The sequence below is a fragment of the Canis lupus genome, chromosome 20, assembly GCF_011100685.1.
Source record: "Canis lupus familiaris isolate Mischka breed German Shepherd chromosome 20, alternate assembly UU_Cfam_GSD_1.0, whole genome shotgun sequence".
Taxonomy (NCBI): Eukaryota; Metazoa; Chordata; class Mammalia; order Carnivora; family Canidae; genus Canis; species Canis lupus.
In genome coordinates this window covers 52,602,281-52,739,811 of record NC_049241.1, presented here as the reverse complement: position 1 = coordinate 52,739,811, position 137,531 = coordinate 52,602,281, and the positions used below count along the sequence as shown (strand labels likewise).

Sequence of the window (137,531 nt, the reverse complement as noted above, 5' to 3'; positions counted from 1 at the left end):
TTCTACTCCCTGAGCATGCCACCAGCTCTCAACCTCACCAACCAGTGATCACTGACACCTTGATCCCGAAACCACCAAATCTTTGACCAGCATCCATTTTCTGGCCATCACTAACCATACCTGCCGACTGTGTAGACCAACCCGACACCCCTGGGCATTCGTTTCCAACTCTTGCCTGCACGTCTCAAAAAAATCCACAAACCCTGCTGACCAACAGCAATGCCTATCCCGATAGCCACTGCCCATCCCCACTGCCCATCTCCCTGTGGCGGCCCGTGGTTGGTCCACTCACAGGCCCTGGCAGACAGAGCTCCAGCAGCCCATCCTGCACCACATAGATACTGGCATCTGGCTGGCCTGGCCGGAAGACATAGTCACCCTGGCTGAGCCGCTGGAAAACCATGTGTCGGCAGAGCTCCAAGAAGAGTGGTTTCTCGAAGTGGCCCAGCACCCTGTTGGATGGGAGAAAGATGAGGAGAATGCAGGAGGTCAGGTGAGCCCCCAGCTCTGCAGTCCTCCTCCCCGCCTGCACCCCAACACTGACCGGACATTCTTGAGCATGTAGAGCACCTCGGAGGGCAGGTGGGAGTTAGCCAGGTCACCCTCCGTCAGGTCAGCCTCCAGCACCGCAGGTGGGGGCTCCTTCCGCTGCAGCGTTGGTGCCTCCTTCTGGATACGCAGGATCCTGGTGGGAAGAGAGGGGTGCAGGGGGCAGGTAGGGAGAGGGCTCAGGCAGACGTGAGGCTCCCACATAACCTTTCCTCAAAATCACAAAAAATGGGGGTCGGCAGACTCTGGCCCACTAACTAAACCAGACATACTACCTTCTTCCTTAAAAAAGCACATAGCCACGGTCGTTTGTTTACGTGCTACCCGTGGCTGCTCTCACTCAAGCACAAAGCTGAATGATAATAACACAGCTGTAATAACTGCAAAACCTAAGACGTTTACCGATCTCTTACAACAAAATTTGCTTTGATGTAGCCTCTAAGACCCCGAAATCGCTCCTTTGCTAACCATAACTTCCTGAGACACACCCTGTAGTGAAGCGGACCTTTGACATAAAACATGGGCGGACCCCAGAAATAGCTTCTCCATTCATCGTGGGACCCCTGACACCTTCCTTCCTAACACAGACCAGACCAGGAGACAGTCTCCCTACTGCAAGCAGAGCTCTGGGGTAGCTTCCGTCATATGAGGAGACCCCATCAGCTCCTCTGATCTTTGTAAAGCTCCCTGAGCTAGCCTTTACTTCTAGATCTCAGAGAACCCTGAGATGACCCCTTCAAGGATCACAGAGATTCCTGAAATAGCTCTCTCTCTGTATGTGGAGAGTACAGATCCAGCTCTTCTAATAATCACAGACCCGAAAAAGCTCTCCCCTGCAGGTCACAGGTATTTACTGAGAGAGCCCACCCCCTGGTCACAAGCCCCCTGAGACAGACTCTCTGGTATGAACAGACCCCTGAATTAAACTCCATGATGTAACGAAATCCAGACGTAGCTCCCCTTCTCATCAGAAAGACCTTGGGCTAACCCTTGCCCAGATCACAGAAAGCTGAGCTAGCCCCCCGAAAGTCAGGACAACATCAGTGTAGCGTAAACACATGCTGCGATAACCCCCATGACATACAGATGTGAGGGGCAGACCAGACCCTCAACTGATCACGGAGAGCCTAGAGCCAGCCCTTCTACTGAAGTCATAAAAAGCCACGCTAATGACACATCTGCTGATCGTGGATAGCCCTGGGATGACACCTTAGTGGAACAACCCTTGGTGTGAAGACACCCTTGAGACAGACCTTCAGGTATATTCCATGATGTCAGGAGACCGACCTCACAGCCCGCTTCCAACTTAGAAAGATCCCTGGGAGAGCCTTTCTCAGAGGCTCTGAGATGGCCCTTTGCTGATGGCATGGAGCCCTGAGGAGTCCTTCCTATGCTTCTTAGAGCAGGAAGATTCTTGAAATAACTCCTGGGGAACAGAAACGCCTAAGATAGCCTCCTTAGTGTAGGAAGAACTCCAGGGTGGGTGACCTAGAGAGACGCTTTCTGATGTAGAGAGATGGCTGACATGACCCCTAGAAGACAAAAGCTAGAGACAGCCCCTCCGGTACATCATGGAAACACCTGAGTTAACCCCAGTGGATCACCACCTGTGTCAGGAGACCCTCGAACCAGCCTACGGGGAGAACCCAGACGCAGACCCCTAAACGAAGTATCTGAGGACCGACTGGAGAGAGCTGACTCACAGACACGCCTGTGCTAGGGGAACATCCCCGAGATGCATCAACTCGGGGCACAGAGAGGCCAGAGCCAGCCTGTCCGGTGTGGGAGAGCTCTGAGATAGCCCCTCTGATGTGGGAAGACTCCCAAACACAGTCCGAGCGGTTCAAAGAACCCTTAGATACACCCTTTGGTGGGGGCTGATTACTCAAATGGTCCCTGAGATAGCCCCCAGTGCCAGGTACACCCAGTACAGCCTTACTTCTTGGCAATGTTGAGCATCTTAAGTTTCTTCTTCATGCGGGGCCGGGAAGTGGTGGAGACAGACGCGTCCACCAGGGAGGAAGTGGACTGTGATACCTAGGAGGATTGAGGATGGGGGGTGGGTGAACTGCCAGTTCAGACCGAGGGGAGAAGGGGCCAGAACCAGAGGCCCCCTCGTCAAGGAGGGGGGGCTTGCTGAGATGCGGAGAAAGGAAAGGCCAGACCTCTGTGCTCGGCGGGGACCCCGGGGTCCACACTCACCTTCCGCATAATCTTCCGACCGTAGAAGAGCACTTTGTCCCTCTTCCGGAATCGGTAGCGGGGCCCCTCCGGGGCTGGCGTTTCTGGGGGTAAGCGGAGAGAGAGGCACTCAGCTGTGCGCGGACTCCACGCGGCCAGAGAGGACACGGCGTGCAGGCTCCCGCAAGTCCCATCTCCGCTGCCCACGCCGCAGCCTCCCCGAGGGGCCCTCCGGGTCCTCACTCGGCACTCGCAGCCTCCGCACCAGCAGGAGGATGAGCACGGCCGTGACCAGCACCGCGACTCCGGCCCCAATCATCACGCCCAGCACCTGCGGGACGAAGGGCACTGGCTGCGCATCGCATACCCGGCCTGCCGAGCCCTCCCCGGAGGCCGGAGCGCCCCCGTCCCCATCCCATTCGGTCCAGTCCTCCGCCCCCGAGGAGGTCACGGCCGGCCCGAGCCTCGACGTCTCCATCTGCAGAATGGGCCGCCGCAGCTCCCTCCCCGGGGGCGCGACTCCTCCCGGCGGCTCCGCGGCCCGCGGTGCACGCCGGGAAACGTAGTTCCGTCTATACAGCTCTCGCGGGACCGCAATGATGAGCGCTAAGCATTTCGGGAATTGTAGTCCCCGCAGCGCTACACATCCCAAACTTTACCATTCCCGTTTGCAGTGGAGCCTCCATCAGTTGCTTCCGACTGGGCGGTAGGTCCGGTGCAGCCCGGAGTCCTGGGGAATAAGCAGCAGGAGGAACCGGTGCACGTCGTCGCTCTGGGCCCGTCTCTCCCCTGCCCCGAGTCCGAGTCCTGCCCCTTACCACGAGCCTTGCCAGACCCTTCGTACTCGCCGCGGGGATGGCTTCTCTGGCCGGGGACGGCTGGTGGGGCGCTGCGGAGCAGAGGGGGTGGTGCAGGTTGACCTCGAGTCCCTTGGCTCCCGGCCTGACTCCCTTCACCCACACGCCGGGCCGACCAGACGCCCCACGGATACAGCCCCACCCTGGGGCCAAAGGGCAGCCGTCCGGACGCCCACAGTCAGCCAGTCAGCACCTTCTCACCGGTCCCCGATGCGCCCGGCTTCCTCCCGCAAGGGGCCCCCTCCTAGCCTCAGCCCTGCAGGATTGTTCAATCCTAACCCAGCAGACCCTAGGACCCCACCCTAGGGAAACTGGGGCCTTCAAGCCATGGAGGTCGCCTGGCTTCTGACCCAAACCTGCCTTTGGGGAGACCCACGGGCCGAGGCGCTCGGGAGTGCTGCTGGAAGCTCCCACACAGGGGGTCCTGGGGCGTGGCAGAGGTCTCGGAAGAATCCCGGGACGCTAGGAGTGGGGCGGCCTCGCAAGGTGTTACTGGCTGACGCTCGACTTACCCTCACGCATGAGTAAAGTTATGGGGTCTCTGACAGTATGGAGCATCACTGGGACTCTGGGAACGAACGATGCTGGCGCCATTACTGGGGACGTAACTAGGGACGCTGGAATTACTGGGGTCTCTGTAAAGTTACTGGGAGACCTCAGGAATACAGGACTATTATTGGGAAAACTAGGAGCTGGGTGGGCACGCCCCTGGGGTCGTTTGAGCTACAGAACCGGCCTAGGGATGAATGCTGGAATATTACCGGGACTTCTTGGAAGACTGAGGATGTTTCTGGCACCGCTAGTGTGCTAACGGAAATTCGGGGGAGTCCCTAAGTCCTGGAGATATTACCTGGAAAACTCACGGAAGACTAGACCCCGTCCACCCTAGCGCGCACCTGGCTACCGGCGCGGAAACACCTGCCGGGAACTGGGGGGATGGGAGCATCAGAGTCGGGGGCTACCGGCCATCGGAGGAGGATACATCTTGGGAAAGCCGAGGACTCGCTAACGACCCCCCGAAGGGACACCTCCGTGAGGGAGACGAAAACCCGGACTCACCCAGGGGCCAGCAACCAGGGTCCGCTCCGCGCCAACACCGGTAGCTTTCCGCCCAGCGCCCCAGGCGCGGCCCCTTTAAATTATTCCCCGCAGGGCGCGCCGCAGCCCCGCCCCCCATGTGTGAGGTCTCGCGCAGCCCGCCACGCTGTTTCGCGACGCCTTAAAGGGGCCGAAACCCGTGGGGCAAGGAACGCCCCTCCCTCTAGAAATGAGAACAAGTTTATTTCCCCGTTTATTTGACGCCCACCCCACCCACGTCCCACCCACGTCCCACCCGCGTCCCGCCCGCGTCCGACCCGACGGGCCCAGGTCCTCAGGGCGCGGCGGGGAACCGGTCCTTAAAAGCAAACCCTAAAAATAAATAAGCGTGAGTCTCGGCAGTCGTAGGGCTAATGTCCAGCAGCAGTGGCGGGGCCGACTCAATTCACCAGCAGCGAATGCTCCTCCGAGGCGTCCCTGCAGGAGACGCGGTGTCAGCCGGCCAGGCGGGCGAGGGCAGCAGTCCCCTGGGGCGCGCGCCCTGCCCCCTGCCCCCTGCCCCCAGCCCCCGGCCCGCCCCGCCGTCCCCAGCTCGAACCTGCCGCAGCAGCAGAGGAGGCTGCAGGCCGAGCCGCTCCCGCGGCGGAACTTGCCGGAGGTGGGGCTGTCCTGGCACTGCGCGATGTAGGCCTGGAGCTCGCTCTCCTCTGCGCCAGCGCCGCCGGGGTGCTGGGGAGAAACGCAGGCTGGCCCCTTTGAGGCCGGCCCTCCCCACTGCCTCCTCTTCCTCGTCTGCCAGCCCTGGAGATCTCCTCCCTGTGAGGGGGCCACAACCAAACTCCCCACCCCACCGAGCCTTTACAGTCGAGGTCTCCTCCACCTGTCATTCCTCAGAGTTGGCTTCACCTGGAGACATCCCCTGGCCCCTGAATATGTGCACAACCCGTATCTCCGTCAGCTGGTGCCCTCTGTTGCTGCTCCAGCACCCAGAACCATACCTGACACACGCTGGGTGCCTGGATGGACACATCTACCGAGTGGTGGCACACAGTGGGAGCATGTCTGGGCTTGAATCTCCAAGGCTGATACACCATGTGTGTCGTTTGGGTGCTAGAGCAAGACCCAGGCAGGCTCCTTGGGCCCGAGTGACAGGAATATCTGTGGGACGACTATATCCACACTTGGGGGGGAGGGGCACCCATCTGCATCCCCAGCCACAGCTCCGGCTTTCAGCAGAGCCTTCACCCTCCTCCCAACCTGGTAGAGAAGCCATCATCTTGTCCCCTAGTCCTTTCAGGCTACTGGGCCTTTGTTTTGGCTGTTCCTTCACCCTGGTGCTCTCTCATCTTGTTGATCCAGAAGTTTCTGAGATGATAGAAAGGTCCGCTATCTGTGCTGTCCAATCTGGTAGTCACTAGCCATTAAGCTTTTGGGCACTTGATGGGTGAATGGTGTGAGTGAGGAACTGAATATGGAATTGTATTTCACTTCAATTAAGGTCAAAATTGAAATAATTATGTGGCTAGGACTACTATTAGCACATCGTAGAAACTTTCCTGGACTTACCCCCAATACCAGTCTAAAAAGCAGGGGATCCCTCTGTAACCTTCATCCCTCTCACCAGCTGGTCGTCACACTTCTCTTCCTGTATCACCCACTTTGCCTAGTGGTCTGGGGATAGTCTGTATACACCACCTTTCCTAGATACCCAGCGCAGGGCTTGAGGGTAGGCCCTCAGATACATCTGCTAAAAGAACTGTATCTACTTGCCATCCTCACATTCTACTCCAACCCCTCTCCCTCCAACCCATGCAGCCTGCAGGACCCACCACCATTTCCCAGACCCCAAGAGCTCCCACCCAGGCACCCTCCAGGACAGAAGGGTTAGGAGCAGGGCTTCTGGAATCACACAGTCCTAGGTTGAGCCTGGCTCCACCACTTAGTAGCAGACCTCAGGCAAGTCACTAAAACTCTACAGCCTGGTTTCCCCGTTGGTCAAAGCAGACATAGGAACCTTACCTGGCCAGAGCCCTCACCTTGATAAAACTGAAAATGTGGCAGCTGTGATCGGCACCTCCAACCCCACCCCTCTTCTGGCTTCTCAGTCTCCTACCTTTTCTCCCCGAGGCCTTCCCTCTTCACCCTGCCTCACGCCCCCTGAGACCCTGCTGGGGCCAACTCCAAGGGACCTGCAGCCCCAGATTCAAGGCCATTATGTGCGTGCTGGCCCCTCATGGAGACAGGCTGGGGGAGGGCAGGCGGGCTGGTGCTGACCTTGATGGTGTCATAGGCTCCAGTGATGAGCGCAATGAAGAGGCTCAGCACCATGTAGATGAAGAGGCTGATGAAGGAGTAGAGGTAGAGCTGAGAGAAGAGCCAGACGAGGCTGCTACGGCCCTGCTGTGCCTGCATTGCGGCGAACGTCACGAACATGTCGTCCCCGTTGATGAGTGAGAACAGGCATTCCGACACCATGGACAGCGAGCGAAACTGCCAGCAGGGCAGTGGGATGGTGGGGTCAGAAGGAGCCATGGGCATAACTGGGGGCTGGGGACAGGGTGGGGTCACTGGGGGTCAGAGGGAACAATGGGCAGAACTTCTGCAGACCTCCTGGTAAGGCACCAGAGGTCAAGGTGGGTCATTCAGTGTCCCCAGATCAGCAATCGACAGACCAAGGGTCAGAGTGTTTAGAAGTGGGCTTCAAGAGGGGAGACAGGAACCCCTCGACTGAGTCATAAGCACCATGCCCCGGACAGCCCCTACCTTCACATGGTATGGCCCCAATACGATCCAGCCACAGAAGCAATAGCCCAAGTAGATGACAGCCACACAGCAGCAGAAACGCATGACGCTGGGCAGTGCCACCCGCAGTGTGGCAATGAGGATCTGTGGCAGGTAGATGGGGCAGGGGGCCACAATGAGGGTGTGGCCACAACCTAGGTCAGCCTTGCAATGGGGAGACGACAGGGGGTGAAGCAGGCAAGGCCTGGCTGTAGTTACACCAGAGTAGCCACAAAAGCTGGAGATAGTTTAGAAGGGGCGGGGTGGGGCTGAGGGGGGCCTAAGGACATCCCATGGCTGGACTCAGCTGTGGGGATATGAAGGTGCAGGCTCCCGTGGCTCTGGGTGGGGTGCAGTGACAGGTATGTCTGGAGTGGGTGGGTATGGGGAAGAAGACGGGAATGGCCGTCTATGGAGGCTGGTGCTGCTGGAAGTATACGAATTTATCTGGGGGAAGGAAGTGAGAATTGGGGAGCATATGGCCACCACCCGGAAGGTCCAGCCTGCACATATGAAGCTTACATTGTACTTATGGAAGAAGGTCAGATAGCGGATGACGCCGACCCAGACGAGCAACGTGGAAGTGCCCAAGAGGATGCTGCAGACGTCATAGCTTGCCAGGTTCTAAGGGGGAAGCAGTGTCAACCCCATCTGGCCTGGCTCTTCCCAAAGGCATGTGGCCCCAGGCAGGCATGGGGTGGGGGTGGGGGGCAGGCAGTATAAGGGACCAGGGCCTGGAAGGACACATCAGGCCCGGGGCAGGCCCTACCTTGGCTTCGATACCAATCTTCATGATGGTGCCCGAGATGGTGAGCACATCGCTGGTGACCAGCAGGATGTACCAGCCGTTGACAAATTCCAGCCGCTCCCAGAGGCTGATGACCCGTCCCCGCTGCCGCCACATGAACCCAACGAACTCCTGCAGGAGGCAGGTGGGGTGAGGGCCTGCCCAGACAAGTGACCCTCTCTCCCTCAGCCCTTATGGCCCCAGAGCTGGGAGAGGCTGGCTTGCAGCTCTCACATTCTGCAGCAGAAAGCCACGGAGCAGCGAGCGGGCACACAGCAGGAAAGAGAAGGCACAGATGAGGATCACAACCACATCGAACAGGAGCCGGAAGCTGTTGTCTCCTGGGGGTGGAGAGGACCTGGGTAGGCCTGGGAGTGGCCTGGGGCCTGGGATGATGAGGGATGGGGCTGGGCCAGGCCGCGGGGGCCGCAGACCTGGTTGTGGCTACCCACCCAGTGGGCTTTAGGGGTTACCTGGGTGAGTCATGAACTGGGTCCATGCCAGTCTGGGGCTTGGGGGATCCCTGGGCAGGTCGGGGCCCCTGCTAGCACCGGTCTGGGGGGTGGGGGCTCACCGTGCCTGAAGACACTGGGGTGCTTACACTCCTGGATGTGAGCCTGGGTCTCCAGGCTGATGGGGACACGCCCGCTGTGCGCCTTATTGTCAAAAGTGATCTGCAGGGGTATGCAGGGCAGGAGGAGCCAGATTACTCTTGGCAGATTACACCCTGGCAGACCTAGGTTCCCAGACCCACATGATGGCTGGTCTGGCCCCATCTCCCTTTTTTTTTTTTTTTTTAAGATTTTATTTATTTATTCACGAGAGACAAAGAGAGAGGCAGAAACATAGGCAGAGATAGAAGCAGGCTCCATGCAGGGAGCCCAATGTGGGACTCGATCCCTGAACCCGGGATCACACCCTGAGCCAAAGGCAGATGCTCAACCACTGAGCCACCCAGGCATCACCCCCCCATCTCCCTTAATTAGCCCCAAGCTGCCCTAGGCCAAGTGTCCCCAACCCCCAGCCTCAGGAGCCCTGTGGGCAACTCCTATCACTGGCAGGCCTGCCACCCTTGTCCTGGACGCCGGGCTTACCAGGACACTGAAGGTGTAGCAGTCTGGAATTTCATTGTTGATCAGGCTCTGGAGATTGATGGTCTTCAGCTGGAAGTGGATGGTGACGTTGATCAACCTGGGAGGGAGGATTCAGTGAGGGAGAGGGACTCAGGTCCCTCCTGCCGCCCCACCACCACCAGCGCTCCTGCCCCATGCGGACTCTGCAGCTTGCTGAGGAAGTGCTCACACACAGGCATCAGCATAGCCTTCCTCTCCGCCTGTGGGGGGCGGCCAAGGATGCCTGGCATCCTGCCTCCCCCCCCACCCTTGGCCCAGCCCTGGAGGCCCCCTCCCTCAGGCAGTACTTGTGGAATTTGAGCGTGAGGTTCTTGTAACTGGCGCTGCCGTCCGAGAGGGAGAGATCATCACTGGGGGGCACAAGGGGTCTCTCAGGGGGGTCCACCCGGATGCAGTCTGAGGACAGGGAGTCAGGGAAGGGACACTGGGGGCGGGAGAGGCACAGGCAGGTCTCCCCAGAGGCCCCAACAGCCCCCTTCCCTCCTCCACTTCCCACTACAAACTGAACATTCGTCCTTCCCCACCATCACCCCTACACAGGGACCAGTTTGTCTTACTCCCTGCACAGGCCCTAGGGCCTGGCCCTCAGTAGCCCCTAAATATTTGGTGAACGATATTAAAACACAACTCTTGCATTTTTCTGCAAACCAAGCCTTCTACAGAGGACCCTGCAAGCATTAAATTATTAATGAGCAGGTCAACCCTATCTTCTAGATGAACGGGAAGCAGAACTGGGATTGTAACTCCAGCAGCCGGCGCTACCAACAGCTATACCCTGGCGCGCCTACTCACCAGTGACAACCATGGGATCAATGTCAAAGGTGTCGTTGGCTGGGTCCACGTGGCCTCGGTGGTAGTACTGCTGGCAGAGGGCCAGGGCTGAGCCATTAGCCCAGGGGCCACCCCCGCCCCGCACGTAGGCATAGCGGCCTAGCGACACATCTGGGAGCATCAGGTACTGTGGGCAGAGAGGAGGAGGTCTGTCAGCCCTGCCCACTCTCCCCCGCCTGCCTGCCTGCCCCCGCCTGCCCGCACCTGGTCCACAGCGTGGAAGATGGCCTGATAGAGCTGCTCCCGTGTGTAGGCCGCAAAGGTGTCATCCGCCCCATCAGAGTAGCCCAGCAGGAAGAGATGCCGGAAGGCAATGGTGTTCTCCTCCCGGAATGTCACTGCCAGCTGGTTGCTGAGCCCGAACAGGATGAGCTGGTGGGGGGAGTGGGGATTGACAATGATGGGATGGGGCTCCCCTCAGGGCACGAGGAATGCCCACCATAAATTCCCAGTGAGCAGCACACAGCAGGCGCTCGTGTATCTCATGGTGACAGAGACCAATGTTCGTTAGATGCTTACCAGGTGCCAGGTTCTGTGCTAAACCCAAGCCTACAGGGCAAGCAGCACTGTTGGGCCCTTTTACCAGGAGGAAATCAGAAGTGTGGTAACAGACCCTAAATCACAGCACCAGACTAGAAGCTCCTTAGGGCAGGGGTTGGGTCGGATTCATCTTGGGGTCCGCAAAGCCCACCACAGGGCAACTGTCAGCCACTGGGTCAGTTCTCTTTGAGAGTCAACATGGCATCAGCCTGTTGGAGTTGAAGTGCCAGCTCCCCATGCGTGGTTGCTGTGTGACTTTGGACAAGACCTTTAAGCTTTCTTGAGCCTCAGCTGCCTCATCTATAAAACAGCACCAATAGCAGTTGCCAGGATCTCAAAGGGCATCTGTGAGGTTACAAGGAGCTGTTCCCACACAGATCTTAGAGGGTTTCCTGATTGATTACAGCCACTGTCACTGTCCTGATGCTGCTGTGGGTTCAGGACTGAGTTCTGACTCCAGGACTTTCTCTTTCAGGAACAGAAGCGACCACAGATGGTGCTCTGCTGGGCCCCTGTGGGACTCACCTGCACCGTGACCACCAAGATCTTCACTACTTGCAGCATCAGCTTGAAGGGCTTGCGGCCTTTGGCCCGAAATTTGTCACAGGGACTCATGAAGAAGTATTTGAGCCGACGGCGGAGGTCTTCCTCTTCTGGGGGGGGCGGGGAAGCCCCAGCCCGGGTGCCATACCCAGGACTGGGGGTTAAGAGGCGCTCAGTCTCTGCGGGAATGGGAAAGAACGGTTGGGACCAGACCCAGGCAAGCCCACCTGCCCACAGGGTGAAAGAGTTCCCAAGCACCAGCCAAAGAAGAACTCTGAGAGATCTGAGAAAACCCAGAAAATCTGCAACACTGTACGTGTAAATGCAGCAGTACTGCTCAGAGATTACAAATTCAGATTTGGGGCTCCAAAGGGCCTGAGCTGATTCCTGACCCTGCTGCTCACTGGCTTGGCCAGGGCAGTCAGCCTCTGAGCCTCAGCCTTCTCATCTGCAGAATGGGGCAACAAAGCCTCTCACCCAGAGGCCGGGTATTTGATGCCTACAAGGCATTAATCGCAGGAGCTGGCTTGTAATAGGAATGTCAGGAACATCCCATCTTTGTTCCAGATGTGGATTTGTGGGAAGAGAATGAATTCCTTCCACTGGCTTCTCACAGGGCACTCAAGGCTCCAGGGCTCATCCCAACTCACTCCAGCCTCCAGACATGAGCATGGAGCTCAGCTACATTCCAGGTTTTTTCTGGTCAAACAGCCAAAGGACTTTTCCATTCCTCATGACCTGGCCCATCCAGTTGACGCTCACAAGCCACAGGCCCAAGGGAACGGAGATTGACAGGAACAGTAACAATGACAGAACACACTTGCTGAAGACTCACTGCATGCATGCCAATGGCTGTTATTACGGCACTGCCTGTATGTCAGTTCATAGCATCTTCATTAAAGGCATCAGCTTCTAGAACTCTCCCAGGGCTAGGACCGAATCCCAGACCTGCCACTTCCCAGTTGGGGGATCCTGGACATCCTTCAAAGCCTCCATCTTCTCTTTTGAAAAGTGGAAATAGGGGCACCTGGGTGGCTCATTCGGTGAAGCATCTGCCTTTGTCTCAGATCATGATCCCTGGGTCCCAGAATCAAGCCCCACATCCCGCTCTCTGCTCAGCGAGGAGTCTGCTTCTCCCTCTCCCTCTGCCTGCCACTCGCCCCGCTTGTGTACTCTCACTCACATAAACAAACAAATAAATAAAATCTTAGAGAAGTGGAAACTTAAAAAGTCTACACTGAAGGGAGCAACTGGCTGGCTCAGTGGGAAGAGCATGCATCTCTCAGCCTCAAGCCCTATGTTGGGTGTAGAGATTACTTAAAAATAAAAAACAAAAATAAATAAGTAAATAAAAGGTCTACCCGGAAATCGATCGAAACTCTGAAAAGTGTTCTCTGGATGAAGTGAGACAAAACAGATAAAAGCCTCAGCTCAGCCCACAAGTCTCAGTGATTCTTCAGCAAACAGGGGCTATTCTGAGCACTGCTGTTTCTCTGCACTCCTGATCAACCTAAGAGAAAGGTCCAAGGTTTCAAACTGCTGGGGTCACAGCCGGTCACAGCAGCCCAGGACCATCCCTGACACACCCCCACCACCCCCACGGGGAGAACCTTGCTTCTTTCCAGGGCTTGGCTGGCCGCCTGCCTGACACAGCCGCCGGGGTGAATGGGGAGCACCGTCAGAACCTGTCCTGCAGGGTGGCCAGTTCCTGGCGGGTCCCTGTGGAGCTTGGATGCTGCTGTGGTTGTTTACAAGATAGTTGGATGCGAAGCCAGAGGGCGGGCCCGCCTCCCTAGCTGGGGTCAGAGTTATCCTACCAGCAGGGACAGCTTTCAGGGATCTCGAGCTAGCTCAAGAAGGGAAGACCAACACAAAAGAGCCTTCCTCCAGGCTCCCCCCTGAGAAGCAGAGAGCGGAGGCTGGGCATTCACCGCCTGAGTTCAAGCAAGCTGAGCTTCCACGGCTTTGGACTTAGGAGATCGAGTCAGGCGCCCGGTTCAGGCAGGGTCCCCCCCACCCCGCCCCCGTCTGAGTTTAGAGGAGCAGAGCATTGCCTCGAGAATTGGGGAAGGGAATCCTGGGAGTTTCACGTGAGGGCTGGAGACGCTGGTGCCCGTTCTGGGTTCTGGCAAAGCTGAGCAATCGGAACTACGCTCCGGACGGACGCAGACCCCGGGCACCGCCGCGGGCCCCCCCCGCTGCCTGAGCCTCGGAACTCCGAGCAGAGCCTGGGTCCGGGGAGAGCACAGCAGCCCCGCACTCCAGGGCCGGAGGAGCTGGCGCCGCCCCCGCCGCGCAGGTTCCAGGAGCCACCTGTCCCGATCGCCACCACCGCGGAGCTGAGAGGCCGGCACCGGAGGGGAGGCACGGGAGCCCGGGAGCCCCGCCGCCCGCGCTCGGGGTCCCGCGGGGCCGCGCGCGCGCCCTCACCTGAGCCGCGCCGGCCCACGGGGGCCGCCATGCCGCGGCGGGGAGCGCCGGACGCCGGCGGGCGCGGCGGGGCAGCCAGGGTCCGAGCGCCCGCCGCTGCCGCTGCTGCGGCCTCGCTCCCTCGCGGTGCCGCTTCAAACCCCGTCGCGTCAGCTGACTCGCGCCGCGGTCACGTGGCCGGAGCGGGCGCCCCCACCCCCTGGAAGCACGTGACCGGATCCCGTCCCACCCCCTGCGCCACGGCAGGCCCCGCGGCCGCAGCACGCATGCGTGCCTCAGCTGGCTCCTGGCGGGCGGCGGGCGGCGGGCGGCGGGCGGCGGGCGGCCTTGAGGTCCTAACGCCGACGGCCGCGGTGTGCTGGGGGATGGGCTGGCTGTGAGAGGGCCACCGTGGGTCCGGCTCGGCCTGGCTCCCTGTCATGCCCGCGTCCCGTGCCGAGTTCCTGAGCTCCACGTTCCGTGCTTGACCCCTTTCCCTCCGCAGAGTCCGGCGATGACCGTGCGTCCCGTCTCATGGCTGCCTCCCCATCCTCCCAGAAACCCCGCGGTTACTCTCAGCTCTTTGCGCTTCTGCTCCTCTCATCTGAACTGCCAGCGAATCCCACTTCCTTTCCTAAGTATGTCCCAAATAGGATCACTTATCCGCACTCGTATGGCCCTCAGCCCAGAGTCCCCCCAGATTCCTGGCCTGCACCGCTGCAGCAACCTCCTCCCTGGCCTGAGGCTCCCACTCCTGACCCCCTCCCGTTACACCCTCCAGGCAGCAGCCAGAAGCATTTTCCAAGAGTAATTCGTATCAGTCCTCTGCCCCAACCTGCCGATGTCTTCCCATTGCTCTGGGATGACAAAGTCCCACCTCAGCCTAGCAGGGCCCTTTGTTCTGGCCCCCATCTGGTCTAGCTTATAGCTCAACGGCCTCAGGGCCTTTGCACTCTTGCTTTGAAGCATGCTGGTTAAGAGCCCAGGCTCTAGTGGACGCCTGGGTGGCTTAGCAGTTCAGAGTCTGCCTTTGACTCAGGGCGTTATCCTGGAGTCCCAGGATCGAGTCTCGCATTGGGCTCTCTGCATGGCGCCTGCTTCTCCTCCCTCTTCCTATGTCTCTGCCTCTGTCACTCATGAATGAATAAATAAAATCTTAAAAAAAAAAAAAAAGAAAAAAGAAAAAAAGAACCCAGGCTCTGAGGTCCAGTTTGGACTAAATCCAGGCCCTGCCAACTGCCACTTCTACGTCTTCCAAAGAGTCCCTTAAACTCCATGTGCCTGTTTACTCATTTGCAAAATGGGGATACTTAGTCATAGTTACCTGCTTCATAGAGCTGTTGAATTAAATGAGAAAACACCAGAGCCTAAAATGCAAAAGCACTGCACGAGGCTGGCAAACAGTACTGACAATTAAAGTAGTGCTGTTGGGATTATGGAATCTTTTCTCAGGAAAGCGGTCCCCTCACGTAAATCAGAAGTCTTGATCTAAAATGCCTGGGTGGCTCAGCGGTTGTTTGCCTTTGGCTCAGGGCATGATTCTGGGGTCCTGGGATTGAGTCCTGCATCAGGCTCCCTCTGGGGGACCTGTGGGGAGCCTGCTTCTCCCTCTGCCTCTGTCTCTTATGAATAAATAAAATAAATAAAATCGTAAAAAGAAAAAAAAGTCTTGATCCTTTTGCGGATCATGAGCGTGATGAGTATTCATGCTGTTGTGTGAGATTCGTCTCTTCCAAACCTTGCTATGTCCTTTGCACATTACCTATCTGATGGGGGGGTTGGGGATACAAGTCTTGTTATGCTTCTCTTATATGAACTATACCTTGTAACTGCTTCTGAAACGTTCCTGAATTTGACATCTGTGACTTCTGTGAAGGCGATGCTTATCTTGCTCCCGGCTGGGACCCCAGCAATCAACAGATTTTTGTTGAACACATCAATGAGCAACTTCTTCTGTCCAGCACCGTGCCTATAACCTGGGCTGAGAGGAGCAAGGCTATGGGAGCAGATGGGGTAGGTCTGCCTGCAGGGTCCCCTATCAGCCTCCATTATCAGCCTACTAGACTGTCGACATGCCAGAAATTTCACCACTTGGAAAGCCAAAGGGAAGAGATCCTGCTCAGACCACCTGCAGGGAAAGACTGTCCTAGACTAGGCTGGCCAGGCCTGGGGGAGCAGAGGGGTGACTGCTGGGAGGGATCTGTGTGAGAGCTTGTGGGGGAACTAGGAAGCCTGGAGGATTGAGGGGGGAGCCAGGAGATCGGGGTTCCAGCTATGGCAGGCACAGGCCACACCCTCCCATCTCCTGAGGAAGGGGCCATGCATCAGGGGAAAAAGAGAAACAGGCAAACCACACGACACAGAGCCAGGAGGCAGTGGGAGGATTTTACTAAACTGCATGACACACAACTTCCCCAGGCCCCCGTGAGTGTCGGCGTCCACTTCAGCCATCCGGCCCCAGCAGTGCCCCTTGCTCCTGCACCCACTCGGGACTCTCGCCAGTAGGGAGCACTGGGCTGGCAGTGTCATGGGCGGGAGAGCAGGGCTCAGGGTGAGACTCGGGGTTGGGGTTGGGGCTGGGCACTGGATCCTGCTCAGGGCCGGCCACAAGGTCAGGATTGGCGCTGTGACCAGGCTTAGGGTCAGAAGACTTAACAGACTCAGGGGTGGGGGTGGATTCAGAGCCGGAGACAGCTCTGGGGCTGGGATTAGGGAGGGAGCCCAGCACCGAGCCAGGGTCAGAGCCAAGGCCAGAGCTGGGGCCAGGGCTGAGGCCCAGGCCAGAGCCGAGAACGGACACGGCCTCAGGACCCAGGAGGGAGACCTGCCCTGGCCTCAACATCGAGGCAGGGCTGAGGTCTAGGCCTGCGGCGGCAGCTGCAGCAGCGGCGGCGGCGGCGGCTGCCGCTGCGCCCTCGTGCACCCGCTTGTGCTTGGTGAGGCTGGAGGCTTGGCCAAAGGCCTTGCCGCAGAGCTGGCAGCGGTAGGGGCGCTCCCCGGAATGCACGTGCAGGTGCTGCAGCAGCGCCGAGCTCTGCCCAAAGGCCTTGGAGCAGTGGGGGCAGGCGTACGGCCGCTCGCCCGTGTGGATGCGCAGGTGGTGCTGCAAGTTGGAGCTCTGGCCGAAGGCCTTGCCGCAGTGGGGACAGCGGTACGGGCGCTCGGCCGTGTGCGTGCGCTGGTGCTGCAGCAGCGCCGAGCTCTGGCCGAAGGCCTTGCCGCACTGCGGGCACGGGTAGGGCCGCTCGCCCGTGTGCGTGCGCAGGTGCTTCAGCAGCGCGGAGCCCTGCCCGAAGCCCTTGGCGCACACGGGGCACTTGTGGGGCCGCGGGCCGCCGTGCGTGCGCAGGTGCTGCGCCAGCAGCGAGCCGTGACCGAAGGCCTTGCCGCACACCGGGCAGTGGTGCGGCTTCTCGCCGCTGTGGCTGCTGCGGTGCTTGAGCAGCGTGGAGCGCCAGCCGAACGCTTTGCCGCAGGCGGCGCACTGGTAGGGCCGCGCGCCCGTGTGGATGCCGCGGTGCTGGGCCAGCGTGGCGCCGTGGCTGAACGACTTGCCGCAGTCGGGGCAGCGGTAGGGCTTCTCGCCGCTGTGGGTGCGGCGGTGCTGGCTCAGCCCCGAGCTGCGGCGGAAGGCTCGCCCGCAGTCGGGGCAGGAGAAGGGCCGGGGAGGGCTGGCAGGGGCCGGGAGCACCGCGGGGCTGGGGGTCAGGACCTCGGGAGTGGCAGTGAGGCCGGACGAGAGGGGGTCCAGGTCTGGGGATTCGGTGGGGCTGAGGGGCTCGTTGTTAGGGTCAAGAACCAAGGGGACAGGGCCGATGACGTCTGGATCGAGGTCGAAACTTGAAGACATGGGGTCGAGATCTTGGGGATCCGAGTCTCGAGTGGCTGAGATGGAGCTCGGAGCTTCCGCATCGGGGTCAGCGTCAGGGTCCAGATCTTCAGAGACAGGCTCCAGATCTTCATAGCTGGGGTCCACGTCTTCAGAGACAGTGTTGAGGTCTTCTGGGTCAGGCTCTGGGTCTTCACAAACTGGGTCCAGCTCTTCAGGGTTGGGGTCCAGGTCCTCTGAGTCGGAGTCGAGCTCTTCATAAGTGGGCCTCGGGCCCTTGTGGCCTGGGTTCCTGACCAGGACCGAGCGCCGCATCCCTGGTGTGGAGGTGCTGGCTGCTTCTGGGGCAGGATCTGCAGGGTGAGGACAGAGGGTGGGTGGAGGCAGGTTCTGGAAGACAGGGGGCCTCTTTCAGAGTCTGGGCAGGGAAGTGAGAGGGGGCCGTGCCATGCCCCAGAACCCACTCCGGGATCCTTCTCTTGTCTCAGATTGCGGGGAGACTTGTGGTGCACTCCAGCCAGGACAGGGAGAAGAGGGACCCTGGTGGGACACGGAGCGGGGATGGGGGGAAGCTTCCCTTCTCAGCACACCTGGATGGAAGTCAGGGGACCCAGCACTAGAGGTCTCTAGTACCCAGCTCCAGGGCTCTGCCCCTCTCTCCATCTTGGGCTCCTCCTCCTCTGGTGCGAAGCTTGGGTCCTGTGGAGGAGACAGAGTCCAGGGTTCCTACCCCCTTGACTGGTGATCCCTCAGGGGGAAGAGGGTGAGTGCCTCGGTCCTAAGTACATGACCTAAATTCCATTCCCATAGTTGGGGGTGACATATCTGGGAGTTCCTAGTACCAAGGGCAACCTCTGGCTTATCTTGTGGAGAGGAAGCATCCTGAGCTCTGAAGTTGGTATCTGGGGGATGAGTGGGGGGCAAACAACACCTGGTAATTCCCTTGCATCACTGGGGGAGGGCAGGTGAACCTCTAGCCTGTTTGCTGGGGAAGAGGCCACGTAAATGCCAGACCTCACATTTCAGGGTTGGGAGTGACTGTCAAAACACTTGTGTATCCAAATGCCAGTTCCTAAAGCTAGAGGGATTGAGGGAATATGGTGGGACACATTGGGGTACAGGGAGGCCCATAGACCCCATAGCCAGGGGAGCAGGGACAGGTGTTATACCTGTTTGCCCACCTGCATAGCAGATCCTGAATTCTAACTCCTGGGGGAGGGAGAGGGCAAAATAATACTTGGGGCCCCTCTTAGGTTACTGGCGGGGCTCCTGGGTCATCTCCTAGGAAAGGGAGATTCCTGATCCCAAGGCTGAGGTATGGGGATGGGTGTCAGGATACTTTAGTTCCCTCCTAGAGAAAAGATCCAGAATTCCAGCCTCATGCCTGGATGTTGGAAGCCAGGTGGACAAACAATAGCTGGGAGCCCTTCTGGGGAGCAAAAGGAGCTCAGGATTACCTGATGGGGAGGTGATGCCTCGAGCTATCCACCCCAAGGCTGGGGGTGAGGAGCAGACAGATCTGTCCCAGGGGGGAGGGACATCTCCAACCACAACCCCACAGCTGGAAGTGGCTAAGCAAATGGAGAGGGTGGAGTTCTTAGATCACCTCCTGGACCCAGACACCACATTTGGAGGGTGAGGGGGAACAATGCCTGGGTCCCTTCCTGGGTTCCTGGGGGCCAGGGACGCCTTTAGATTGCCTTCTGAGAAGTGGCCTTGCAAATTCCCACCTCTTAGCTGAAGACGGGGGTAGGTGGATCCCTGGATCACCTCCTGGGAAAGGGCTTCCAGAACTCTGGGCCCCAAGACTGGAGAGTGAGGGGAACAATACCTGGGCTCCAGGGGGCCAGAGGGAACCCCTGGATCCCCCTCCTGAGGAAGGGCCTCCTGAACTCCCGACCTCAGGCTGGAGGGTGGGGACAACAATACTTCGGGGGTCTTCCAGGGTTCCTGGGATGGAGGGGGTCTGGATCGCCTCCAGGGGAGGGGGCGTCCTGAGCTCCCGCCCCCCCCCCAGCTGAGGGGTGCCCCCCACCCCCGCAACCCCTCCCGATTTCAGGCGCCCAGCTCGGGCTGGGCCCTCCCCCCGGGGACGCGGCGGCGGAAAGGGCGCGCTAGGCCCGCGGGCCGCGGGGGGCCCCCTCGCCCTCCCCTCCCGCCCGCGACCCCGCTCTCCGGGGCCGGGCGGGCGGCGCGCGGGCGGGGGGTGGCGTGGGGGGAGCGGCGGACAGAGGTCGCCCCGGGCCGCGCCCCGCGCCCGCCCCCGCCGCCGCCCGGCCCCGGCCCCCGCCCGCCCGGCCCGCTCGCGGGGACACTCACCCGGCGCCCCTCGCCCCTGCCCGGCCCGCCGCGCCCCCGGGGCCCGCAGGAAGCCCCCCGCCCGCCAGCCCCGCCGGCGGCCCCCTCGGCCCAGCGGCCCCGCCAGGCGCTCCCGGGGAGCGAGAGGGGCCGGCCGAGGGCCGCAGCGGGAGCTGCTGGGACTTGTAGTTCGCCCGCGCCCGCCGCGGCCGTCGCCATCGCTGCCCCCGCCCCCCGGGCCGGCCTTTGTCCCGGCCCGGCCGCCCCGCTCGCCGCCGCGCCTTTGTCTGCGCCCGGGCGCCCGGCCCGCCGCGCCTCGCCCTCCCTCTCGGGCCGCCTCCGCCCCTCCGCCCCTCCGGCCGCGTCCCGCTGTCTCTGCCGCCCTCCCCGCCTCGGCCTCTCGGCCTCAGTTGCTGTCACTTTTCCCGCCTCTGCCCCTGCGTCTCCGTCTCTGTCCCTGCCTCTGGCTCGAATCTTTGTTCGGAAAGACCAGACCTTCTGTGTCGCTGGCCGTGCACATCCGCAAAGCCACGGCTCCGAGAAGCCCTGCAGTTTGCAAAGTTGTTAATCTTTGCTCAGCCCGGCGGCTCCCTGTAAGACGCCCCAAGGAAAGGGTTGGGAGCCGCGTCCCTGAGTGTTCTCCTCCTCCTCCTCCTACCGGGCTGGTGGGTCACTCACTGCTGTCACTGGTGGACTGCCTGTGTCTGCTGCCCACCGGAGTGACGATCTCTGGAGAGGCCTAGGCCACACAGCTGGGCAGGACTCTGGGCAGACTTTACCTGGAGACCCAGATCCCCGCAAAGAGGGAGCGAACACCAGCCCCGGCAGCTGGCAGCTGGGCCCTGATGTTCTTCACTGAGCATAAACACTGGTCACAGAGTATAAACAATGATCACACAAGGCCGCTCTGTGACCACGTCTGAACCAAGCGAGAGACAAGGACACTCTGCAACCACAGAAACGAATACACGCCCTCGTCTCCCGGACTGACACAACTGCTACTGCTTCTTACCAATGACAGCTCCGCGTCCATCCTCCCACTTCTGAGATAAAAATCATCCAAATAGGGAGGCCTGGGTGGCTCAGCAGTTGAGCACCTGCCTTCGGCTCAGGTCGTGATCCTGAAGTCCCGGGATCAAGTCCCACATCAGGCGCCTTGCAGGGAGCCTGCTTCTCCCTCTGCCTATGTCTCTGCCTCCCTCTCTGTGTCTCTGATGAATAAATAAAAATATTTTTTAAAAAAATCATCCAAATACCCAGTCACCAGTCTGCTCCCTGCTTCCCAACAGCACCAACCTAGAATTGCTTCTTCTCTTTGCAATTCTCTTTAAAACTACCCAGCACATGCCTGAATCCTATGTGGTGCCCACCTGTCCTCCAACAGCCTCTTATGGAGGCACCCACGCTTCCTGGCCTATGATCTTCCCTGCTGGACCAAGCTAAAAAACTTTTTTTTTTTTTTTTTACTTACAGGTATATTTCTGATGGTCTTTGGTGAATTCTGACACCACCTACCCTTGAATACAGCCTCAAGCAAATTAGGCCTCCAGGTCTTTTCCCTTTTCTTTCCTGAACCTTCTAGATCTGTACCGAACTCGAGGTCTGAAACTGGCTTTCCACCTTTCTGTGGAAAAGCCCACGGCAGATCTGAGAGATCTGAAACTGAAATTGGATTATGTCACTGGTTCCTCATCTTACCACCTCCTGGAAGATTCCATAGTAAATAATACTTGTAATGACAGCTGTTTTTTTCTGTCTGCTATCTTTTTTTTTTTTTTAAGATTTATTTATTATTTTAGAGGGTGGGGAGGGCAGAGACAGAGAGACTCTCAAGCGGACTCCCCACTGAGCACAGAGCCCTACTCAGGGCTCAATGTGGGGTTCCATCTCATGACCCGGGCTGAAATAAAGGGTCAGATGCTTCATCGACTGAGCCACCCAGGCACCCCTGTCTGCTAAGTAGCTCTATCAGCACCTTGCTTTCCCTCTGTGGATTCTTCCCCACTACTCCAATCTAACACAGCCCCCCAGTATCACTCAATCACTAAATTGACCACTCAGAGAATCCCATCTCCTGGCCACAACCATTAGGTTGGAGGATATGACATTGGAGGGTCTCGTTCTTCCTCCGGGATTAGAAACTGTAGATAGGACCTCATCCTACCTGCAGTTCCCCCCACCCCAGATGTCAGGAAGAACAGTCTACAGATTGAAGCCAATCTATACCAGGATGTACGGGTGAGAGTTGAAGAGAAAGTTCTGTCTATATTGGCTGAGCTCCTGGATATAGCCATACCTGAAGCCAGAAGCCCTCATTCTTTCCAATACCATGAGCCAACAAATTTCCTGGGCATTGAGTTGGTTTTAGTGGGTATCTGTTCCTTGAATCCATGATAGTCTTGACTAATTTAGAATTAGTACCTGGAAAGGGAAGGATATTGAGGGAACTACCTAAAATGTGGAATTGGTGGAGCAAAGGTGAGGTAGAGGGACGGGGCCACCGCAGACAAGATATTCACTATAAACTGAATGGGACTCCCTAGATTTATTGCCGTGCATACAATCTGCCCTGAGAAGAGAAACAAGAAATTCCTGTTATGTGGAAGAAAAATAAGCTGATTGAAATCTTGCCTATTTGGGAGTGCCTGGGTGGCTCCGTTGGTTAAAGTTAAGCATCCACTCTTGGTTTCAGCTCAGGTCATGATCTCAGGGTCCTGAGATTGAACCCTACTTCAGGCTCCATGCTCAGCATGGAGTCTGCTTATCTCTCTCCCTCTGCTCCTCCCCTGCTTCCTCTCTCCTCTCTCCCTAGAATAAATAAAATCCTTAAAAAAAAATCTTGCTTATTTTATTTTGGGACTCTAGTCACATGTCTCTTGAGAAAACTATTTGAGAAAAATATCAGGGTGTTGAAATATGTGGGTGCCTTCACAAAGCCTCCAGCAGGGTCTCCTTAGACGCCGCCAGCTGCCTCTATACACTTCTTGCAGCAGAGACTAGCATCCCCTTGATTTTGTGAGACTGCCAGAGTTGAATTCTCGGCCCCAAGCTAGAGGAGGAAATTAGTAATAACGTGGAAGATAAGACTGGGATTATAGGAGAACCAGGGGCCACTCGATGCCTCAGGCTATTTTGCAACACTGAGCACTCCCGGTCTATAAACGTGCAATTACCCTCCTTTGGGAAGTGCCTATTAGATATCTTTCCACCCTCCGCGTTGTAACCTGGGGCAATATAGATGCTAAGGGGAGAGGCAGACGCTGGTCTGTTGCTAGGAGACAGGGTCCGGCGAGGTTGGGCTCCAGGCTCAAACGTCGTGGTAGGGCTTGGGGAACCAAGTCACCCAGGGGTGGGCCTGTGAGCTGGGCCATCCAATCATAGCATTCTATCCGCCTGGGCACAGTGATTGGCTCGGGGCTGGGCATGTGACTCAAATGTCCTTTAAATTCCAACAAGAGGGGATGCCTGGGTGGCTCAGTGGTTGACCCTCTGCCTTTGGCTCAGATCATGATCCCGGGGTCCTGAGATCAAGTCCCACACCGGGCTCCCCGCAGGGAGCCTCCTTCTCCCTCTGCCTCTCTCTGTGTCTCTCATGAATAAATAAAATATTTAACAAAAAAAATTCCAAAAGAGGAGTTGAGGGCAAGACCTCCCCTCTTTCTTTAAGGCTTTAATCTAGAGGTTGTTAGCATCCTCTTTTGCCACCATTTAGAGGGATAATAGGATTGCGAGGTGACGGGGAGCTTCTGGATTTTCTTATTTCTAAATTGTAAAAAACAAATTTATCCAAATAAATTTGAAGGTTTAATTGGCTTTATTAGATAATTCATGAGGGACGCTCGGGTGGTTCAGTTGGTTAAGCAGCTGCCTTCAGCTCAGGTCATGATCCCAGGGTCCTGGGATCAATCAAGTCCCACTTTCAGCTTCCTGCTCAGCAGGCAGCCTGCTTCTCCCCCTCTCTCTGCTCTCTCTCCACCACCACCCCTTGTTCTCTAATAAAATCTTTTTAAAAATTATTTATTTATTCATGTGAGACACAGAGAGAAGGGGGCAGAGACACAGGCAGAGGGAGAAGCAGGCTCCTTGCAGGGAGCCCGATGTGGGACTTGATCCCAGGACCCTGGGATCACGACCCAAGCCGAAGGCAGATGCTCAACTACTGAGCCACCAAGGCGTCCCTCTAATAAAATCTTAAAAAGATTCATGAATTGGGCAGCATCCCTTCTAACACATAGAGGGACACTCCAAGGAGTTGTACAATGTGGAAGGTTTTTATAGGAAGGGGGTTAGGGAAAGAAAGTTATAAGCCAAAGGATTGTTACAGTCACTTGCCCTTAGGGGAAGGCAGGGGGGATTTTATTAAATCGATTGCCTCACCTTTTGTCCCTGGTGAAGGTCCATGCTACAGATTACCTTTGTGCTTATCAAAAAATTCCCAATTGGTAATTAAGACTTAACATTTCTGGGGCAGCTCCAGTGGCCCAGCAGCTTAGTGTTGCCTTCAGCCTGGGGTGTGATCCTGGAGACCCGGGATCGAGTCCCACGTCGGGCTCTTGCATGGAGCCTGCTTCTCCTTCTGCCTGTGTCTCTGCCTCTCTCTTTCTGTCTCTCATGAATAAATAAAATCTTAAAAAAAAAAAAAAAAAAGACATTTCTGGGGGTGGTTGAAACTGCGATAAGGTTAGGTATTAACCCCTGGTTTGGTGACTTAGCCTGGCCCAGGTTACACCATTTTGGGCTTGTGGTTTCCTTTCCAACAAAGTCAATAAAATTCCTTTCTACTTGAGCTAGACCAAACTGGGTTTCTGTCACTTGCAACAAAAATGACTAAGATGTTAAAAAAATATATGGGTACTGCAGCCGTCTTCACGCTGCAGCCAAATGCTAGGCCCTGTTCTAAGAATGGTATGTGCATATTTTATTTAAATCTTGTACCCAGGATCCCTGGGTGGCGCAGCGGTTTGGCGCCTGCCTTTGGCCCGGGGCATGATCCTGGAGACCCGGGATCGAATCCCACGTCGGGCTCCCAGTGCATGGAGCCTGCTTCTCCCTCTGCCTGTGTCTCTGCCTCTCTCTCTCTCTCTGTGACTATCATAAATAAATAAAAAAAAAAAAGTTAAAAAAAAATTAAAAAAATAAAAAATAAAAATAAATCTTGTACCCATTTTATGAAGAACTATGGCCAACCCACTTGACACACGAGGAAAGTGAGGAGTACAACATGACATCATTGCTGAGGGATAGAAAGACAGCGAAGTGGCAGGTCTGAATTCTGCTGCTCCGTGATGCACTATTTTTCTTTTTTTTAATAATAATAAATTTATTTTTTATTGGTGTTCAATTTGCCAACATACAGAATAACACCCAGTGCTCATCCCGTCAAGTGCCCCCCTCAGTGCTGCACTATTTTTCTTTAAAAATTAATCCGTTCTCCCATGTTCAATCCTACCTACTTTATTTATCTTATTTTATAAACCTTTTGGGGTTTGTAGTTGATAAGAAATGCTTTTTTGGCATGGGGAAGGGTGAATGGAATATACAGAGGGAGAAACATAAATCCATAAAACATGTCCCAAATCATGATGAAGCATCTTTCTACACTGAAAATATTTCTAGTAAAGCTCCCGTTCTTTCCTGGCTACCCATCCCGGGGTTAGTCAGTTCCATTTTTAGAAAATGCTTCAATTTGTATGGAAATCTGCCTCCTTGTAACTCTTACCCATTATCTTTCATCTGGTGTCTGGGTTGCTTTAAACCATTCCAAGAACCACGCAGAAGCACAAACAATCGTGCAACCAGAGCTACATGGAAATGAACACCGATATAAGCTTTCTGAGCTTCCTGGCAGGCAAGGCATGAAGGAAAAACCCTTTTTTAAAAGAAGATTTTAGGGTAGGCCTGGTGGTGCAGCAGTTTAGCGCTGCCTGCAGCCCGGGGTGTGATCCTGGAGACCCGGGATCGAGTCCCACTTCGGGCTTCCTGCATGGAGCCTGCTTCTCCCTCTGCCTGTGTCTCTGCCTCTCTCTCGCTCTCTCTGAATGAATAAATAAATAAATCTTTAAAAAATAAAAAAAGATTTTGTTTATTCATGAGAGACACAGAGAGAGAGGCAGAGACACAGACAGAGGGAGAGGCAGGCTCCTTGTGGGGAGCCCAATGTAGGACTCGATCCTGGGTCCCCAGGATCACACCCTGGGCCAAAGGCGGCACTAAACCGCTGAGCCACTCCGGCTGCCCAGAAAAACCTTTTTGTTAGTAGTCATCTGGTCAACAGACCAGTTTCATCAGGAGAGCCTGATTTTGTCCTGGGGATAATTGCAGGATGGGTTTATTGCCGTAGTTCTCAACCAGGGCCACTGTTTTCTCTGCACCACCACCCCCATCACCCCTACCCAGGGGACATTTGGCAATGCCTGGAGATATTTTTGGTTGTCACCATTGGCTGGGCTAAAAGGAGAATGCTACTGGCCTGTGGTGGATAGAGGTCAGGGATGATGCTGAACATCCTACAACACACATAAGGGCCTCTGACAAGATTGATCCCATCGAAAATGTCAATAGTACGGGGTTGAGAAATCCTGGTTTATCATGAGGCAATTCAGAAGTGTGTCATGTACATCTTTAGCGGAAGCAAACACGAGGGGTCCTCTGCGGCTAGAAGATACTTACATAGATACTATGAGTGCACCCAAAGGGCCATCTTACTGTGGGACCCAAAGCTGGACTCCTGTTCTGTGGAGATGACAACCGGGCTCTACAGAATTGCTGCCCATGGGGAAAATACTCCTGGCCAGGCTTGAGCTTGGCTCTTAGTGGCTCATTGGATTGGAGGTCTTGGTCTTTGAAGGTCTGACTACAGGGTCAGGGAGCCATGTTCATTCCCCGAAACCAGATTCTCTACAGCCTACAGAAGCGGACCCTGGGCATGGCCACCAAGGCTCATTTTATCCTAGACAGACCCAATCTCACCACACCCCAGACCTTGGGGGGGGGGGGGGGGGAGCGCTGTCCAAGGTACCATGGTAGGATTGTCAAACCTTGTCCCTGATGGGCTTCAGGGCTCCACTCCCTCTTCCTCCTTTCCAACCTTTTCTTTTTTTTTGAAATAAATTTTTATTTATTTATGATAGTCACACACAGAGAGAGAGAGGCAGAGACACAGGCAGAGGGAGAAGCACGCTCCATGCACCGGGAGCCCGATGTGGGATTCGATCCTGGGTCTCCAGGATCGCGCCCTGGGCCAAAGGCAGGCGCCAAACCGCTGCGCCACCCAGGGATCCCCTTTTCTTTCTTTCTTTCTTTCTTTCTTTCTTTCTTTCTTTCTTTCTTTCTTTCTTTCTTTCTTTCTTTCTTTCTTTCTTTCTTCCCAGGGATCCCCTTTTCTTTCTTTCTTTCTTTCTTCCTTCCTTCCTTCCTTCCTTCCTTCCTTCCTTTCTTTCCTTTCTTTCCTTTCTTTCCTTTCTTTCCTTCCTTCCTTCCTTCCTTCCTTCCTTCCTTCCTTCCTTCCTTCCTTCCTTTCTTAAGATTTTTTTTATTTATTCATGAGAGAGAGGGGGTGGGTGGGTAGAGACAAGCAGAGGGGGAAGCAGGCCCCATGCAAGGAGCCCAAGGTGGGACTCGATCCCGGGACCTCAGGACCATGCCCTGGACCAAAGGTAGGTGCTAAACCGCTGAGCCACCCAGGGATTCCCCCCCTCTTTTTAAAGATTCTATTTACCACTCATGAAAGACAGAGAGAGAGAGAGAGGCAGAGACACAGGCAGAGAGAGAAGCAGGCTCCATGAAGGGAGCCCAATATGGGACCCGATCCCGGAACCCTGGGACCACGCCCTGGGTGGAAGGCAGACGCCCAACCGTTGAGCCACCCAGGCAGGCGTCCCTTTTCCAACCTTTTCATTTCATCCCTGGCTGGACATCTACTCCCTTGAACTTGATCATATCTGATGGCTTTTATTGATTCGTCCCTGGACCCAGCTCTGACCTGGAGACCGGTTACCCACGCAGCAAGTAAACTGCTGACCTTCCGATCTTCACCCATAATGGTGGAGAGATTTCTGGGTCACTCTCAGCTTCTCCACCCCTTCAGTCTCCCTCCTCTGAGCCCTCCCCCGACTCTCTCAACGATAGAAAGCTCCTTCCCATACCCTCGTCTTCCTCTTTCCTCCATACGTTCATGTTCAGAAGGGAAGTGCTCTTCCTCCTTGACCCCCAGCCACACACACCAGGTGTGTACATTTCTCATTTATAACATTCATTTCCACCTTACAGATGAGGCTCAGGGGGGTTAAGTGACTTGCCCGAGACTACTGTCCAGGACAGAGGAGTTAAGATTTGGACTCTGTCCATTCAGCCTGTGTTCTCAGCCCTTCACCACATTGCCCTGTTCAACATTCCACTCCCTCCACATCATTCGTATTTGTTGGTGCACCTGAACACCTCACATTGAGTCCAATCACCAGGCCTTTGCACAAGCTGGGATGGCCTCCTCGCCCAGAGTGGGGCGATCTTCTGGGTCCAAGGAGTGTCCGTTCAGGGTTGTTTGATGGAATCACTCTCTCCTGCACAGCTCCCATCCCACCAAGCATCCTCTTTCATGGCTGACTGATGGGGAGGGGTGGGAGGTTGTCAAAGCAGTGTTTATTGCTGACTAGGGCATGGGTAGGTAGGGGTCTGGGGGGCCCGAGGGTCTATGTTCCCAGCCCCACAGCCCCAGGGGTGAGGGGAGCCCAGAGGCACATGGCTGTCCTGAAGATTGACCAATCTCAACACTGCTGGGCCCTGGAACTTGGAGACAAACTCATCCTCGTATTGGGTTGAGAAGAAGCGCTGTCCACCCAGCGGGGGCTCAATGTGGCCATACTTGCACTGTGAAGTCAGGGCGGGCAGCCTGGCAAGACAGCTTGGAGCTTGGCTGGCCTACCTGGGCCCACCCCATATGACCCATACATCGTCCCCCCCATAGGATCCTGGGAGCACAAAGGCTGATGATTGGGTTCTGAGGATGTGGGCTGTTTGGAGCCTAGTTTGGGCTGACCCAGGAGCTGGATGAGAAGCTGGAGAGAAACCCGGGACACCCGGCAGGACCTCAGGACCGCGGTGACCCTAGGCAACGCGGAGCTAACCCTCAGCTGGGGGTATAATAACTGTGGCTGGTGATACGAAGAAGCTGACCCTGACCCTGACATTAAGATGACCCTGTGCCCGGGGTCACCCTCGAGAGACCCTGAGCGGACTTCACACTAATTCTGGGCCTGAGGAGATGGTATTATCATCCTGAGATAAAGCTGCACTGATGTGGGGGGTCACCGGGTCAGGGAGATACCCCTCCCCCGCCCTCACCCGCTGTAGCATGTCCTCAGTCACGGAGGCCGGAGCTGTTCTGTGAGGCTTCAGCATCTTCTGGTTCGTGGTTAAAAAATCTGTTTCTGGAGATTTGGGTGGGGGTAGTCGAGCTGAGGGGCTGAGGGAGGAGAGGCACGGCCCCTGGGCGGGAGCGCGCGAGATTAGGGATGGGGTAGGACTTGGCGAAGCCAGAGCCCGCGCTGAAGTTGGCGGGGAGGATGGAGGAGGAGGCGGGGAGGAGGGAGGGGCCGGGGGCGTGGCAAGCACCGGCTGGAGGGCGGGGCCGGGGCCGGGGGGCGGGGCCAGAGCCTGACGGAAAAGCGGGGCCTAGAGTCGGGACTGGGCCGGGGGTGATGCCTCGGTGGAGGTGGGGGGATAGGGGGGAGTCAAGTCCTCGAAGGGGCGGGTCGTCCGGGGGCAGAGTTGCGATCGCGGCCCACCGCGCGGGATCTCGCTCTTCAGGAGGCGGAGCCAGGGTCGGGCAGTGGGCGGGGCGAAGCCGGCCGGGGCGGGGCTAGAGCTGCGCCGGGAACCCCCCCCCCCGCCCCTCCCCTGCAACCCGCGCACTGTAGGTGCCCTGGGGCAGGCTGCTCTGCAGCAAGTGGAGACTGGGCGCCTTCTGCGACTTCTGTGCCTTCTCGGGGGGGCAATAGTCCGAGCCCATGGAGGTCTGGAGGAACTGCCCGAGCAGCGAGGAGTCCCCGAGGCACACGTGGCTCTTCAGTTTATCGTGAGGCACGTGGCGGCTGGGTGGCTTGGTCACCGGCAGCTGTAGGACCACGTGGCATGTGGGGAGCTCCCGGGGTCTCCCAAAACCCGGGGAGGGGGGAGAGAAGAGGCCAGCGCCCTGCGGCTTTGGATAGTTCACACCCTCTCTGGGGCCCACATGGCTGGCGCTGGGAGCAGGCTATGTATCTCATTTTGCAGACAGAGCCACTGAGGCTCCGAGTGGTTGAGTGCCTTAACCCTAGACCGGCAGATAGATCCGGGAGATCCCCCCCGCCCCCCCCCCCACACGTGTCAAGCTCAGTCTCACCTCAAGGCCTTTGCACTTGCTATTGGTACTGCCCGGGAAACCCTTTTACCTGGTGAGCCTAAGCCTGGGCCTGGGGGGTGGGGGGTGTCTCCCTCCCCCTTCCTGCTGACCTGGCCATGGAAGGAGTGCATGGAGGTGGTGAGGCTGCCCGGGCCAGGGCACCGGTTTCCTTCCAGGATGTGCGATGCTGGAGTCTGGTCATGGTGAAGAACAAAATGCTCTGCCAGGGGCAGAGCAGGTGCTGAGCAGACCTGGGAGGCCACTGTGGGGAAGGGGGCAGGGGGAGGGTGGTGGGACGGGCAGTAGGCTCACCTGGCTCTCGGGCATAGAAGTGTTCAGCCTTGGTGGTCCTGTCACGGAACAGGCCATCTCCAGGACAAATATTCACATGGTAGATGTGGGCTGTGGCCTGAGCCTTGTCATACCTGCAGATAAGAGGGGATGGGATTCATCTGATCTGGGCCCTTGCAACTCGGAGGAAATGGGAGAGGGGCAGACTTCCCAAAGGCCAAGCCGTGGGGTGCTAATGGTGGGTGACTTGACCCAGTAGAGAGCCTTGCTGGTAGGGGATGGAGGTCTCAGACGTAAAGTACTGGCCCTAGAGCCTTGGGCAGCACACTCCACATGTCACTGAGAGCCCTTTACCCTGTCCTGGTAAAAGGCCACCATCCCTTTTTACCTGTCTGGGGGCAGACCCTGAGGCCTGTAGGCTTGTTTCTGCTCTGAACACATGGGCCCATAGCCAATCTTGAAGTCTCCCAGTTCCACGCTGGAAGAGGCCTGGGGGTGGACAGAGGTGGAAAGGGCAACACCAGCCAGCCCCTCCTGCTGCCCTCCCCAGCAGCACCAGCCCCGCCTCGATTTACCCTCTTACACATCAAGGCAGGTGGGCTCGGCAGAGCCTGGAAGTGTCTCTGGTAGGAGGTCCCATTGTCCTGTCTCCTGTGGTCCCACCTGAGGGGGTTCAGGCCCCCTGAGGAGGAACAAGAGTGAGCAGAAAAGGACACTGAGCCCCTGCAGCCTCAGGCCCACTGGGATGCAACTCCCTGCCTGGAAAGGGGAGCTGGGCCGCCCTGACTAGCCTCGCCTGAGGGCTGTGTGGAAAACACCAAAAATAGGGGCTCCTGGGTGGCTCAATGGGTTAAGCATCTGCCTTTGGCTCGGATCATGATCCCAGGGATCTGGGATCAAGCCCCACATGAGGCTCCCTGCTCCTCGGGGAGTTGGCTTCTCCCTCTCCCTTGGCCCTCCACCCCACTCATGTGTATGCATCCTCTTTCAAATAAATAAAGAAAATCTTTAAAAAAATAAAAAAAAACACCAAAAATAATACAAAGGATGATACAAGAATAGCTACCAAGTATTGAACTAGGAATCTAGGGTAAGCGCTTCAAGCCTCATCTGCAGGGTTCATCTTATTCTCTCCACTTTACAGCCTCAGAGAAGCCAAATGACTTGCCAGAAGTCACGAAAATTCAAAACCAGAACCGAGTCAAACCCAGATCTGACAATCCCTGAGTCCAGCTTGGAGGGACTCTGAACTAGTGACGTCCACCAGCAGTCCCTTAGAGTCACAGAATTGGAAAATCCAACAAGTGGCAGCTACTCTTTTTTTTTTTTTGAGTGCTCACTCTATGCCAGGTGCATCATGCACTCTGGGCTCTTTTGGCTTCACCAGCTCCTATGAAGTGGGGTGCTATTGTTGCACCCATTTTGCAGATGAGGAAAATCCAGGCTTGGAGAGGTCGACTTGCTCAGAGTCACGTATCTACTAGGGTGGCAGGGCTGGGGTGGGGGTGACTTAGATTTGTCTGATTCCAAACCACCATTCATGGCTTCTGCCCATGGCACAGGCCCTTGAGAAAAATTCAGGAGCTTATGCCATTCCATGGATATAGAAACCGAGGCTCAGGGAGGTTCCAGGTTTTCTTGGGCTCGGTACTATTGACATTTGGGGCCGGATAATCCTGGACTAGGGGGAGCTGTCCTGTGCACGGTAGGACGTTTAGCAGCATCCTCGGCCTCCATTCACTCCCTGCTAGTGGCACCCCTTGACAACCAAAGCGATCTCCAGGGGCACCTGGGTGGCTCAGTGGTTGAGCATCTGCCTTTGACTCAGGCTGTGATTCCGGGGTCCCGGGTTAGTGTCCGGGCATACGGCTCCCCACAGGGAGCCCGCTTCTCCCTCTGCCTGTGTCTCTGCCTCTCTCATGAATAAATAAATAAAATCTTAAGAGAAAAACAAACAATCTCCAGATCTAGCCACGCGTCCCCTGGGGGAGGGCGCGGAGTCCCCCCCCCCCCAACCACTGGGCTGGCACGTCGCGCCGGCGCCCGGGGCGCGCTCACCGAGGTGGCAGCAGGGCGCGCGGGGCTGCGGGCACGGGGCGCGGAGCGCGTAGAAGTCCTGGTGGGTGGTGGGCGGGATGCGCAGCTTGGCCGGGTCGCCGGGCGCCACCGAGTCGCGGTCGAAGATGAGACGCGCGCCGTGGATCTGCTCGCGGGCGCGCGCCGGCGCCTCGGGCCACCCGAAGTCGGCGCGCATGGTGGAGGCGCCGGTGCGGACGCGCGCGGACTCGTGCACGCGCAGGCCGCTGCCCTGCAGGGCGGGGGTGCGCTCCCGCGTCTCGGGGCGCGTGCACGGCGGCGGGGGCGCGAACGCGCAGTGCGTCTCAGACCGGAGCTCGGCGCCCCGCGAGCGCGCGTCCCGGGGCAAGAGGGACCCTCGCGGCGGCTGCTGGCACCGCGGCGCGCCGGTGACGCCCGGGTGGGCCGGGAAGTCCCGATGCGACGTGGATTGCATGGCGCCCGCGTGCAGCCGCGGGTCGGGCCCCAGTGCAAAGTGCGAGGCCTTGAGGAAGGCCCGCCGGGACAGCGGGCAGGGCAGCGGGGCGACCGCGGCCATCGCGGGACAGGGCGCCACCTGCGAGGGGCGGAGATCCGGGAGTGAGCCAGGGCCCGGCCGCCCGAGGACAATGCTGCCTTTGACCCCTTGCAGTGTGCCAGGCGCGGGGCACTCGGCGGAGGGCCGGGGACGCCGTACAAAGCAGGCGCAGCCCCGGTGCCTGCCCCCCGCCCCGGGAAAAGCAGGCGTATCATCATTCATTTGACGCTTACTGTGTGCCCCCTGGGAGGGGGGACCGTCAGATAACGAAACGGACCGAGATCCGTGCCCTCGCGGGGTTCATAATGGGGCGTGGAGGTAACAGACAACACTGAATAAGTGCACACCCATAAATTGCAGAGTTAGGAGAAGGGGCTAAGTGCTGCGGGTAAAAGCATGACACAGGGTAGGAGGATGGGGGGTGAGGGTGGGAGGGGTGCCGGTTTAAATGGGATGGTGTCACTGAGATGAGGAGCAAAGAGCTGTGAAGGGGGGGAGAGGAGCTTCTGGGTGCCTGAGGGAACAACATTCCAGGCAGAAGGAACAGCAGGTGCAAAGGCCCCTCTCGAGGCCACTACAAAATGAGCATCAGGAAGGGCTGGGACATGGGACACCCGGGTGGCTCAGTGGTTGAGCATCTGCCTTTGGCTCAGGGCATGATCCCCAGGGTCCTGGGGTCGAGACCCCCACCGGGCTCCCTGCAGGGAGCCTGCTTCTCCCTCTGCCTGTGTCACTGCCTCTCTCTGTGTGTCTCTCATGAACAAATAAAATCTTAAAAAAAAAAAAGGGCCGAGAGAATTAACCATTGTTTTTTAGTTTGTCTGCTACGGGAGCCCCCTCTCCTCACCCTCACTTAGGGGTCAAGGCCATGGCTCTCCCCTCTATGTCTGCTCAGTCCTGGCCACTGTCCCATCTCTGCCACACACTTCCTCATGGGCCCTCCTGCCCTCTGCAGTTGTTCTCCTGGATCTCTTCCAGTCCTCAAACTGTCTGAGGCTGAGACACCTCTCGCTGCACTTCGCTCCAGCTCCCGGCTGCCAGCAGCCTGCTTAGCTGACTGGGCCTTTCTTGCCTTTGGTCAGAGCAGAGGAGTCTCTCCTCCCAGCGCCTCAGAGACCAGCCCCTAGGGTGCCACCAGCAACCCGGGAGCCGGCCCAGCCCTGCCCGGACCCCATCAGCTCACAACTAGCTCATGTTGACCTCTTTAGAAAACAGGCATCAAGCATTTTAACACCACCACAGTTTTTCAGCACCTGTGTTTGCTTTTTTGATCACTTTGGCACCTAAAATAGTTGAGCAGGGGCAGTCCAGGTGGCTCAGCGGTTTAGTGCCGCCTTCAGCCCAGGGCCTCACCCTGGAGACCCGGGATCAAGTCCCACATCAGGCTCACATCAGGCTCCCTGCATGGAGCCTGCTTCTCCCTCTGCCTGTGTCTCTGCCTCTCTCTCTCTCTCTGTGTGTCTCTCATAAATAAAATTAAAAAAAAATAGTTGAGCATTGAGAAGTCCTCAAATAGTTTATGGAGAATCTGACAACTGAAGTTACTAGCTAGGTCACCTTGGAATAAGTGATTGGGCTCCTGTGAACTTCAGCTTCCATAGCAGGGATGAGCACATGCTACTTACCTCAAGGGGTGGCATGGGGACTTATGAGTCCTAGAAAATGCGCTTGGCCTCTGGCCTGACCCTGAGACTCCTTCTGTCCCCAGTCTCCCAGAGGATGCTCACATGTTCCTTCCAAGGCTGTGTCCCGCTGTGGTCCAGAACTGCCCATTGTGACCAAAGAGCTGTCCTCAGATGGTGCTGTCACAATGGTCCCCAGCAATCCTGAGGGCGGCTGGGAGGAAGATCTGGAGGGAGGCCAGGGGATCCTGCCTCCTGAGAGCTCAGGAGAGCTTGGCAAGTGACTAGACTTCCCCGAGCCTCAGTTTTGTCATCTAGGAAATGGGGCTGAGAATGGCAACCACTTCAGAAAGCAGCATTGAGGGGAAGCCGGGTGGCTCAGGGGTTTAGCGTTGCCTTCAGTCCAGGGCCTGATCCTCGAGTCGTGGGATCAAGTGCTGGGATCAAGTCCCACATCGGGCTCCCCGCAGGGAGCCTGCTTCTCCCTCTGCCTGTGTCTCTGCCTCTCTGTGTCTCTCATGAATAAATAAATAAAATTAAAAAAAATAAAGCAGCAGTGAGGATTTGAGGCCATAGGCTGCTGGTGTTCATTATTATCATTTTCCAAAGTTTTCCTGCTTGTCTGCTCCCTCACATTTCCCCACACAGTACTAGCCAGTGTCTTTGGTCTTTGGGTCACTACAATGATTAATGTCATTCTAAGGCTCACAGATCTCCAAGGTACCTTTTTTTTTTTTTTTTTTTTTAGAGTTTATTTATTAATGAGAGACACAGAGAGAGACAGACATTGGCAGAGGGAGAAGCAGGCTCCCTGCAGGGGGCCTGATGTGGAACTCGATCCCAGGACCCCGGGATCACGACCTGAGCTGAAGGCAGTTGCTTAACCACTGAGCCACCCAGGTGCCACAAGGATCTTCATTTTTATCAGAAAGTCTCAGGAATGAAGTAAGAATAAAGCTGCCATTGGTAAAAAGAACAGCAGTCAGACTATCCAGGAAAACTGTATGTCCAGTTGCTGCTGTGGTTTGGACAGTGCTCATGTTTTGCCCGCATTCAGACGTGATTACGGGGGGAGCTTGTTTTGTCTTGTTCCACCACAGTCACGGAGCGGCCTTGACCACCGCTGGCATTCTGCAAAATTATTTATGTCCAGCAGGAGAACACCAGGGCTTAGCTGGGACTGCCAGGCCAGCTCCTAGCAACAACAGGGCCAGCTGGGAACGCCAGGCTAGCTCCTGTCTCTCTCTCAAAGGTCAAGTTCAACCCTAACCAGATGGCGGAGGACACTGTGAGGGCTGGGCAGGGCTTGCAAGACTCACTGCTGCGTGCTCGGTGCCTGGCACAGGACCTGGCCCTCAGTGGTCACGCAGAAAGGCGCTGTGCTGTTAACCAAGCTGTCAGGGGCAGCGTGGGCTCAAAAGAAGGGATCTAGCCACTCCTGCGGCAGCAGCAGGCTCTCCAGCCCAAGACCCCCCTTCCCTCTGCAGGCCTTGGGCTCGGCTTGGACTTTTTTCTGCTGCAGGAACAGTGTCCCTAGTTAGGGGGTGGGGGCACACAGACACCTGTGCCCAAGTCTTAAGCAAGGAGGGCTGTGGTCAGATGTGGGGGTTAAAGTCTCTCGAGATGTTGTCGGGAAGGCAGACCCGGGGGAGGCAGAGTTTGGGGTCCCGGACTTAGAGAGAGGAAGCGGGCTGCCTATGGAAGGGGCTGTGGGCCAGGAGGTAGTGGATAGATTCGACATTTTGGTGCATGGGGAGACAAAGAGGTGAGCACCATGCCCAGATCTGTGACTGGGTGGCTCAGTGACTGGCAGGGCTGCTCTGAGATGGGAACACGGGAGAAAAAGATGTTCGAGGATGATGCTTAAGTCCACTGGGACATGCTGAGGGTGGGGATGGGGTTGGTGGGATTTGCAGGGAAAGTGTCCAGGGGGCAGATAGGTTAGGAGTCAGGTCACTATTAAAGAGGCATGAGGGAGAGGCCAGTGGCGAGGGGCCCAGGGAAGTCGGAAAAGTGGATGGTTTCTCAGGATAGTGCGGATGGAGTGTGAGCACAGAGCTTTGGGTGAGGAGCTGAGCCCTGCCGGCTACGGCACTGATTGAGAACTTGAGAACTTGTCTTGTGCCAGGCTGTGGGAACATAGCTGTGACCAAGACATATCAAAGTCCTCACATTCTGATGAGAGACAACTAGGCAACTAGATAAAGAAGCAATATAGTTAATGTTAGATAATATTCCAAGCTAAGGAGAAAAATAAGGCAGCAGGAAATGTGGGAAGTGCCCAGGAGGGTGTGATGGGGCAGTCCCATGAGAAGATGATGTTCCAGTAAACAGGAGGAAGAGGTGAGGGAGGGAGCCATGTGGGAATCTGGAGGGAGAGATTCTTGGCAGAGGGCACAGCCAATGCAAAGGCCCTGGGGGCAGGAGTGTACTATAACTTTAAGGACCAGGAGGAAGGCAGTGTGGTTGGAAAGAAGGGAGTGAGACACTAAGAGTCATACAAGTTGAAATAAAGGGGAAATATTTTCCAAAAGGCAAGCAGTCAACATCATTAGTCATGAGGGAAATAAAAAGGCAATAGGAGATATCCACCTAGCAGGATGGCCATAGTAATAGTAACGAAGCAAAATAAAAGTGTTGGCAAGAGGGGCACCTGGGTGGCTCGGTCGGTTGAGCATCTGCCTTCAGTTCAGGTCATGATTCTGGGGTCCTGGGATCAAGCCCTGTGTCAGATTCTCTGCTCAGCAGGGGGAGCCTGCTGCTCCCTCTCCACCTGCTGCTCCCCCTTGCTCCCTCTCTCCTCTCAAATAAATAAATAAATGAAAAACTAAAAAACAAAGTGTCAAGAATGTGGAGAATGTTGTGCATTGCTGGTGGGAATGTAAAGTGGTGCAGCCAATGTGGAAAACAGTCTGGTGGTTCCTCAAAAAATCAAACACAGACCACTGTATGACTCAGTCATTCCACCCCTGGGTGTTTACCCAAAGGAACTGAAGTTGAAGGAAGATACACACAGACCCATGTTCATAGCTGCATCATTCAGTCTCCAAAATGTGGAAATGGCCCAAGGATCCATCAATGGCTGAATGGATAAACGAGATGCGGTAGGTCCATACAAGGGAATATTATGCAGCTGCAAAAAGAATGAAGTATTGATATAAAAAAAGCTGCAATGTGGATGAACGTCAGAAACATGAAGCTAGGGGCACCCAGGTGGCTCAGTGGTTGAGCATCTGCCTTTGACTCAGGTCGTGATCCTGGGGTCCTGGGATCAAGTCCTGCATCAGCCCCTCACAGGGAGCCTGCTTCTCCTTCTGCCTGGGTCTCTGCCAGTCTCTCTGTGTATCTCTCATGAATAAATAAATAAAATCTTAAAAAAAAAGAAAAAGAAAAAGAAACGATGCTAAGCCAGACACAAATGGTCACATATTGCAGTATCCCAGTTATATGAAATATCCAGAATAGGTAAACCCATAGAGACAAAGCAGATGGGGGTGGGGTAGGAAGGACTAGATTTACTGCTTGCCAGAGTTACAGGGTCTTCTCCGAGGATGATGAAATGTTTTGAAGCTAGCAAGGGGTGATGTTCTTACCTGCAGGTGTCCTAAATGTCATTGCACCATACATCTTAGAAAGGTGCCTCATATGTGAATTTTACGATTTGGAAGAAAAAAAAAAAAAAGGGAACGGGTCATGTTAACTTCTTGAAAAATCTCACTTGACTTTTTAAACATTTTATTTATTTATTTGACAGAGAGCGCACCACTCATGGATGGGCAGGGCAGACTTCCCGGTGAGCTGGGAGCAGGATGCCAGGCTCCATCCCAGGACCCCGGGATCATGACCTGAGCTGCAGGCAGGCGCTTAAAACCCACTGAGCCACCAGGCACCCCGCATCTGACTTTCGGATGAGATCATACATGCCTGTTGCACAAAGTTATACGAGATGCTGCTGGTTGTTAACTACACTTACTGTAATCGTTTCATGCTATCTGTGAGTCAGACTTTTGTGCTATGCACCTGAAATTCATACAGGACGTACACATCAATTATCTCGCAATAAATCGGGGTCGGGGGGAGCTACAAACTGGTACAAAGGGGCACCTGGGTGGCTCAGTGGTTGGGCGCCGGCAGGGTCCTGGGATCGAGTCCTGCTTCTCCCTCTGCCTCGGTGTCTCATGAATGCATGAAAAAACAAAAACAAAACCTGGTACAAAGGTGAACAACTTAATATCCCTCTTCCCAGCCGCGCAGTTAGCTACCCTCTCCGGCGCAGCCCCAGTTACCGGGCTCTCGCCTATTCTAGAACGAGTCTAGGAGTTGCCTTAACTTTCCAAAAAGGCCTTGTACATGCTCACTAGAGCCGAGCAGACAGGTTGGTTGGTGCTTCCGCCCGGCCATTACTTTTGTGGGTGGACGGTTAACGCTGAAAAGAGGACCGGTGGCGGGGCCGAGGGCCGTCCGGGTGTCCAGGCCCGGGGAGCGCACACGCGGCGGCCAGCCCGCTGCGAGCCGCCGCTGCGGGGACAAAGGGTCGAGACCGCGCCTGCGCACAGCTTTCCCGGGGGGGGGCGTGGCCTCGCCCCTCGCCCCGCCCCCCGGCGCTGCGCGCTGACGTCACGGCGGAGTTGCCATGGCGGCGCTGAGCGGCCTGGCGTCGGCGCTGGAGTCGTACAGGGGCCGGGACCGCCTGGTGAGGCTGGGGCGGAGCGCGGCCGGAGGTCCCCGCGCGGGGCCTGAGCTCGGAGACGGGACGCGGCGGCCAGAGAGGGCGGGGTCGCCCAGGATCACCCCGCGCAGAGGCGCGCCCCCGGCTGGGCTCCGACCCTGTCCCCGAGCGGTGGACATAGGCTGTTTCTGGTCACCCTCCGGGGCTGGGTGTTGTCGATACCAACCGGATCCGCACGTTTGGACATTCGGGATCTGACCAGCCCACCGAAGACGGGCACGGGGCTGTCCCAGTCAGTGTGGCAGGGCTCCCCCATGGCTGCACATTGAGGTGGCGACCGGATCCCCCGTGACTGGGCACTTAGGTTGTTACCGCGCTCCCTGGCTGGACATTTACAGGCCGCCCGGATCGTGTCTGAACATTTAGGATCTGACCAGGCCGCTGGAGTTGGTCCCCGGGTTGTCCCTAGCGATCTTATACGGGGATCTAGGATTTTGTAGGCCCTTCCCATTATGGCTGGAAGGCCCTTGAAGGCGGACTCTCAGCTTGTTCCTACATAAGCTGCTGTTTTCTTTTTTTTTTTAATTTTTATTTATTTATGATAGTCACAGAGAGAGAGGCAGAGACACAGGCAGAGGGAGAAGCAGGCTCCATGCACCGGGAGCCCGATGTGGGACTTGATCCCGGGACTCCAGGATCGCGCCCTGGGCCAAAGGCAGGCGCTAAACCGCTGAGCCACCCAGGGATTCCCTTTTTTAAGATTTTATTTATTTATTCATGAGAGACACACACAGAGAGAGGCAGAGTCACAGGCAGAGGGAGAAGCAGGCTTCCTGCAGGGAGCCCAATGCAGGACTCCATCCCAGGACCCCGAGATTGAGACCTAAGCCAAAGGCAGACGGTCAACCACTGAGCCACCGGGGCGTCCCTGGGCATTCAGGCTTTAATAAATTCCCAAGCTGTACATTTAAATTGCAGAGTTTCGCTATTACAGAGGGACCGAAAAGAAATTATAAGTGAAAATCATATGTAAAACAACAGGAAGAAGCGATTTCTGGAAAGCAGATGAACTAAGGATGTGAGGGCGGTGAAGGTGACCCAGTTCCCAATGCCCCAAATCACCCGCTGGGTGGGTTCCTTCTCACTGAAGTAATTCAAGCAGGTTACCTTTTTTGCCCACTGGGCTGAGGCCTCATCACTTCTCCATTCCCCAGCCCAGCTACAGGCTTTGGTCCAGCTGCGTAGGTGCAAATATACACGTCCACCTCGTCCTCCTGCCTGCTGGGAAAAGGAGGACCCAGGAGGTGGGACATGGTTTCATTTTCTTGCCTCCAGCACATCTGTCTCCAAAGGCTGTGCCCCTCAGGGACAAAGGCCAGCACTCCTTTGGAGTCCCCACAGGGACTTTTGCACAAAGAGGTCATGTTTCTCCATGTGTCCCACCTGCAAGTATCTCTTTAAACTTTCAGCTTTTGTTTTTTAAATTTATATATATTTTAAGATTTTATTTATTTATTCATGAGAGACATCCAGAGAGAGAGGCAGAGACACAGGCAGAGGGAGAAGCAGGCTCCCTGCAGGGAACCCGATGTGGGACTCGATCTCGAGACCCTGGGATCATGACCTGAGCCAAAGGCAGATGGTCAACTGCCGAGCCACCCAGGCGCCACTAAGCTTTCAGCGTTTATTGGAAGTTTGTTGATCTAGCCTGCACACCCCGTACCCCACTTGACCCCCAGCGGACCCACGGCCACGTGGGGGCCGACCCGGCTCAGCCCAGGAGCCCGGCCCTGCTGACTGCCTCTGGTCTCCCGCAGATCCGAACACTGGGCTACTGCTGCCAGCTGGTTGGCGGGGTCCTGGTGGAACAGTGTCCAGCCCGGTCAGAAGTGGGGACGCGCCTGCTCACACTGTCCTCCGAGCTCAGCCACTGCAGGACTGTCCTGCGACTCTTTGACGACGTGGCCATGTTTATCTACACGAAGCAGTATGGCCTGGGGCCAGAGGTAACGGGGTGCGGGGGGCCGTAGAGAGGGTGGCACAGGCTCGGGGCGACCAGCCTTTAATGGAGATGTCTAAAGGCAACTGTGTGGACAGATTTATTATTATTATTATTTTTTTTAAGATTATTTATTTATTTATTTATTTATGATAGAGAGAGAGGCAGAGACACAGGCAGGGGGAGAAGCAGGCTCCATGCAGGGAGCCCAATATGGGACTCGATCCAGGAACTCCAGGGTCGCACCCTGGGCCAAAGGCAGGCGCTGAACCGCTGAGCCACCCAGGGATCCCCCAGATTTATTATTTTTAAGAATTTTGCTTGCTTTTTGTGAGATGATCCGATGTGCTCCTTTGAATTTAAATGAACAATTAGCTGATGTGTTCACGCCTTCCAAGGGCTGTATAATTAAAAAGTCTCCCTCCTTTCTGATCCCCTCACCCCGTTGTCCTCTCCAGAGGCAGCTACTCTTGTCAGCTTTCTGGGATCCCTTCACACGCTCTACACGCACAGACAATCCCACGGTTCACATAAGTAGCTTTGTGCCACGGCCACTGTCCGGCCACTTGCTTTTTTCCTCCTAACCAAGCCCCGCTTGGAGGTCGCTCCATGTTAGTGCAAACCGAGCTCCTTCCTTCTTTGCGGCCACACGGTATAGATACTCTGCTCCATAGCTGGATGCTGCTTTATTTAGCTGATCCCCGCTGGCGGACGTGTAGATGCTGCTGTTCCGACAGCGCTACAGCATTCCACAGGAATGCCAGTGGGTCTAGGGCCATGCTCCTTTCCAGGGGCGGTCCTCCTCCCTGCCAGGGACATTTCCCCAGGGGCTGGGCTCACAAGCTGCCCTGGGCCAGCCTGGCCAAGTGATGCCCCTCCCTGGGCTGCCCTGCGTGTCTCCCCATCCCTTCTATGAGCCACTCAGGTTCAAATGCACCCACCTCTCTTCCACTCCGGAGCCCATGGCCCAGTCACCTCAATCTCAAGTGCTTTCTGGACCTTCCTCCTGTTTTTTTTTTTTTTTTTTTTTTTTGTGTGTGTGTGTGTGTGTGTGTGTTTAAGATTTTATTTATTCACGAGAGACACAGAAAGAGGCAGAGACACAGGCAGAGGGAGAAGCAGGCTTTTCTCAGGGAACCTGACTTGGGACTCGATCCCAGGACCCCGGGATCATGACCTGAGCCAAAGGCAGACAGACGCTCAACCAGTGAGCCAGCCAGGTGTCCCCTTCCTCCTGTTTTGACGCCCATCTCCTACCCTCTTTGTTTAGGGCACTCTTCCTGTGTGTCCCCCAGAGGACCCCTCCCTGAATCAACATCTCTGGGTCCCTAGACAAGAGGCGGGGATCCTCTGCACCTTGTCTATCCCTTGGCCAGAACAAGAACTCCTTTTGTTGGGTCCAGTGTTTATGAGTCTGTGAGCATCTCCTCCTCCCCAGTAGGGCCTCGGCCTTGCTGCTTGTCTGGAGACATGGGTGGAATGAGGAAATGTGGGGGTGGGGGGTGGTGCTGCTGTGGGGAGGGCCCTGTTTTCATGGACAATGAAATATGCCACCGCACCAGAAGGTCCCAGGCAGGATGGGGGAGCTGGCGTGGGGTTCAGAGCCCAGAGGGAGGCAGGATCACAGCTGACTCGTAGGAAGGGGCCTCAGGAAGGGGTTCCTGGGAAGATGAAGAGGAGAGGGAGGGGAATGGCAGGCAGTGAGGATGAGGAGGCTGAAGGCAGGGAAGTGAAGGATACATGCGGGACACCCCCAGCTTGGAGGCCTCGAGGGGGTGGGGTCCTGAGGGCAGGGCCCAGGAATGCAGCCTGGGCACCAGGCTCCTGTAGCCTCACCTGGCCCTGCCCCGCTGGATACAGGCGGTGGCTCAGAACTCAGGGGTGAGGGCTTGGCTTCTGCTATTTGCAGGCCTGAGGCCTGTCCCCGTAGGAGGGGGGCAGGTGGCAGGCTCCCCCAAACACCTCAGTGTGCCGGTTCGGGGGCCGGTGCCTGTGTGCGGAGACGGCGACCCCTCTCTGGTTTGGGAGGTGCCCACTTCCTGGGGGCCCTGCCCTGTGGGGTCAGGGTGCTCTGCACGAGTCCTGAGCCAGGGAGCCTGGCCTGGAGACCCGAGCGCAGGACACGGAAGGCCCTGATGCCGGGCCACCTGAGGGGTCCTACCTGGGAATTAGCTGAGGCCGGGGCGGACTCGGGACCTAGTGAGCCAGAGCCCCTTCGGGGGGCGGGGGGCCTGCCGGGCGGGACGTTGCCCCGTGATGGCCGTCTGGCTCGGTCTGGGTCCTGCAGGAGGAAGACAGCTTTGTCCGCTGCGTCTCCGTCCTGGGCAACGTGGCCGACCAGCTCTACTACCCCTGTGAGCACATTGCCTGGGCTGCTGATGCCAACATCCTCTGCGTGGACTCCGCCCGGTGGTGGACGCTGAGCACAGCCTTCTGGGGCCTGTCCCTGCTGCTGGGCATTGCCAGGTAAGTGGCCTGAACGCCCGCCAGCAGGCCCAGGGGTCACCAAGACCTGGGTGGAGGGGCCGACAGGCTGGAGGCAGGTGGGTCTTTGCTTCTTCCCTTAGCCTCCTCTTGGGCCCCCCCCTGCCCCACGCGGCTGCTGTGACAGGTTCCCACACCCCCGGTGGCTTTAAACAGCTCCCACTGACTGGCTCACAGTTCCAGGGGTTGAAGTCCAGTGTGGAGTCAAAATCCAGGGGAGGGCAGGGCTGTGCTGCTTTGGGAGCTCCAGGGTGGAACCTATTCCTGCCCTTTACTGCCTCTAGGCTTCTATTTTTTTTTTTTTTTAAGATTTTTATTTATTCATGAGACAGAGAGAGAGAGAGAGAGAGAGAGAGGGAGGCAGAGACACAGGCAGAGGGAGAAGCAGGCTCCATGCAGGGAGCTCAATGTGGGACTCAACCCTGGGTCTCCAGGATCACGCCCTGAGCCCAAGGCAGACGCTCAACTGCTGAGCCACCCAGGGGCCAGTTCCTAGAACTTTCAAATAATGGTTTCTTCCTGAACGTTTTCCTCTCTGTAAAATTTGCTGAGTGTGCTTGGAGTTCCCTGCCCAGAAAGCACAGGCCTCTCAGATCCCTGGAGGGAGGGAGCGGTGCCCAAGTCCACCGCCACTTGTCCCCAGGCCAGACACTGGTGTTTGGCCGTCCTGGTTTTCCCCAGCTACACTTGCCCTAATCACATTCTTATGGTTGATGGTCTGGGAGATGAACACACCCCAGAGTGGAAGATACAGACCACCTACAGTCCATCCCAGAGAACCCCTCTCCATACTCTGGTGATTGTTTCCAGCCTTCGAGGCTCCTTGGTCTACGCGCCCCTCCTGGCCTCAGCCTTCCCCATGAGCTCGGGGACACCGGGCTGGCTCACAGCCTCTCCTCAGAGGGCTGGGGACCTCTGGCCCCATGGCACTTCCCGTTCTGTTTTAGAGCAGCTTTGGTTTCATTTCTTTTTCTTTTTTCTTTTAAGATTTTATTTATTTATTCATGAGAGATGCACAGAGAGAGGCAGAGACACAGGAGGAGGGAGAAGCAGGCTCCATACAGGGAGCCCGACGCAGGACTCGATCCCGGGACTCCAGGATCACGCCCCGGGCTGAAGGCGGCGCCAAACCACTGAGCCACCAGGGCTGCCCTCATTTCTTTATCTAAAGATTTTTTATTTTTAAGTAATCTTTACACCCAATGTGAGGCTCAAACTCACAACCCCGAGATCGAGAGTTGCACACTCTACCGACTGAGCCGGCCAGGCGCCATGGTTCCATTAATTTTTTAAAATCAACTGTTTTTTAGAGTTTTCCGTTCACAGCACAACTGAACTGGAAGTAGAGTCTCTATAGCTTCCCACCCACCCCACGGCCCCTCCACTACCAGAATCCCCAGCAGTTGATGAACCTGCATCGATAAGTCAAGCACCCCAAGTCTGTGGATTGCTTTAGGATTCATCTCTGTGTTGCACATCTTGTGGGCTTGGACAGGTGTCAAATGAGACAGATCCTCTGTCATGGTCTCACGGGGTAGTGGCAGTGCCACCAAACCGTCTGTGCTCTGCCTTTTGCATCCATTTTTTAGAGCATGTGCTTTTCCCTCATTTCTCTTTTTGGTGTGAGCAAGTGGGGGTCCCGACCAGGTGTGTGTAAGACCCCAAGGTGCCTGAGAATCACCAGGGAGGTTGCCGAGATGAGATGCCCAGGAGCCTAGAGGTGTGGATCCTGCTAGTCTGGGGACCCGGGGCCCAGGAATTGGGGTTTTGCCCCTGCCTGCCAGGAGGCTCTGAAGCAGACCTGCTTACCTCACTGCAGGTGCTGACTTGTGGCCCAGACTCTGGGGACAGGTCACCTGGGCAGGTGCACATGCCTGGGTCCGATGTCAGGAGCACTGGATGCTTGGGGTACTGGGGGCTCAGTCGGTTAAGCATCTGCCTTCAGCTCAGGTCACGATCCCGGGGTCCTGGGATGGAGCCTGGCTCTTGTCTGGGCCCCTGATTGGCGGGGAGCCTGCTTCTCCCTCTCCTTCTGCCCCCCCCCCCCCCACCATGTGGACGTGCACGCCTGCGCAGGCTCTTTCAAATAAGTAAAATCTTAAAAAAAGCAGCACTGGATGCTTCCAGATATCGTGTGGACAGTCCAGGCAGGTCAGGGTGCAAAGTAGGAGTCCCCAGGAGCTTCTGAGGCACAGCCAGGGCTGGAGCTCTGAGAGGCGCGGGATGGTTGGAGCCACCCCGTGAGCTCAGCAAACTTTACAGGGAACCTGTGGCCCTGGTGGTGGGCGCCAGTGTCCCCTCAGGCTGGCCATGGGGCGCTCACCCCCACGCCCCCTCCCTGCTTTTCTTGCCTGTTGCAGGTCCCTGTGGCTGGTCCTGACGCTGAGACGGAGGCTGAGGAGCCCCGTGGTGGCCTTCACCAGGTAGGACCTCAGGGTAGCGCCCGGCAAAGGCTGGCTTCCTCGGACACGCTGGGGACCGTGTGGGTGTCCCTAGCTGGGGAGGGGCTTTGAGGTCTCACCAGTTACCAGCCTCGCCCCTGGGTGGGCCTGGGCGGGGGGGGGGCACCAATGCTAGGTCACAGGGCCTTACCACAGCTCCAGGGGCTGGCACAGATGGGGAAACCGAGGCCCTGTTAGCAGGAAGTGGCTGAGCCCACATGGCTGGGCCCCCAGCAAGGAGGATGATCAGGGTGGTTTCTTGAGGACTATGGACACTGTCACTGTTTCATCCTGGAAGGGGATGTGGGACAAAGCCGTGCCCACCGGCCAGCCACCCCCTCAGCTCCCTGCTTGTTTCCAGGGGCTGGGGTGTGGGTTCGAGACTTCCCATGCCAGTCTGCACCCTGCTCATGCCCTGGGTTCCCTCTGCGGGGTGTGACAGGGACTCCGTCCCCATGGCAGGGTCGGGGACGGCGGCCTCAGCCTCACCATTTCTCATTCACTGTGCTGTCGCCTCTTCCTGCCCGTTTGGGTGGCTGCCGTGTCCCCAGCTGTCTTCTCTTTGCTTCCACAGCCGGCTGCCCCGAAGCAAGCGGAAGGCCATGGAGGCCCAGGTCCGGTCAGAGGTGCTGGCTGTCCTGAGCAACCTGGCCGATCTGGCCAACGCCGTGCACTGGCTGCCTCGGGGCGTCCTGTGGGCCGGCCGCTTCCCCCCGTGGCTCGTGGGCCTCCTGGGCACCGTGTCCTCCCTCCTCAGCGTGTACCAGGCGGTCCAGGCCGGCGGCGGGGAGGCCGCCGCCACCCCCTGACGCGGCCCGGGCGGGGTGTGGGTGCGGCCGGAGCCCCGCCAGGGGGCCCCTTCCCACCAAGCAGCGGCCGCTCGAGTGGGGGACAGGGTCTGGAGCGGAGGGAAACCAGTGCCGGGTGTGGGGACGCGTAACCCAGAGAACGCTCGGGGCAGCCCTGGGCGCAGGCCCGGGGTGGGTGCCCTGGGTGCTGAGGGCCAGGCCTTCCCAACTCGGTTGGGGCTCGGAGGGGGGCTTCTCTCAGGGCCAGAGTAGGGGTCCCCAGGCCTCAGGTGCGGAGAAGGTGCTGCGGGCCTCAGCAGCACCCCGCCTGCCCGCGTCTGCCTCAGGCGAGCCCGAGCCAGGGCGGCGTGCGCCAAGCGGGCCTTAGGAAAGCTGGATTGGTGACCGATTAAACAGGGTGCTGGGGCCAGACCAGGCCTGAGAGCGCATTTCTAAACTCACCGACCCCCACCCCCTCTCCCCCTCGGCGGCGCCCCTGTGCCCTTTGACAGGGGTGCAGGTGGGGCCTGTGGATGCGCTGGGCTGCCTGGAGACCGCACCTCCCTAGCCCGCCTTCTGGAACGTGCTGGGCCCAGTGGGTCCTCGGAGTCCAAGCACAGCCCGCTGGCCCGGGCAGCCTTCGGCCCGTCCCTCTGGGGCACACGGGGCCACGGGTGTACCTCCCACCGGCTGCGCCTGTGCCTGGTCCTCCCGGGCGGCTGAAGCAGCTCCCGCTGGGCCACAGCGTGGAGCCAGGGCCGGCCTGAGGGTTCCAACGGTTCCAAGGTGGGGCCTGGCCACGAGGGCTCCCGGCTCCCACCCCACGGGGATCACGGCGGGAGGGGGTGGGTTGGTTTTCCAGGCTGACGTGTGTGGCCTCTGGTGGGTGTCTGCCGATGGTTGCCAGCCCACGCCTGCCCCTCTTGACGGGTCCTTGGACCCTCCACCTGAGTCCCAGCCAGAAAGCGGAGGGATCCCTTCCGTCCCGCGAGCACCAAGAGAGCCAACAAAAAAACGGCAGTTTGCAGCGCTCAAGGCTCAGCCCAAGGCTCACGCGACACCCACTAGGTCTTGTTTTACGAGGAAGGGATGCGGTGGGAAGAGCTGGGGTGGGGGGCCACTCAGGGTTAGCACGGGACGTGTTAGACCCCTCACTTGCCCTGGCTGGGTCAGTCTCCCCGCTGCCCTCTTAAAAGGGGGGGATGTGCTTGCCCTGGCCCTTCGCAGAGGCCCCCTTCCCAGCACTCGGGACACCGGGAGATCAGGATGGGGGTCGCAGCAGCACCTGCTTACCTGCTTGGAGACTCAGTGAGTTAATGCTTGTGAGGAGTGTGTTTGGGGGGGAAGCCACTCGAACACCTGCATAGGTAACAGGTCAGGTCACAGGCCCCCGTCCCTGTGGGCTTGGGCAGAGCCAGATGCCAGGGCTCAGCTTGTGTGGGGACACACGGCTGGGCGGTGGAGAAGCCCCAGCCACGGTGTGGCCACACCCCTGCCCTATGCCCTTCCCTGGGAGCTGGGCCTGAAAGGGCTCCCCCAGGCCCCAGGGAGCACAGGCTGCAGCATACTGGGCTCTTTGGGGAGCAGGGAGAGCCTCCAGGGTGGGGAGGACTTAGTAGCACGCCCACACCTCCGCCTCGTGTGGAGGGCTGCTGCTTCTGGGGTCCACGGCTACCCTGGCGTCACCACTGCCTCCGACTTCGAGTGTCTGCATGCAGTCACCGTCTGGAGCTTCCTGAGGGAACCACAGCTGGCTCATGGGCCGGGCTCCTGGCAGATCCACTCACTCACGACAGGCCTGGGGTGCTTGTCTTGGCTGGCGCCCAGCAGGAACAGGGGCACCATGCGGCTTGCCCAGGTGCCCCAGAGTCCCCACCCCAGCTGTGGGGCCGGGACAGCTGACGGGCTCCCTGCCTGGCTACGATGAGGGGAGTGTGTGGGGCCCCGGGCACGGGGTCCAGGCCTCCCCAAGGTCCTCCTGCAGCAGAGGCTGAGGGCTGCCTCGCCCCGTGGAGTCTCCACTGTATCCCACCCTTACAGCACTGAGGTTTGGGTAGATGATCCTAAAACAAAACCCCGGACCCCTAAGTGAACACTCCCATCGGCTCATCTTCGACGTTTTTATTGCTGAAATCAGATCTTAAGTTCTAAGGCGGTTCTGAAAGACCCCACGGCAAGGAAATGCTGCAATCATCGTAAAAATAATTGTCGGGTGGACTAAGATTATGGTCACAATTAAAGACGTGCACAGGTTCCACAGAAATAGGATTATCTGCTCAACCACCAACCAGACAAATAAAATTGGGCTCTACTCAGGAGTGACCTCGCACGGGCGAGAGATGGGTCAACACGGCCGCGCTGCGGGGCCCCGAGTGGGACGCCCCCATTCCTGCCACATGGCCAAGCAGAAATTCCTCGGACTCGCAATCGTCTGGGGAATCGTGGCGTCTCGGAGGGTCAGACTGGAGCCCGCAGACAGGGGCGCGTGGCGGTGAAATCACCCGGCACGAGGGCCCAGGAATGTTCTCTTCACAACAGGACAGGAACTTAATGTCCACTTTGCTAAAGTGCTCGGATACGTGCCGGTACAAAAACACAAACACTGATTCTAGACATGGCACAGATGAGCTCTGACGCATCACAGGACCGAGGGGGGACACCTCTCCTGGCTCCCCGAGGATGCGTGGATGCCGCAGCCCCCCAGGACAGAGCGGAGGGCAGGGGAGGGGAGGGGCCGGGCTTGGGAAGCTTCCGAACTGCTTTCAGTTCCTTGTGGCCGATGCCCCTGGCCCTGGTCAGCGAGGGCCCCCAGTCCTCCCACCAACGCTTTGGGATGGACTGGGCTCTGGGCTCAGCGGGGGAGCCTGGGGTGCAAAGGCTGGAGTATCCCCACTCCCCCGCCCCGCCCCGCCCCGCGCTGGAGTGCCTCCAGAGCTGAGGCGTGGATCTGACCCATCGGCCGGCTCTAGACACCCGACACAGTCCCCAACACCCAGAGCTGTGCGGCTGCACCGGCGGCCCCTGGCCCTCGAGGGGACGCTGACAGTAAGCTAGCGTCGCTCACTGGACACGAGGCACCCACAGCCATCGGAGGCCTCCAGGCCATCTGTGACCCCTCGGGCATCTCCCTCTTATCAGCCACAACATGGTGGCTCCACCGCTCTGCTCCTCGACCCAGCACCAGACCATCCAGGAGGGACACCTGCCCTGGGGACCTCCTCCCTGCAGCCCCAGGAAAATCAGCCCATCTCATGGGGGCTGAGGACCCTCTGCCTCAGGCCGGGACCCTCAGGTGCGTGCTGGCCCTGCCTAACGCTCTTGAACCCCACAGAATCATGCCAACGTGGTGAGGTGCCTTTGGAAAGCACCAAGTTTGGCAACAGCAGGTTTCACAAACCTCTGTCACAATAAAATGGGTTAGGGTCTGTCCCTTCCAGAACCCACAGAACCTGTCTACTGTGCCACTGGCCGTCCTCTTCATACGCCCCGCCCCATGGCCTCGTGTTCCCAGGCGGGTCGTGTGCCACCGCTTCTCTGAGCTCATGCCCTGGCCGTGAGGTTCAGGCGGACACAGGTGAGTCTGCTTTGGAAGCGGATTCTGCTGACACCACCCAGCCCCTTCTGGGGCCCTAATGACATGCTCCAGCGGCCCCGGGTGGCTCTGGAGCCTGGCCCAGGGCCAGGACCTCCTCCTCAGACTGGGGTCTGGCCGGTCATCAGGCCACTTGCGGAGACACCACTGTCTGTCACTACCTTGGAAAACGGATGGAGTCCATCTCTCCCTACCCACACGGGTGCTACGACCAGACACAGCTCCTTGGGTTAGCTCTGGTTCAACCTTCCATTAAAAACTTTCGTTTTTGTGTTAAAAAAAAAAAAAGAGGCTTAGAAAGTTACCCAGGCACCACTGCTAATCCTACAGAAAGAGCCTCGAGACGACGGGCCAGCCCTGGCCCTGGCCTTGGCCCCAGCCAGGCGGTCGGTGGTGGTGGTTTGCTCGGGATGAGAGGGACAACTGGGCTGTGCCCAGAGAGCAGTACAGGGAGGGGTCTGTCCTTTGAGCCACACCCCTCTAGAAGAAGATGACGTCTTCCTTGCTGCTTTCTTCCTTGCTGAGCGGGGTGGTGGGCAGTGGCAAGGGGGAGGGGGGCACAGGGCCCCCCCCAGGCTTGAGGGAGCAGCCCTCGGCGGGGACGTCGGGTGGGGCTGGGCAGCAGGGGTCTGGAAGAGAGAGTTGTGGTTGTCAGCAGCCGCCGGGCACCACAGGGTCCCTGCTGCCCGGGGGGCTGCGCTCACCTGGGGGGGCCACACTGCTGTGGCTGCTGAGCAGGACGGGGCTCAGTGAGCGGCGGTTCCGAGACGCGTTCTCGTCCTTGCCCATGAGCTTGCTGAGAAGCAGCTGCTGCTTCAGGTCAAACGAGGCTGAGGGAGGGAGGGCCGGCCTGGGGTGGCTGCTCTTGTTTGGGGTGCATGAGCAGCCCCCATTTTGGCCAGGGGCTTCCCCCCGCCACCCCTTGACACTTCCCACAAGCACCCATGCCAGGGGACACACACCCACTCAGACGTGACGCCCCAGAGACGATGACACCAGACCAGAGCCCCGCCCCCGCCCCCTGATCCTCGATCCTCGAAGTCCTGGTGGTCCTGGGACACAAGCCCAGCTCCTCAGGGAACATTCCAGGGCTGGCTCCCCTCACCCAGAGCCCGCATCCTGGCAGCATGTGAGGAAGCCCTCTCACCGCAGGGTGCTCTACGCAAGGGTCTCAGTGTCCCCTCTGTGGACCGAGGACACGGTAGAGACCTGGGTGCTAGAATCGGCACGGGGGGCGAGGTCAATGGGGAGCGTTACTGGTTGCCTCGGCTGTCCCTGAGGAATCCAGGCTGCTCTTTCTGAACTGCCAAGATGTTCCCTTGCCCCCAATCCCCGTTTGGGAGCCAAGGAAGGAACAAGACCTGGAATCTGACTTTTTAATTTTCCTGCTTGGATGAGAGCCATGCACATGGGGAGAGGCCTGGCCTCTGCCACGGAGCCCAGCGTTCCCAGCCGTGCCTCCCAGTTTCCTCCTGTCGCCCCCTCCAGAGGGTGGTCCTGCGGTCCCATTTTGATTTCCTCACAGAAAGCCGCTTTGGTTTCACAAACTGCCCATGAGGCCCAGTGAGTCCAGGGCCGTAGGGACTGGCTGGCAGACACCTGAGGCTCCCCACCTTGGGCAGGGTGCTCACCTGAGCTGTCTGAGCGCTGGGAGCCCCTGCTCTTGCCGCCCTTGTCCTTGCCGCCCTTGGTGGACGCCGCCAGCTTGGTGGGGATCTGCTGCTGCACGGCCGCCTGCCTCTGGATCTGGTTGGTGGTGCTGAGCAGCTGGATGGGCACGTCGCTCTTGGCTGGCCGGCTCTCTGTCGGGGCGCTGTCCCGGCGGGCCACCTCAGGGCGCTCCGTGAACTCGGGGCCCGAGCCGGACAGCAGCACGCTCACCCGGGGCCCTGGCGCCTTGGCGAGGGTGGTGGGCCCTTCCAGCCCTTCCCCATTGAAGCTGGGAGTGTGGCTTGGGGGTTGGGCCTGGAAGAGCAACAGGTGACACATCCCTTGAAGTCACTGTCCTCCGATCTGCACGGTGCCCAGCACCCCACCCCCCCAACTGCGTCGACCCCCTCCTCTCTCTGGGGACTCGTGCGACCTAACCTCTTGGCTGGGAGGTTCTGTTTGGGGGTAGAGTGGAGCTGGGCCCATGCAGTTGCCACTGACCGCGGACATGCACACCACAGTCACACTCAGGCATGTGCACGTCACGTACACCAGCACAGGCCCAGCCCACGCTCCACGCAGCCACACGTGCGTACTCGCCCCCATGGTGGGCGCCGGGCCAGGCCTCACCTCTGCCAGCGAGTCGGGTGGCAGGGCCCCGGGCACCGTGTTCTGCTTCTTGAGGCGCCGCTGCTGCTCCAGCTGCTCGCGCTCGCGCTCCACGGCGCGCTGGGCCTCCCGCAGCCGCTCCAGGTCGTGCTGGTAGGCCCGGCGCTGCTGCTCCAGCTTCTCGCGCTCCTGGCTGAGCTGCTCCTGCAGCTGCAGTGACTCATTCTCGCGCCGCTGCAGCCGGGCAGCGGCCAGGTCCAGCTCCTGCTGCTGGCGCTCCCGCTCCCGCTCCCAGCGCTGCTGCTCCAGCCGCAGGCGGCCCTGCTGCTTCTGCACGCCGGCCAGCTCCTCCCGCTGCTTCTCGAAGTTGCGCTGACGCTCCTGCTCCAGCAGCATGTTCCCGCGCGTGGACTGCAGCCGGAGCTGCTTCTCACGCTCCTGGATGGAGGCCCTCTGCATCTCCACGTAGCTGTCCTGCTGGGCGATGACTGCCTGCAAGTGGAGAGGGTGGGGCAGGGGCCTATTTTAGGACGAGGCTTGCCCTTCCCCAGATCTCAACCTCAAGCGAGAAAAGAAGGGTATGGTCGCAGGCTCCCGTACCTGGAGGCTGAGGAGCAGCTGGGACAGGGTCTGGATCCGCTGGACGAGCTGTGGAGAGGGATAGAGATGCTGGCTCCTGGCGCACAACAGTGAGGGGTGTGCATACCGGCCCCTGGGGAGATGCACAAGCCCCGAGCCTACCTCCAACTCCAGGACAGCAGGCAGATGAGGGCCGCACTCCGCACCCGGCACCGGGCCCTGTAGAGAAAACAGCGTCAAACACAAAGAGCTAAGGACCTGCTTATTATCAACAAGACACCCCCTCTGGCCACCGAGTCCTGCCTGGTCGTTTGACTTGGATGACTCTTGCTGTATGGAAAACAAGGGTACCGGAAGCCTTCCAGGAGGTGGGAAGGCAGTTGTTCTGGGCTCACCGTGGGGAGGCTGGGAGGTCAGACCACAGCTCTCAGGGGGTGAAGCTTGTGCGCAGGCTCAGGGGAGACAATGGGCAGCAGGAGTGGGCCTCACACTCACAGCCCCTAGCCTGACCTCTGCTCTGGCCCTAGCGCCTAGTAAGGGTGGGCCCCCGGAGTGGAACTGGAGGGAGCCACCAGGCGCTTCAGCATCGTGGGCGTGAGGACACACGTGCAGGCTCCGTGCTCACGGTCCCCAAAGTGCCCCTTGACTGCTGAAGCAGCCATAGCTACTGCCCAGGTCTGGCCCCTGCCTCACCTCCCTCCTGGGTACCACGTACCATTCCCAGGGACCGTGGGAGGGAACGTGGAGGTCCACCCGCCCACATGTGCATCTGGGCGGAGATGCTTTCATGGCACAGTGGAACGGCACTTGTCGCTATGCGTCTGGAGACGGCAAAACTAGACAGCCCCAAACCAAGGCTGTTCACATTTGCCAATGCTTTTATAAAAGGGGCCGGGCTGACTCTGTGCTTGGCTAAGGAATATCCCAAGGAAGCAACGTACTGCAGGTGGGGCCTCCTCAGAGGCCCCCAAGGTGTTGCTGGGCTTCAAGTCTGGGCTGCTCACTGGGCCTTGCCAGTCTCGGGGGCTGGGGTCGCTGCTGCAGGTCTTCTTCAAAATGCCATCTGAAAAGCCCAATCAGGCATGTGAGGATGCTGCACATCCCACTGGGGTCCAGACCAGGCCCCCCAAACCCGTCTGCTCCCCTGGGACCTGCGCCACAATGGTGGCATCTGAGACACAGAGACCAGCAGGAGACGGAGGGGCTGGTCTGTGTGATGCCGTCAGAGCACGACTGACAGTACCCTGAAGATTCCAGAACTTGACTAGAGAGTTAATACTTGTTGAGGGGAAGCAGTAGCAGAGACGCCCAGCAGCAAAGCCTTGGCTCTGCAAAGGGAGTGTTCCAAGAAACTGCACAACCTCTTGCTGCTGCTCATCTTCTGGAGGGGCCCCGAGAAGCCCCAGGTAGATTATGGCACCACTCACTCTTGCTGGGGCTGCTCACTGTGTCATAGCCCCCAAAGGTCTCTGCCCTGCGGGGCAGGCCTGAGGAACCTCCGGCGTCTTCCGCCTGGCCATTGGCGCTGCCCAGCTGCCTGCAGATCAGGGTCTGGATGTCCTCGACTGTGGAAGGAGATGGGAGGAACTGAGTTACCCCATGGAGCCAGGGCATGGGTGTCAGGTGTGGGAGGCATGAGGCCCTAGGCCTGAGAAGCCTATAGGGCGCTGGTCATGGTCTTCTAATTACCTGACATATGACTTCAGCCCCCTGACCTGTGCATTCCCTTATTTCAGGTCCTGCAACCAGGACATGCCAACTGTGTCTGCAGGAGAGGCTGGCCGGTGGGGCAGCAGGAGGGAGGGGCAAGGGATGCGTGGGGCCTAGTGAAGAACTCAGGTGTGTGCTTGTGTGTCGACAGTCATGCAGACAGTTGGTTGGAGGCTACGGGACAGTGGCCTTTGAGGGCAGGACAGGTCACACAAAGTGTGTTTGGAGGTGGGGAGAATATTTCAAGCCAAGGTGCAGGAAACGAGAGGGCCCTTGGAGGGGGGGGAGGCTGAGAACAATAGCCACTTAAGAAATGTGAGGAAGAAGGTCAGTTTGGCTGGAGGAAAGGAGACCGCAGGAGCAGAGTCCATAAGGAGCCCCTCTGATCTGTGTTCCCTGACGCTGAAAGAAAGGTCTGGAGGGCAGCAGCTGTCTCTCTTGTTTGCCACTGAGAGTGGTGCCAACCGTCCTGCTGGACCCAATGAGTACTGGCTGCCTGGCTGCCTGGCCTGACACCCACTGGGCCTCACGTGGGGCTGGCTCAGCAGCTGTGTGGGGGCCACTAGGGGCTCCCAGGGGCTCCACGAAGCAGGCAGGCAGGCAGGCAGGCCATGGACTCATCGGCGCCCTCCTGTGGCTGCTGTGCTCAGGAGCCTCTTTCAGCTGGGTATGGGCAGCCCTCTGAAATGACCCCTAAATGTGGATGTGTGCTTATTTCTGGGGATGTCACCAGGGAACCACTTCTCAGAAAGGAGAACCTCCTGAGTGTGGGGAACCTGTCTTGGTTGACTTCAGATCCCAGGGGCCTAGCACCGTGCTGCCTCACATGTAGGGAACTCCCTGGAGAAGGTGGTTTAAGTCGGTGGCGGGGGCTGGTGGTGTCTAAAGACCTTCTGGCAATAGCTGATGCCAGGGGGTGGGGTGTCAGTGCTGCTCCTGGAAGCACGCCTGCCCAATCAGCCAGGAGCGCATCCCAGACAAGGTGGCAAGTTGGCCACACCAGGTCTTATATTGTCCTGGAACAGCCCCCCACCTACCAGGACCCCCGTGGCCAGCGCCCAGTGAGGGCCCCCAGGTGTGGCTCCTTACTCTCACTCATGGCTGATTTGAGGATCTGTTCTCCTTGCATGGTCTCGGAGGGATCCCCTCCTCGGAAGAGGAGTCGTGACTGTGCAACGTCTTCCAGTCCACTCATCTCCGCCATCTCCAGGTAGATCTGCTGCTTCTCGCCAAGGCTCTGTGCAATCTGCTGGTCTTTCACATTCAATCGCTCTGCAAAGTGATGGGAGGCAAGGGTTGGCTCCCACCCGCAGCCCACCCTTAGTCCGACATCCTGTAGGGCAGGTGAGGGCATGGCCCTGTCTTCTGATGGTTCGCCCCGATTATAAAAACCAAACACCACGGGGTATGTGCCAAGGATCAGAACAGGCCAGTCTATTAGTTTGGGCCAAAGCGAGAATCTTTTAAGACTTCATCATCTTATCCTTCACGCATTTGGGCCAAACCTCTACAAATCTCTGGTTTTATGCTTTTTTGTCGTTACTGCTGCTGCAACAGCAACTTTCTCACTGTTGGATGCCCATGTATACACATCACATTTGGCTGGATTACTGGGTGCCCTCACAGGTTCCAAAAGTTTTCTAGTTGATTCTATCAGATTTTCTAGGTAAATAATCATGTCACATGCAAAACACAATTCAGTCCCTTCCCTTCCAATCATGACCTTACTTCTGTTTCTCTCCTCATCACCCTGGAGGAACGCACGGGGTGCAGGTGATCATTGTGGGAGGGGGTGGCCCGGCTCGGCTCCTGATTTTAGTGAGCATCCCTAATGGTCCGGTGTGAAGGATGAGATCAACTTTTGATCCAAGATGGGAAAGGCGATCTCCATAAAGAAGATTCTATTTCTAATGCAGTAAGGATCTTGTCAGGAATGAGCGAGGGATAGATACTGTGGGGGACTGTGGCATCCAAGGAGACGTGTCTACACAGGGCATGTGTTTTAATACCACCCGGCAGGAAAAAGAGTCTGAATGAACATTGCTTTGGCACTGTGCTTCCAGGGTCAGTGGGATGTCAATCCTCCTCGCCTTTCTTTTGGATGTTTCTATTACTGAATGAATACCTTCAAACATACACCTCTCCCCACAAAGAGAAATAAAACTTATACTACCTAGTTTTATGTAACTTACTGCCTAAATGCTACCTAATTTAAAAATAAATGACTGAGGTATAGTGAGGGAGACGAGGGAGGCTGACTGAGACCAGAGTACCAGGGATTGTTCTTGGCAATGACCTCACTGAAATCTCACAGGAATCTGTTAGAACCGAGGAGGAGAGTGGATAAACACATGTGGTGCATCTTACAATGGAACCGTTTCCAGCCTTAAAAAGGAAGGAAACTGACACACACTGCAACGTGGCTGAACCCTGAAATCTTGAAACATCATGCACAGCGAAGTCAGACACAAAAGGAGAAATATCGCAAGACTCCCATTTATACAAGATCCCTAGAATAGGCAAATTCATAGCAACAGTAGAACAGAGGTGACCAGGGCTAAGGGAGGAAGGACCAGGCAGGGACAGCTAATGAGGGTGCAGATGCATTTTGGAGGGATGAAAATGGTCTAAAATTGTGATGGTTGCCCCAATCTCATGACAGATACTAAAAGCCACCGCATGGTACTCTTTTAATGGATGAACTGCAGAGTGTCTGAATTCTATCTCAATAAGGTAGTTAAAAAAAAAAAAACTTAAAACAGGGAGGAGGAAGCTGAGGTGCCCAGCCACAAAGCCAGGGCTGGTCTGGGTCTGCCAGGCTCTAGAAGGAGGCTGTGGGGTCCTGTGCTATTCTGCCTCCCCTTGGGGTTTTTATGTATGTGACCTGGGACGCCCAGAGTGGGATCTTTCTTGAACAGGGACCCAGGGAGGGGCAGGGTGTGGGGCAAAGCCAGAGTATCTGGAGATGGCTCAGGGGCCCTGAGGGCCACCCCCTCCAGAAGATCACTAGCTCATGACAAAGCCTCACTGCCAGGGCCCCCAGCAAAACACCTGGTGGCTTGGGTGGGGATCTGCTCTGTGGTCAATCCCAATGGGGCAGGACAGAGATGCTGCTGGTGGTCCCAGGGCCTGTTGCACAAGGAGGGTGCCATGCACTCTTCTCACCATATGCAGGACATGTGGTGGGCATGGAGGTCCAGGCGGACTCCCCTTACCTTGGAAGTCCCTCAGTCTCAGGGCGCGAGCCTCCAGACCCTTCTTCTCCTCTTCGGCCTCGCTGAAGGGCCCCTCCTCCTCGTCCGGACAACTGTGGGGAGAGGGGGCAAATGGGCAATAATGCTTCTCAGGCAGGCTGGCCTCTGTGACGGGCGCTGACAGCTGTCTGCAGAACCAGCTGCTCAGAGCATCTCATCCTGGGGGTGACAGCTTGTTAATGGTGCAGGAGAAAAGAGGGAAAAGAGGAAGGCAGCCATTGGCATCTATCCTGTCTCCAAGCGTCCACAGGCTTACATGCCTGGCCACGATGTAGGGGAGGAGACTGAGGATGGCTCATTTCCTAGGGCACCTGCAGAACTGAAACAGTATTGAGGGAGCTCTGGGCAGGCTGCGGCTTCAGGAAGCCAGTAGGCATAAAGAGAGGGAGCAGCAGGCTGACTGGGCATGAGGCCTGGACCACTTTCCCCTGTCAGGTGGACCAGACGCCAGGCATCATGCAGAACCAGGGGTTGGGGCCCGTAGAGGGTCCCCTGGCCTGAGGAGGAAAGACAGGATGCCACAACCTGCTCCAACCAGGGCGTCGGGCCCCTGTGTCAGGTGTCACTTTCTGAACCCCCCACCTGAGACCTCCAGCACTTTCTCAGGTACTTCAAGGTCACAGCTGATTCTGCCAACTGTCAAAGGTAAGGGCAGGATGGCTGGCAGGGAAGGGAATGCACATACGGGCTCTTCTCACCTCTCAACAGCCCTTCTGATGTGGGCCATCCAAGTGTTCCTCTCCTCTTTGGAGCTGGTGTAGATCTCGTACATCTCCGGGCCTTGCAGGGAGGCGCTGATCAGAAACATGGCTTTCTCCTCGTTGGCCACTTCCCTCACGATGAGCTTTTGTAACGAGATGACCGGGCGCTTCGAGTCCTGTGTGGTGAGGAGGACACCTTTCACCCTGCTGCATCTGAGCAGCTGGGGAACCGAGAACCTGAGGGGAAGGAGGTGGGGGGTGGGGGCACGTCCGTGTCCTACTTGTTTTCAAATAATTCAGAGCAGAGATATTTGCCACCTGGCGGGGGAAAAGACACTTTTGTGGTGATATCCTCATATACTTTTTTTTTTTTTTTTTTTTTTTTTTTTTTTTTTTTTTTTTTTTAATTTTTTTTTTATTTATTTATGATAGTCACAGAGAGAGAGAGAGAGAGAGGCAGAGACACAGACAGAGGGAGAAGCAGGCTCCATGCACTGGGAGCCTGATGTGGGATTCGATCCCGGGTCTCCAGGATCGCGCCCTGGGCCAAAGGCAGGCGCCAAACCGCTGCGCCACCCAGGGATCCCCTATATCCTCATATACTTTTAATAGGATTGCTTACCATGATTAAAAACTAGTTTTATAATCAGTAATGCGTGCCACTGTACTAAACTCGGAAGGTCTAGGGTAGGTAGTATATAATCACAGATAAATCTTCCTACTGACTCTGTGCCCCAAACAGCCAGAGCCAAGCAGTATTCCCACTCTGCTGTGATCCTACGAGAGATGATGCTCTGACAGCCCAGTAACATGGACGCTAAGTGCCTGTGATGGGCTCACTGTGTCCTTATGTTAAAGCTCTAACCCTCCTGGCACCTCAAAATGTGATTACTTAAAGATGGGGCCTTTACAGAGGTGATTAAGGTAAAATGAAGTCATTAGGGCGTAAGGGTGATCCAGGATGACTGATATCCGACTCCGGAGGGGAGACAGGACATAGAGTCAGCTGGAGTCCCTGAGAGAGGAAGAGCTGCAGAAACATGAAGGCAAAGACAGGACAGGATGTTTGCACAAGCCCCTGAAGCCAGCCTCCCTAGGCATCCAGACAGGAAAATTCTATTCCTGCCTTGTCTGGAACCTTCTGGCCCCTGGGAGGACCTGGGATGGTGGGTTAAGACACAGATGTGCTTTTCCAGCCACTGTGGTCTCTAATGGCTTGCCTGTCTTGCTGTGGAGGTGCCCCCCACCCCCAGTCGCCCCTCCACTTGGCCGCCTTCTGTGAGGGTAGCTTTACAATCAGCCCCTAAGGTCTCTACGGTGGGCGGGACCCTTCGTCTGCAGAGACAGGATACATACCACAGACGCAAAGACATATTTCTGATCCTTTTCTTGTAGCAGCAAAAGCACATCGGTCAACAGGACAGCAAGAACATCTAATGAGAAAGCACAGAAGGAAACGTCTCATGGGGTGGCAGGGCCACACGGGTCCTGCCAGGCGGCCATGGACACGTCCCGGAAAGGCTTCAGCCCTGGGGGGTGCAGTCCTGGCGACTCAGCCCACCCCCTCGATGCTCCTGCGGGCGCCTGCGGGTTTCTGTCTACCTCACTACTTTCTATCACTGCCTGCGTTTCAACATTTAGCACAAATCAAAGGCTGGAGTCTCGTCTTGCAGGTTCCTGCGCTGCTGCCGGGCCATGGTACCTGCAGGTGTGGTCTTTGAGATTCTGTTGCTGATTTCTCAAATGACAATTGCCCCCCTGTTCTTCTGGTTCTCAGGTCAGCTGGGGCCTGAGCCACCAGCTGCGAGCCTCATCCCTGCAGGAGCTCTCACAGCAGAGCTTTGGCACACAAGTGCAAATCCTAAACTGAACGTCCTACCGGAGCACCTGCATCTGGGCAAGCGTAAGCCTCACCCCTCTCTCCAGAGTGGCCTCTGCCGCCAGTACCCAGAACAGATAGCCTCTCCCTACGTAGTTCCCTTGACTGTGGCCTGCTGGCTCCCTCTGAAGCATCCTGCACCTTTCCCTAATTGCTATTTGTTTCCTTATTTTCTCTCTTTCTGCCCACTGACTGGAACCCCCCTGAGGGGAGGGGTCTCCCACCACCCACCTCAGTGTCCAGCACACAGGAGGCGCTAAATCGTCTGCTGGGATGCTTGCCTGTGCAAAGTACGGACAAACATATATATGGTCACTGGCCATCTCAAGTGCTCCCCTAAAGATCTTTATTTATTTATTTTTTTAAAAGTTTTTATTTATTTATTCATGAGAGACACACAGAGAGAGGCAGAGACACAGGCAGAGAAGCAGGCTCCTCACAGGGATCCTGATGTGGGACTCGATCCCTAAACTGGGATCATAACCTGAGCCAAAGGCAGATGCTTAACCACTGAGCCACCCAGGCGCCCTCCCTTAAAGATCTTTAAAGATGCTGATGTCAACGGCCAGGTCAGGATGTTTCTAGAAGTTCATGAAATGAGCCAGGAAGCTCAGGGTTGAGTCCCGAGTGCTCTCTGGTCTGGAAGTAGACCGTGGATTTTGGAGGTGGGCCTCAAAGGGCCCCCTGAGCAGTGAGTGGGATGCTTGGGGACACAGAGGCCAGCAGTCTGAGTGGTGTGTCTACCACACTGGGGCCCTTCAGCGGCTGCTTGTTTAGAATTTTGAGGCTTCTGACAAACCTGGGGTGTCCTGATGCCTCAGGTTTCTTCAAGGGCTCAGGGTGCTCTCTGGATCTAGCGGCCCTCCTGGTGGGTACCTCAAAGCCCTGAGGACAGGAGTGCTGGTACGACTATCTCAATCTCATCCTTACCACACCCCTGGCTGCCCGTCTCATTCTGACTCGGAGCACAACCCCCTTGGGCCCCGGAGCAGCCAGGTTGCTGTGGCTGTGTCAGCTGGTGCCCCCCACCCCCCGCCCCAGTCCAGAATGGTGCCACTAATCTGAGAGGGCTTACATGTAGGGGAGGAGTCTGAGGACCCCCCTGCAGAGGCTAGGGACAGGGCTTTACCTTTCAAGCGTCCCGACGTGGTCTTCCAGCACAGCGTGCCCTCCAGATGAAGCTGCCGCTGCAGCATGTCCTCCTTACGGAAGGTCAGTCCGTTCTTGAGCTTGCTGGAGGACTTCAAGTCCATCTTCCCTGCGATCTCCCGGAGGCGCTGGCCTTTCTCACACTCGCTGACCTTGGCATCCACTCGGGAGATGATGTCCTTGATGAGGTTCAGGGCCTGGGTGAGGTCTCTATAGTCCTCTGTGCCAGCTGTCACACACAGCAGAGTTAGTGCCTTTGCTCCCTTTCACAGACACAGCAGACGTGGACACACACTCTGGGGTCTATGAGGTCTGTGCCCTGAAGCCAATGCTCAGAGGACCCTTCAAGAATCACCTTCTACCTTGGATCTCCTGAGATGTAAATGCCTCTCCAAACTAAAGGCAGCAGCTGGGCCTTCGGTTTTTGCCAAGATGGAGCTTCCACTGGATGCAGAAGCTAAGGTGCAATTGAAGGGACACACATGGCCCCGCATAGCCCTGGGGCCATTCCTTGGTAAAGGGACTAGGCCTGCCAGCTCTCCATAAAAGACTCCCTCCTCCTCCTGCCATTACCAAGAGCTGGCTCCTCTCAACTCAAGAGTGTGGCTTCCATACAGGAGAATTTGCTCATTCTCCCAGGGCCCAAATCTCCGGGAGCTGGGGGAGGTGTGGGCAGGTGTGGTCAGGGCCTGGCCTCTGAGAACTCTAGGCTGGGCTGGGCTGGGCTGCCCTCTTTCCTCTGCCCCCAACCCCCCAGGTTCCAGACATGAAGGCCATCACTGTACTTGTCTGGATCAAAATTCATTTACTCTCTAGATAATGACCCAGGGCCTCTTTCGGCTCAGCCTGGGCCAGGGGCTGCAGGGTAAAGTGGGCAAATAAGACCTGGCACCCCATCTTTCTTGGTCAGAAACCCCAGCACTCAGCACAGTGGATTCAGCATGAGGGGAGCTCAGTTAATGACTGCTGAGCTGCGATGAATCCAGACAAGCAGGGATGGAGCATAGAGGGGTGCTTATCCAATCCACTGCTAAAATGGGGCAGAAACACAGAGATCGCCCCTCAAAGCAGCAATGGGCAAAGGCAGGGAGGAGAGCTACTTTACCTTCTGTGTTCTGAATGATGCGCTCCACCAGCACGGGGTATTTGGTTATGCGCTGAGTGACCAGAAGGATACACTCCTGCACGCCAAGCCGCCTCACGATGGAAAAGTTGCCAATTTTCTATGAAATGGGAAACAAAATGCCCTGTTGGCATTCCCATCTCGTGCCAAATTGGCTGGGGCTTCTTCCTTTTTCAGCTCACCAGGACCTCTTCTCTTTGCTATTTCACTAAACACTTGAAAGTAGGCTCGCCTGCTGTATACAGAAAGGCCACAGAAACAAAGGCAGCCTCCCCTCTTGTAAAGAAGGGCCCCCCATAAAACCTGTTAAGAAGAAACCAGAACTGGGACGCCTGGGTGGCTCAGTGGTTGAGCATCTCCCTTCAGCCCAGGGCATGATCCTGGAGTCCCAGGATCGGGTCCCGCATTGGACTCCCTGCAGGGAGCCTGCTTCTCCCTCTGCCTGTGTCTCTGCCTCTCTCTGTGTGCGTATCATGAATACATAAATAAAATCTTAAAAAGAAAAAAAGAAGAAACCAGAGCCAGCCAGGGGGCGGTAGGGAATCACCCGGCAAGCTGTATGCAGTGGGCTCATGCACACACCCATGCGCGCCCCCATATCCGCACATGAAGGCCCTCACTGATGGCTGTCAGAACCCTCTGGAACTACATCAGGCCTGTGCCTCTGGGTCAGCCCCCTGCTGGCCCCTGCTGCACACCTCTGGCTGAGAACCCAAGAAGCAGTCATCCGAAGCCGTTTCCCGCCAGGGTGGAGAACGGTTTCTCCAGAACATTCCACACAGTCTGTTTCTCTGCCCCCTCTGTACTCATGCACTCCAGGAATGCCAGCAATTGTGAGAGCCACTTCTGAGCAGGCCCAGAAGGTGCTGTGGGATTTGTGAGCTTCCAGGGCCCACCCCCCAAACTGACCCTTTCTCTTTTATGTCTGTCCACTCCAACTGTAATGGAGCAGAATTTAAAAACCTGTCATTCTTAACTCCAGACCATTAGCTATCGGCTATCACTTCAAGATAAAGTCCCCAGGGACCAGGATGCCTGGATGGCTCAGTGGTGGACCGTCTGCCTTTAGCTCAGGGCGTGATCCCGGGGTCCTGGGATTGAGTCCCACATCAGGCTCCCCGCAGGGAGCCTGCTTCTCCCTCTGCCTATGTCTCTGCCTCTGTGTGTCTTTCTTGGATAAATAAAATCTTACCAAAAAATAAATAAATAAATAAAGTCCTTGGGGACCAAGCGAGCAGCAGGTGACAGAGCTGCTACAGGATGCGCACTGACAGCTAAGTGGCCTTCACCTTGGTGCATTTTCAAGGATGCAGGAGGTGAGGCCTTGCCCAACTTGGCAGACTCAGGCCGGATGCTGTGTTGTTAGTTCTGGGCTTTGAGCACCTGCACACCCTTAGGCAGGCGTGGGTCATTTCACAGGCCTCCCAGGACAAGTGGAGACCAGAGAGGAAAGGAGGCAAGGGAGGGACAGAGGTCTGGAGTAAGTTATGCCTGCATCAGCTGGAACATCTGAAGGCAGAGGGGTGGCTCTGGAGGGGCAGATCCTAGGGCAGGGCGGCCCCTTGAAATGACACCTGTGTCCCCTTGGTAGTCTCAGGAATGATGGTCAGCAGGTTCTGCAGTAGGGCCTGCTGGTATGGCCGAGGACAAAGCCCTAGGTGTGCTTTGCTTTATTTGACATCTGGACTTCACTGACGGGTTCTGAACCAGTTTGTAGGTAGTAAGGTAATAAAAACTTGAAACTCATTGACTTCTAACAGGTATCTTAGCATCTTAAGCTCTCCCAGAGTCTATAGTCCTGCAGGAAACAATCTATAGCAAAGAAGATCCATTTTTTAATTAAGAAAAAAAAAAAAAAATCCCCTTCCCCCTTTTTTTACCTTGATCAAGCTTTGAAATTTCTTGTTTTGCTGCAGCAGCAACTTGTAATGATTGACCGCCTCATTGTGGCCACTACAAAAGACACCATATTTTTCTTTCATTCTGTCCCCATTTTCGCCAGAGAACTGCAGAAAGACAACGGAGACATTACCAGAAGGGAGCAGGAAAACCTCCTGGGAGCGCTCTTGTCTGGCTCAGTGGACTCTACTAAATTACATCTCGAATTCACTTGTACCCCACTTTCTTGTCTAACACGTACTCAAGCAGGGGAATGCTTCAGTATGGGGGTGAGAAGGGGTGTCTCATCACAAGGTACCATAAGGCAATAACGGGCTTTACAATGTCACAGTGCCGTAAAACCTCTGAAATCCAAGAAGGAGGAATACATTTATGCCAGAGAACGTGAGAAACATTTTAAAAGCAAAAGGGGTCTTCTTCTAATGAACTCTAGTTAGAGGACTCAGGATGCCTAAAGCACTCCGCGGCCAGACAAGGAGGTACGCGTCCCTTCTGTCCACCTTGGCCTGGGCTCAGAGGTCAACTCAGAACTCAATTTGGGGTTGGCACCCTTTACCACAGAACTGCCTCTAACAGCCCAAAACATGGAGGTCAAAACCAGAAAAACACAAAACAAAAAAAACCCAGCCGAGTGACCAAAGAAAAAGCCCAGAATGCATCAGTGGACGGACGCTGTCTACACAAGTGCGTTTGGCACTTAGGCCTCTCTGTCTCCAGCAGCCACGTGCACACCTGTAAAGGCCCAGGACCACTGTCTTCTGCAGGCTCTCAATAAACAGAGGCCGCGTTCTTTGGACTGCTGGCTGGAACAGAGATGAGGCAGGGGCTCATCCAGGCCCTGTGCCTGTCCTGGTGTGCCCACCTGCTGCACCAGGAGGTCCCCGATTTTCTGGATGACGTAGTTGCGGTCGCTGCCCTCCTCCAGGGACTCCTGGCGTCGCTCCTTCAGCCGAGAGAGGAAGTGGCTGTGTATGTCGAGCAGCTCGTCCACACATGGGAAGAGGCGGCTGATGGCCTTGCTGCTGAACTGCAACTCCTCCTGCAGGGCCCTGGAGTAGACCTTCAGCATGATCTTGAGTGTCCGTACGTGGTGAGCCTCCGTCTGCACCAGCTCTGCAGGGACATGGACAAAAGGACTTACCACTCTAGGCCGGGCACCCTGGCTTTGCTCCTCCCACATCCCACAATGGCACTCGTGTGAACCACCTGCCTCCAGGTGCCTGGCTGCCTTCTCCCAGGTCTCCACTGAGGCCCTTCCCCTGGAGGTCTCACTGCCCAGCAGGGTGTGTGTGTGGGTGGGGTGGGGGGGCTAGTGTGGGGGACTCCCATCCCGTTCCCCACCCAGTGCTGCAGTGTAAGGAAGCAGCCCTTGCTGGAGTGACATCAAGAGAGGACTCAGGCTGTGTGCTGGGGCCTCCGATTCACAGGAGGATTTCAGGACCGAAGACGTTTCAAGGCTGAGTTAAGCAGGAAGACTGTTCTGATGTCAGTTAAGTGCTGATTTTGGCTCAGATTGTGATCATGGGGTCCTGGGATCGAGCCTCATGTCAGGCTCCCTGCTCAACGAGGAGTCTGCTTCTCCCTCTCCCCACTCGTGCTCTGTCTCTCTCAAATAAATAAATAAAGAAGAATGTTCTGGTGAACGCCATTCCTTGGGATGTGAAACTCACACACCTGGATATGCCAGTGACCAGACCTACACCATAACCCAAAAAAAAAAAAAACAGAATTTAAGTGAAGAATTTAATTCTCTGGTAAAAGGCAGAGAAATACCAGGTTTCGTGTTGGGAGTTTATCTGTTGTTCAAATCAAGGCCTGGAAGTTGTTAGAGACCAAACAAAGGTCAACAGAGCCGGCCCAGGGCTGCCAGCCGTGGGGCTGGATGCAGTCTGTGTTTACCCAGAGGGTGAGACAATGTGGCAAAGGGCTTCCTGGATGGAAACATCCAGACCAGTCTTCTCTGTCCCTCCCTACAGGATCTCTGCCTGTGGTCTGGAGCCCTGAAGTGAAGCATTTACAGGACTCTCCTCCTGCCCACACCTCAAGCTACATTGGCCTGGGCAGAAAGGTGAGGGTGTGGAGTGTGGAGGGACATGGGGGCCAGTGGACACCACTGTCACCAACCAACTGCACATGGCGGAAAGCGAAGACACACCTATGCCAGAACCTCCTCACGGAACACCAGTAAGGGACAGAGAATACCTCCTTGGGTGACACAACACTGTGAGTCTTGGGGATGATTCCCATGGAGGGAGAATCATGAGAACAAGTCAGGCTTTAGGGAGAGAAAGGCCTCAGATTCTAGTGCGGGTGTCTGGGGCCTTCATCATCCTGCTTATAGGGGGGTCCAGAGGCCTAGGGGGGACCTACGTGGGGCATCCAACATGACACCTGGCCTTGGGATGGGGTTCTGTTCCAAAAGCAATGGCCACAACCAGGTTTCCCAACAACCAGCAGGAAGGGGTGTCCACCCTGGAGCCAGTGCAATGTCACATACCTCCCAAACCCCCAGTCATAGCCACCCCAGCCTGTCTGTGGTCACCAGGGATGGTGGGGATGGGCCCGGGTAGGTCTTGTCTCTCAAGAGTCACCAGCAGGGTCAGGATGAGTCGGGACTGGGCATTTGGCCACTTTCATCCTCAGGGATGGTACTCACAAAGCCCTCCCGGGTCATCTTTTCCCTGACTAGGAAGGCAGGGCTGCCCTGGGAGAGCAGGTGGTGTGGGCCACAGTGTCCCAGAGGGGAGGACTCCTAGGTGTCAGCCATCAAAACAAAGGAGGAAAAGAAGTTAAGTGGAAGGTCAGTGTGACAGCACAGAACTTCTCACCATAGAGCACATCCTGCCTCTTGACCACCTCTCTCTTTTGTTTCTTTGCGTACGCTGCATCCACGGAAAGGCTCCAGGACTCCGCCTCAAACTCACGGGCGTCTGACTCGATCTCACTCCTTAGCGAGGCTGTGCAGGGGTCTGAGGGAAGAGTAAGAGGCTGCTGCTTGGGGGGCCGGGGCCTTGTTGGCTCTGGGCTGCCCCCCCAGCCTGCATCCCAAGGACACACTGATATGGATCCCAGCCCTTCCCAATGTGGGTGGACATGGCATGACGTCCGTGAAAGAATTGAGATTGTACCTTCTACAAAAATGGGCTCGGCATTCGAAGATGTAAGTGAGAGAGAGTCATCGGCTGCCTGCTTAAATTTTAAAAACACAGAGTCGGCTTCATCCATTTCTCCTGTGACTGGTCTAAACAAAAATCATAAAAACAATTATTCTAAAAAATGGAGTTAAACACACGTGCGCACGTGCACACATGAAGGCAAATCTATCTGAGAACTTTCTGGATTTCAATATAAACTCTGTCACAGATCATCTATAAAAATTAGGAGATGAGGGCAGCCCAGGTGGCTCAATGGTTTAGTGCTGCCTTCAACCCAGGGTGATCCTGGAGACCCAGAATCGAGTCCCATGTCAGGCTCCCTGCATGGAACCTGCTTCTCCCCCTCTCTGCCTGTGTCTCTGCCTCTCTCTCTCCCTCTGTGTCTCTCATGAATAAATAAATAAATAAATAAATAAAATCCTTTTTAAAAAATTAGGAGATGATCTGTTCATATCACATCAAGACTTCCTGCAGCATAATGAACTTCAGTCCAATGACCAGGTGCATTCTAAGGGGGGTGTTAAATGCTTTTCTTCCTTTAATGGCCACCAAAGCCCCCGGGGCCCCTGGAATTCTTTCTAGCAAGAGTTAGGTGGACATAGCCACACTCCGTCGAGGGTGGAAGGGGCACCCCTTCTTAGTGGACAAAGATAATCAGCTCCTTTCCCCACCAACCCATAGGAGTATCACCACAATGACATTTGTTAGCATTGGGTTTTCTACCTGAATCCTGCCGTGCAAGGGATTAAGGGAACAACCTCCGAGTCCTCGGAGGACAGAGGTTAAGCCATAAATAACGGATGCTACCTCCATGGCCACTTCAGCGGGACTTCTAGCATCATCTCGAGCACGCACAGGAACCCTGTCCAAGGGCCCTTCGAGAACATGAAACAAACTGGCTCCGAATGGCCATGTACACTCAGAACACATGGGGTTTCCATCAACAAGAGGACTGAATCTCCAAAGCAAGTGTTAATAGGAATTTCACCGCGTGGCTGGGGGGCCAACGTGCAGATCCACACGGACCCGAGGGTCTCCTTTCGGGGAGCCCATCCGCGGGGGTCCCTCCCGGTGGAACGCCGCATCCTGGTGCCCTGCCTCCCTCCCTCCCTTCACTGGCACCTGGCACAGGGACGGGACCCCCACTTACCCAAGCTGTGTCCCCGTTCCCACCGGGCTGGGTGCTGGCTGTGGCCCCCCCTTCTGTGAGACCGTCATGCCGACATTCCTGGACAGGGCAGAGCTGCCATCGGACACGAGGGTGGCCCTCGGGTGCTCCTTTAGGGACGCTGCGACAGAGGCAAACACAGAGTTGGTGCTGAGAAAGTGGGCAGGGTAGCGGAGGTGGCCCGGCCGGAAGCCCCGTTCCGACTGCGGCCGCAGCACGGAGAGAATCTTGGTGGTCAGCAGCTCGTTATCTAGAAAGACATTCTCGCTCCATTTCCGAGGAAAAGAGCTGTAGAAAGACAGCTCGGGGCGGCCGTGGAGCGCGCTGTCTCTGTCACTGCTTTTGGAATGCGTGTTCCCCATGTTCACGGTCGGGGCTCCGAGACCCAGCGCCGTGCGAGGCCGGGCTGTGCTGTTTTTATACCTCCATGTGATCCTTCTAGAAATGTAAAGCTGCGTCTTCTCCTACTGTATTGGCTGAGACAGCGGGTCTGGAGGGCAGGAAATTGGTCCCCACTGTGACCATTTAGTTGGAAATCGCACAGTATCTTCTCCTTTGGTAAAATAACGGCAAAAAAATCCCGACACCCCTCCCACCTTGGCAGGGGGTAAAAAAGCAGAGAGTAGTTTAGAATCACTGTAAATAATCTAAGATCACTAAATAGGGAGCTCTGCGCTTGGTGCGGCTCGTGCCGACATCACACACATGCATGACTTTTTATTTATTTATTTTTTTATTTTTTTATTTTTTTTGACTTTTTTTTAATATATAGATTTTTTTTTCTTTATTAGGGAGAGAAGGAGAGAGAACAAGACAGGGGCAGAGGGAGAGGGAGAAGCAGACTCCCCACTGAGCACGGAGCCTGATGTGGGGCTCGATCCTGGGACCCCAAGACCACGACCTGCGCTGAAGGCAGATGTCTAACTAACTGAGCCACCGAGGCGGCCCCACGTGGCTATAATGAACCTGAGGTCAGATATCAGGATGACTCTGGGACCTAGAGACCCCAGGGCATGGTGTGAAGCCATGCAAGCCCCTGATCATAAGTACCCTAACAAAATTTGAGCTCCACAGTAAACAAGAGGTGATGATCCTTCCTTCCTCCCTCCCTCTCTCCCTCTCTCCCTCCCTCCCCCTCTCTCTCTCTTTCTTTCTTTCTTTCTTTCTTCTTTCTTTCTTTCTTTCTTTCTTTCTTTCTTTCTTTCTTTTTCTTTTTAAAGATTTTATTTATTTATTCATGAGACACACACACACAGAGAGGTAGAGACACAGGCAGAGGGAGAAGCAGGCTCCATGCAGGGAGCCGGATGTGGGACTTGATCCTGGGACTGCAGGATGACGTCCCGGGCCTAAGGGAGGCACCCAACCGCTGAGCCACCCAGGTGTCCCCCGATCCTTTCTTTTTTTTTTTTAATTTTTTTTTAATTTATTTTTGATAGTCAGAGAGAGAGAGAGGCAGAGACATAGGCAGAGGGAGAAGCAGGCTCCATGCACCGGGAGCCCGACATGGGATTCGATCCCGGGTCTCCAGGATCGCACCCTGGGCCAAAGGCAGGCGCTAAACTGCTGCGCCACCCAGGGATCCCCCCGCCCCCACCCCGATCCTTTCTTATACAAGGATTGTAAACCAGCCTAGCATACAACGGGGGCTCCAAAGGGTTCTTGATACTCCTCTGCTCATTAAGGTAGGAACCGGATAGCGTGTACTCTCTGATCACCTTTCCCACTGACAGGAAAGATGGAACTCAGAAGAGTCAAACTATCACCCTCTCCAATTTGACAAATCGAGTCTGGCTGAGATGGGCTCCTGGGCTCATTCATTCTTGGGGTCAAAAGCGCTATGCCAGGCAAGGATTTCAGCATTAGGAAGAAATCTGTCCACTAGTCTTTCCCCCCTGGCTCCTGGGTCCCCAATGCACCCACCCATGGGTTTCTGTCACACAGGTAAAGTAGTGGCATGCAGACCATGACCCCTGGGGTGGGTTAGTGACCAGCAGTAGAGGAAAATGTACTTATCTCAAGGGCTTTTCTGAGGAGTGGGATTCAATATTCTGAGAGTTTGAATTTAGGTGGAAATTCAGGCGGTGCCTGGGTGGCTCAGGTTAAGTATCTGCCTTCAGCTCTGGTCTTGATCCCAGGGTCCTGGTAACAAGCCCTGAATTGGGCTCCCTGCTCAGTGGGGAGTCTGCTTCTCCCTCTCCCTCTGTTTGCTCTCTCAAATAAATAAATAAAATCTTAAAAAAATTTTTTGAAGACTTTATTTATCTGTTAGAGAGAGAGAGAGAGAGAGGGAGGGAGGGAGGTAGAGACAGCACAAGCAGAGTTTGGAAAAGCAGGCTCCATGCAGGGAGCCTGACGTGGGACTTGATCCTGGGACTCCAGGACCACGCCCTGGGCTGAAGGCAGGTGCTAAACCGCTAAGCCACCCAGGGATCCCCTAAAAAAAATTTAAGTGGGAAATTCAGGGTGATCGCAAATGTGCAGGTGGGTATGTGTCAGAAAGGAAATTTCTGGTCAAGGAGTAATGAACAAAGCTTATCAACTGAGACTTAACCACTAAGCAGTGTGACACCATATGCCACACAGAGCACATATCCACAGCCATTCATTAACATGGCTCCATGTGATGTGGCGATGGTGATACCTGGTCAGTGACTTCAAAGGTCCTGGCATCAGTAAGTGGCTAACAATTACTATGATCACAGAGACAAAGGTGATGAGGGTATCATTCATGGATGAACACCCATTCATAAAGGTAAAAGTCATAAGTTGAGGCTTCCATGGTCCAGGGTAGGCATTTCCTGCCATTTCTACACCACTTTAAACCCCACCTAGGCAATTATGACCTGAATGTACAAATATGAAACAACCTCTAAAATGAATCCTTCACCTGGCTGACAGACTGTTTCCTATGACCCAAGATCTTGCCTGAAGTCCGACGGGTTCTGCTTTAATCACATAGTCCACAGGAGAAAATGCCACCATCAACATCCCTTGGGAATCACCATTCCCAAAGAATTTTAATAAATGATAGGGCACACTAAATCTATGGTGTCTTAAATCTTCCCTTGATCCTTGAGAAGATACTTTGAGGTACTCATGTCTAAGGGTCACGATTAAGGGACACCAGGTGCCACTGCACTCGAAGGGGGGCACAAGGGACAGAATTTCAGCAGAAAGAATGAATGATAGCAGCGGTTTAGCTCCGCCTTCAGCCCAGAGAATGATCCTAGAGACCAAGAATCGAGTCCCACGTTGGGCTCCCTGCATGGATCCCGCTTCTCCCTCTGCCTGTGTCTCTGCCTCTCTCTCGGTGTCTCTCATGAATAAATAAGTAAAATCTTAAAAAAAAAAAAAAAGAATGAATGAATGGTAAGCTGGCTCCCCTCTAATATATGCCGTAATTTACTTATTCTGATCATTTTGTGTTCCGCCAGTAGAATGGAGGACAATGCCTGCCATGAAACAGGGCAAGAAATCATTGTTTTATGGCATCTTATTCAGCTATACAAAAGAAGGAAATCCTGACGCCTGCTACCACGTGGACAAACCTTGAGGATATTGTGCTAAGCAAAATAACCCAGACACAAAAGGACAAATACTGTACATATCCACTTAGATGAGGTCCCTCCCCCTAGGAGTCCCATCCACAGGTACAGAGAGTAGATGGTGGGAACCAAGGACCAGGGAGCAGGTGGGAGTGTCAGAGTTTTCTGGGACAGTCTCCATCTGGGGAGATGGAAAGTTCTAGAGACGGATGGTGGGGATGGTGGTACACTGATGCGAATACACCTAATGCCACTGGACTGTACTCTGAAAAAAAGAAAACATTGTTTCTTTGGGAACAGTTCTGCATCTTGACTGGTGTTGGCTACTCAGATTTATATATACTGAGGATAGCATTTCATGGAACCAGGGGCGCTGGGGTGGCTTAGTCGGTTAAGCATCTGACCTCAGCTCAGGTCATGATCTCAGGGTCCTGGGATCGAGCTCTGCCTTGGGCTCACTGCTCTTCAGAGAGTCTGCTTGTCCCTCTGCCCCTCCCCCCAGCTCGTGTGCTTCCTCTCTCTCAAATAAATAAAAATCTTAAGAAAAAATTAATTAATTAATTAATTAATTAATTATTCATGAGAGACAGAGAGAGAGAGAGGCAGAGACACAGACAGAGGAGAAGCAGGCTCCATGCAGGAAGCCCAATGTGGGACTCCAGGATTACACCCTGGGCCGAAGGCAGGTGCCAAACCGCTGAGCCACCCAGGCATCCCCAGAAAAATTTTTTTTTTTCCCCCAGAAAATTTTTTTAATAGAACTATATACTCCCTTCTCCCCACTAGAGAATGCAATTAACAACTGGCAAAACCCAAACAGGGTTTGTCCCTGAGTTAACAATATTCTACCAATGTCAGTGTCCTAGCTTTGACCGGGGATTACCATTGGTTATTGGTTAGTTTATCATCACTGAGGGATGCTCCACCAAGTGTATCTGGGACCCTCTGTGCTATTTTTGCAACTTCTTGTGAATCTTAAATGATGTCAAAACAAAATGTTGCAACTGATTCTCATTATTCACTATACCAATGGGTTCTTTTTAAAATTTTAAATATTTTATTTATTCATTCATGAGAGACACAGGCAGAGGAAGAAGCAGGCTCCCTCTGGGGAGCCCGATGCAGAACTCGATCCCAGGACCCCGGGATCATGACCTGAGCCAAAGGCAGATGCTCAACCATTGAACCATTCAGGTGCCCTGTCACTGTACCGATGTTCTATAAAGTTACAGTGGGCACTGAAGAAGTGGTACTGAATCACTGCTCACAGGGGAGATGCAAAGTTGGGCTCCTGGGAGTGTCTGCCTACACTTCCATCAACCCATCAATACGTAACCATGTTTTATGCGTGTTTTTCTTGAAAGACACCTTATTTAATATATACTATTGATTTATTACCGCTGAGCTCACGGTCACTAGGACTACAATTCATGCCTGAATGGAGCCTATCTAACACATGGATTTTCTCCATCCGAGGCATCACAGCCTTCTTGCACTTAGTAAAGCCAGACAGTACTTCAGCACAATGCTTGGGGGCCATGGGAAGCAGCCACATCAGCAACAGAGAGCATAAAAATGAAAGAGCATGGCATTAACCACACTGCAAAAAGGACACTTGTTTACAGTACAAGTTGGAAGGCAGGGGGTCACCTTGTTCTATCTCAGCCTGCAACACACATGTTAGGTGACTCATATTTTTCACTGTACATGCCTGCACACAACTGTGAAGGCCCTACAGGCATGGCTTTGGGGGTTACAAATAAATTATAGCAAGTAGGTAAGCCTTCAAATACGGAATCTGTGAATAAGGGAAAACTGCCGGCATACAAGAAAGTTGTCGGATGAGAAATTATTGTGATGTTTTAGAACACCCTTGTTTACTCAAATGCATACGGTATTTCTTTGGAACACGGATACTCTTTGTATTTCTTTATGACTTATATTACATACCTATGCCTAAAAAGTATCCGAGTTGCGGGGACTTATTACAGGAAAACATAATGCTGTATATTGGCAGCAATATGGCCCAACGGGGATAAATCACTTTTCCCCTGGAGGGTCTAACTACCACTGCCCCTCTCAAACTATTTGAGACTTTTATTTTTATTTTTAAAGATTTAATTTATTTATTCATGAGAGAAAAAGAGAGAGAGGCAGACACAGGCAGAGGGAGAAGCAGGCTCCCTGTGGGGAGCCCAATGCGGGACTTGATCCCAGGACCCCAGGATCACACCCTGAACTGAAGGCAGATGCTCAAACAATGAGCCACCCAGGTACCCCACTACTTGAGACTTTTATTTTTTATTTTATTTTTTTAAATTTTTATTTATTTATGATAGTCACACACAGAGAGAGAGAGAGAGAGGCAGAGACATAGGCAGAAGGAGAAGCAGGCTCCATGCACCGGGAGCCCGACGTGGGATTCGATCCCGGGTCTCCAGGATCGCGCCCTGGGCCAAAGGCAGGCGCCAAACCGCTGCGCCACCCAGGGATCCCATACTTGAGACTTTTATTTTTTTTTTTTATTTTTTTTTATTTTTTTTACTTGAGACTTTTAAAAGACGGGTTGGACAATCACTAATCGAATCTTTCTGTAATATGTGCAGCCACGGAAATAACTGCCCGATCAGGACACAAGCTGGTGACTCTGCCACAGACCAGCCGTTTTCAACCATGTTTCTTCTTAGTCTGTATTTTCGATGATCTGACATCTGGGGACTTGTTGCCCTTCTCAGGGCCAGTGGATTCCTAGAGCTAGTCCACGATTCGCTTGTAAGAGCACCCTTTTTTTTTTTTATTAATTTTATTTACTTATTTATTTGAGAGCAAGAGCAAGAGCAGGGGTGGGGGTAGGGGCAGGGGTAGGGGCAGAAGGAGAAGCAGACTCCCTGCAGAGCAGGGAGCCCAACATGGGACTTGATCCCAGGACTTTGGGAAGGCAGACACTTAACCAACTGAACCACCGAGGCACCCTGCAAGAACACTTTTCATACACAAACCCACCAATCCAGAGCCCACACTCTGAACCCCTCCTCTGTGGGGCTCTCGCATTCAGGACCACTGTCCTGCCCTGATCACCCCCAGGGGCAGGCACCAGACCACTAGAGACCACCCCTAAGCCCCAGAGCCTGCTGAAATTTTTCAAACTAGTCAGTCCTAAACCTGTTTACTCTGCCCTACCCACTCTTCCCCATAGAAACCACAGTAAAGGGGATCCCTGGGTGGCTCAGCGGTTTGGTGCTTGCCTTTGGCCCAGGGCGTGATCCTGGGTCCCGGGATCGAGTCCCACGTTGGGCTCCTGGCATGGAGCCTTCTTCTCCCTCCTCCTGTCTCTGCCCCTCCCCCTCTATCATAAATAAATAAATAAATCTTAAAAGAAAAAAAAAAGAAACCACAGTAAAGGTTCTTGCCCACGCTTTCCCTTCATGCCCTCTGGCTCCTGACTGACCCTGGGGCAGCTCCCTGTGGCCCTCCGTGACTGTAAGGGGTGACGTAGGGGGACTGTCAGTACAAACTTTTCTCCTGGCAGTCATTTCCATACCTGCATGGCTTACCATACCGGCTAGAACAAATCCTGGAGACCCTCAAACATCCCTTGGCAGCAGTTTTCTTACATCTAGACACGTGGAAATTGTGGGACTGCTGGTGGAAATGCACAGTGGTGTAGCACTTTGAAAAACTGGTGGTTCTTCAAATAGCTAAACACAGAGCTTACCCTACACTCCAGTCATTCCACTTCTGGGTATATGCCCAAGTGAAGCGATAAGGTATAGCCACACAAATATTTGTACATAAATGTTCACAGTAGCATCATTCACAACAGCCCAAAGTGGAAATGACCCCAGTGTCCATCAACTGATGGAGGGATAAACACAACGTGGTCCATTCATACAGTGGAATATTATTCAGCAGTAAAAGGAATGGAGCACTGATTCATGATAGAATGTGGATGGATCTGGAAAATACACCGAGTGAAGGAGGTCAGACACAAAAAGATCTTATGTTGTAGGAGTCCGTCTCTAGGAAATGTGCAGAACCAGCAAATGCACAGAGATAGAAGGTAGATAGATTAACAGTTGTGCAGGACTTGGGGGAGAATGAAGGGTGACTGCTAATGGGTATAAGGTTTCTCTTGGGGGTTCTAATGTTGATTGTGGTGACTGCAGCTCTACCAAAAGCCAATGAATTGTACACTTAAATGGGGGAATCATATGGTATGTGAGTTGCATCTCCGTAAAACTATCAAACAAACCAATAAACTCCTTGAGATAGAGCCATTTTTCTGCAGAACACAGCGTGAGTTTGTCCTTCTGCCCTGGGCTCTGAGAGAGACAGGAACATGCATCCATCCTGTTATCAGGCTTGCCGAGACCAGACAGCCGTGGCGGGACAGATGGGCAGTGGTGGGGTGCTGGGATCCGGGCCATGGCGTGGAGCTCGGCACACGGCTGCCTAGCACTGTCTGCGTGGCCATGAAAGCTGCTTCAGAGCCTAATTAGCACTGTCTGCACACTGCTGCGAGGGGCATCGATTGGCGTGCACCGGGCCTGCTGCAGAGACTGTATGCCACAGAGCCATTTCTACGATGGGACCCAGGCAAGGGGTAGGGACAAAAATAAGAAGCAAGCAGAGAAAAATGGAAAAAGTTCTTTGCCCAGAGGGAAAAAACACAGGCTGTTCTCAGCAACACAGACAGCAGCATGTTCTCTTGATTATTCTTTAAAACCTGTTTTGTCAGGGCACCTGGGTGGCTCAGTGGTGGAGCGTCTGCCTTTAGCTTGGGTCATGATTCTGCAGTCCTGGGATCGAGTCCCCCATTGGGCTCCCTACAAGGAGCCTGCTTCTCCCTCTGCCCCTATGTCTCTGCCTCTCTCTCTCTCTCTCTCTGTCTCTCATGAATAAATAAATAAATAAATCTTTAAAAACAAAACAAAACAAAACACTTTATTGTCAGGGCACCTGGGTGGCTCAGTTGGTTAAGCATCAGACCCTTGATTTTGGCTCAGGTCATGATCTCCAGGTTGTGGGATCAAGTCCCGTGTAGGGCTCCATGCTCAGGATGGAATCCACTTGGGATTCTTCTCTCTCTCTCTCTCCCTCTGCCCCTCACACACACCTGGGGCACTCTCTCAGAACATCAATCAATCAATCTTATGCACCTGGGGCGCTCTCTCTAAACATCAATCTTATTTTTTTAAATGTTTTATTTATTTATTTATTTATTTATTTATTTATTTATTTATTTATTTATTTATTTAATTTTTGATAGTCACATAGAGAGAGAGAGAGGCACAGACATAGGCAGAGGGAGAAGCAGGCTCCATGCACCGGGAGCCCGACGTGGGATTCGATCCCGTGTCTCCAGGATCGCGCCCTGGGCCAAAGGCAGGCGCTAAACCGCTGCGCCACCCAGGGATCCCTAAACATCAATCTTAAACAAACAAAAAAAACCCCACACACTATATTGTTAAAAAAAAGCTAACCATCACCAGAGCTTTCAGAGTCATGATCACAGATCACCATGACAAATGGAATAATGAAAAAGCTTAAGGTAGTGTGAGAATTATCAACATGTGAGAGACACAAAGGGAGGAAAAATGGGTTGGACAGACTTGTTTGATGAAGGCTTGCCACAACTCTTCAATTTGTTAAAAAACGCTGTATCTGCAAAGTGCAATACAACGAGGTATTCCCATACTTGACATGAACATTGGACCCCACACTGTGAAGTTCAGGTGCAGAGGGGCTAACTTCCAGGATAGTTTTACTCCCAGCAGGACCCTGGCCTCTTGTAGGTCCTGCAGGCCACAGACTTTTCCCTGATACACAAGCACACAATCCATTAGTTCTGGTAGGAAGCCTAAGGGCTCACAAGGAAAGTTCATTAACAAGACTTCATAGTTACAAACCCCCTGAAAGTCATTTATCGAGGAAGCCCAATGTGACATACCCAGCGACCACCTTAATTGGTTTTCAATTGTCCTTTATAATCTAGAAGCATGCTTATTTCTAACAATAGCGACTTTCTGGCAAGATTTTATATTCTCAATGGCAGATTCCTCCAGCTGCTCGATGGGGAAGCAACTGGGAACATCTTTTGAAGGCAGCTGGGCCCTGGCACAGAAGTCTCCTCCCAATTTTCTGCAAAGGGCCACACAAAGGGGCCAGCCAAGTGGCAGCTTTAGGCGGGAACAGCCTTCCCCAGCTGCGCAGCAGTTTCAAAAGCTTGGCTTCAAAATAATTGCTACTTTTCTCATATTTACTGAGGTCCTGTGTCCCTGTCCCTGCCCCTATTCTTTGTCTCAGTGAAGACTTTCCTTTCAGGCTGAGATTGCCACCTGTCTCTGGAGAGTTCTAGCAAGCACGCGCTTCAGGCGAGTGTTCGAGAGACAATTAAGAAAATCTGAGACAAAATGAAGTCTTCAGTTCACAGTTCCTGGCTTTTCAGCCACCTGAGAATAGACTAAATCGATGCCAAGACAACTCATCGATTTCTCTGCCCTGCTTCATTTTGGCGTTACACAAGCCAAGATGGTAAAAAGAAGAATAAAACCACAGAAGACAAAGAAACAAAACACAACAAAAAAACCTTAACCCTGTGCCTCAGGGGACAAGGGCAGCAGGGTGTGTGTGTGTGGGGGGGGGGGGGGGAGCATCTTGGGGCTTAGAAGTTAAGTGTGAGCTATAAAGAATTCTCTTCCTAAACCTATTACCCAATAAAAATCATTCACAAGCCTTCTATTACCAAATTACGTCAAACCTAGCAAACACCATTAAAAAAAAAGTGCTTATCTTCTTGACTATATGTGTAGAAAACTTAAAAATCACAAAAAAGCATAAAAGTAGAAATAATCCATAATGCTGCCATCCACAGTTAATTAACTGCTTGTATAAATGGTTTCGTAAATGGAGAAATAATGTTTAATAGTGAGTGATCCTAAGATCTGGGTTCAAAAAAATCCCTTCCATACAGCAAAAAAGAATCATGTTCACAGCATTTATGTATTTTTTGCACGAATACCAGGCAGGGTGGTGAGGGACACGTGAGTTATGCTGTCGAGTGATACACCTGTCAATTATGTCACTGCAAAATATTCTGTATTACTATTCTATGGATAGTTCTGGAAGTTAAAAATAGAAAAGACAGGGCACCTGGGTGGCTCAGCAGTTGAGCGTCTGCCTTCAGCTCAGGGCATGATCCTGGAGTCCTGGGATGGAGTCCCACATTGGGCTCCCGGCAGGGAGCCTGCTTCTCCCTCTGCCTGTGTCTCTGCCTCTCTCTGTGTGTCTCTCATGAATAAATAAATAAAATCTTAAAAAAAAATATATATATAGAAAGGACAAGAACGCCTACATGTCTAAGAATAAAAATGAACCGCAACCTGAACCTTCACTTTTCTCAAACATGAGCTTAAAGTGGACCAGACTGAAATGAAACATGTAACATTAAAAAATGTTTCACAGGTAATAAAGGATACAATCTTCAGGAACTGGGGCTTGGTTCATGAAGAGTTCTTTGATAAGACACTGAAAGTCTGATCCACAAAGGACAAAAAAAAAAAAAAAAAAGCCCCACAACTCTGAATTGACTTCATCATAATTGGAAACTTTTGCTCCTTATGAGGACGGTGGGGGTAGAGGGGGTATCTGCAAGCCGCCTATGTGACAAAGGATTAGCATGTAGAATATGTAACAAGTTCTCAAAGCTCTATCGTAAAAACACAACCCATTTAGAAAATTAGCAAAAGAGATGAAGATGCATTTCCCACAAAGAAAATATACAGATGGTCAAAAAGGCGCATGAGAAGGCACTCTGCTCATGAGCCACGAGAGAAATGCAAATAAAACCACCATGAGATGGGCGAAGACAAGAAAGAGTGACAGCTCTAAAACCGGCGGGGTGTGGAGAAGCCAGGTCACTCACACGCTGCCATCGGGAATGGAAAATTAGTGCCACCAGCCTGGTTGGTGGGGCAATTTGTAGAGAAAACACAGTAACTGCACCCCTGGGTATTTATTTCAGAGGAACACAAAGCATATGGCCAGACACACAGAAACCTGTATGTGTGACCGTCTGTGGCAGCTTTATTCAGGAGGAGCCCCAAACCGGAAACAACAACCCAGATGTCCTGAGGGGCCAATGGCCAGGCGGACTGTGGTCTGTGCAGACCACAGAATCCTGCTCGGCCACAAAAGCACCCCCTCTTTTAAAAAATATTTTATTTATTTATTCATGAGAGACACGGAGAGAGAGGCAGAGACATAGGCAGAGGGAGAAGCAGGCTCCTTGCAAGGAGCCCGATGAGGGACTCGATCCCAGGATCCTGGGATCATGCCCTGAGCCAAAGGCAAGACACTCAACCGCTGAGCCACCCAGATGGACCTCCTGGGTGCCATCCGAGAGAAAAAAAGCCAAACTCAAAAGGACACTGTACTATTTCACTTCTATCACACCCTTGAAATGACAGAGTTCCAGAGATGGAAACAGATTAGTGGCTGCTGGGGTCAAGAGTGGTGGATCCAAGTGCAGGGGATGATTTTCATGGCGTTGGAACAGGCCCTGGATCTCAGGGACAGTGGTCACGGGAGTCTACACGGGTGATCAAATGTCACAGGACTGGATGCACTCCCTGTCCGATGCAATTTTCTGTTTTGCTGTCCTATATACTCACCCAGAAGGGAACCACGGGGGAAGCTGGGTGAAGGGTTTGTGTGACTTCTGCAATTTACTGGGAGTCCACAGTGATTTCACAAGGAAAAGTCTGAAACGCACAAAAACGACACCAACAAAAAAATAACCCCAAAACAACACTCATGACCAAGGTCTTGGTTGGCGTGGGCTGAGATAACAAAGGACCACAGACTGGGGGCGCTTAACAACAGACATTTATTTCTCAGTTTGGGAGGCTGGGAAGTCCAAGATCAAGGCGCTGGTAGCCTCGGTCCTGGGTGAGGGCTCTGTCCTGGGTGAGGGCTCTCTGGCTTGCAGCCAGCCAGCCAGCCGAGGTCTCCCTGTGTGCTCAAGGAGGAGAGACAGAGCAAGCCCTCTGGCTTTCCTCTTACAAGGGCACTCATCCTGGGGGCCCACTCTCATGACCTCATCTAAATCCAATTACCTCCCAAAGGCCCCACCTCCAAATACCATCATACTGTGGGCTAGAGATTCCACACAGGCATTCGGAGAGGGGAGACACAATTCAGCCCCTAAGACCCATCAAATGAATAAAAACCACATTTCCTAAGAATGCATTCACATAAAGAACTCTTGTTGCTTCCTGGATGCCTCAGGACGAATAAGCAGCTGCCTCTTCCTTCCTTCCTCTTGACCTCTCAGAGGGAAGACCAAAGGGCATGCATAGCCTCCTCTCAGAAAGGATTACTGGAAGAAGGTGCCCGACACTACACAACCAAGACTCCAGAAAGCAGTTCTGACGGCCAAGGAGGCAGCTCTGGATCAGTTCTCTCTAAGAAGGTAGCCTTCAGAACATTCCGAGAGGGTTACCCTGGAAATGAGACCGGTCCGAGGACCTCACAGCAAGTTAACTTCACTTGGGGATACAAACAGGACTGTGAGGAGTATAAACCTTGATGAGAAAACATGAGAAGGTAAACCTGGTTCTCTGAGCAGCAACCCCTCCAGGGGACCACCATGTAGAACAAAACAGGCAAATATGAGGATCTTGAGGGATGACCCTGGTTGAGTTACCGGGTGGCCCTGGGCTCAGCTCAGTAGGCTCGAAACCTAGGATGTTGGTCTGGGGTATCACGTTCTGTCCCTTCCTGCTGGCGCAGGACACTTGTGTCCCTGGGATCCCTGGGTCTTTAATAACAGGTTGCTCCTTGTGAAGCTGAGGGTCTTTCCTGGAACTAAGGGGACGGAGTATTGTTGGGTTTATTTTCCTTCCTTCCTTCCTTCCTTCCTCCCTCCCTTCCTTCCTTCCTTCCTTCCTTCCATTATTACTTTGTATCCTGGTAAAATAAATGTATAGAATAATTAATCTCTTCCACCATTCAAAAGTGTACAATTCAGCAGCATTCAATACACTCACAATGTGTGTAACCAACACCATCTCTACCCAAAACCTTTTTCATCATCCCCAACAAAAACTTTGTACTCATTAAACAAAAACAACACCCCCACCCCCACCCCCAGTCCCGGCCCCCACCACTTCTAGTTTCTCTGAGGCTTTTGCTCGAGGTGCCTTACCTAAGTGGAATCACACAGTATTTGTCTTTCTGTGCCTGGCTTATTTCACTTAGCATGATGTTTTCAAGGTTCATCCATTTTTTTTTTTTAAGATTTTATTTATTTATTCATGAGAGACACACACAGAGAAAGAGAGAGGCAGAGACACAGGCAGAGGGAGAAGCAGGCCCCATGCAGGGAGCCTGGTGTGGGACCTGATCCCGGGACCCCAGGATCACACCCTGGGCTGAAGGCAGCACTAAACCTCTGAGCCACCAGGGCTGCCCAAGGTTCATCCATGTTATGGATTGAATGTTTGGTGTTTGTGTCTCCCCAAAACTTGTATGTTGGGGCCCTAACCCCCAGAGTGGCTGTCTTTGGAGACAGGGTCTCCGAGAAGTCATTAAAGTTAAATGAGAACATCAGGTGGGGGGCCCTGATCTCACAGGATCAGTGTCCTTATATTAGAAGAGACGCCAGAAGGGCACTTGGGTGGCTCAGTCTGTTAAGTGTCTGCTTTTGGCTCAGGTCATGATCTCAGGGTCCTGGATCAAGTCCCGCATCAGGCTCCCTGCTCAGCAGGGAGTCTGCTTCTCTCTCAAATAATTAAAATAAAATCTTTAAAAAAGGAGAGAGAAAGAGAGACACCAGAGAGCCAGATGCCTCCCTCCTCCTGCCCCATCTTTCTGCATAAAGAAGAGGGCTCTCACCAGAAACCGAATTTGCTGGCATCTTAAATTTGAACTGCTGGCCGCCGGGCTTGTGAGAAATAAATTTCTGTTATTTCCATACCTCCAGCATTTCTGTGGGGAAGGGTCAGAGAAATATGCTTAGCAGGGCAGGCAGGAAGGTAAAAGGACAGAGAGGGGGACACGGAGCTAATCTTGCCTTCTCAGTGCTGGGCACACAGCAGCCGCTGAACACAAACTGCACAAATTAAAGTCACCAGGTCAGAAGTTTGACTCAGACATGAAGACAGTTTGGGGTGAGACTGTCTGAGCCCATATGGAGCAACTCTGGGGAGCCGGGGGAGGGGAGGACAGAAGTGACAAAGGTGGCAGGAGGGCAAAGTGATTGTGGTTTGAGAAAGGAGAAAGGAAATTCATCTTAAAAACTCAGGGATAGGGATGCCTGGGTGGCTCAGCAATTGAGCGTCTGCCTTTGGCCCAGGGCACGATCCTGGAGACCCGGGATCGAATCCCACGTCGGGCTCCCTGCATGGAGCCTGCTTCTCCCTCTGCCTGTGTCTCTGCCTCTCTCTCTCTCTCTCTCTCTCTCTCTCTCTCTCTGTGACCATCATAAATAAATAAAATTAAAAAAAAAAAAAACAAACTCAGGGATAGGGACACCTGGGTGGCTCAGCGGTTGAGCGTCTGCCTTTGACTCAGGGTGTGATCCTGGATCCTCCCTGCATGGATCCTTCTTCTCCCTCTGCCTGTGTCTCTACTTCTCCATCTCTCTGTATCTCTCATGAATAAATAAATAAATAAATAAATAAATAAATAAAATCTTTAAAACAAAAACAAAAACCTCAGGGATAGGAGCACCTGGGTGGCTCAGTGGTTGAGCATCTGCCAATTTGAAGGAGCTCCTTTAAAACGAGGTTTGGAAATAAAGACAGGGAGGTGAGTTAACCTAAAACTAACCTGACAGGCTACAATGAAGAAACTGTCAAGAGACTCAGCAAAGATGGGTGGGTGGGGGGAGATCCCCAACAGTGGCACAGGTGAGATAATCCAGGCAGTTTGCTGAGTGCCTGCCCCAGGCTCAGTAAATCTGCAGTGTGGTGCATGCAGGGCTGGGTCATCTTAGACCTCATCCACATCAGTGTGATAACAAGAGTCGGGAGGGCCAAACTGCTGGCCAGCCAAGCCTGCCCTGGCATTCATCTCAGGCCGAGGCTGAGTTCAGCGAGTAGATGGTTCACTGGGACACCAGCTGGGATGGCACCTGGAAAGCTGTATTCTGACAGGTACCACGGAGGGTCAGATGCAGGTGGGCCAAACACAGGCCATGGCAGAACACGCCGGGAGGGTTGATAGAACAATCAAGGGATCTCAGCCATATGTGAGAGGAAGAGTGTCAGAATGGGGGACACTGGCCAGAGAAAAGGAACACAAGGATAGTTCCCCCCCCCCCTTTTTTTTTTTAAAGGATGGTCCTCTTAAGGGCTGGCCTGCTGGCAGGCGTGGAAACAGACTCTCCTTCTGAGGCTCACAGCACATGCGGTGAGGTTGGCGCATATGAGGAATTCCTAGTTTTAAGAATTAAAAAGTGGGCTCTTGGGTGGCTCAGTGGTTGGGCATCTGCCCTTGACTCAGGTTGTGATCCTGGGGTCCTGGGATCGAGTCCCACATCAGGCTCTGGATGGGGAGCCTGCTTCTCCCTCTGCCTGTGTCTCTGTCTCTCTCTGTGTCTCTCATGAATAAATAAAATCTAAAATAATAATAATAAGAAGAAGAAGAATTAAAAAGCAACCACCCAGTATTTCACAAATCAGAAAGAACCACCACTCCTGTTATAGAACATTTCGTTCCATTCTTATTTCTATTAATTCCATTTATGGGGAACTGCTGCTAATAATCAACCATTTATAACTTACAAAAATTTGCACAGTTCGACCTAATGCCAGAGTGAGCTCCAATTGAAGATACAATTTTGCATTCTGCCTTTCTGCTGAAGACTGTGTCATAAGCATTCATTCCACTGTACTGTACAAGAGATTTCAGGAACCTTCGACAATTTCTTTCTTCCAGAAATCTTTTGCAATGGCTGTGAAACTGCTTATTAAACAGAAATGTTCCTCCAATCGAGTGGTTCCAATGGCTTCACAGAGTTATAATAAAGCCAATGGAACTAGAGGGTATGATGCTGAGGGAAATAAGTCAGAGAAAGACAAAAACTGTATGATCTCACTCCTATGTGGAATTTAAGAAACAAAACAGATGAACAAAACAAAGGAAATATAGAAGAAGATAAAAACAGAGAAGGAGGCAAATCACAAGAGATGGTGAACTCTAAGGAAACACACTGAGGCTTGTTGGAGGGGAAGCTGGGTGCGGGGATGGGGTGACTGGGTGATGGGCATTAGGAGGGCACGTGGTGTAATGAGCACTGGGTGTTACAGGCAACTGATGAAATCACTAAATTCTACCCGAGGGGTGGCTCAGATGGTTAAGGATCTACCTATGGCTCAGGTCATCATTCCAGGGTTCTGGGATCCAGCCCCGCATCAGACTCCCTGCTCAGTGGGGAGTCTGCTTCTCACCCTCCCTCTGCTGCTCCCCCTGGCTTGTGCTCTCTCGCTCTAACAAATAAATAAAATATTTTAAGAAAATTAAAAAGAAAAATAAATAAATTCTAGCCTGAAACTAATACTACACTATACGGCAACTAACCTGGATTAAACTGGGGGGTGGTGGTGGTGGGGGGTTGGCGGCTAGGTTTGCACTCTGCAAGCGGGCTCAAGAGTGCAGCCTCTCAGATCCTTCAGGATGCACTGGACAGGGTTCTTCTGAGCACTCCTGGTACCCTGGGGACAGAAGGCCCTCCCTCAAGGCCCTCCTCCCCCACCAGGGAATGAGGCCTAGAGGCTCACTTCCCAGTAGAGGCCCCTCCCCATGCTCTTCTGGGAATCGCCTTCATCTTCATAGGACCTTCCCTCCATGCGTCAGCTCCTGATGGGTGGCACCCACAGCACAGCCTTCTGTGGCACCCCAAGGTCCAATGGGTCACTGGCCTTGCCTTCTGTCTACTTCATGGGCCTCACGCCTGTTCCCTGACGGGTCAGCCTAAGCTGCAACCTCCTTGGAGCTAGGGGTTGGGGGGAGCACCCGTGCCCTCCCATCCCACTACCTTGCTGCCCTATGTCTCACCACATACCAGTTAGTACTTCCAGAGCTTTGGCTCTGACTCCCTGTTCTAGTCATGCACCATTTGCACTCTGCACCCCAGCCACACTGACATGCAGCACCAGGAGCCTCCTAGTCATGGGTGCCTTGGCTCGGGCACCCCTTTGCCCGGCAAGCCTTGCGGCCTGGCCAGAGTCCCTCTGGGTTGCCCTTCCTGCTTCCCACCCCCACAGCCTAGGCCTCCCTGCACCCTTCCTTTACCTTCATGCACACTACTGGTTAGGGCTTTTATCATACTGCCTCATGCTCCACCGAACCTTGACCTCTAGGAGGGCAAGGGGCAGGTGTCACTTGACATCTCTGGATGTCAGCACTGCTTTGATCTACGCACTGGGCCAGCCCACTCCCAGCATGGGTACAAAGACCTCGTCTCCATCAGGTGGAGAGGTTGGGAAGATACCCAAGGGTGAGGCCTACTATTTCACCTTAGAGGCAATCTGCTGGGATGCCTGGGTGGTTAGGTGGTTGAGCACCTGCCTTTGGCTCAGGTCATGATCCTGGGGTTCTAGGATCTACCACATCTGGCTCTCCACAGGAGACTGCTTCTCCCTCTGTGTCTCTCATGAATAAATAAATGAAATCTTTAAAAAAAAAAAAAAAAAAAGGCAACCTGCTGCTTTCAGGGCTATTATTTCTGGTGGGATTTTTGAAAAAGCTCCACATTAACAGGCTGTGTGGTTACTGGATTCTGCTTGAAGGTGTTGGAAGGACATGGTCAGGAAGTGAGTGACTATTTATCGCCATGGCTCATGCCTTAATGAACTCCTCTGCCCCCAAAGCTTCGTGCACTTCTTCACCCTCAGATATGCTGTCAGCTGATCTAGCTCCTGCCTCTACAGCACTGGCCTCTGGGCCGCATGCTCTGCAGTTGACCTTTCCCAGCCCACTCTTCTCTTTGAGTCTCTGTGGGAGTCTTGCTACCCTGGCTGACTTCACAAGGACAGCCCTCCTCCTTCTGATGCTCAGAGCATCCCCATCCCCAGGAAACACACATGCAAGCCTGCCCTTGGCCCCAGCATGTGGGCTTTCCTGACAGGTTTTCATGCTTTGTGTTTGCAGGAAGGCCAGAGCTACATTATTTGCCCTGAGTCAAGGTTAGAGGCCTCGTGGCCTCCAGTTTGTCAAGGGAAAAACAGGGGAGGGGCCATTGGTATTCTCATCTCTAAGCCCCAAGAGCAGGACCTGAGCTCCTCAGCCTCCTCCAGCCTCAGAATTCTGAGTTGCCTTCCTCTGAAATGCAGAAGGCTCTTGAGATCCTTCCAACACTGCAAGGTGACCCATGATAAAAAAAAAAAAAAGAGTTGTGCTAGCACAGTAAGAAAAACTGTAGGATCCAGGAGCACCTGGGTGGCTCAGTCAGTTAAGCATCTGCTTTTGGCTCAGGTCAGGATCCCGGGGTCCTGGAATCAAGCCCCGAGTCAGGCTCCCTTCTCAACAGGGAGTCTGCTTCTCCTCCGCTTGTGTGCTATTTCTGTTTCTCTCTCAAATAAAAGAAAAAACAAACAAAACAAAACAAAACACTGCAGGGTCCATGGTGAGAAACCACAAGTCTCCCATGAAATCCATTTGGAGCTGCTTTTCCTTCTGGAATGTCTGAGTCTAGGATGCTCCGCAGTACAACACATACATGTTGCTTACTGGAAATATTAACACAAGATCTTAGTCCTGGCAAGGGTGGCCCATTCCGTTCTAGCTCTCCCTGAAGCAGCCTAGCATCATTTCCGTGACAGGTGTAGAAAAACATCACTCTGATTTTGCACAAGAGGGAAAATGAGGCCGAGAGGGGACAGGTAGGCAGAGAACTAAGTCTCAGTATCCAAACAACCAGAAGTCGGGGAAGTACCCGCTATACTACCGAGGGGATGAATCCTCCTTGTCCTCAATAAACCTTAACTTCAAAGGGCTTTTTTTGGGGGAGGGGGTGCGCTAGCTTTCTCTATTGATAAATAAGGCATTTCTCCAAAGTAATGTCTAATACCAAGATGGCATTTCTCTAAGTCGTCCTTTTTAAATAAAGATAAGAACTAATGAAGGCTAAATTGCGACAGTGAGTCATCTTAGGGGAAGGGGAAAAAAGCGAACAAAGGAGAACATTCTTGGGCATAAATCCAGTCGGCTGTGTGTTACTGTCCCAAAGTATAGAATGTGGTATGAACTCTTCACCTGCAGAGATTCATTCCTGGCTGATGAGAAATGGTCCTCACCAAACACTGACAAGGGCACATGAGAAAACATCACCTATGCCACTGTTACCTGGACTCGATCCCTCTTAATTAATAGTACAAGCGTAAACATGAATGTAAAAAAAAAATTACAACTAAAACGAATCAATATTCTCTCTGTCATTCACAAGGGTCTCTCTGTACCCCGATCTGTATCTGCAGGGTGTTCACATTCTTTTTCTTTTTTTTTTTTAAGGTTTTATTTATTTATTTGAGAGAGTGCGCATGCACGAGCATGAAGCCCAACGTGGGGTTCGATCCCAGGACCCTGAGATCATGACGTGAGCCGAAGGCAGACGCTTCACCAGCTGAGCCACCCAGGCGCCCTTCACATTCATTAACCACAGTGGACACATACATGTTTCACGTTCTCTCATTGCTCTGCTCTTCGTAAGCTCCACTTTAATTACTTTTCTGAATTACTTCTCTGTTGTAATTGTTCTGTCTGTTGTTAGACATTCGACTCACTCTAATTTCAGACAAGAGCCTCAAGGAGACAGCGTTCTGGAGGCAAAGGTCAGATGTTTTATGATGTTAGATTGATATTACCAAACTGCTTTCCCAAAGGACTGCACCACCCAGGACACCCTTGCAGGACAGTAAGGATAAAGACAGAGAATCCAGGAAGGTGACACGACAGAAGGATGGCCTCATTTTAGCTGGGTGGGATCATGGGTGTTCCTTCTCATTTCTCTAGTCTCTAAATTTTCTGCAATGCTTATATGACTTTTATAATTAAAAACAAGAAAGGTGAGCATGAGGAGGAAGCTGGGTGCAGGGCCTATTTGTAGGAACTCTCTGCACAATCTCTTTAGAACTTTTCCATAAATCTAAAATTATTTCAAAATACAAGTTTGAGAAAAAAGCTCAAAGCAGATGGTGATAATTTCTGATGCCACCCCAAATCAGCACTGCGCCGGGTTTTGCATGGCCTGCTCCTGTTAGGTTATGTAAGATCCACGGCTTGGGTTTCTTCCCCAAAGCGTGGGGTTGCAGAATTAGGGGCATTCCAGTACATGACTGTTCTCTTCCAAAACAGAGGGGGTCAGGAAGAGTGGGGGTCTGAATCTGGACTCTGTCATGGGCTGCTACTACCTCGGCGATCTTGGCTAACTACGTAGTCTCCCTGAGATTGTTTCGTCATCTATGCGGAACAGTAAATGCAGTCCACCTCATGGGGCTTTGGGGAGGATCCAGTGAGGAAATAAATCTACGCACAGATGTAGGAACAGGGCAAGAGGCCAACTGGTTGGCTTCCTCATGCCTGCCCCTAATATCCAAGCACCTCATTAAAGAAAGACTGACATTTTCCTGCACATAGACAAGACCGTGGGAGTGGGGTCAATACCAGAATACACAAAATCTTGTGTATTGGAAGTGGGTAAACTGGGGCTTAGCTCCTCCCATTGAGCCCTGCACTGTCCAGGCGGTCACAGCCTTTGAAAGGGCTAGGTTTCCCCCAAAATAATAATGATAAAAGTTTGCAAGTTTGTTTTAAAAGCATAAAAATACCTCTTCCCACGGGAATAATGGTGTCTGAGTAAGGCAGATCCCCAACCCTGACAAGCCCAGGTGATCAAGAAGGTGACATGTTGACATGTTAGCAAACAAGTAATGGGAGCTGGGAGTGTTCCAGAGGGGAAGATGAGTCATTCTTCCTGGTGGGGGGAGGAGGAAGGTTATGGGGTCACCTGCACTGGGTCTTGAAGGATGAGTAGGAGATCTTTAGGAGGAAAGAAGGAAGGGGGAAGGCCATTCCAGGGGAGGGTGGTGAGGGGTCTGGTGGGGATCCGTGTGGGGTGGGCAGGCAGGGGGCATGGGAACAGGGAGGGGAGGAGTGTGGCCAGAGATGAGGATCAAAATGCAGGCTGGTTATCTTGGAAAAAAGGAAAAAAGAAGAAAAAAAAAAAAAGGCAGGCTGGGCTGGGAGTGTGTGGTGTCACGTGCCACTCTAGGGCACTCTGACTTCCTGATGGGGAATCATAGGGGATTTCAAGTGAAGGCCAAGCAGGATGAGACCCATGCTCCTAGAGAGAATGGTGATGGCATGGGTGAGCAAGCAGAGGAGGCAGAGGGATGACAGAGGGAGGGAACCAGTTCAGCGGTCTGCATGCCAGTGACGATGTCCTGAATGCTGGCAGGGAGTGGCCACAGAAGAATGGGAAGATTGAGACACTGGTTTGGGCCACTGGGTGGTACTCCCAGGGGGTGGGACTGGAGGAAGCCAGGGAGAGGGCACAGTGGCACGAGGAGCACGGGGGTTCTCACCGTGGACCCCGCCAGTTCAAGATGTCACCAGGACGTCAGGACAGAAGTCCTAAAGGCAGCTGAAAATACAGGGTAACAGTGAAACCTGGGACTATCTACCTGGGGGCAATCCATGTGTAGAAACAGCTGGACTATTCAAGGGAAATAAGATGCGAGTAGTTGAAGACTGTGATTCTGAAGAACAATATTTAGTCCAAACAGGGTTTTGCTATGAGTGGTCTGCTCTTCATCCTGGGTGAACAGGTACATTATTTTTTAAAAAGACTTTATTTATTTTGGAGGGAGGCGAGGGAGAGAGAGAATCTTAGGTAGACTCCCCCTGCCAGCTCCCCAGCACAGAGCCTGACGTGGGGCTTGATCCCACAACCCCGATTATGGCCTGAGCTAAAATCAAGAGTCAGATGCTTGGGGTGCCTGTGTGGCGCAGACGGTCAAGCATCTGCCTTTGGCTCAGATCATGCTCCCAAGGTCCTGGGATCAAGCCCTGCATTAGGCTTCCTGCTCAAGACAGGGGGTCTACTTCTTCTTCTCCCCACTTGTGCGCGCTCTCTCTCTCTCTCTCAAATAAATAAAATCTTTAAGAAAAAAAGAGAAGAGATGCTTAACTGACTAAGCCACCCAGGTGCCCCAAACAGGTACATTCTTAAGCGACTCCTATTTAACAGGTCTCCTGTTAACAAGCCTCTCCTCCATCCAGGTGCACAACTCAGGATGAGGCAAATGAGGCAGACAGGAGGCTCTGCGGCCCTCTGCCTGCAGACATTTGCTTAACTAGAGCCATTTCTAATCTATTCCAGAGCCATATATGCCAGTAGTACTCATTATTATATATATATTCCTTAACAACAAAGTGCTACTTCAACTCCTGAACCACACAATGCAAGAGTTAGTGTTTCTAAAACTTAAAACCAAGTCACTTAAAAACAAGCAAATGAAAATACTATCTGATGAGAAGAAGGTGATCTAACACCACCCCACTAGCCCAAATTAGGGGAAACTGATCATAGAAACCTAGAAATGTTCACTATTTCAAGGTTTTCCTGAAATTCTCATTAAATGGAAATTAGAGTGCAGAGACTGTACTACAGGCCTGGTATTTATTTTTGTTCTTAAGTAATCTCTACACCCAACACAGGGCCTGAACCTACAACCCTGAGATCAAGAGTTGCATGCTCTATTGACTGAGCCAGTCAGGTGTCCCTCTACAGGTCTGATTTAAAGCAAGAAAGATGACAGGGATTTCCTGTCTCCAAGGAAAGCCCAAAGGATACCAAAGGATTGACAAATAAAAGTATGTTTATCTACTTTAAGTTAAAGGACGTATTTTAAGGCTTGTAACTTTAAAAAAAGGGCCCTGCCCAGACTTCCCGTGTGACTCGTTCACACCCGACTCAAACCTACCCTCCAGCTGGCTGGTCTGGAGCCTGTGGAAGAGCAGGTGTCGTGGGCAGGTTGTCGTGCACAAGCTGGGGTGGCTCCACAGAATGATGAGTCTAATGAAGAGAGCTTTGGAGGAGGGCGGATAGGAGAAGACTGGCGCATAGGTATCCAAGGCCAAAAGTAGGCTCTGGTCAAGGGCAAGGGTGTGCTCCCAAGACAGGCTGGGGATGGGCCATTCTTTTTACTGGGGATGGGGCTCCATGGGCTGCGGTGAAGTTCTGTTGGCGGGGGAGGACAGGCAGGGACACATGTGGGTTGGAGAGAACACACACCCCTTAGTGTCGAAGTGAAGGGAAAGGTGTGCCAGGAAGCCAAATCTGGGAGGTCTCGCAATCACTAGTGCTGGGGAAGACCCCTGGGAAACAAGTATTTGGGGAAATGCAAGAGAACTATGAATCTCCTTGCAACACCCTACGGTCTCCACTTCCTCTCCTTCTCATGCCCTGGAATCCACAGGGTCAGACGGTTGTGCCCTCCTCTCCATGGCTCCAACCATCTCTATCGCTACAGACAGTGAGCACTCAGGATCTGCGACATTTAGGTCTAGAAAGGCTCCATCAACACTGAATTAGTAAACACTGAGCAGCCTCTGCTTCTAGGGAATTCAGGTTCCACAAGACTCTGGTCGTATTTTTTCTGGTCATATTTTCGTCAGCCCATCAATACCTCACCTTGTTTTCCGTGTGTTTTGGTTGGAAGAGACCTTATTCAATATGCACTGCTGCATCATAAACACTGAACAGAGCCAACAGCTCTATAACCCACGTCTGAACAAGGTTTGCCTGATATGTGTATTTTCTTTGCATCACAGTCTTCTTGTGCCTAGCGACAGTACACAGCATGTTGGTACAATGCTCAGGGCCACTTTCAACAGCAAAATAGCCAACAAAAAGCACAAAAATGCAAAAACGTGGCACTAAATACACCGCAAAAAGGACCCTTGTTTGATAGAACGAGTTCAAACCAAGACAGTGCGGGCCCATGCGCCTTGGGGGTTACAGATAATTGTTAGCCAGTGGTGAATTAAAAAATCTGGAATCCACAAATAATGAGTGAAGCATATTTGGGTTCTTAGAGGAAACTCCACACACGTGGGGATCTCTGTTTGTTGTTCGTTGTTGGCACAAGGCCTGGGGCAAGGTGAATGCTCAATAAATATTTGCTGAAGGAAGGGGCAGAGGGAGACCTGGTCTGGGGCAGGTCAGGGGAGAAATGAAGAGAAATGAAGCGGGCAGAAGGACAGGGTGGAGGGAACAACTGTGTGTGTGAAGGTTCTGTCATGGGCCTTTGGGATCCTAGGAGTTTATACTATTATCCTGAAAACTGAAGCCACTGAAAAGTTTATGCATGGGGCGCCTAGGTGGCTCAGTTGGTTAGGTGTCTGCCTTCGGCTTGGGTCATGACCCCATGGTCCTGGGATCAAGTCCTGCCTCAGGCTCCCTGTTCAGCAGGGAGCCTGCTTCTCCCTCTATCCCTCCTCCTGGCTTGTGATCTATCTCATGCTCTCTTTCAAATAAATAAATAAAATAAAATAAAGAAAAGAAAAGTTTACACATGAGGTCTTTGATCACATTTGCCCCCGGAAGCAGTGGCTGCAGTGGGGAGAACCTGAAAGGGGATGCAGGTGGATGCAGGGTGATGGGCAGGGAGGGGGTTGGGATTGGATGCAGGTGACCAGGGAAGGGCACAGCCAGGGGCCAGAGGAAGGGAGAGGTGGTAAGTTCGATTTGAGTGAAGTTGCCCAAGCTACCTCTGGTGACTCAAGGTGATGGCTGACACGGAGCTCAGGAGAGAGATGTGAACAAGAGCAGGATATCTGCAGAAGACCAGAAGGCAAGGAGTGGGCGAGATTCCGGGGTGAGGGAGACTGCTTTGCAGAGCTCCTGGGATTGAACCGGATGAGACACAGAATTAGCTATCTTTAGGGTCCTGGCTCTGTTGCCAGTTTTCTTGGTACAAGAACAACCTAATTTAATTATATTAGTTTCTTTTGGGGGTGGGTGTGGGTAGGACTGCTGTATCACAAGCACTGGCTCAAACTATTATTATCCTTTTTTTTTTTAACTATTATCCTTAACTGAAATCTCAGAGTTGCTCCTTTAGGCTGTCATTCCGTTCTAATTCCCCATCCTGTGTTTCTGTAGTTGCTTATTTAGATCGATGGTTCTCAACCAGGGGGGATTCTGCGTCCTGGCCAACATTCGGCATTGTCTGGGAACGTTTTTGACTGTTATGATGGCTGGGGTACTCCCAGCATTGAGTGGGTCACCACCAGGGATGCCGCTCAACGTCCCACGAGCACAGGATGGCTCCACCACAGAGAATCACCTGGCCCCAAAGGTCCACGGTGCCAAGGCTGGGATGATTTAAGAGGCAGGCACAGGAGCTGAAACATTCTTCAGACTCATGTTAACCCTGCTGACTTCAGCCAGTTGTTTCAGTCACTGAGATTTCTGGGTTCTGACTCCATGACACTGTGATGAAGGTCACCCCTCCAGCTGTCAGCTCCAGCTTTGATCATTAAACTTTCTACATCTTTTATCTTTCTAAATTACATAGTAAACTGGCAGTCAGGACAGAGGACAGAGCCCAGGGGCGGTCCCTGTCTATGTTGACCCAGGGACACTAATTAATACCCGTAAGGAGCTTTCATCTAACTAGTTATGAGCCTGGTTACAGGATGATTAGCTCAGAATTATCTTAACACCTGTGTGCCCCAAGAATGTCGTGGGGGACCCGATTAAGTGCCTCCCACTTCCACATGTTCCACCTCGTTTCCCTGGTCTACTGGGCTGGATAGTTGTCACTAGAAGAGGAATGATGAGATATGGTTTCTTCCTAATGATTCACACTGGCTTTCAGGCTTATGACTGCTGTTGCCTCCTTAAACACCCCCTCTTCAGTGGCAGGAGTCATCTGGTCTGCGGTTAGGAGGCCACACCAGGCCAATTCTTCTGCTTCCTTCCCAGGCCTGGGACCACCACCACCTCTGGTGATGCACCTCAAGACGTCAGAAGTTGTAGATATATGACACTTGCTTTTCAGTTCTTGCAAGACTCTACAGCGTCAGATGCAACCAGTAGAAAAAACTCATAAAGAAACTAAAAAACCCAATTCAAAAAGTGGACAAAGGACTTGAACAGACATTTGCTCCAAAGGAGATACAGAGACAGTCAACAATCACATGAGACGATGCTCAACGGCACTCATCATCAGGGAAATGAAAATCAGAACAACAAAAAGCCACTTCACACCCACTAGGATGGTAGAGTTTTTTAAAAATGGGAAACAGCCTGGGTTGATGAGGATGTGGAGAAACCAGAATCCTCATAGATTGCTGGCAGGAAGGGAAAATGGTGCAGCTGCTGTGGACAAGTTTGGTAGTTTCTCAAAAAGTCAAACAGAATGGTAACAGCCAGCAATCCTGCTTCAGCGTGTATACCAAAAGAATTAAATGCAGAGACTCAGGGACGCCTGGGTGGCTCAGAAGTTGGGTGCTTGCCTTTGGCTCAGGTTGTGATCCTGGGACCAGGAATCGAGTCCCACATCAGGCTTCCTGCAAGGAGCCTGCTTCTCCCTCTGCCTATGTCTCTGCCTCTCTTTCTCAGTCTGTGTCTCTCATGAATAAATAAACTCTCCAAAAAAAATTAAAAACAGAAATTTATTAAAAAAAAAAAAAAAGAACTTCTGTCTGCTTTTGAACATGAGAGACTCCTAACTCTGGGAAACGAACAAGGGGTAGTGGAAAGGGAGGTGGGCGGGGGGATGGGGTGACTGGGTGATGGGCACTGAGGGGGGCACTTGACAGGATGAGCACTGGGTGTTATACTATATGCTGGCAAATCGAACTTCAATAAAAAAAAATACCCAAAAAAAATAACTATTTGCTTTTATTGCTGGCCACTCTAGGTGTGACAGACCTACCAGCTTCATCAAGAGACAAGCTCCAGGATACAGGGAACTCTGCAGGACCCCACCCTGCCCCTTGAATGGTCTGGAAGGGCCCTGCCTCTGCCTTTTAGGGACCTCAGCAATTAGCAAGGATGGTTAATGAACCTATGAGAACAAAACCCCGTTCCGTTCCATCGGGGTGTTTCGACTCCTTCGGATGAACAAGTTTAACCAGTTCACAGGGGCCAGCCAGGTGCAGGTGGCTCTGGAACATTTTACCAAGAGAGAAGTAGTCACAATCACTCCTAAAGGATGACATCGACACCAGTGGAAATGACCTTTCAATGTGGGGTCGATGAGGGGCAAACCTGGTCAAAGGGACAAAGGGGTGACCCCTTGGGCTGGAAGGTGACTGCTAAGAAAGAGAAAGTTGGTGTTTCACCTCATGATTTCATGGTTTCACCTCATGATCTGAGAAAAGAGCGTGCAGATGCCCTGTGCTGCCCGGGCCTCTCCTGGAGATCACCTGTCCCCCTTTGCTCAACTTTACATTGTTTTTGGTGTCAGTAAGGACAGCACCACCCATGCGTAGTTCAGACCCTGAAAAGCATATGCCATGTGAGTTAAGCATTTTGTGTGACCTGGGTACAAGCCAGGGGGAGGGGGAGAGGGAGAGGGAGAGGGAGAGAAGCAGACTCCCCACTGAGCTAGGAGCCTCAAGCAGGTCTTGATCCTAGGACCCTGAGATCATGACTTGAGCCAAAACCAAGAGGGGGATGCTTAGCTGACTGAGCCACCAATATGTATTTTTTTAAAAAAGATTTTATTTATTTATTCATGACAGAGAGAGAGAGAGAGAGAGAGAGGCAGAGACACAGGCAGAGGGAAAAGCAGGCTCCATGCAGGGAGCCGGACATGGGACTTGATCCTGGGTCTCCAGGATCACACCCTGGGCTGAAGGTGGCGCTAAACTGCTGGGCCACCGGGGCTGCCCCATATGTATTTTTTTTAAAAAAACTTTATTTGGGAAATAAAGAGCAAATGTTAGCAGAGGTGGCTATAAGGAGGGCAGAGGAAATCAAACACTTGACAGAGTCCAGTGGCTTTCTCTTTCACCAGATAAAAAGCATTCTGTTAAAGGTGGAAGGCAGGGAAGAAAACACATGCACATACAATGCCAGAAAAAACCTGTTTGCTTCCAGTAGCCTGGGGAATTACTCAAGGGCACTGCATTTCTGTAAAAAACCGACAACTGAAATGGTGTCAGGGGTATTGAGGCTCCATAAGGAGCTCCCAGTGCAAACTCACATCTGAGAGAATCTCCTGTCCCCTTCACCTGTGTCCCTCACCAAATTTACAAAATCGGAGTCACAGCCCTAGAAACAGAATGGTAAAAATCATGAGTCCTCTGCAGTGGTGAGCAAGTTCCAGCCAGAGGGCCAGCCACCTATTGTTGTAAATAAAGTTTTATTGGAACACAGCCACGTCCACTTGTTTCCTGGTTGTCTGGGGCTGCTTTCAGGAGTAGCGGCAACAGGCGCTGTATGGTCTGCAAAGTCTAAAATATTTACTATTGGCCTCTTTGCAGAAAAAGTCTGCTGGTTCCTGGTCTACCTTATCCACTTGGTTCGTTCTGGAAGGGAGGGCCTATTGCAACAACCAAAATGCACCCAGCAGGGCTCATGTGGCACTAGAAGCTCCTGCTTTTAATCCCCAACACACGGAAGGGAATGGAATAAAGGAAGCAGTGAAGTGGATTAACTGTGTGAACTCATTACCGAATTCCAGAGCCCTGAAATAGTCTATGCTGGTAGCAAACAGGTATGAGGTTGCTTTCCGAGTGTCTCAGGATCCCCCACACTGCTAAGAACGCTGGCTCTAACTATTAATATAAGTCGGCAACCAGCTCCTGTATCAGGAAAGTTCCAGAACCTTGCAAGGCCCTTTACTAGCATTCCTTTTAGTACTGCAAAGGTGTGAGCTTGAATATATTTTAATATATTTCACATCTCAAGGTCAGGAAGAAAGCAATTTCACGTACTTATGTAAGCTAGGTGCAGGGCCAAGCATATGGGCCTGTCTTTTCCTCCCTAAATTGATAAGACTTTTATATTTGATGAAGGAGGTATCTGAATGCATGGGGGAAAGAATAGATTACATAGGGACAGGGAGACAAACAAACATTCAACACATCGTAGCATCTGGCACCTGTTTATATTGTATAGCAAATTATATTCACAAGGGAATCAGATTTAGAAGCTTTTCAAGCAAGAAACTAGGCCTTAAGATCTCCTCTGCTTTCCTCTCTTCGCTTACTGGGTTGAGTGAGTCAATGTCTAATGCTTATTTTGACTTTAAATCATCTGAAAATTATAACATGTTGTAAAAAATCTAAGAAATGAGTACCAATAACTTGTCAACTTGTTCTCATTTACGAGTCGCTGGAAATAGAAGGCTCCTGTGGTTGGGTGAATATGGTCCCCTCAAAATTCATGTCCACCCAGACCTCGGAATGTGGCCTCTTTTGGAAAGAGGGTCTTTGCAGATACAATTAACTTAAGGATCTCAAGATGACATCATCCTGGATTAAGGGTGAGCCGATGACTGGCACCTTTACAAGGCAAAGAAGATTTGGATGCAGAGAGATACACAGATACACAGACAGACATGCAGAGGCGAAGGCCAAGTGAATACAGAGGCAGAGATGGATGTGATACAGCCATAAGCCAAGGAACCATGGCCTAGGGTAGCCTTCCAGAATCCTTCCCTAGAGCCTTCAGTGGAGGGTGCGATCTTGCAGACACCTTGATTTCAGTCTTTTAGCCTCCGGAACGGTGAGAGAATAAATTTGTTATTTTAAGCTACTCAGATGGTAGTGATTTGTTACAGCAGCCCTAAGAAACTAGTACAGTTGTCAAAAGTCAAAGCTATTAATTGAACTGCTAAATGCTCCATCCTTTGCTAAACTTTTTCCTACACTGTGGTGCACTGGGATCCCAAGGCAATGTTCTGACACTGAGGACTGTGACCCCTTAGTGAGTTGGGGAAACAGCTTCCCACAAAATAAAATAGAATGCAAAGTGCCAGAGTCTATCATGAGCAATAAAGAGGAGTATTCTTATTTGGTAAAACTCTGGATTCCATCGTGTATGTGTGTACTAGTTTTCATCGTGGTCATGGTCAAAATCAAACACATGGTAGAGTCCCAGAAGCCCCTATCTCTGGGCCCATCTGCAAGGTGAACCTTCTAGACCAACGGAAAGCTAACTCAGTTTGGAAAATCTTCAGGGGGAAGTAGATTTGTGGTCACCAGAGGCTTGGGAACTGGAAATGGGAAGTGGCTGCTTGTGGCTCCTTGATTTCCTTTTGGGGTGAGGAATACATGTAAATATATTAAAAACCATCAAATCATATGCTTTAAAGGGGTGAATGTCATGGTATGTGTATTATAATACCCCCATTTAAAAAAAGCAGCAGCTGACTGGCTGATTCTGTGGACAGCAGGGAAAACTAAAGGGCCTTCCCCTTTGACAGGGCTTTTGGAACATTCTAGAAGAGGGAGAACCACCAAAAGAAGGTTTAAGCTTCCTGCTAATAAGCTGGGTGGAGCTAAGAACACACTCAAAAGCACTAATTTACAAGATGTGACTTCAAGGGGAGCCTGGGTGGCTCAGCGGTTGAACATCTGCCTTTGGCTCAGGGCATGATCCCAGAGTTGCAGGATCGAGTCCCAAATCGGGCTTCTTGAGTGGAGCCTGCTTTCTCCCTCTGCCTGTGTCTCTGCCTCTCTTTCTCCCTGTCTGTCATGAGTAAATAAACAAAGTCTTTTTTTTTTTTTTTAAATGTGACTTCTAATTAATCCTCAAACTTCTGGAGCAGCCCATAGTAGTTACACTTCATTTTTCAAAAATTTATCTTTACTTATTGGTACATACATTCTACACTTGTTTAATGAAGTTATATTTTTAAGATTAAAAAAAAGCCCCCAAATCAACGGCTAAGCTATGTTTTGACTGCTGCAACCCTGGTACCTGGGACACAGCAGCGGCCTGGTGTTGAATGAATGAACGAACACACCCAGACCCTGCCCAGCCCTTCACAAGCAATCATGATCTTATGAAATGAGGAATGTTATTATATTTCTAATTTGAGAGACAGGAAACTGGTGTTTAAGTAGCAGCTCTAATACCACAGAAACAGGCCTGAGCTCCCTGCTACCATCTTTCTGCTCACGTGTGTATAGAGAAGGGGCAAGGAGGGTGGCCTGCTGGAGGCACACAGAATCCTTAGTGAGGCCTAGAGTGCTAGAAACTTCCAGAGTAAAAGGGAATGCTGGAGGGGGTGGGGGTGGGGGAACAGGTCCCAGGTCAAATGAGGATTGGAGCTTTCAAGCACTGGAGATGGAAAGTGGATGTGCGCATTCCCTACAGCTGCTGTAACAAATTACCACAAACTGGCTGAAAACAGCACAAGTTATTCTCTGGTGGGGCTGCAGAGCCTAAGGCTGAGATGGGTCCGGAGGGCTGCCACCTTCTGGAAGCTCTAGGGGAGAACATGTTTCCTGGCGTTTCCAGCTTCTAGTGGCACCTGCTGTCCTTGGTTTCCTGCCCCTCCATCTATGCCAGAGGCCATCTATACCCCCATCTATACCTTCTCACCTCTCTCTGACCTCTGCTTCCACCATCACACCTCCTCCTCTGACCCGGACCCTCCTGCCTCCCTCTCATGAGGACTTTCTGGATGATATTGGTGTCACCTAGATAATCCAGGCTCACCTTCCATCTCCAGATCCTTAATCACACCTGCAAAATTCCATAAATTGCCATAGAAAGCCACCTATTTGCAGTTCTTGGGGGTTAGGATGTGGGCATCTCTGGGGGCCATTGTCCTGCCTACCATACTGGTTATGACGTTTTCACAACACCAGCATGGTGGGAGAGGTGGTGGGCTATAAATCACACAGCAGAGGAAAGACGCAGATGTCCCCCCAGGCTCCCAGGCCACAGCTCCCCATGTAGAACGTGGAGGACAAGGGTGGCTGTTTCCCGCTGCGAATGGATAGAAAAGCCCCAGAACTGTAAGAGCTTATAAGAGTCCCACTCCCAAGGCTTCTCCCTCGGGTTACATAAGCACATTAACCAGATTGTGGCTCTACTGTCACATTTATTTTTTCATTTCTGATGGGTCTCATATCACTCAGCTGCCAGGTTCTCTGCCTCTGCTACCTCCAACCCCTGGCAGGCAGTGACTGCTATCCTGTTCCGCCCCCATCTGGTCCCCAAGCACCACCTCAGGGCCCCTGATGGTCTATGATGGGCTACTTTTACTGATCTTAGACCCTGGAAGCCTTGGGATGGGGTATGTGGTTGGGGGTGAGGGGAAGAGACCCTGATCTGAGGGCAGAGAACACACCTTCCTCCTTTCTAGGGCAAGAGAAACTTGAGATCCAAACTGGTCATACTGACAGCACCTACATGCTTCAGGGTGCCCGTAATGAGAAAGGAAGAGTTCTAGTAGCCGATGACCTCAGGGCCCGTCCGTCCACAGGGTCACCTATATCACACTCTCTCCCACACTGTCAGCGAAGCCCTGACACACCTCCCTTTGAACAGGTCCAAGTCTCACCTCTTCCCACGCTGTCCCCATTCAGGTCCAGGTCATTTCTCAAAGAACTTCCCTGTCTCCAGCCTCTGCCTTTTCAAAGTGGCCTCCACCCACTGATGGCAAGGGCCATAAAGTCCTCCACGGTAACACGCCAGCCCATAAAATGCCCAGCTCGGTGCTCCCTGGCTATACCTGATTAACAGTACCTATTTCTTGACTCTGACCTTTTTTTTTTTTTTTTTTTAAGATTTTTATTTATTCATGAAAGACATAAAAAGGGAGGCAGAGACACAGGCAGAGGGAGAGGGAGAGGCAGGCTCCCCGTGGGAGCCCGATGCAGAACTCAATCCCAGGACCCCTGGACCATGACCTGAGCCAAAGACGGACAGGCTCAATCACTGAGCCACCCAGGTGCCCCTTGACTCTGACTTTCACACAAGCTGCTCTCTCTTTATCAACAGCCGACTCTTGGCCTAACCACCACACCTCAGGAGAGTGGGCTTTGCGGCCTGAACCTAGGCTACATCCATAGGGAGATTGTGACCCCACATCTCTGCCTCAACCTTTGTCACGATGGAGGGCACACAGGACTTGGCAACCATCTCTTCCGTGGCAGGGACCCATCTACCATCAGCTTTAGGAAAATAAGAATCTATTAGTGTCAGCAATCTGACCCCGTGCCATTTGTGTTAGGGAGGTGCTCCCTATTTCTTTAGGGTTTTCTTCTCTTTCCCCTTTGGATTTCTAGCTACCTAGTTTCTTCTTTTTTTCTTTTTAAGATTTTATTTACTTACTCATGAGAGACACAGAGACACAGGCAGAGGGAGAAGCAGGCTCCCTGCAGGGAACCCGATGCGGATCTCAATCCTAGGAAACTGGGACCACGACCTCAGCCAAAGGCAGATGCTCAGCCACTGAGCCACCCAGGTTCCCGCTAGCTACCTAATTTCAACCCGCTTCTTGAAATTCTGTCCCATGCCCATAACCATTTCCACTGTGCTTCAAATTCTCAGGCTGTGTCTTGTCTGCCTCTCTCTTATTTAACAGTTTTACGGAGATGGAATTCACATACGTTACACCTCACCCTTTTATGGCATACGATTTCATGGCTTTTAGTGTATTCAGGATTGTGCATCTATCACCACAATTTTAGAACGTTTTCATCACCCTGAAAGCAACCCTGCACGCTTGGCAGTCACTCTCCATTCCCCTCCTTCGAGCCCCAGGCAACCACTAACCTATTTTTTTGTCTTTATATATTTGCCTGTTCTGGCTATTTCACATAAATGGAATCAGAAGATATGTAGCCTTTTGGGACTGGCTTCTTTCACTTAGCACGATGTTTTTCAAGGCTCATCTGTGTTGTTAACACGTATGAGAATGGCATTACTTTTTATTGCTGATATTGTATAGCTGGATCACATTTTATTTTTCCATTCATCTGATAGACATCTGGATTGTTTTCACTTTTTGGCTACTGTGAATAACACTCCTGTGAACATCTGTGTACCAATCTCTGTGTAGACCTATATTCATCCCTCTCAGGCATATACTTAGAAGTGGAATTGCTCGATCATATGGTAGCTCTGTGTTTAACTTTTCGAGGAACTGCCAGACTCGTTTTCCACTGTGGCTGCCCCATCTTACGGCCCTACTAGCAGTATAGAGGAGGGTCTCAGTTTTTTCATCTTCCCATCCCTCTTTAAATTTTTTGATTAGGAGCCTCCAAGTGGACATTGCAGAAGATCACAAGAGCCATCAATCACCACATCCTGGTATTATGAGCACCACAGAGCTGACTCCCTTCCTGCTTCCTATGCCCACAAATGCTGTTCTTTGCTCTCTATTATGTCTGGTCAGTTACTTATCCATTTCATTTTTTAAAAAAATATTTTATTTATTTATTCATGAAAGAGAGAGAGAGGCCGAGACACAGGCAGAGAGAGAAGCAGGCTCCATGCAGGGAACTCGATGTGGGACTCGATCCCGAGACACGGGGATCCTGGCCTGAGTGGAAGACAGACGCTCAACGGCTGAGCCACCCAGGGGTCCCTCCATTTCAGTCTTGTGAGGGGACTAGTAAACTCATTAACTAACACCACTATGTGGATGGCTCCTCGATTTATTACTCTTTCTAAAGTCAATTTCGCTCAGCAAATCAGAGCTATCCATAAACAGTACATAAATATCCTTGTGCACGGGAACATGCTGGATTCCAGCTAAGGTCCTTTCCTCCCTCTGCCCCATGCTGCAATGGAGCCAGGGGGAACCTGCTTAGACTACCTCTTTTTTTTTTTTTTTTTTTGGCCTTTCTCAACTCACCTCCTGAAAATCACAAAAATAACCAGATGACAAAATGTTCTGAATTAGACAGTGGTGACAGTTGCACAACTCTGTGAAAGTATTAAAATCCACTGAATGGCACATTTTAAAAGGGTGAATTTTTTTTTTTTTTTTTTAATGATAGTCATCAGAGAGAGAGAGAGAGAGGCAGAGACATAGGCAGAGGGAGAAGCAGGCTCCATGCACCGGGAGCCCGATGTGGGATTCGATCCCGGGTCTCCAGGATTGTGCCCTGGGCCAAAGGCAGGCACCAAACCGCTGCGCTACCCAGGGATCCCAAAAGGGTGAATTTTATGGTACTTGAATTATAGCTCAATAAAGTTCCTATACTAAGAGGGGAAAAAAGGAGTGACATAAGTTTAAAATGTAACCACCCACGATGTGTTAAATGTATATTCTTAGTTGAATCTTTTCTTTCTTTCTTTTTTTTTCTTAGTTGAATCTTTAGAATTTTTTTTTTCATGGGATCCCTGGGTGGCTCAGCAGTTGAGTGTCTGCTTTCCACCCAGGGCGTGATCCTGGAGTCCTGGGATCAAGTCCCACATTGAGCTCCCTGCAGGGAGCCTGCTTCTCCCTCTGCCTGTGTCTCCACCTCTCTCTCGCTCTGTCATGAATAAATAAATAAAATCTTAAAAAAAAAAAAAAGAATTTATTTGCTACTTTGAACACAACCAACTGCAACTTTATACTCAGTTGAAAACTATCTCAAAACAAATGGGGAGGAGGAAGCAAGTTGAATCTTACACTCAAGGGCAATTTTAACAACAAAAAATAAGCACCCCAGCAGGGGCTCTTTTACTGAGGACATTATTTTAATCAGTTCACCCCCTCCCCCATCAGTCACATTCCTCCTCCAGAAAATTCCTAGGGCAGCTCCAGAGCTGCTACAGGAATTATTTTGCACCTGGAGAAAGGGTTTTCAAAACAGAGCAGCTCTCCACCACTTTGGGGGGCGGTGGGTAGAATTCAACTAATAAATAACAAAGAAACAAATTGTTTGGACTCTGTAGAGTTTTAAATTACTTTAAGAGTGCTGAGACGAAAAGGTTTTCAAAGTCTTAGAGGGAATTTGAAGAAATGGAAACAGGACCTAGGGTGAAAGAGGAAGAATGAAGGAGACCTTGACACAAGGATCAGAAATATGCTAAACATGTGGTAGGTAAACACCCAGGGAGGCACAGCTGGTGACCACAGCCCTAGTCCCAGGGGCTGGTGACAAGGGTAATGGCCCTGCAGCCAGTGGTAATTGCTACTGTGTGACAAGAATGAAAATTATAACATAGCTTATGCCAGAAACAATGTACGTGCCACTTCAGCTTTCAAAGTGGGGGCATTCTCAAGTCAACTTAGGAAAAAGAGAAAGGAAGAAAAGAATCAAAGAATCGCTTTTTCCATTTCTCTAGGCATGCCCCCTAAAAGGAAAATAAGCTATATAATAAACCCAGACAAATGTTTACAAGAATTGAATTTATCTTGGCTTTCTGGCATTACGCTCTTACTCACTTTAGAACCTTTTTCTCTAAAGGGCTTGATCCACCGAACAGCAAACTCCTGGTAAAGTGGACGCTCTGACCCAGTCCAAACAAGAAGCGAGATGCTCAAGTTTTCCAGACTCTTTGTTATTTGCAGTGTCAACCTGAAAACACAGGCCTGGGGGGGGGAAGGGGGGGGCATGCACATATATAACACAGACTATATGACATTTATTGAGAATTCACTATATGCCAGGGACTCTGCTATGCACATTACACATATTACCTCATTGAATCTCTAACTAATCCTTATTCCCGTTTTAAAGAGGGGGTGGGGGGTGGGGAACCGAGGCTTAGCAAGGCTGCAAGGCTACATGGCGAGTATGTGGTACAACTGAGACCAGCACCCAGATTTGATTTGACTCTCAAACCTGCGCTCTTGACAGTTCTCCACACAGCTGCAGGATTAATCATTCACCCAGATACCTGCAAAATCATCCCAAACCGCCCTTGGCCATGGGGCTGTTCATCAAGCTGTCCTGAACTCTCTCTCTACCCAACAAGAAGAAAGAGGCGCTTTGAGGCTTTTGGCTGGAGCTCCACTCTCCCCAAAAGAGACGAAGGGGTGGGGGGTGGGGGGGGAAGAGCTGTGCTCTTCATTCACTTCCACGGTAACACTTGAAAGAAAACTTTTTTTTTTTTTTTCTTTTTCCGCCCAGGAAAACTTTGTAGACTCTGCACCAGCCATCTCTTCTAACGCTTCCATAACAGAGCAACAGGTTAAAAAAAAAAAAAAGGACAGGGAGAAAATAACTACCACAAACCATGCAAGGATCAAGGGCCTCGGATTCCTCCCTGCAGTGAAGGCTGCCCTGCATCATCTAAATTCTTCCACGGGGAACCGGGGTAAGGAAGATTCGGTTTGGCTGCCCCCTGAAGCTCCCCCGAGCGGAGGGCGTCCACTCCAGGGGGCGAGTTCTCTGCAGAGAAGCAGCCGCGCGGCGCGGGTTACGGCTGACGGGTATCACTACGGCCCCGGTCCTGCCCCGGGCGCTCCTCAACCCGGAGCCCGGTGACCTCCCTCTCCCGAGCCGGGGGAGGCTGCACCGCCCTAGGGCAGGAGCTCCGAGAGGGCCGCCGGGCATCGTCCGCACCCCCGCATTCGCCAGCCAGAGCCCCCATGCACTGAAGGGGCAGCCTGACCGGCAGGACCCGCCCGCCGGCTCCGAGGGGTCCGGGATGGGGGGGGGCCCGGCCCGAGGCTGAGGCAGCCCCGGGGGTCCCGCGCCCGAGGCCGCCCCCCCGGGGCCCGACGGCGCCTGCCCGAGGCACGAGGCCTCCCTCCCGAGCTCCGTTCTTCACGGGCCCGCCCCGCTGCCCTCACCTCGGCCCGGTCCCCCGCAGGCCGCTCGCCGCCGCCGCTGCTGCCGCCGCCGCTGCCGCCCGGCCTCCTCGGATCCACAGTGGCCCGCAGCCCCGGGGCCGGAAGCGGGAAGCCGCGCGGGCGAACTGCGCAAGCGCGGCCCCGCCCCGAAGGCGGGACAGGGGGCGTGGCCCCGGAAGGGGGCGGGGCTCGCGGGGCTCGCGGGGCTCGCGGGGCTCGCGGGGCTCGCGGGGCTCGCGGGGCTCGCGGGGCTCGCGGGGCTCGCGGGGCTCGCGGGGCTCGCGGGGCCAGGGAGCTGCAGACTTTGCCAGGGGCTGCGCGGGGACCCGGCGGGGAGGGGGGTCTTGTGGGGGACCCCGGGACCGAACCGGGAGGGTCCTCGCGATGGGGATAAGGGCGATCCTCGGGGGCGGATCCGCGGGGCTGGGGTGGGGGGCGCCTGGGCACGTCTACGGGGATCGAGCCTGGGGTGAGAAGCCTGGGGGCAGGGTGCAAGCCCCTGGAGAAAACAGGTCCGTCACCTGCGGACAAGGGGCAGCGCCGATTACAGGAAGCTAGACACATCTGGGGAAAATGAGCCATATGCCTCTCCCAGACACCCCAACCTGGGTGCAGCCGGATGCCCCCCACGCACACCGGATACCCAGACAGGTGCCATCAGATACTCAAGACATGGGGCCGTCTATCCCCAAATAGGTCAACGCCCCACCTCGTCAGTTACTCCAAAATATCCAGACTCTGAAGAGCATGCCAAATACCCAAAAGTACCAGACGTTTTCACCCAGGAGCCCTACAGAAGCATGCCAGAGACCCTACTTGCAAACTTAGACACTCCGCCAAAACACATGCCAGAAACTCCAAAACAGGTATTCAGCACCTAAAATACATGCCAGCTCCACCCCCCCCCCACACACACACACAGGTGTTCTTAGACACCCAAAGACATGCCAGATGGCTCCCCCAGCGCCGCCACCCCGCTCAGGTGCCATCAGACTTCCCAGTCCCGGAGGCAGCTTGTTCCAATCCGGGCCCACCACTGCTGAGGCAGCTGGACAGAACCCAGGAGAGGAGCCAAGCGCTTCTTTTGCCGGGTTCACGCCGGCCAACCAGGCCGAGATCCTTCCAAGCCAAACTCACTTCAAAACACCCACAGTCTGTGGTCGGGAGCCCTCAGTTCCGAAACAGGGTGGCAGGGTCCCCACGTGACCTGGCTTCAGTTTAAGTCCATTTTGCCATGGTCAAGAGAGAGAGCACGACCGGGAAATTGGAAGTTCCAGAAGTGCAAGGACATGCTTCATCAGAGGTCAGAAACCCTGACCCAGGTACTTTTGAGGTCTCAATGGATGTGTAAATGTTCACTCTCTGAGTTCCTATGACTTTTGGACTTTATTCCAAAGGCAGTGGAGCCATTGAAAATTTTAAGCAGGTCCTTATTTCTATAGCTGTCTTGGTTATAGAAACCTTCAGGTTGACACAGATCTCCCCTAAATGTAGAAACCAACTTTCTCAAGGAGCTTGGCAACAAGAAGAGGTATCTCTTGTCTATCTTTTATCTTTCTTACCATTGTACATTTATTATGTCCTTCTCATGGGTCAAGGACTCTGCTGAGAGCTACAGAGACACAGGGAACGTAAGTCTATGACAGTGTTTCTCAGTCTTGGCACTGTTGACAGCTGGGGCTGGGTAATTGCCTCTTGTTGGGGGCTGTTCTGTGAATCGGAAGATGTTGAACAGCACCCCTGGCCTCTATCCACTTAAGTGCAAGCAGTACCCCAGTCCTGACCACCACAACAAAAATGCCTTCAGATATCGCCAACGTCCCCTTGGCTGAAAGCAACTGGCCTAAGAGACACTCAGACACTGATACAGTCGCCCAATCCACAATCCAAGCTTCCTGGGGGAGGTGGCCCTGGCTTTGTCCTAAAGGGTGAGTAAGAGTCAGGTGGCCAGAGGAGTTCCAGGAACAGCACTGAGCGAGCAAAAGCGCAGGTGATGTGTATGGGCAGCCAGGAGACTTCGTGGTGGCTGAGTAGTGGAAGGGAAAAGTGATAGGTAAGTAAGGTCAGGCCATGGAAAACCTCAGAGGTCAAGGTCTGGAATGGTGTTCTGTCCGTGGGGCTGGCCTCTGGGAAACCATCTCAGCTTTACCCTGGGGACCCACCTTCCATAATTACCTGAAGTGTGACTCATTCCCTGCTCTGTTTAACTTACTATAGGGCTGCTTCCTCTAAGGGACGGATAGTAACATCTGGCTTTGAATACCTCCAGGGGTAGATAGGCTTGTGGCTATACCTGGGAGTTGTCTGCTCTTAGCATGTTGGGAGTGAGCCACAGCTGTTCTGGCCTCACAGACCTCCTACACAAGTGTGGGATCTGTGGTCAAAGCCCATGGTTGTGGGTCTGCGATTTAGATGCTAGCTTTCACTCAACAACACATGATGATGAGGAGGAAGAGGATGGACGCTACCATTGCCTGTATATACCAGGCACTATGCTAAGGGCAACCCATATACTTTCTTTTACATAAACCCAAATCTTCTGTAACCTCAAATTCCTGTCCTGAAAAATCAAATGTTGTATCCAGGAGGTGGGGGGCTTGATTGCCACCATCCTGAGAGTGGGCTGGATTGAATTACTTGCTTCCAAAGAATAGAGCATGCAAAGGGGGAAATAAATTAATAACCTGGCAGGTATTATCTTAACCAGGGGATGAAGGTTAACATCCTCAGGGACGTGAGATCGATAGCACTTACCCCCTGATTGGATGAGGCAAGAAGTTTCCTGAACCCATAACCTTGTCTGATTATGAGAAAACATCAGACAAATCCAGATTGGGGGGGCGGTCATCCTAGGCACCTGCTAATATTTCTTGAGGCTGTCAAGGTCATGAACAATAAGGAAAGACTGAGAAACCTCCACGGCCCAGAGAGACCAGGGAGACAGGATGATTAAAGACAACACGGTATTCTGAATTGGGTCCTGAAACCGAAAGAACCCAAGTGGAACCATGAAACCTGGTGACACCTGAGGAAAATCTGCAGCTTAATTAATGATGCTGCACCACTGTTGATTCCTAAGTTGTGACAAACGTGCTGTGGTCACAGAAGATGCTCCCATGCCGGGAACTTGGGTGAAAGTTAGAAGGGCACCCTCTCTGCTCTCTCCACTTTGATGTGATTCCAAAATTAAAAGTCGAGGAGAGAAAAGGGGTTACCCACCCTCTCTTGGGGGGGGGGGAGGAAGAGTTAGTCTGTTGTACCAAGATAGTGCCAAGCGTTACATGGGGATTGTCGACTATGGGGGGTTGTCAGCGTCCCTACCCACCACCTCCTGGGTCGTTCAGGGGCCAACTGTACAATTCTGTTCTTCGAACCTCCCAGACTGTGGTATTTTGTGAGGCAGTCCTTGCTGACTAATACACTGCCTGAGGGGTTTTCCAGTGACAAAAGCTGAGACTTGGAGGGCCATGAAATAACGACAGGGTCCCTGCTCTTAGGGGCCTGGTGCTCTTCATGGAGCTGAGGTCAGCCCCCACTTGGCAAGAATGAAATGGGATGAGGATGCAACAGGCAAAGGAGGCCACGAGAGAGAAGGAGAGGCAATCAAGGAGAGAAAGTGGCTGCCAACCAGAGGGCTGGGCCGGGCCACGGGACTTACCAGAGCTCAGAAAGGGTTTGCCACACAGGGGGCAGCTGGGGTGGCCGAGGAAGGTTCCCTGCGCCAGCTGGTGCCCATTGATACATTCCTTCCTCTCTCTAGCATCCTGACCCTTGTCCTTTGCAGGCGTTGGGTTCTTCCCCTGTGGGAGGACAGAGGTGAACCTTAGAATGCCTCGTGCATTCGGACCTACCTCGAATCACAGGATCCAGGGCCAGGGGCCTACGGAAAAGCCGTTGAAGGGGGAGGGAGGTGCCCCGGCCCCCTGACCTTCTCCTTCTGCCTGGTGACCCGACAGCGCAGGGAGCTCAGTCTGCGCTTCACCCTGGTGCTCCTGTCACTCCGCTCAGTCTTGCTGGCACCGTCCTCGCTCCTAAGGGGTGGAAAGATGAACGAGGAGGGGAAGAGGGGCAGCAGGGACCTGTCCTGCAGGTTGCCCCTGGACCCCACCTAGCATTTGTCTCCTCCCCGCGGCCCCTAGTCCCATTACATTTCTTCTGAGGTCCCTGAACTCTCCCTCCTTCCACCTCTCACTTATTCACTCAACAAACATTTATGGATGATTGCAAAATTCCAGGAACTGGGGAGCCTGGGTGGACAGAGGGGACTGTGACATGGTCTCGAGCTTGGGGTCCCTCAGCAGGCCCAGGCTGGAAATCTGGGCTCTGTCTGTTTCTGCCTCTTCCTTCTGATTCACCCCTGACCTCAGTATCTAATCAGCCTAAAAATCCTGCTCCTTCTTCCTTTGGGGTATCCCTAAATCCTGCTCCCCTCTTCCCCCTAACACCCCAGTCCCAGATCACTGTCACGCCTCTCCTGGATCCCTGACACTCCCTTGTTTAATAAATATAGTCGACCCTTGAACAACCTAGGGGTTAGGGGCACCAAGCCCTTACACATGAAAAATCCATATATAACTTCTGAGTCCCCCATACTCATACCCTACTGTTGATCAGAAGCCTTGCTGATATGCCAACGGTCAATGAACACATATTCTGTATGTTATAGGTATTAGATTCTGTGTCCTAACAATAAAGTAAGCCAGAGAAAAGAAAGTTCCTTGAAGAAAATCACGAGAGAAAATACATTTACAGACCTATATTCTATTTATTATTAAAAAAAAATCCATATGTAAGTGGACCTATAGAGTTCAAACCTGTGTTGTTCAAAGATCACAATTTATTTAAGTCAGTATTTATTAAGTCAGTATTTATTAAGTCAGCGGTGAACAAAGCCAGCCCCTGCAGAATTTATTCACTGGAGGGAGACTGCACACCTCGGGTCTGCAGCCCCTGCCCGCCCCCCAGCCCTGTCTGTGCTCAGCATTATCAGTCACCTAGTGTCACCAAGGTGATCTGGCCTCTGCTGACTCCCCTCACCTTCCCTCTGCCCAGCCCCGCCTGACACCATTCCTTCGGCCTTGCCCCATCTCCAGGAAGGCGCCTCTTTATTTCCCCCATCCTTCTCTCCATGTGTTGGTGAACTCCTACTACTCTTTTGTTGGAAACCAGCTCAAGCTGTCACCTCCTCCAGGCAGTCTTCCTCTGCCCTCCCAGGGTGTATGAGGAGCCTCCCCAGGCCCCACCACCACCCTTGCCCTGGCAGTTCCCTTGAGAGAATGGGGGCTCGGCCTCCTGCCCCCAGCTTAGGGACCCGCACAGAGCCCCACTGGTAAGCATGTGCAGAGACAGTGCAGGCCCCGGCCCAACGCTCCCAGCTGGGGTAGCTCAGCATACTTACTCAGACAGGAACTCAAACCAGGTGAGGTTTGAGTGGCCTCCTGCAGGGCTGACGGACAAACGAGCTCTCTGCCGAGCCCTGCAGGGTCAGAGGGGACAGAGACCTGGGTCAGCGGCCCCTCCATCCCCATCCTGCCCCATCTCCTGCCTCTCTCGCCCAGCGCTCCCATGTGCCCAGGAGCCACATCCCATGTGCCCAGGAGCCACGATTCCTCCCACCGTGGGCTCTATCCATGGTCACTGTGGCTGGTTTTCCAGCAGAGGGTGGTAACACATCCTGGTCAGACAAAATCAGCAGGTCAGGAAGATTTTCTAGCGAATGGCAGTGTCTTGGGCAAGAGGCACCGATTCCCATTTGTGCGAAGCTATCTCATGGGCTCGCTCCTCCCCGGCTCGTGGCTCGTGTCCCCTGCCCTTTCGCACATTTGTCCCTCCCCCACCTCTCCTGTCCCTGTTTTTTTCCCCCCTGCCTCCCCGTCTTCTCCACACCTGTCTCCCCACCTATCCACTCCTACTCTGTTCCCTCTACTTGTCCTCCCCAGCTGTCTTCCCACCCCTGCATCCTCACACCTGCCCGCTTCCCACTCACCCGTGGTAATGTCGAAGTTCTTCAAGCACCTGCTGGACAATCAGCCTGGGGCAGGGGGGCAGGGGAAGTGTGGATAAAAACAGCTCACAGTTGCCCCGGGGTGTAGACATATCCCCCAAGACGAGCTGTGATTGCCCAACCAGGTCCCGGTCCCGATGCAGACCCCGACCAGGAGACCCAACCCCTCCCCTGATGCTACATCAGAACCTGAGAGGCCTGTGTCTCTCCTCTGGGGAAAGGATGGTGTGGGAGAGAGAAGATGGAGGTCAGGGGGGGATTCGGGAGGGACCCCAGCCTTGACCCCGTGGCTGTCTGCTGGGGTCCCCTCCCCCACCATGAGGCAGACACTCACACATGCTCTGGTTCCACGTGGTCCTTCTCCATGCACTCCAGCACCGGGGGCGCCAGGCCTGGAAGCAGCCCCCACCCAGGAGGTAAAGGTGAGGGGCCTCTGCACGGGCCCCCTGTGTCCCATCCCTGCAGAACTAGAGACTGTCCAGATGGGGCTCACCATTCGGGGAGGGGAGGCGCCAGGAGGGCAGTGAGCCAGAGCTTGGAGGTGAGCCCCTGTGTCCCCAGAGGGCTTCTGATGTGCTAAGCACTTTGCACATGTGCACTCAGTGGACACCCCAAGTAACCCTAAGGAGATATGCTCATTGTTCCATTCTCTCTCTCTCTCTTTTTTATATTGATTTATTTTAGAGAGAGAGAGTGTGCCAACGAGAGGGAGAGAGAATCTCAAGCAGACTCCCAGCTGAGTGCGGAGCCACCATGAGGCTCCATCTCACGACCCTGAGATCAGGACGTGAGCCAAGGCCAAGAGTGGGACGGTTAACCGACTGAGCCACCCAGGCGCCCCTAATTGCTCCATCCTTATAAAGAAAGCCACAAGGCTCAGAGACTTGCTAGAAGTGCTAGGTTTGGGTTTAGACGTCAGGTCTATCTGATAGCAGAAAGACTCAAGCTCTTAGGAGATTCAGAGATAAAGAGGGAGATAAAGAAGAGGCCAGAGGTAGAGACAGAAGAGCCCTAGGGGAGCAAGGAGATGGTGGTGGCACCGCCCACTCTGCCTAGAGGCCCTGGGGGGAGAGGAGGGGCAGATGTGGGCTGCCTCTCCCCCACCCTGCTACCGCCCCCCTCCCCAAGGAATTCTGCTCAGTCCCTGCACATGGGACCCTCAGCCCCCTCCAGGAGTAGCCCTTTCCCCTCTCAGGCCCATCTGGGGCCCCATCCAGGGAACCCCCCAGCAGAAACCCCCTACCCTTCTTGGTTTGAATGAGGGAATCCCCCAGGCTGGGCTACCTTGAGGAGCTGGAGTGGGCACCTCCAAAGCCCGAGAGATTTCCAGGGAGCTGATCTCATCGAAGGACAGGGGAACCGACCGTGACCTCACTCTTTTCTCAGGGCTGTCACATTCCTGCGGGGAATAAGCTTCTCGCTAAGCCAGGGAGGCAGCCCGGGCTGCAGGCAGGCTCCCTAGACAGAGGGTCCACAGCCCCAGCCTCCGGGCGCAGGTAGGGCTCCCCTCAGCCACAGGGCATGGGGATGGATCTCCGTAGCCATGGCTGAGGGCTGGAGCCAAACCTTCCCCAGCCATGGGCTGGAGTCCTGGCCAAGGACTACCCCGGCTCTGGACTGGAGCCCCAAAACTCTATGCTCCAGATTTCAGCCCATCAGGGATTTCTCCCCAGGTCGTGGTCCTGGGCAAAGATGCCCCAGCCACAGGCCACAGCCCTGAGGCTGGAATCTCAGACCTGAGACCGGATCTACCCAGCCATGGGTGGGGCTTCCTTCCAGCTGCAAAGATGGGGAGACCAGCTCCCCTGCCTCCTAGATCATGGCTTGTGCTTGGAATTGAGCATCCCCTACTGTGGACCCCACCCTAACGAAGAACCCTCAGGCCTGGGCTGGAATCTCAGGACTTGACTCCCCAGTCCACCCCATGGCCAACCCCGCTGTGACAGGTCAGTCCCACCAGCTTATGGGTAAGAAGCTCCTTCCCACCTGTCACACTGGCCCCTGGGCTCAGACTTGTGTTATTGTCGGGGTGGCTGCAGGTTGCACCCACCTTGCCTGGGTGCTCTGCTGGGGTCCCAGCCCTGGACAGACACTCTTTGGTCCAGGCCTGCAGATCCTCTCCTGGCTGGTTCAGAGCAAGGCTGGCCAGTGTCCGAGGGAGACAGGGCCCCTCGTTCATAGCCGAGGCACTGAAGCTGAGCCTGGTGGAAGAAACGAGGAAATCAGGTCTTTAGTGTGTTTCTTCCACCTGGTGGTAGCTCCAGGGGCCTGGGGGAACCTGCCGTGGATCCTTCTGGGGCAGGGAGGAGTGGTCAGAATGCAGAGAGGTGTTCAGTCTCCCTATATCAGAGGGGTGGCAGGGGGAGCCTTGCTGGGAACTTGCAGGGACATCCATGTCTTTGCGTGGCAGACATGACAATTTTACACAGAATAGATTTCTATTTGCGGTGGCTTGGGAGGGGTTGAGGGAGGCAGGTGGGGGTGGCTAACGTACCCCCTCTGCTGTTTGGGGCTCCTGCTGTGTGTGAAGTCAAGCACACGTCTGTTTTAATCACAAGCGCATCTATGGCTTTGTGCATCTGTGTGTGACCAGTGTGCTTGTCACACGTTTGGGCTTTTGTGTATGGGTTGGAGTGGGGTGCGTGTGCAAGCCTGCAGGCATGTATACCCAGTGTGTATGGGCAAGTGCTCGTGTTTGGGGTTGTGTGTGCCTGCAGCGTGAGCACACAGTCTTCATTTTGGGGTTGTGCACGCTTACTCGCTCAGCGAGCGCTTGCCTGTGCCGAGGACTTGCAAGCCCCCACAGGCTCTGTGTATCTCAGGAGGGGGTCCTTTGGGCTGCCTGTGACAGTGCAGACACCCCGGTATGGCTTGCAGGGGGTGGGGCCCTGTCCCCTCCTGGGAGTGTGTCAGTGGCGGGCTGACCTTTCCCAGCTCTCAGAGCAGCTCCGTGACCTCTCCCAGCTGCGTCTCCGAGGCAGGGTCTGCGGCTCTGCTGAGCTGGAGAGCGTGGATTCTCCTCCGGCCTCTTCGCTGGTGAGGCCACTGTCCCTGGGCCCCTCTGGCTGGCTGTCGGCAAAGGCCCCAAGGCCCAGGTCCTGGAGATACTCGCTGCCCTGCAGGGCTCCCAGATCCAGGCTGAGGTCCTCCAAGCTGTCGCGGAACTGGGGAATACCATCCTCCTGCAGGCCAGGGTTGGGGGAGAAGAAGCTGTTGACCCAGGGCAGCAGAGGCCCCAGCCCCAAGTCCCGCCATCGCCCTCCGGTCCAGCCTGGGCTCAGCACCCTCCTCATGCCAGGTGGGGGTTTGTCCCCTTAGCACTCTAACCTGTCCCTCAAGGCCTCATCTCAAAGAAGGGGCTGGAAGTCCAGGCTTCTAGCCCTGACTCCACCTCACTAGGTGACTTCCCCTCTGCTAGGCTTAGGAAAGGGACGTAATGACCTCTGCCCTGCCCCCTCCCCCGACTAGTTCAATGTTCAAAGTCTCTGAGTGCACTTTGTAGAAGTGCTGCATGGAGTGGAGTCACCCTGGACGCTAATGGCAAGAATTCAGGCAGTGTCGGGGCTCCCCGTCACGCTCCCGGGCTGCTTGAAGCATCTCCTCATGGGGCTCTTGGCTTCCCAAGTCTCCCTCCCTGGCCGGGACTGGGGTGAGGCAAGTAAGGACCTTGCTTCAGGCACAAAATCAGACTGGGTGCCCTCTCACCCAGAAATCCAGAAACATCATATGTGGGTGCGCATATAAGAGTAAAGCAAGGAGATCCACAATGGGTGCATTGTCAAAATGTGAAATAATGACAGTATCGGGCCCCTTGTGCTTGTACCACTCACCTGGCTCATGGCCCCTATTCCTGGCCCTGCTCCCTCCTACCAGAGTCTGGGACACCTCAGCGCATAAGCCAGTAGCTTCCCCTCCCCAACAGGTAGATGTCCAGGGAGCACATGCCTCATGCCACCACCCACCGCGAGGCAGTAGTGTGCCAGGTGCTGGTAGACACGGAAGGTGCACAGATGTGGACCGCCACGCGCCAGGAGCCGCAGCCCCAACATTGCCACCCCGAACCAATTGCGCCTTATCCCTAATGCCACAGCAGCCCCACCAGGGGGCATTGTTATCCCACTTTCCAGATCAGAAGACTGAGGCTCAAGGAGGAAGGAGGACTCCCCCTGGATCACACCACCAACCAATGGCAGAGCGGGACTCCAACAGGTCTGTCTGGATCCAAGCCCCATGCTTGCTTGCTTGCTTGCTTGCTTGCTTGCTTTTAAAGATTTTAATTATTTATTCATGAGAGACACAGAGAGAAAGGCAGAGACACAGGCAGAGGGAAAGCAAGCTCCATGCAGGGAGCCTGATGCAAGACTCAATCCCAGAACCTTGAGATTATGACCTGAGCTGAAGCCATGAGTTGGATGCTTAAGCAATTGAGCCCCACCCCCCCCCCGGTGCCCTGAACACGCAACTCTTGATCTTGAGGTCATGAGTTCAAGTCCCATATTGGGCATAGAGATTACTTTTTTAAAAATTTATTTATTTATTTATGATAGAGAGAGAGAGAGAGAGGCAGAGACACAGGCAGAGGGAGAAGCAGGCTCCATATGCACGGGGAGCCCGATGTGGGATTCGATTCTGGGTCTCCAGGATCGCGCACCCTGGGTCAAAGGCAGGCGCCAAACCGCTGCACCACCCAGGGATCCCTAGAGATTACTTTTTAAATGAATAAATCAAAAGATTGGTGATGATGTTAATAACTGTGATTAAAAATAAAAAGTCCCCCAGTGACCCTTGGGTGGCTCAGCGGTTGAGCATCTGCCTTGGGCCCAGGGCGTGATCCTGGAGTCCGGGGATCGAGTCCCACGTCTGGGTCCCTGCAGGAAGCCTGCTTCTCCCTCTGCCTGTGTCTCTGCCTCCCTCTCTGTGTCTGTCATGAAAAAATAAATAAAATCTTAAAAAAAAAAAAAAAGTCCCCCAGGGGCACCTGGGTGACTCAATTGGTTAAGTTTCTGAATTCAGCTCAGGTCATGATCTCGGGATCCTGGGATTGAGTCTTGTGTTGGGTTCCCCACTCAGCGTAGAGTCTTCTCCCTCTCCCTCCATCCCTCCCCAACCCTGGTGCACACGCTCTCTCTCTTTCTCTAATAAAGAAATTAAATCTTAAAAAAAAAAAATCCCCTAGGGTACGATTTCCAGATTAAATACATGGCCCTCAGTTAAATTTGAATTTCAGTAAACAACATATATTTCTGTAGCATAAGTACATCCCAAAACATTGCACTATTTGACATTCAAATCTAACTAGACATCCTATAATTTTGTTTGCTCAATCTTGCAACCCTAACCCTGGGCCATTTGGCCAGGGAGGGCCAGTCCTCAGCAGGCAAAGGAGAACAGAGAAGCCCCTGCTAATGCTTGGCATCAGGGATTTTCAGAGAAGCTTCCAATTCAAAGTTGAAGGTCCCCAGAAAGGGGAGGAGCTATGCAGGATCTGGCTGTTCCCTCCTGATCTCACCGGCTTGGAGCTCTCCATAGTTTTTACCCCTTCTTCTCTGTCACTGTGCTAAAATAGACACGACATAACATTTGCCATTTGGACCATTTTTGAGTGTGCAGCTCAGCGGCATACACTGGAAACTTCTAACCTGCTGCCTGTCTACGAATTTGCCTATTTGAGGGACCTCGTGTAAGTGGACTCCTACAGTATTTGTCCTTTCGTGTCTGGCTTCTTTCACTTAGCATTAATGTTTTCAAGTTCATCCATATCCTAGCATGGATCAGAACTGCATTCCTTGGGGTCCTTGGGTGGCGCAGCGGTTTGGCGCCTGCCTTTGGCCCAGGGCGCGATCCTGGAGATCCGGGATCAAATCCCACGTCAGGCTCCCGGTGCATGGAGCCTGCTTCTCCCTCTGCCTGTGTCTCTGCCTCTCTCTCTCTCACTGTGTGCCTATCATGAATAAATAAAAATTAAAAAAAAAAAAAAAGAACTGCATTCCTTTTTAAGGCTGAATAACACTCCCTCGTCCGCAAGGAGCGCGTTGTATGGACAATCAGCTAAACCACGTGTTGTTTACCCATTCATCCCACGATGGACTCCTTTGGCTGTCGTGAAGCCTGTTGTCAGCACTGTGCTATTTGACATTTAAATCTTTGAATTTGTTTATTTTTTTAAAGATTTATTTATTTATTTATTTATTTATTTATTTATTTATTTATGATAGACATAGATAGAGAGGCAGATTCACAGGAGGGAGAAGCAGGCTCCATGCAGGGAGCCCGATGTGGGACTCGATCCCGGGACTCCAGGATTGTGCCCTGGGCCAAAGGCAGGCACTAAACCGCTGAGCCACCCAGGGATCCCCCAAATCTTTGAATTTGAATGTGGGTACACAAATAGCTATTCGAGGCCCTGCTTTCAACTCTATTTATTAGAGAGAGAGAGAGAGAGAGAGAGAGAACATGAACAGGGAGCCCAACACAGGGCTCGATCTCAGGACCCCGGGGTCATGACCTGAGCCAAAGGCAGACACTTAACCAACTGAGCCACCCAGGCTCCCCATCCTTGCTTTCAGCTTTTTTGGGGTAGATATCCAGAAGTGGAATTGCTGGAGTGGGCAGTGTTTCTGGGTTTGACTTCTGGGGCACACGCTGTACTGTTCTCATGGCCTCCCTTTCTTGAAACTCTCCTTTGCACTCGTTGATCTTTGTCCTTCCCACCTCCCTGGCTGCTCCTTCTCTGCCTCTGCTTCTTCCCTCTGTCCTTTTATACACGTGGGTCCCTCTTCCTCTGTCTCTGTGGGAGAACCCATGTCTCTGGTCCTGCGTGCTCAGGCTCGCCTGCCCCTCCTGTGACCTGGGCAGCAGCCTCCTGGCGGGTCTCCCCGTTCCCCAAATCACCCCAGTCCCACCCCCGGTGCCTGGACAACCTCTAATGACTCCGTCTCCTCTGCCACTGCCCGAAAGGTTTTCTTGTGTCTCTGGTTTTTATCCTTCTGTAAATATAAACATGTCAGGACAGCCTCTTGGCCTGGACCAGGCCCCCTCTCCCTCTCCTGCATCTGGCCTCCCTCACCGGAGGCAGAAGTGGGAACTTGGCCAGAGCTGGGGGTGGCAGGGGTGGTGGGTGGCTGCGGGCACAGGCTGTCCTAGCTCCCAACAGCAGGTATGGGGTGGGGGCGCGAGGGAGGCCTCACCCTTTGCTTGGGAGCCTGAATCTATCCTCCATAAATATTGCCTGAGTGAGAAAAGGCGGGAGTCGGCCCAATGAGGGCCTTTCCAGGCATCTGACTAATCAGTGTATGGCGGCCCTGACACCCCAGAGAGGATGCAATAAATCCAGGCTCTTGCTGCGTGGATCCTGGGGAGCCTTGGGGGATGGGCTCCCCCGGTCAGACTCAGAGGCGAGCTGTCCCAGGAATGCTCACTCTGCAGAAGGGCTTAGTGTGTGCAGATTTTGGTAGTACACGGATAAACTGTTTTTTACAAGTGTGAGTGGTTATTTATTTCATGGTAAATTAGTAAGCCATGGCCTGCCAAAGCAACTTTAAGCACACTGTTTCTCTAGTTCCATCTTATCAGATAAGAAAGGAGATTGGTATCAAACAAAATAGCAAATAAATGACAGGGCAGATGATTCTTGATTGGCTCAAATGGTAGAAAAACTGTAGTCAAGGTTTGCACCCTCGTATCATTTTTATTAGCTCAGAGTGACTTCGGGCAAGTCCCAAACCCTCTCCAGGTCTCAGTATTCTCATCTGTAAAGTGGGTGCGGTGCCGCCTTCTTGGAGGATTACTTGCTGTGTGGGTACCATGAGATGATGTGTGCACCTTGCAAGCCCCGGATCAGGAGAAGCAGATCTTACAGTGGTTGTTGTTTTCATATTTTGGGAGTTAGGGCTGTTCCTCTGAGGAAATTGATGGCTGTGTCAGATGCAGTCACACAGTCCATCCCCTGCCCTCCTGGAGCTAGTTGGAGAAGAGTGGTGGTTTAATCCAGCTATTATAATCAAGTATGATAGGATGTTCCGGGAAGCAGGCTGAAGAAGAGCTGCGGGGGGGGGGGGGGGTGTCCAGCTGGGCCTGCTGGGATAGGAATTCTGGATTGGAACTTTACCTAGAAAATCTCCTCTGGGGTCTCCTGGGTGGCTCAGCAGTTGAGCATCTATCTGCCTTCAGCGCAGGTTATGATCCCCAGGTTCTGGGATTGAGTCCCGCATTGGGTTCCCTGCAGGGAGCCTGCTTCTCCCTCTGCCTATGTCTCTGCCTCTTTCTCTGTGTCTCTCATGAATTAATAAATAAGATCTTTAAACAAAATCTCTATTTTAAAGTGCAAAACTCAGGGTAATCATTGGTGTAAAAAACCTACAAAGTACAACTCAATTAGGAAAAGCTAGACAATCTTTAGACAGCTTCCATAGCCAAAACAACCCCCCCCCAAAAAAACCCCTATTTCCAACCACATAAAATTAGGTCCACATGACATGTAAATGGTCTCTTGAACTGGCCAAGTTTCACACATTGGTCACGTTTCGTGTATTTTAAACAGATTTACATCTTGGGTTGCCTGGCTGGTTCGGTCGGTAGACCACCTAACTCTTAATCTCAGGGTCGTGAGTTCAAGCACCACGTTGGGCATGGAGTCTACTTAAAACATAAAAATAAGGAAAAAGAGAAAGAAAAAACCTACAACTTACCAGTTAGGAGACAGTAGGATTTCAATAAGAAGTCCTACTAAATATAAAGACAAAGAAAGCAAGGAAGAAAGAAACAAACCAGGGGGCCTTCCTGGAGGAGGTGACAGCGAATAAAGCCATGTGGAACAAATAGGAGTTGGCTAGGCTGAGGCTGCAGGCAAGGGCATTCCAGGGGACTAAAGAACAGGACATTCAGAAACCTGCAGGCTTGAGAGGTCCCAGTGCCTTCCAACACCTGGCAAGAGTTGCTTGGGGCTGCAGGTGTGGAGGGGGAGATGGGGCCCATCAGCAGGCCTGGTTGGTCAAGTTCACAGGGCTCGAGTGATGGGGAGGAATGTGGGGACCGGGACAGCGCTTTCCATGGCCTCTGGCTCAGGTGACCAAGTAGATGACAATGACAGGGATGCCGGTGGAGGGGCTCATGGGGGAGGGGTAGAGCCCGGCCTTGTGTTCCCCAGGTCCCTGCCTCCCCAGGCGCGCAGCTCCCCCATCCCCACTTCACCTCCCCACTGCCTGCAGCCTATGGGTTCAGTCCAAAGCCCTGAACGAACCTTGAGCAGACCCTCCTTCCTTAGTGTGGGGGGCGGGGTAAAATGCCACCCAGAGCCCCCTTCCGCGAAGACCTGCCACCCCAGACGCTAGGAGGGCTGTCAGCAGATGGCTGTCGGCCCCTTCCTGGGTAGCCCGCAGGCCACGACTGGTTGATGCGGGGACATAATGGTTCACCCATCTCAGCCCAACCTGAGACCACTCTGCAGGGATGTTCCAGCTCGGAGCCTTCCATGGAAGTTTTTTCTTCCCATTTCATCCACCCATCCACATCCCCACCCCCATCTAACCTTCTTTTCTTTGTCCCATCCATCCATCCATCCATCCATCCATCCATCCATCCATGTATCCATCCCATCAATTCTTCCTTCTGCCATCCATCCATTCACCTGCCTTCTTCTTATCCCTCCTTCCCTCCTCTTGTTCCAGGAAGGATTCCAGTCTCCTCACCTGTCGAATGGGATCATAACTACCTTGCCAAGTCTTAAGGAGAGTTCAGAGAACGCACACAAGGTGCCTGGTAAAGCGCACGCGCTAAACAAAGTGTACTTGCTGCCACTGGGGTCATGTGCTCCTGCCCGTCCCAGCCATCAGACACCTGCCTGCTCGTCCTCCATGCTGGGGAAGTCTGGGTGCTCGGGCCTCCAGGGTCCGCCGCTGCTCTCGGTGGCTGAGGCTGCAGCTCCAGAGTCAAAGGGCTGGACACACGGCTTGGGCTCAGAACCTGTGGAGAAAGGAGGGACAAGGTGTCAGGGCCAAGTGGGCAGGGCTGAGGGGCGGGAAGTCTGAGTCCTGCACCTGCTACTGCTTTCCCGGGGCTCAGTTTTCTCTGTAAGATGGGGTGGTTGGAGGAAGATGGTCTCGATGATTTTTAAGCCAGCATACCTGCCGTCACCTCCCTGTCCTGAGCCTGTGGTGGACATTTGTATCCAATCAGGAGGCTCTTTCCTGCTGATCGTTTATCCCTTTAAGATCCCACCCCCAAGGCCCCATTTCCAGCCACTGTTTTAGGTTAATCAGAGTGGACTCCTGAGATGATACCAGTTGGTCGCTCCTGCTCTGGCTAAAAAGCCCTCATTCAGTACAGTGGGTCCTTAAGATCAGATGCAAGTGCCCAATGCCCACATTAATAGGGTCTCTAATGGGGGGACTTCAGTCTCCCTCGGCCCCCATGTTGTATTTGGAGTTTCAGGGGCTGCTGGGTGCCATGGGGTAGAGGAGAAAACAAGAACTTTAGGGTCAAGCGGACTGTGTCCTTTGCCTGGACCTGCCACTAAGGGTTGTACGTGTTCTCTGGGGAAGGCACCTCGAGGCTGTTTCCTCACCTGGGAGATGGGTGTGACAGTGCCTCTCAGAGCTTTGGGGAGGATGAAGGACCCCAGCATGTGTGGTGCTGGGTGACCTTCTTTGCTCTCTAGGTCAGGAGGGTGTTCTGGCTTAATATCAGGTCTTGGACTGAGCCCCTTGGAGAGGGTCCCCTTTTTCCCTCCCCCTGCCCCTTACACCGCAGCTAGAGCGGTCACCCCTGCCTATTCAAATCCTTGCGGAGGCTCCTCGTTGGCTGCAGGAAGGATATTGAGACTCTTGGCCTGGCCACTAATGTCCACCAGGATATTCCTTCTGTGCCGTGTCCTTGCTCCCTCCGGACTTGCTGCATGAGACCCTCCCCTCCACTCCTGCTCTAAAGCTGCCTGCCTGAAGACCTCACCGTATTCCTTTCAGAAATCTCTGTCCACCCCAAACCTATGGTGCCTCTCTCGTGTGCATTTCATTGCCTCGACATCTGGACTCCCTTCACTCCTCCATCCCCCTTCCAAAGACATCCCAGGCTCTGCAGAAACCAGGGAGGTGACAGGAGCGTGCCTGGAGGAGAAGCCTGGGGAGGTGGGTAGGGGTGGAGGAGAGAGGATACCAGTGGAGGGATACATGGAGGGGCTGATCAGACCAGGTCGTTCTAAGTAAGAGCAATGATGGCTTCAGGTGGGGCTGAGTTGGGGTGGGGGAGTGGATGTCCGGTGCTTTTGGAAAGTGCGGAGTTAGGTAGGTAGCTTGGGTCCCCTCTGGCTGGGTGACCCCATGTCCTGGTTTGTTGGGCACAGTCGTACTTAATGTTGATCCAGGGTAATTATGAGCAACACCTCCTTTTCCTTCTCCAAGGGGTCTAGCAGAGGGGAAGGCTAAGGATGTCCCTCTATTCCAACGGGGCTGTCTGCACCCACTCACATCCCCTGTTCTCCTGGCTGTGGATCTGCGAACACTGCTCCAAGTTTCGGGACCCTGAAACACACACAATCTGGAGGAGCCTTCTTTTAGGAAAGAATATGAGACTATGAATATGAAACTGTGAATACAGAATTGCCAGGGCCTTGGGCACCCGGGTGGCTAAGCAGTTAAGAATCTGCCTTCAGCTCAGGGCATGATCCCGGGGTCCTGGGATCGAGCCCCATATCGGGCTCCCTGCGAGGAGTCTGCTTCTCCCTCTGCCTATCTCTGTGTGTCTCATGAATAAATAAATAAAATCTTAAAAAAAAAAAAAGAATTGCCAGGGCCTCTGAACACGAGCATCAGAAAACAGTCAAGTCAAACAGAAAACAATATACACGCTTTGTGAATAGATGGGTGACAAGGGGGCAAAACCACAAGGACACTGGAAAACTGTGTGGCTGTCCCTTAAAAAAGAAAATCACAGAGCTATCACATGACCCAGCCACCCCACAGCTAGGGATAGCCCCTCAGGAAATGAAGACGTGTGTCCACCCAAAAGCTAATACGTGACCACTCGCAGCAGCACTTTTTATAATAGAAGGTGGAAATAACCCAGCTATCCACCCCTGGGTGGAGAGATACACAAGATGTGGTGTAGACATATAGGGGAAGAGTATCCAGCCACTGAAAGGAATAAAGTTCTGGGGCGCCTGGGTGGTGGTTCTGAGGGTCTGCCTTCGGCTCAGAGCATGATCCCAGTCCCAGGATCGAGTCCCGCATCGCGCTCCCTGCAGGAACCTGCTTCTCCCTCTGCCTGTGTCTCTGCCTCTCTCTGTGTGTCTCTTATGAATAAATAAGTAAAACCTTAAAACAAAAAAGGAATGAAGTTCTGATGCCAACTACAAGGTAGGGATCAATCTTGAAGACATAAGCAAGGCAGTCAGTCAACAAAGAGCACACGCTATCCATTTGTAAAAATGTCTGGAATAGAGGAGTCCATAGACACGGAAAGCAGATTTGTGATTGCCTATGGCTGTGGGGGGGACAGGGTGGGGGGTGTAGAGTGATAGCTAGAAGATATGAATTTCTATTGGGGGGATGAAAATTTTTTTTTAAGATTTTATTCATTTATTCATGAGACACACGGCACCTAACCATTGAGCCACCCAGGGATCCCCAAGATGAAAATGTTCTAAAATTGATTGTGGTGATGGGTGCATAACACTGTGGATGTACTCAAAGTCATAGAATTGTACACCTTAAGTGGGCGATTTGTGTAGTGTGTGAAGTCTATCTCAGTGAAACTGTTGCCAAAAAAAAAAAAGCCGGGACCCCTTGCAGAATTTTGATTGTGCGGGTGCCTTTGGGCTCCAGCTCTATTTCCTTCAAGGTAGATGAGCCTTTGATGTCCGGGCCTGCCACAGTGTGCGAGAATGTTGTCCTTGTTCCCACCATCCTTGCTTTCCCAGGCGGACCGACGGACTCAGCTCTGCTGTACCTCGTTTGGGTCTTGTATCTCCTGCCTTCCCCACCCTGAAGCCAAGGCAGCCTGTATGACTCAGAGAAATGTCCGAACAAAACAAGCAGGCTGTGAAGGAGAAAAACCAGATGTGGGGGTGAGTCTGGGAGGCTGATGCGAGCCTGAGAGGGGAGGAGGAGCTGGCCCAGGGGTCAGTTCCATCCCTTGACCAAGCACCCCAGGGGCTTCAGGAAAGACCAGCCTGCTTCACTGGGCAGGGGCCCCATGGAGGCCTGAGGCCTCAACAGCCTGTACCTTGCATCTGCAAACTCTGTGGGTCTGGGACCCACAGGCTGAAAGTGAAAGGTCAGGAATGAGTTCGCTCTTTCTATGGAAGCTTCTGACCCAAGAACTGGCTGGGCTGGGCTTTGATGATGAACTCAATTCTCATCCTGGTGTCCCTTGCTGAACCCCAATCTTTGTGTCGCCAACTATAAGCCCTGATCCCCAGAGTCATAGACTGAACTTTGAACCAGGTATCATAGACTGAGCCCCAATCTCAATATCAGAGATTGAGCCCCATCTTGGTGTCATAGACTGAGCCCCAGTCGCAGTATCAGAGACTTAGCCCCATCTTGGTGTCATAGACTGAGCTCCAATCCCAATATCATAGACAAGGCCCCATCCTGGTGTCATGGACTGAGCCCCAATCCTAATCTCATAGGCTCAGTCCTGATCCTGGTGTCATAGAATGACTTCCCATCCTAGTGCCACAAGCTGAACCCTGACACTGCTCATAGACTGAGCTCTGACTTTAATGTTGAACAGTGAACTCTGATTTTGCTGGAAGATTCTCTTCCCTCAGGCTCCAGTCATAGTCTCCAGTGGACACTGATCATTGCTGCCTAGTATTCCCACCTATACCCCAACCTCAAGATGTCAGGACCAAACTCTTTGTTTTCTGTCCTCCTCCTGTGTCCCTGTAGTAATGTGACTGCACTATCTCCCCAGTGATCTGGCCAGAAATGGGGAGACCAGTCTTACCTCCTCACTACCCCTCAGGACACCAAGCCCTGTCAATTTGATCTCCCTGACATTTCACCACTCCATCCTCTCTTCTCCTTTCCCCTGCCACTCTGAATGTCAGCCCCCATTATTTCTCTCCCTACACAACCACAATTCTTGTTGGGGTTTTCCCACACAAACGATTGTCAACCATAATTTCACTGTGATTGGTTTACTTGTTCCTTTCTGGACCAGGAGTTCCATGGGTCAAATCTGGCTCATCACCTGATTTTATAAACAAAGTTTTGTTAGCACAAGTCATGCCCATTTGCGTATATATTATCTATGACTGCTTTCATGTTATCACAGCAGAGTTCAGCAATTGCATCAGAGATCCCTGAAAAGTTGAAAGTATTCACTCTTTGGCCCTTTATAGAAAAAGCTTGTTGATCCCTGTTCCAGACCATGAGGTCCATGAGGGCAGGTACTGTGTCTGTCCCACTTTTACATCCTCAAGCTCCAAGTGGTAAAATCTTATGTGTATTGATCAGTTCCTATATACCTTGCCTAGTGCTAAGTCTGTCATGTAAGAGGCAGAGGTTGGGATGTGAACCCCGGTGTTTCCAACTCCAAAGCTGGGGGTTTATAACCACCAGGTTAACCTGTGGTTAGCTGATGAATGGGTGGGTGGGTGAATAAATGATTGGATGGATGGATGAGTGGATGGTTGGATGAATGGGTAAATAAACTGTTGGATAGATGGATAGATGGGTGGATGATAGTTAGTGGGCTGGCTTGCTGGATGAATGAATGGATGGATAGTTGGATGAATGAATGTGTAGATGATTGAACAGATAGACGGTTAAATGGGCAGATGGCTATATAAATGGAGATGGATTCTGGATGCATGAATAAATGGGTACTAGCTGGCTGTTTGGTGGATGGATGCATGGATAGTTAGATGGGTGAATGGTTAGATGGTAAGATAAGTGATGGTTATGTGGTTAGATGGATGGATGGTTAGATGGGTAGATGGATGGATGATTAGATGGATGGATGAATGAGTGGATGGATGGATGCATGCATGTGCACAAATACATGGATGCATGGATGGATGGTTGGCTGGCTGGTGAATGAGTGGATGGATGGTTAGATGGATGGATGCATGCATCTGTGCATACATGCATGGGTAGATGGATGGATAGATGGATAGTTGAATGGATGGATGATTAGATGGATGGCAAGACGGTTGGTTAGATGAATGCATGCATGGATGGACGCATGGATGCACGGTTGGATAGTTGGCTAGCTGGCTGGGGGATGGACGAAAGGATGGATGCATGCATGCATAGATGGATAGTTGGGATAGATAGTGTGGCAGCGTCCAGAGCCAGTGAGGCATTACATTCGGGAGATGCCATTCCGAGGGGATGAGGGGAGAGAGCTATAGATGGAGGGGGGATAGAACAGAGTCAGAGAAGCCAGGCAAGAAGGAAACCAAGTTAGGACACAGAATGCACTCATTATGCATTCAGTGGGGGAAGCTGCAGTGGCAGGTCCCAACCACCCTTTCCTCAGCTTTGTTTGCTTCCCCAAATCCAACCCCATCATTTTCCCAGAAAGTCCCATTAGATGACCAGATGGCCAGTTACAGAGCTTAAAGGGGCACAGAACCTCCCTCTTCCTTCGTGCCTCCCTAACTCCCCAGGGCTAAATAAAGACTCTGCTCCCCAACACCATGGTTCTCTCTAAGGAGTCTGGATTTAGGTAGGCAGCCTCTTCCACCATCAGCCCCTGCAGCACCAGCCATAAAAGGGTGTAAGAGTCACTGCTGGTTCCCTGAGCTCACTCCCCCACCTGCCAGCCTGTGAATCAGTCTCAATCTGCCTGGGCCGGAAGACGGGGTGGGCAGAGAGGCCAGGAGTGGGTGGAACTTCATGAGGATCTGGGTCACAGACAGGCGTCTTGCTGGGCCATGGGTGATGCACGAGTCCTCTGGTATGGCCATCCACTTGTGGATTGAAAAACCCTCCCCAGGCCCTGCAGCTGCCCACCCTGGCAGCTTTGCTTACTGGCCGGAACACACCACAGAGGTAGCCTTGGAATAGAACTGTCTGCAAATCCTGGCTCCTCCGGCACAGGCTTGCTGTGTGACCTCGAGCAAGTCACTCAACCTCTCTCAACCTCACGACGGTTCAACAACTGGCAGCAGCTTCCATCGTTCTGACGACTCTTTTCCTGCATCCCAACCTCCAGGGCCACCCTCTCTGTCCCCAACCCCAACCTCCAGGGCTCTGATACTCCCATCTCCTTCCTGACCCACGCAGGGTGCCTGGTACACATTAGGCCCTCAAACAGAGTCTGTGGGCAGAATGAGCTAATGAATCCTCTCATTGGCCTCCCACTTCACCAGCACTCACCCCCACCCTGAACAAGTGCTTGACTCATGCAGGTGGCAGGGGGCTGTTCTGGGTGAGGCAGGGGAGGGTCGTGCAAAGATGGGAGGCACAGAGGCGCAGGGACATCCAGGAGGCTCCCATCACACTGTCCCCTATGCCCTATGACCCTGGCCACTCTCTGGTTATACCCTCAAGGGTAAACTCGCCTTGAGATTTAGGGAGAGGAGTCCTTTTGCCAAAACAATTCACCCACACCTTAGGAGACATAATACAGGGGCCTCTCCAGCCCCCACAGAGGTAAACTGAGGCCCCAGGACCTGGGAAGGGGTTGCCACCAGCCAATGTTGAGTGTGTATTTGAGGGAGGCATCTACCAGAACCCCTGGGAGTCTCAAACCTCCTCTTTTTTGCTGCCTCCCCGAGCCTCCATCCTGCCGCCTTCCAGGAGCAAACAGCACCAGGAACCCCCAGGAAGGCACCAGGCTGCCCAGAGGGGGAGTTCCGGGGTGGATTCTCTTTCCGCAAAATTATCTCCTGAGACAAGGTCCTGGCTGAGCCCCGGGTGGGGGGGAAGGTTGCTCTGAAGTGAGAGGGACCCCATAAGCCTGTGATGTCCTATGGCGTCCGGGGGAACTAGGGATGATGGAATTTGGGGCTGGATCAGCTAAAGTCTGTGCCCCAGGCCAAGAAAAGGCTCCAGGCTGTCAAGGGAGCCCTGCCTGGGGGGACATGCCTGCTGGCTACTGCCCGCCCCCTTACCTCTCTTGAAGGCCCACCGCCTCAGCCACAGCTTGGAGAGGGCCGGCCAGGAGTGGTTGAGCGCCGAGTTAGCCATGGGGGCCCACGCATGCGGGAGTGTGGGCGACCAGCAGAGGATGAAGCAGGACTTTGGCTGGGAATCCCTGCCAGGATGGGGCTGCCAGCAAGAGGGGCGGAGACTGCAGCCAGGGGCTGCCAGATGCATCAGCTGATGGGAGGCTGGGGGTAGGGCAGGGGGGCTGGGGTTTTCGGCTGGGGGGGAGCCCGGGGGCTCCAGCCTGGGGGGAGGCCAAGCCCTCCGTACAGCCCACACCACCCTACCCTTCCTCAACCCTTTAGCCTCTCAGCCTGGCTGGATAAGACATTCCCAGGGGGAGCCCAAGACAGCAGTGTGAGTGGTGGGGACGTCGGGGTCTTCAGAAAGCGAGTCTAGACCGGGTCCTGAGGTGAGTCTGCATGTGTCTGAGTGTGTGTGTGTGTGTGTGTGTGTGTGTGTGTGCCATTGTCTATGATTTTTTTTTTCATTGTGATTCTGACACCGTGTTTGCAACTTTGCACACAGGGTGTGTATTTCCATGCCTCTGGGTGTGTGTTCGAGTGCAAATCTTGAGTGTCAACCTGCCTACATTGGGGGGGGATTTGGAACATCCAGGTGGCTTCCCCCCCCCCCCCCCGGTTTTATTGAGATATAATGAGCACACAGCGCTGTATAAATTTAAGGCACACAGCACGACTTAGCTTACACATACTGTGAAATGACCACCACAACCAGTTTAGTTAACATCCATCACCTCATGTAGATACAGAAAAAAGGAGAAATATCTTTTTTTTTCCTTGGGATGAGAACTCTTAGGATCTACTCTCCCAGCAGCTTTTCCAGCAGAGCGCGCAGCAGTCACCACGCCGTGCGGTGCATCGCCAGGACTTCTCTCTCCCGGAGCTGGAAGTTTGTCCCTTTTGGTCTCCTTTTCCCAACTCCCCGCGCCCCACCCTCACCCCCAGTCCCTGCTCCTGGAACCCACAAATCCCATCTCTTTATCCCGGAGCTTGGTGGCTGTTTTTCAGATTCCACTCTTAAAAGTGAGAGCGCCCAGGATTTGTCTTTCTCTGCCTGACTTAATCTCACTGAGCATAATGCCCTCAAAGTCCATCCCCGTTGTCACAAATAACAGGATTTCCGTCCTTTTTATTGCTGAATATTGTTATCTGGGCGTGTTCAGCAAGCACCTGGGAACCTGAGTGTCTGGGGGCCCGCTGGCATCTGTGGGGTTGGAGCGGCAAGGCTCACCTGGACGGGGGGCTATCTGTGTCCGACAGCTGTGCCGGGCTTCTGTGTGTCTGCGCGGTCGTGTGCGTGTGAGTTGGGTGTGTGGGGCGGGTGGGGGGCGGGTGTGCAAGCGCGGGTCCGCAGGTGGCCGGGCCAGTGCTGCCCCCTGATGGTCCAGCCTCCCTACTGCATCCTCACTCCCTGAGCTGAGAAATTGTGGCTTTGTTCCCTGCTGACCTCCTGCGCTCCCCGAATCCTTTCTGCGACCTCCCAGCCCCAAACCACTGTCACTGGTGAGACGATCACCAGTGGTCGTCTCCTTCCTTGCGTCCTGGCCCCCACCGCCCCCTCGGAGGAAAAGGCTGTCACTCTTCAGCGACCTTTCCTGGAGGGTTATCTGCACGCCTGCCTTTGCCTACTCGCACCTGCTCCATCCCACAGCCCCTGGAGGCTGATTGCCATCCCCTCCAGCCTTCCCGCTCTCTCTAGGGGCTAAATCCAAGGGACACTTTTCTGCTTCCCCTTTGCCGGACGCCTCTGACCCCTTCTTTCTTTTCTTTCTTTTTTTAAGGTTTTATTTATTTATTCATGAGAGACACACAGAGAGAGGCAGAGACACAGGTAGAGGGAGAAGCAGTCTCCGTGCGGGGAGCCTGATGAGGGACTCGATCCCAGGACCCCAGGATCACGAACTGAGACCTGAGCCAAAGGCAGATGCTCAACCACTGAGCCACCCAGGCGCCTTGACCCCTTCTTTCCTGAACATCCCCCCACCCCCCACGATGCCTCCAGCTTCTCCCCCCTGCTCATTCAGCAGACTCCCTTCCCGCCTTGGCTCATTTTCCTTTCTCTGTCTGACCTATAAACTCTGTCCTTGGGCATTTCACACTTCCCCCCTGAGCCCCGGCCCTGATGACCCCATCTACACCTCCCTTGGGACTTGAGCTCTCACGAGTCGGTGACCCACCCCCGAATCTTTCACTAACAGAAAGACACAGAAACACCCAACAGGCTCCAGCACACATGGACAACTGCAGACGTACACACACTAGTCCGACATACCTTCACACCCATGTCCACGTGCACACAGACATATGCACGCACACACACACACACACACACAATCATACACAAATGGCCAGACTCTCTGGAAACCCAGAGAATGGCTCTGCCCCCTCTGCTGTGCTCCGGGCTGTGATTTGCCCAGGGCCCAGCACTCGCTTTTCCCTGGACCGGCTACAGGTGCCTGTGGACGCCCTGGACCTCTGGGTGGAGGGCAGGTGCCAGTGCTCCTGTGGCCGCTGACGCGAGGCTTTGGGACAGGGACGGGCCTCAAGGACAGACAGCATTTCCTGAGCTCCTGTGATGTGCCAGGCACCGCGTTAAGATTCCACGTGCAAGACCCGCGACAACCCTTTTACAGAGGAGCAGCCTGGGCCGGAGGGTGAAGTCACTTGCCCTTGGGCACACAGAGGCCGGGGGCTCCGTCCTCCACAGCGACAGTATCAAGCACTGGCCCCATGTCCAGCCCTGTGTCCGGCGGGGGCACTGGGGGCCCAAGGGGACATGTGGAGATGTGGCCCAGAACAGACACACGGATGTGTTTGTGTTTGACACTGCTGTGAAAAGCCTGCTTCCTCCAGGAAGCCCTCCCGGAGGGGCTCATCACAGAGGCCAGCAAACTCACAGGTCACCGAGAGTGGGGGTGGCCCTCCCTTGGTTGCACTTGCTTGTTAAGCCCGTTCCTCAGAACCGCAGGTGACAGGGCCAGCAGAGCACCCCCGAGAATCAGCACCCTGAGTGGGGCATTCAGGGCTTTCGCCACATGTCCCTAGCCTAACTCACCAGCTTGGTTCTCCCTGGCGCCCGCTCTCCCCTCCCAGACCAGCCCCTCCTGGCTGCTCCTGGGCCACCAGACCCCATTGGTGCACGACGCCGCCTGCAGGCTGCGTGGCCCGGGGCTGGGCGGAAGCACGCCTGGGTGTGCCCTGTGCAAACCGCAGCCTTCCTCCCCTTCACCCCACTCCAGACAGGCGGGGGCGAAGCTCCCCAAGGTGGGCCTCTGTGGGAGCCAGGGGCTGTCTCCCGCTCCGGGGGGTGGGGTGCTGGAGCTCCACCTAGGCAGCCCGAGAAGAGGGGCCTCCTCTTCCTTGGGTGACCTCAAAAGATTGGGATGGGCCCTCCTCCCGACTGGCTCTCAGACATCAACCTTATGAGGCAGTGTTTGTTTTAAAAGTCAGACACCCCCCCAAAAAATAATAAAAAAAAGTCAGACACCCAAGCCACAGAGAGGGGCCTCAGGGAGGTCGTGGCCCCCCCCCCCCCCCACTGCCCCAGGGTGAGGGGGATCCAGTTTACAAAGCCAAGCATGCCTGGTACCTCTGCCATGGAGAGCACACCCATCCGCCCCTGTCAGGGTCCCCTGTGCAGGCTCTGGCTATCAGGGGCTCCATCTTCCTGTCTTATGGGCTGCACGTGTCGTGGGCCCCAGCCCCCTGGGGTGACCTCTGGGGCGCACAGACCTCCGCAGAACAAACACGGAGTCAAACAGCCTTCCTCTCCCACTCAGGAAGTAGACAAGCCGCAAAGTGGAGAGAAACTGTGGGGAGGGTTCCTCTGCTGCCCCTCGGGACCCCCCAGCCCCCGGCCCCACTGCTGCTCTGTCTCTTGGTTCATCTGTCCCCCACGCCCCCGTGACGGTCACTCACCAGAGGGAGGCTTGTCTTTGCTGCTGTGGGAACCCCGGCCCGGCTGGCTACCAGCTCCTGCAGCCCCCAAGACTCATGGCTAAGGCTTCCAGGAGGCCCAGGGGGAGCACTGGCCGGTCGGGGCCCCTGGGAACCGCAGGGTGACCCAACTCTGCCCCAGCTTCCTCTTCCTCAACTGCCTGCCCGCCTGCTTGGCGCCTCTGTCGACCCTGGCCGTGGGCCGAGGCAAGGGGTCCGGGGACAGCGCAGGTAGGGTTCCAGAGCAGGGAGCCTCCCCCCACTGTTCAGCCCTGTATGTGCAGGTGTCCTGAGAGGTGGGGTGGGGAGCGGGGCGGGGAGCCTCAGCACCCTCTCCCCCACCCCAGCAGCTTCCTGTGGAACCAACTGCTGATGAGGAACGGGGTGCCAGGGCCTCGTCCGGGTGCACGGGTCCACGGCGATGCACGGGACACATAAGTCAAGTGTATCCGTGGAGACACAGGTGTTCAGATGCCCCAGGAACCCGCACTGGCGTGTGCTTGGGTGCACACATGGCTACATGGGCACACGGATGCATCTGGGTCCCTATCGTGTTCTGATAAATGTTTAACAACCACCTCTCTGATCAGAAAAAAAAAAAAAAAGTCCTGCTACGTTGCATTTGCCGACTGCTGCGGTGTAAATGCTCCCACGGAGCTAATTGCAGTGCCAACCTGATGCCACTGAGCATGGAGTTAGCAGGAGATGCTCAGCCGTGGCACCAGCAGGGCACTGGAGTGTATACTCAGGCCAGTGACTCCTGCAGAGACACGCGGGTCCCCTGGCATTCGGGTATGTGGACATCTGTGGGTCCAGGTAGACATGGGGGTGTGCAGAGTGGTGCTGCCCACAGAGACCCCTGGGTGCACGTGGGGCACGCCTAGGCTCCTTTATACTCAGAGACAGGTGGGTGCAGATGCATGCACAGGGGCGTGACCACAGCTTGCAAAGGGGGGCACATGGAACCACACACCTGGTGCCCAGGAGGAGCCCCGATAAGGTACAGCCAGCTCGTCCCGGCTCGCAGAGCCCATTGTAACATGATCGCGAATTTTGCGAATTTTGCGGGCTGGGTGTTACCTCCTGCCACCATAAACATTTAACTATGAAACGAAAGTAAAAAAAAAAAAAAAAAAAAAAAAGAATGAAAGTAACAAACACTGAACTCCAGCACCATGTACTTTTTTTTTTTAAAAGATTTTATTTATTTATTTATGAGAGACAGAGAGAGGTAGAGACCTAGGCAGAGAGAGAAGCAGGCTCCCCATAGGGAGCCCTATGCGGGACTTGAACCCAGGACCCCAGGATCACGACCTGAGCTGAAGGCAGATGCTCAACCACTGAGCCACCCCGGCGTCCCTAACACCATGTACTTAGTGCCACTGAACTGTAAATGAACTCAAAAATGGCAAAAGGGGTAAATGTATGTTGAGTATGTTTTCCTGTAATAAAAAGAAATTCAACCCTCCCTAATTATTTTGCTTCATTTTCCCCTGAACCTGTTTGGGTGGAGGGATACTAGACAGCGGTGAGCACACCCTGCACACGGCACACGCACGGGGACTCGTGGCACTCACATGTGGGCGCAGCGCTCCACAGAGGCACACGCAAGCACAACAGGCCTGTGGACCCCCAGAAACATGAAACCACAGGGACAGAAAGGGCCGCACAGGGAGACGCAAACACAGACACATGTGCTCATGGGCACGTGGTCACACACGGTCACACAGAATGGACATGAAGACATGCGTGTGGCTGTACAATGACTCACACGTACACACACACACACATGCGCGCACCCAAGGCAGATGCTAGACGCCTGCGAGGACACATGTGGAGACAAGGATACAAGGGGTGCCCTATGACGCCCCCAAAGCCAAAACACACAGACCCAGGGGCTCGTCCACACAAACCCTTGCTGACCGAGAAGTCCACACTTGTCCTCAGGGAGGCACACAGGACAGCCCGCAGAAACACCCAGACACAAGACACGCATGGGACACAGGGCGACAGGGAGGCACGCAGATCCGCATGCACAACACCTTCTGCAACCCTCGGTTATTCATTTAATGCGACACACACTTATTGAGCGCCTACTGTATGCTGGGTCTTTTCGGAAGCGTGGGATTATGGCGAACAAGGCAGACACGACCCTCCCGCTCCGGAGTGCTGGAGGCAAACTGTGAACAAGGAAACAGACCCGCCCCGGGATGAATTGCTGTGCAAGGAAGCAAATACGGTGATGTGACCGAGAGTGGGCAGGGTGGTGACTGCATTAGCCAGGGGGTCGTCGGGGAAGGCCACTAGCACTGAGCCGGGGGGATGCCCAGAAGGAGCCAGGCGTGGAGATGAAGATCCCGGGAAAGGGCATCCGAGGGCAGGAAGGGCAGGGGCCAAAGGCCAGGGGGCTGGGCTGAGCTGGGCGTGTCCGGGGAACACCTGCGTAGCCACCGTGAGGCAAGAGAGGGACAGTCGCATGGGTGAACCTGGCAGTGCTCAGACCTGCAGGAGGACCTTAGGGACTGTCAGCAGGATTGATGGGCATCATTGGAGGGGCTCCCGCCGGAATGAAGGGGCAGAGGCAGGGACAAGGTGGCTCAGAGGGTGCAGAAGCCCGGAGACCCACGTGGACGCCGTCACTGGGTGGCCCTGGGAGGGAGGGTGGTTCTGGTCCCTCTGTGGCTGTCTCTCCCC

The 137,531-nt window shown here is 53.7% G+C and overlaps 6 protein-coding genes, 2 long non-coding RNA genes and 1 other non-coding gene across 37 annotated transcripts in view; 3 read left to right on the top strand and 6 right to left on the bottom strand.

Annotated features, from left to right (window-relative positions):
* The window catches only part of PNPLA6 (patatin like phospholipase domain containing 6), a 37,457-nt gene extending 16,762 nt beyond the window's left edge, over positions 1 to 20,695 (bottom strand). Inside the window, exons 1-8 of one of the 6 annotated variants that reach the window (XM_038567402.1) lie at positions 4,647 to 4,711; positions 3,549 to 3,619; positions 3,390 to 3,460; positions 2,974 to 3,061; positions 2,752 to 2,834; positions 2,489 to 2,586; positions 545 to 685; positions 293 to 452 (exon numbers count right to left, since the gene is read on the bottom strand). In XM_038567402.1, the coding sequence (XP_038423330.1) occupies positions 293 to 452; positions 545 to 685; positions 2,489 to 2,586; positions 2,752 to 2,834; positions 2,974 to 3,061; positions 3,390 to 3,416 (597 nt within the window). In that variant the 5' untranslated portion in view covers positions 3,417 to 3,460; positions 3,549 to 3,619; positions 4,647 to 4,711. The other 5 variants (XM_038567404.1, XM_038567400.1, XM_038567399.1 and 2 more) reach the window with 5 other exon arrangements.
* MCOLN1 (mucolipin TRP cation channel 1) lies at positions 4,929 to 13,758 on the bottom strand. Of its 2 annotated transcripts, XM_038567419.1 has the most exons (14): positions 13,671 to 13,758; positions 11,223 to 11,419; positions 10,362 to 10,529; positions 10,119 to 10,284; positions 9,614 to 9,722; positions 9,288 to 9,384; positions 8,768 to 8,867; positions 8,428 to 8,534; positions 8,176 to 8,325; positions 7,929 to 8,030; positions 7,389 to 7,511; positions 6,900 to 7,115; positions 5,224 to 5,354; positions 4,929 to 5,102 (listed from the first exon to the last, which is right to left on the bottom strand). In XM_038567419.1, exons 1-14 carry the CDS (start codon positions 13,699 to 13,701, stop codon positions 5,066 to 5,068), a joined length of 1,734 nt encoding a protein of 577 aa, XP_038423347.1. In that variant the 5' UTR covers positions 13,702 to 13,758; the 3' UTR covers positions 4,929 to 5,065. The 2 variants fall into 2 exon arrangements, with proteins under 2 accessions (XP_038423347.1, XP_038423349.1); XM_038567421.1 differs by lacking the exons at positions 8,428 to 8,534; positions 8,768 to 8,867.
* LOC119864804 lies at positions 15,322 to 15,421 on the top strand. The gene has a single exon (XR_005375290.1). It is a non-coding gene; the product is annotated as a small nucleolar RNA U13 (small nucleolar RNA).
* On the bottom strand, positions 16,016 to 20,917 carry ZNF358 (zinc finger protein 358). Of its 9 annotated transcripts, none has more exons than XM_038567411.1 (3): positions 20,789 to 20,917; positions 18,069 to 18,177; positions 16,016 to 17,831 (listed from the first exon to the last, which is right to left on the bottom strand). In XM_038567411.1, exons 1-3 carry the CDS (start codon positions 20,807 to 20,809, stop codon positions 16,093 to 16,095), a joined length of 1,869 nt encoding a protein of 622 aa, XP_038423339.1. In that variant the 5' UTR covers positions 20,810 to 20,917; the 3' UTR covers positions 16,016 to 16,092. The 9 variants fall into 9 exon arrangements, with proteins under 9 accessions (XP_038423339.1, XP_038423338.1, XP_038423341.1 ...); XM_038567410.1 differs by lacking the exon at positions 20,789 to 20,917 and adding an exon at positions 20,556 to 20,694; XM_038567413.1 differs by lacking the exon at positions 20,789 to 20,917 and adding an exon at positions 20,272 to 20,432.
* A 7,087-nt stretch (positions 20,918 to 28,004) lies between these two features.
* Positions 28,005 to 34,812, bottom strand: TEX45 (testis expressed 45). Of its 6 annotated transcripts, none has more exons than XM_038567426.1 (9): positions 34,664 to 34,812; positions 32,504 to 33,077; positions 31,021 to 31,127; positions 30,834 to 30,934; positions 30,467 to 30,579; positions 30,265 to 30,374; positions 29,686 to 29,887; positions 29,116 to 29,259; positions 28,005 to 28,377 (listed from the first exon to the last, which is right to left on the bottom strand). In XM_038567426.1, the coding sequence occupies exons 1-8, from the start codon at positions 34,676 to 34,678 to the stop codon at positions 29,132 to 29,134; spliced, it is 1,350 nt and encodes a 449-aa protein (XP_038423354.1). In that variant the 5' UTR covers positions 34,679 to 34,812; the 3' UTR covers positions 28,005 to 28,377; positions 29,116 to 29,131. The 6 variants fall into 6 exon arrangements, with proteins under 6 accessions (XP_038423354.1, XP_038423351.1, XP_038423350.1 ...); XM_038567423.1 differs by having other exon boundaries at positions 29,116 to 29,201; XM_038567422.1 differs by lacking the exon at positions 28,005 to 28,377 and adding an exon at positions 28,392 to 28,641 and having other exon boundaries at positions 29,116 to 29,201.
* Positions 34,813 to 37,504: 2,692 nt separating this feature from the next.
* Positions 37,505 to 39,170, bottom strand: LOC119864754. 2 transcript variants are annotated; one of them, XR_005375151.1, is made up of 2 exons: positions 38,765 to 39,170; positions 37,505 to 37,793 (listed from the first exon to the last, which is right to left on the bottom strand). It is a non-coding gene; the product is annotated as an uncharacterized LOC119864754 (long non-coding RNA). The 2 variants fall into 2 exon arrangements; XR_005375150.1 differs by having other exon boundaries at positions 39,019 to 39,170.
* An 89-nt stretch (positions 39,171 to 39,259) lies between these two features.
* On the top strand, positions 39,260 to 47,473 carry PEX11G (peroxisomal biogenesis factor 11 gamma). Of its 5 annotated transcripts, none has more exons than XM_038567431.1 (6): positions 39,283 to 39,353; positions 40,544 to 40,633; positions 41,147 to 41,335; positions 43,616 to 43,794; positions 46,173 to 46,235; positions 46,828 to 47,473. In XM_038567431.1, exons 1-6 carry the CDS (start codon positions 39,294 to 39,296, stop codon positions 47,060 to 47,062), a joined length of 816 nt encoding a protein of 271 aa, XP_038423359.1. In that variant the 5' UTR covers positions 39,283 to 39,293; the 3' UTR covers positions 47,063 to 47,473. The 5 variants fall into 5 exon arrangements, with proteins under 5 accessions (XP_038423360.1, XP_038423359.1, XP_038423362.1 ...); XM_038567434.1 differs by lacking the exon at positions 39,283 to 39,353 and adding an exon at positions 39,388 to 39,659; XM_038567432.1 differs by lacking the exon at positions 40,544 to 40,633 and having other exon boundaries at positions 39,260 to 39,353.
* A 1,674-nt stretch (positions 47,474 to 49,147) lies between these two features.
* On the bottom strand, positions 49,148 to 135,081 carry ARHGEF18 (Rho/Rac guanine nucleotide exchange factor 18). Of its 5 annotated transcripts, none has more exons than XM_038567395.1 (29): positions 134,820 to 135,081; positions 123,621 to 123,742; positions 116,708 to 116,964; positions 115,833 to 115,983; positions 115,067 to 115,181; positions 114,117 to 114,174; positions 113,765 to 113,809; positions 113,177 to 113,254; positions 111,707 to 111,809; positions 111,437 to 111,578; positions 69,492 to 69,630; positions 68,315 to 68,427; positions 68,015 to 68,155; positions 66,049 to 66,299; positions 65,168 to 65,293; positions 63,270 to 63,387; positions 62,145 to 62,393; positions 60,493 to 60,569; positions 59,134 to 59,312; positions 58,397 to 58,488; positions 56,271 to 56,453; positions 54,899 to 55,036; positions 54,413 to 54,534; positions 53,634 to 53,690; positions 53,493 to 53,540; positions 52,914 to 53,384; positions 52,265 to 52,598; positions 51,338 to 51,463; positions 49,148 to 51,262 (listed from the first exon to the last, which is right to left on the bottom strand). In XM_038567395.1, the coding sequence occupies exons 2-29, from the start codon at positions 123,633 to 123,635 to the stop codon at positions 51,114 to 51,116; spliced, it is 4,077 nt and encodes a 1,358-aa protein (XP_038423323.1). In that variant the 5' UTR covers positions 123,636 to 123,742; positions 134,820 to 135,081; the 3' UTR covers positions 49,148 to 51,113. The 5 variants fall into 5 exon arrangements, with proteins under 5 accessions (XP_038423323.1, XP_038423322.1, XP_038423325.1 ...); XM_038567394.1 differs by lacking the exon at positions 134,820 to 135,081 and adding an exon at positions 130,845 to 130,992; XM_038567397.1 differs by lacking the exons at positions 111,437 to 111,578; positions 111,707 to 111,809; positions 113,177 to 113,254; ... (5 more) ...; positions 123,621 to 123,742; positions 134,820 to 135,081 and adding exons at positions 106,426 to 106,572; positions 107,779 to 107,852.
* LOC119864755 lies at positions 82,448 to 90,346 on the top strand. The gene is made up of 3 exons (XR_005375153.1): positions 82,448 to 82,663; positions 89,573 to 89,766; positions 89,856 to 90,346. It is a non-coding gene; the product is annotated as an uncharacterized LOC119864755 (long non-coding RNA).
* Positions 135,082 to 137,531: the final 2,450 nt, after the last annotated feature.

Coding starts and splice junctions, on each gene's coding strand:
- MCOLN1 (XM_038567419.1), bottom strand. CDS start 13,701: ATGGCGGCCCCCGTGGGCCGGCGCGGCTCAG. Junction 11,420..13,670: donor CGTGGGCCGGCGCGGCTCAG/GTGAGGGCGCGC, acceptor CCATTCCCGCAG/AGACTGAGCGCCTCTTAACC. Junction 5,355..6,899: donor GAGCCTATGACACCATCAAG/GTCAGCACCAGC, acceptor GTTTCTCCCCAG/CACCCCGGCGGCGCTGGCGC.
- ZNF358 (XM_038567410.1), bottom strand. CDS start 20,639: ATGCTCAGTGAAGAACATCAGGGCCCAGCTGCCAGCTGCCGGGGCTGG. Junction 18,178..20,555: donor GCGGGGATCTGGGTCTCCAG/GTAAAGTCTGCC, acceptor TCTCCTCCACAG/GACCCAAGCTTCGCACCAGA. Junction 17,832..18,068: donor GTCCCCTGACTTCCATCCAG/GTGTGCTGAGAA, acceptor CTCACCCTGCAG/ATCCTGCCCCAGAAGCAGCC.
- TEX45 (XM_038567422.1), bottom strand. Junction 31,128..32,503: donor CGCGCCCTGCTGCCACCTCG/GTGAGCGCGCCC, acceptor GTTCCTCCTCAG/GGGGCCTGAACCCCCTCAGG. Junction 29,202..29,685: donor CCTGCCCCAGGGCACCTACA/GTGCGCGGGTTG, acceptor CCAAATCTCCAG/AAACAGATTTTTTAACCACG.
- PEX11G (XM_038567431.1), top strand. CDS start 39,294: ATGGCGGCGCTGAGCGGCCTGGCGTCGGCGCTGGAGTCGTACAGGGGC. Junction 41,336..43,615: donor AGTATGGCCTGGGGCCAGAG/GTAACGGGGTGC, acceptor TGGGTCCTGCAG/GAGGAAGACAGCTTTGTCCG. Junction 46,236..46,827: donor CCCGTGGTGGCCTTCACCAG/GTAGGACCTCAG, acceptor TTGCTTCCACAG/CCGGCTGCCCCGAAGCAAGC.
- ARHGEF18 (XM_038567394.1), bottom strand. CDS start 130,920: ATGGCTAACTCGGCGCTCAACCACTCCTGGCCGGCCCTCTCCAAGCTG. Junction 65,294..66,048: donor GGGACCTCCTGGTGCAGCAG/GTGGGCACACCA, acceptor GTCTTTCTGCAG/TTCTCTGGCGAAAATGGGGA. Junction 53,541..53,633: donor CTGCTGTCCTGGAGTTGGAG/GTAGGCTCGGGG, acceptor CCCTCTCCACAG/CTCGTCCAGCGGATCCAGAC.